At 39.2% G+C, this 144,179-nt stretch overlaps 2 protein-coding genes across 2 annotated transcripts; both read right to left on the reverse strand.

Moving 5' to 3' along the window:
• Nucleotides 1–1,243: 1,243 nt before the first annotated feature.
• LOC105749106 (spermatogenesis-associated protein 2) lies at nucleotides 1,244–6,553 on the reverse strand. The gene is made up of 2 exons (XM_012540288.3): nucleotides 5,775–6,553; nucleotides 1,244–3,598 (listed from the first exon to the last, which is right to left on the reverse strand). Exons 1-2 carry the CDS (start codon nucleotides 6,108–6,110, stop codon nucleotides 2,243–2,245), a joined length of 1,692 nt encoding a protein of 563 aa, XP_012395742.1. The 5' UTR covers nucleotides 6,111–6,553; the 3' UTR covers nucleotides 1,244–2,242.
• A 12,798-nt stretch (nucleotides 6,554–19,351) lies between these two features.
• LOC100925140 (brain expressed associated with NEDD4 1) lies at nucleotides 19,352–115,593 on the reverse strand. The gene is made up of 5 exons (XM_031950331.1): nucleotides 114,846–115,593; nucleotides 96,974–97,108; nucleotides 44,773–44,985; nucleotides 37,181–37,322; nucleotides 19,352–22,891 (listed from the first exon to the last, which is right to left on the reverse strand). The coding sequence occupies exons 1-5, from the start codon at nucleotides 114,877–114,879 to the stop codon at nucleotides 22,546–22,548; spliced, it is 870 nt and encodes a 289-aa protein (XP_031806191.1). The 5' UTR covers nucleotides 114,880–115,593; the 3' UTR covers nucleotides 19,352–22,545.
• Between the last annotated feature and the right edge of the window lie 28,586 nt (nucleotides 115,594–144,179).

Here is a 144,179-nt window from a genome sequence, read left to right on the forward strand (position 1 = left end):
GGGAGGAGGGACACATTGTTAGTAAACGAGGGTTTTGGGGCCCAGGATCCTGGGCTGACTCCACTGGGATGTGATGGGACATGGTATGGTGATCATGGTGTTTGGCTTGTCTGGCATTTGCCACCTCTCCTCTATCGTTTGTTGTCCCTTGCTGCATCAGCTAGTGCCAAAACAAGAAAAGAATTATCTAAACTCCCTCACCAGTGTTCTTTGTACCACCAGTGCCCCTGTTCTCTTCTTATTTGTTAGAAAAGGATATTTATTGCCCAAAGTAGACCCCAGGGATGGATTGAACTGGACTGGGGAAGGCCAGAACTGAGCATCCAGAAAGATGTGTGGAGTCGGGCAGGTGTTGGAGAGCTGGCTGCAGATGTCATGAAACAGAAGCTCTCAATCTAGAGGTGGCCACATAGTAAAGTGAATTTAGAAAGCAGATTCAAGACAAGGTAGAAATTAGAAAATTTTGAACTGGAAGAAAACTTAGGAAACTAATTTGACCTGCTCATCAATTTGCAGGCAGAAGAACAGAGCACTAACCCTGAATCCTGAAGTTGGAGCAGAATCTGGGATCTGGGATGTCAATATGTTCAGTGTCCGGGATCGGGGTGGAGGTAGGAAAGGATTAAGGCAATGGATAAAGCCCAGCAATAACTAGGTGATAATATCATGCTGATTGCACAGAAGATGTCAGGGGGTCTAGACCTGCAGCATGAAGGTTCAAGGGTCTGGCACCAGGAGATAATTAAGGGCTTAAAGACACACTTTCCAGTCATTGGGAAACTGAGTCATAGGGGGACCAGCAATGAGAGTGATGCTGAGCTCAAAACCCAGTAACTCTGGGCTAACCAAGACCAAGATTAGTCTCAGACTATGCAGTAGATAGAATTCATCAAAGACTATTAGAATCAGAAAGGACCATAATCATTATCTACTACAACTCTCATTTTAAATTTGAGAAAACTGAGGCACCACAGGTAAAATGTTATCCATAATAATAGCTGACTAAGAAACCAGGCTCCAAACCTAGCTGTTTGACTTCAAAGTCAGGTTCCTCAGTGCTGAGAGAAGTGAGAGAGAAGAATTGCCCTATGTCAGTTTCCCAATGTTTATCTAGGGGAAAATGGGCGTCTGGCCAATGAAGATGTCCCTGTTACATATTACTTCACATCCATCCTAAGAGGGAGGAGGCGCAAGGATTACCATCTACTTTTAGCAGATGAGGAAACCAAGGTTCCAGGAAATATCAAGATCTTTTCATGTTTACTTGGCTAGTTCATGACAGTTAAGTTTTCCATGATTTTTCTAAGTAACATTTTCCAAGTAAGTCTCCTAGGTCTCTCTGTGATAACCCACCATCTTTGTGCTTGTGGTAGTGAAACTTGTCTGGCTTCTCTTTGGAAAATCTCTAATCTGTGTAACTCTCCTTCCTACCCAACTAGAAAGGACTTTGGAATATAGAATGTCCTAACTTGAATGGGCCTTAGAACATAGAAAATCAGAACTAGAAGAGATCTTAGAACATAGAATGACAACACAGAATCTTAGTTGGAAGAGATCTTAGAAAATGGAATGTCAGCTGAAAGAGCTCTTAGAACACAGAATGTCAACTGGAAGAGATTTTAGAACACAGAACATCAATATAGAATGTCAGCTGGAAAAGCCTTAGAACATAGAAAATCAGAACTAGGAGAGATCTTAGAACATAGAATGACAACATAGAATCTCAGTTGGAAGAGATCTTAGAACATAGAATGTCAGCTGAAAGTGGTCTTAGAGCATAGAATGTCAACTTAGATCTTAGAACACAGAATATTAAAATATAAAAACATTGGAATTGAAATGGGCCTTAGTCTAGCATACTTATTTTGCATGTTGCTGAGGAACATGGTTCAGAGATGGGATGTGCTTTGTCTCAGATCACAGTGGATGGTAGGGCTGAGATTGGAACTCAGGTATTTTGAGTCCAAATTCCACATCCTTTGTACTTTCCAGATTGCTGCTCTCTCGTCTCCTGCAATGATGGAGTCCTTCATACTATTGCAGGAATAAGATTGGATGGCCTTGTGACAGAACCTGAATGGGAAACAGGAAGGACGTGTTGTTTCTACATTCCTTACTTCTGTCTTCCTCAGCCTAGAGCCTTTGACGTTGCCTATATTCAGAAAATCAAGCAGGAGATAGAAATGCTTTGCCTAGCCCGTGTTTCTGAGAATGGCGGTTTCTCCTCCTGACAGACACAAAATCATCGACAATTGTCCTGACGGTGTGTGCAAATGGTAGTATCTGGTGGAAACACCTCTAGACTTCTGGGAGGAATGTAGGTAATGTTTGGAGGCTCCTGGACTTGGCGGAAGGATGGTGTAGCTCTCTGAAGCTGCTGCCTCCTGCTCTCAGAACAGCCGCTTTCCCACAGTCCACACCCTAATTCTGAGGCTGGCTGAATGGTGGGATGTATTGTGCTAGTTACATCAAGGCATTTGTGCCGTCCCTCAGAATGGTTGGGGCTTCCAGTAGCCTGACTGTTAGTGACCTTCAAGTTCTCTTCAATAGAATATTCAAGACTTTCGGTACTGTGAGCTTTAATTTGGAGCCTGCTAAAGGAGGAGGAGAGGTCATCCAGATCATCCTCACTGGACCAGTCATCTTCCCAGGGAGCATTGTTGCAAAGGGTCACGTTGGTAGGGTGGGGCTCCGGACTTGTGTCTGGAAGGGTGGGCCTAGTGGCAGTGCCAAAGCTTGCCACCTCTGCTGGCTTAGGTCTTACCTGTGGGCCAGGGACCTTACTGCTGTCATCGGATGTTGGATCTGTAAAAACTGTTAGAGCGGGGGGACCACTGGATGCCACAGGAGGCAGAATGGAGGTGACTCTGGACACAGCAGCCTTGCTGGAGACCAAGATGCCTTGGTCAGCACAGCCACCTTGGGCCTGGGGCTTCCTCTGGCTGCTTGGAGGGAGGTTCTTGGGGAAAATGGGTGTCTGGCCAATGAAGATGTCCCTGTAGCGGTTCAAGAACTCATCACTCTCTGAACACTTGCTAATATCTTGGACTACTTCCTGGTCATGGGGGAGGACATCTGTAGGAGATGGGCCCCTGGGCAGACTTAGATCAGATTTCAAATGACAACCATCCTCTGTTTCCTCATTCAAAAGGCTTTCAGATTTGTCTTTGTCTACTGGTTTCTGTGCATTCCTCAGGTTGGAAAGCAAATTGTCTTTCTCTCTCTTGCTTGGGAACTTGGATACCTGGTCGGGATGATTCTCCATGTCTTTGCTGGGATGATTCTCCATGACTTTGCTGGGATGATTCTCCATGTCTTTCCTGCATTTTGGAAGCCCAGATGGCTGGGCACTTTGTAGAAGGGCGCCCGCTTCCTCCCTATAACCTGAGTCAGAAGACATTTCAAGGATGGTTTCACATTCAACTCTAGTGAGGAAGATTTCAAATGCTGTCTGCATTGCTTCCTCCTCGTTTATTTTTCTGACAAGTGAAAATTCTGTGGCTGTTAAGGCAACATAACCTATTTTCTTCAGGATCATTTCCACAATGTTTTCTGGAAGCACAGACCGAACGGAGTAGACAAAATTACCTGTAAATGTCTGAAACAGAACAAGGCATTAGGAACGAGGCAAACCTCTGAGGAAAATGAACCAAGGAAGGGAGGAAGATTCTGCTTACTATCTGAGAATTAGGGATCCCCAGGGTCTAATGGACAGATATGGAATTATGGGGCTGGGGAGCTCAAAATCAAAGAAACTTAATAGAATTGGGAAGGACATTAAAACAATAAAAAGTTAGAGTGAGATGGGATTTAAGAACATAGGAAGTTAGATTATAGTGCATAGCAATGGTGGAATAAACACTATAAAATGTTAAAGCTGAAAGAGACATAACAAGAGACAGGTATTTGTTAGAACACAGAATAGAACATCACTGCTGAGAGGTACCTCACAGTATAGAATGTAAAAACCAGAAAGGACCTTTGAGCATAGAATATTAGGATATAGAGTGTAAGACTTGGCAGGGAACATAAAGATCAATTATCAAACTTCTTCATTTTATATGTAGGGAAACTGAGGTCTATCCAGAGACAGAAAGTAATTTTCCCAGCTCAGAGCAAGGGATTTCAACTTAATCCTCACTTTCAGTCCAAAGCTCTTAAAAATAACTTTAATTGATTTTTTGTTTTTGCATTACTTTGATTTCCAAATACATTCTCTCTCTTTCCCACTCCATGCAGAGAAATAAGCTTTGTAACAAAAAGTAAAGAAAGAATATGGGAGAGGGAACCCAATTTTGAATCTAGCATGGATACAGTGTTCCACATTGTTAGTTCCTCCAGCTTGGCAAAGAAGGGAGGGGGGGGTACATTGTCTCACTTCTTCTCTGGGGTCAGTCTTGGTTATTGTAATTTCAGACTAAGCTGGGATGGCCTTTGTGGGGGTGGGATAGGTGTCCAGGCCAGATAGCCTAGGACTTTCTGGTATAAGTGAATACAGTTAGAAGGTAAGAGAGTAACATGTCAGTAAAGAGAACTTGGAGGAAATGTTGATTGCTGAGTTGTGGGGTGGGAAGCTGCTGTTTCCTCCTAGCAATCCTGTGTGACTTGTAGTACCCCATCAGTCCCATGCCAAATAGCATGTGAAAGAAAGATGTATGCTCCCCCAAATTCAACCTTCTGGGGAGGAGAGAAGTGTGATCCATCATGTATGTCTGTGCTCACTGGAAAACCCCTGCTGGTCCCCTGCTGGTTATGGCTCTGCTCTGAAAATCAGCTACGTGGTGTGGTTAATAGTGTTAGGAAATCTGAGTTCAAATCAGGCCTCCAACTCTTATTAGCTGTGTCATGCCAGACAAGACACTAAACCTCCCTCAGCCTCAATTTCCTCATCTGCAAAATGATTGGGAATGGAGGGAAGAGAGAAAGAGTCTTGATGGTCTCTTCTAGGTCTAAATCTATGATTCTCTCTGAGAAACAGTGGGTACTTCGATTTATATTGTTATCTTTGTTTTATTGTACTTTTATTGATTTTGTTAAATATTTCCCAATTACATTTTAATCTGATTGTGGACTGTGGGGCATTATCTTTGACACATTTGCTCTCTAATGCTGAGAATAGGATCTTGAAAATATTAGGTATTTGATAAATATTTGCTGTCACTATTGTGGTTAAAAGGCTTTCCATAATATAACCACTGAAATAATAAGAATCAACATAGTACTTTGCATATTTACATATTCCCTCTAAAGAAGGAAGTCATTGGTAGGGGTTCCCAGTGCCCAGAGAATAATCATTCTCGTTGGATGACTATGACACTCCTGTGAAGTAGGCTGGGCAAATTTTATTGGCCTCATTTTACAGATAAGGAAACTGAGGCATAGAACCAAGAAGTGACTTGCTCAAATCCACAGGTGGGGGAACCAAGGATTTGGTTCCAGACTTCCTGATTTCCTTCATCATCTCTGGGGAAGATGGCTTCCTAAAAGCCATTTCTCTGCTGAAGTCAGAAATGGGGAGAAAAGGGGAGAGGAGGGGAGGGGAGCAGACAGGGAGGGGAGGGGTTGAACTTCCAGCACTAAACTTTATGATTCTATAATTCCTAACAAGTGGAAAGATCCCACATTTACCCTCCTAATCCTTCTCTTTCTTTCCCTTCCCTTCCTATCTCTTCCTCTTCTTTCTGCTGACACTCCCCTTCGCTCCTACCCCAGGGCTGATAACCAAGTTAAATGCTTTGATGGTCAGTCCCTTACCTTCTCGGATCAGTACCTACCTTCAGGGACTTTATTTCTCTCCTCCAGGGGAGGAGAAAGAGGTTGACACATACGAGCTCCAGGAATTCCAGTGCTGGCACCAGCCTTGGACATACATCCTCTCCCTGCCCCAGAAGCCCCTGGGAAGAGCCACCAGTGACTGCCTCCTCATATAAGCTGAGTCCTCGGGGTTGCCTGGCCCCTGAGGCCAAGAGCTGCCTGGCTTTCTGGGTGACAGCTGGCTGCCTGCAGGCCCACAGCCGTCCATCCCGGCCTCCTGCCCGGTAGTAAGTGATGTAGTCTTGGAAGAGCTCCAATGCCTCCTGCTCGGGGGCTCCTGGGTCTGTCTCTTTCATGGCTTTGGAAGCCAGAGGCCAGGCACTAGCGGGGAGCGGGAGAGAGAGCTCCCCTCCTGTCTGGGGCACCCCGGGGCCTGGAGGAGGAAGTCCTTGGCAAGGGTTCCTATTGCCCTGTGATTGGCCAGCGAGGGCTCCTCCACTGGGAGACCCAGGTGGTTGGCTGTCAGAGAGGGCTCAGATTGGGAGGAGTCTGTCAAAGGAGGAAGTACAGAAAGACAGCAGGAAGCAAAAAGAGAAAATGGTTTGGAAGTCTGGCTCACCCCATACTGCTGTTTCTGGTAGAGCAGAGACTGGGGTGAGACTCCTCTGTCAAGTCCGAGACTCAGACCTGGCAAGGCTCATCCTGGCTTTCCTCCACTCTGGCCTGAAGCCAGGAAGCTGCTGGAATCTAGCCCTCAACCAAAAAGTTGTCTGAAGAAACTAGGGATGTTTAACCCAGGGAAGAGATAGTCAGTCAGTCAATCAGATGGTCAGTAAACAAACACCATGTGCCAGGCACAAGTGTTGGGATAACCTTTCTTTCAAGGAACCCACAGTCAAATGGAGAAGACAGCATGCAAGACACTATGTACAAATACCGTGTGGTTAAAGTCGTGGTTGACTCTTCATTATCCTGTTTGGGGTTTTCTTGGCAAAGATCCTGGCCATTTTACAGATCATTTTACAAATGAGGAAACTGAGGCAAATGAGGTTAAATGGCTTGTCCAGGTTCACACAGTTAGTAAGAATCTGAGGCTGACTTTGAATTCAGGTCCTCCTGACTCTAGAGCCAGCCCTCTGGCCACTGATTTCACAACTGGGCAAATCCCTAATATTTTGGTGCCCTTTAAGACTTCAAGAGTGACTGATTTGTATAAGTGAAGGGAATTTTCTCCCTGGGAATTTCCAACATCTACAAAATCATATATCCTGACTCTTCTCCTTCATTAGAAGCTTAATGTTAAAAATAAATACAAATAATTATGTTTGCTTAATAATATTTATGGGGGCAGCAACTAGGTGGTGCAGTGGATAGAGCACCAGCCCTGAAGTCAAGAGGATCTGAGTTCAAATCTGACCTCAGACACTTAATACTTCCTAGTTGTGTGACCCTGGGCAAGTCACTTAATCCCAATTGTCTCAGCAAGCAAAATATATGTGTGTGTGTGTGTGTGTGTGTGTGTGTGTGTGTGTGTAAAATAATGAATTTAAATGTACCAGATAGTATGATGCTTTTTTGGATCTGTGTTTTCATTAGGATCCTTTCTATCCAATGTTCTTTGCATTCTACTATTGCTGTCTCATTATCAGTGGGAATAATCTCGGATAACAATATTGAACTAGCTAGAATGTGGACTCTAATAATAACAGCAATGATAGCTAGCATTAACACAGCAGCACCTAATGCTGCGCAAAATGCTTTACAAACAATTATCTCATTTAATCCTCACAACAATCCTGAGAGGGCAGTGGTATTATTATCTCTATTTTACAATTGAGCAAACTGAGGCAGATAATTTTATTATCTTATTTTACAGTTGAGAAAACTGATGTAAGCAGAAGTAAAGTGATTTGCCTGAGGTCCCACAGCTAGTTAAGCATCTAAGGTCACATTCGAATCCTGACTGTAGGCCCAGCTAGTTGCCTCCTAGAAGGACTAGACTTCTGCTCTGACTGGAGAGGACAGAACCAGCAGCAATGGAGAAAAGTTTATTTCAAGACTTAGAACAGGTGTAGCAAAGCTTGCCCCTTGTATGTGCACACTCCTCCTTATTGCATTCATTTATTTGTACACCTTGCATCTCTCTCCAAAAGAATGGCCAGGTTTTTGTCTGTTTTGTCTCTGTTTTATTATCACCCAGCTCCGTGCTCTAACTAATAAAATGAAATAAAAAAATAAAAATGAAAATGCATGCTATAAGAGTAAACTACCTAAGAGGTAGCAATATTTACAAGTTAAATAGGCAGTCTCAGGATATCATGAGTTCCTCTCAGAGCACCTTCGAGCAGAGGCTGTATAACCACTTGCCAGGGATTTAGTAGAGAGGACTTATGGTCTTTAGGGCTCTTGCCATCTCTGACATTCTATGATTCTATTGATAATTCATGTCTGGATTCAATTTTGAGGACTTCTCTATAATATGTATAATTGATGTTTTCACTCAAGGATGTGATTGTATGAAAACACCAGAATCTGGTTCATGTCTCTAATAGCCCTCAGCTCTTAGCGCAGTGCCTGACACATACTAGGTACTAAATGAATGTTTGTTAAATAGCAGCAAGCATTAGGCTAACAAGTATAAAAGTGTAGAACAGATTATTTAAGAGTAAAGAACACAAGAAGGATTTGTATCTAGGTCTTTAGCAAAGCTAAGATCAGAGAGAACCCCTCCTGATGAGCTCCTTTTTCCAACCAACAAGTTTGACTCGCAGGCTTTGCAGACTCAGTACCAGCTGGTAAAATCTCTGCCTCATGGGGTTCCACTTTAGATTTAATGGAGGACCAGAATCCCTGAGGCAGATCAAAGTTCTCAGTGCCACCATCTGCCAGGAAACTCCTGCCACTACTCCAGCTAGCCACTGGTTGGTCTTTGTTATGGTTCCCCACTCTATCATTTAGTATATTTCCAAAATTTCTCTGCATTTATCTGGCTTAGCTCTTGGTCCGCAGTGTTAATGATTGCATTATAGGTTGGAAGTGACGCTAAGTCTGGTTCACTCTCCATGTGGTTCTTCAGACTGGAAACCTATGATGTGCTTCCCATACAAATGTCACCAGACACTTGAGTACTATGTGACGAGGGACAAGTCTTTTCACTTGGGACAACATCAATTTCCTTTTCTCTAAAATGGGAATAATAATTCTTGCATGTTTCTTGAGCCCTATTCTCACATGGATGTCTCAGACTGGATGGCTTTTGATACATCTAAAACATCATCTTTTCCCTCACCCCCTTCCCCACAACTTCACAACTTTCCTATTACTGTCCAGCATACCCCTGGGCAGTGAGCAAACCGTAGACTAATGGTTTGGCATTTCAGTTTTATTTCTGTTTTATTTTCACCTAGCTCCATGGTCTAATGAATAAAATGAAATAAAAGTGACAAGTGGGAACATTGGCATCATTTGGAAAACCTACCACCATAAAAACGGGGCTGCCCCTCTCCTGATAAACCTCTGTGGGGGAGTAAAATGCCCAGGACCCAACAGCACAGGGTTGCTCTGCACCTGGAGACAGCTCAACACTGATGTTACTTGGGAAGAAGGCTCCTTGTGATGCAGTGGGAGGTGAGCATTTCCTTCTTTTTCCCATATGTACCATCCCTTCTTTTTCTCTTTCAGGATCACTGATGTATGTATATGTGTGAGTATCCCACTGTGCTGCTGGTTTAGATGGCCCAGTAATTTTAGATCCTATAATTCCCTTGCAAGGCAAATAAATCACCAGAGTAGTCAACACTTCCAGATGTCTTTCCTAGTTTAGCCAACCCAATCACTATCCTCCCATCCAGGCTCCTCTCCTTGGTGTGTCATCCTGGACTCCTGGTTTCACCAGCACAAATCTAATCAATAGCTATTTTATACTTCCCCTTTCATCCCCCATAACCACCAACCAAATACAAAAAACAAAACAACAAAAATAGGCCAATGGGAGGAGCCAAGATGGCAGAATAGAGGCAGAAACCCAGTTCAACCCAGATTGTTCTCACCCACTCATTCCACCAGAGAAAGTCTTCACAAGTTGGGAATCCTCCATTTCACTGAAGGGTTTGAGACCTCAACCTGGTTTAGCCTGTCTGCTGACAGTTTTACCAGGGTGTGGCTGCTGTGTCTGCTACAGCTTCCTGAAGCTACAAGTGAGACTTAAGTACCAGGTAGACACTGCTGTTTTATTGTGTGTCCTTTCTTGAAGAGAATTAGGACCTTAGAAGGGGGTGCCATGATGTGCAAGTGAATTGGATTTAAGTAGGGAAGGGCTATACAAAGCCATTAGCCTCACTCTCTTTTCTGGAACCATCTGGAACCAGTGTCAAGATGTGGATCAGGATGACTGGAGATGGCCCTGGATGCAGTAGGAGATCTTGGCTTTTTTAAGCTAAGGTCTTTCCCAGGTCTCACTCTGACTGAAGCAACACCCAATCAGGGATAAATAAGGCTAGGTAAGAAATAAGGCAAAGAATGGTCTCTTTCACCTCATCAAAAACTAAAGATAAATATCTCTGGTGTGAGGGCTTGCTGAGCATCCCCCCTTTAAATACATGTTAAAACAATTTTTTAAACATTAAAAAAAGTGTTGAGTTTCAAATTCTCTCCTTCCCTTCCTTCTCCCTTCCCTGAGGTGGTAAGCTATCAGATATAGGTTATACATATGCAATCATGTGAAATATTTCCATATTAGTCATTTTGTACAAGAAGACTAGTAAAAGAAAAAAGAAAGTGAAAAATAACATATTTACTCTGTATTCAAACAATATTATTCTTTCTTTGGAGGCAGGTATGTTTCTTTATTAATCCTTGGGGATTTTTGACTTCCAAATTCTTAGCCACCATAAAAAAGAGCTGGTATAAATATTTTTGTACAAATAGGTTCTTCTCCCCCTTCCTTTTTTTGTTGTTGATATCTTTGGATATAGACCTAGCAATTAAAGATATGTATGGAATAGTACCGTCCCAAATTGCTCTACAGAATGGTTGGATCAGTTTGCAACTCCACCAACAATGCATTAGCATTTCCTCCAATATTTATCATTTCCTCATCTTCCCCTCCCCCTTTTTTTGCCATATTAGCTAATCTGATAAGTATGAGGTGGTACCCCAGAGTTATCTTAATTTCTTGCTGGGCCCTTTTCAGGGATCCTCTTCCATTTTTCATGGTCTATAAGAGAGGAAGGCAAATTTCCTGCCTTCTTTTCCCTTTCCACCTCTCTCGTCTAGGCTGACATGAAGCAGCTAAGGATACGGTGCCTAGAGCACTGGGCCTGGACTCAGGAAGATTTCAAATCCAGCCAGAGACTTCTTAGCTGTAAGTCATTATAACTCTGTCTATCTCAGTTTTATTGTGAGGACCAAATGAAATTATATTAGTAAAGTTCTTGGTACGGTATCTGGTATATAGTGAGAGGATGCTATATAAGTACTAGCTATTATCATTATTTTAATAATAATAATAATAATATTTCACCCCAGCCCTGCTTTCAGCCATTTTTCTTGCAATCAGGTTACCAATCCCTCCCTGCCCTCTTTTCCTCTTTTTCCACTGGGATCACTGTCTCAGCTTGATTGTTGATCAGTAGGAGGTGGAGCTTGCAAAGAGTCTTTTCTTAGTGCCTTGTTTCCCAGAAATAGATTGAGCAGGTTCATTTGATATCCAGAGTGTCCCTTGGAAACTACTGCAGCTTCAAGCAGCTTCTACCTGGATTTCTTAATAGATTCTGGTATGTTCTAGGCATTAGGTTCAAATCAAACAACTGCATCTATCCTTTTCTCTCCACTCAGCAATCTCTACCCTAGAGATTTTATCACCTTTGTCACCTTTCTTCTGAATTATTGGAATAGTCTTCTAATTTACCTTCCCACTTCTGATTTCTCTCTTCTCCAATTCAGCCTCTAAATGGATATTCCAGTTATCAAACTGATATGATTTAACCATGTCACCCCTCCAAAAAAATCTTCCATGACCCTCTTGGAGAGCTCAGGGAAAAATACAAACACCTCCTAAGTTTAAAATTATTATTAATTCTCCCCTTTGAAATGATTTTTTAAAATTACAGTGTGACACAATAAAACAACATAATACAAAACAATATATCTCTCCTTTGGATTATTGCAATAGACTTCTATTTGATCTCCTTGCTTCCAGTCTTTCCCATTCTAATCCACCCTCCATGGAGTTGCTAAAATGATTTTCCTAAAGTCCCTTCCATATCCCTTCCTTGCAATACAATAAACATTTATTAAGCCCCTACTAGATGACAGGCATTATGCTAAGTGCTGAGGATACCGAAAAAAATTGGTCCCCATTTTCAAGGAACTTAAAATTTAAAGGGGAGGAGAGGAGGTACCATCAGGAATTAGCTAGAAGAGAGACATCATGCTGCTTGGAGTTCAAAGCAAGCCAAGCTGCAGGCAGGAAGTACAGATTTAGTTAATTCAGATTCAGACTCCTAGTCTATAGGGCAGCTTAGATGCTCAGTGGTTAGAGCACTGGGACTGAAATCATGAAGACTCATTTTCTCAAGTTCAAATATAGTCTTTGCTAGGTATGTGACATCCCAAATGGGGTCATGAATAGTTGGAAAGGATTGAACAACAAATACATGTTTAATATATTAATTATATGTAATATTATTAATTACAAACTGCCTAATTATTATAAGTGAATATCATTGTCTCATTAATTACACAATACACTTTATTGAATATTAACATATTATGTGCCATTTTAAACACATTAATATATAATAATTAATAATATAATAATGTGTAATCATTGTAGCTTACATATATATAACTGTAAATGCAGCTAGATGACACAGCAATAAAGCACTGAGCTTGGAATTAAGAAGATTCATCTTCATTCATTCAAATCCAGCCTCAGACACTTAATAGTCACGTAACCCTGGGCAAGTAACTTCATCTGGTCTACCTCAGTTTCCTCATAAGTAAATGGAACTGGAGAAGGAAATGGCAAACCCACTCCAAGGTCTCTGCCAAGAAAACCCCAAAATGGGGTCATGGAGAGTCAGACATGAATGAAATGGTTGAACAAGAGCAACAACAAAAGAATCACAATGTTATTTATGTCATAATATGTCTTGTTTTGTAACTCTTAAAGTGTTATGTAGATGCTGCTCTTCTTCTTGTTCTTACAGATTCTGTCACTTTGTATCCTTATGACCTGGGACAACTGACATAATGTTCCTGAGTTTTGTTATACTTATTTATATAAAATGAAGCAATAATGTATCCTATGCTTAACCTGGTAGGAGTTAGGGGAAAGTGCTTTATAAGCTTTGAAGTTCCATGAAGATGGTCTTTTTTCAGGTCTTTCCTCCACTATTTCATCTTGAGATGGAAGTAATCCTGGCTTTTTAAAGGCCCTGCCAACATACCCTGAGCTTTGGCCAACTTCAGCAACCTAGAAAGGATTTGAGCCCCCATGATTGGGGTTCCACTGTCCCTCTGTAGTCTACAAACCTGGGTTCAAGTCTTGCCTTTGCTGCTTACTAGCTGTGTGACCATGGACAAGTCATGTAAATTTTCCTCATCTGTAAAATAAGGATTGATGACTTTAAAGGTCTCTTCCAACTAAATTTGTAGCTTCTTTGTCTCAATTGCTATCTAGCCTTAATCACTGAATGGGTGCAGCCTTAATTAAATTGAGACCTGTGGAAAAATCTTAGCTTAAAAAGACCAAGGTTTCCCATTTCATCATGGGTTATCTTCATTCTTTTTGATCTATATCTGGCCACTAGACCCAGATGGCTCTGGAGGGTAAAGTGAGGAAGGTGACCTTGCAGAGCCTCCCTCACAAGTGAAATCCAATTCACTTGCAAGTCATGGCATCATTTCCCTGATGTCACGAGCCTCTTCGAGAATGAAGGACAAATGTTTGGCCAGATTCAGAGAGATCAGATTCACTACCAGGTTCATTGAATACAGGGTGCTAAAATTTTAGGCCCTAGCAAATCTCAAATATCATTTATTAACTGAGGTTGTTATTTATTGGTGAGAAGAAGACCCTCAGTACTAGAAGTGGTGATCTTTGAAATTCAAAAAGTATTATTAATCATACCAGCTGGAACAGCTGACAAATAGACCCAGATCTGGCACTTCCTTGCTACGAGTGCCCATTCACCTTTAACCCCATGCCAGCAGCTAAGTCTCCAGAGTCTGGACCAGAGCCCAGCCTTAATAGAGAAGGAAGTCTTGTAGGTATGCTAGCACGGATTCAGGTGGGCTCTACATTTAGAGGGACCATGCAGCATCATTCAGATGGCCCGTTTGGATTGGTTCTTTGTCCCTCTGCATGGACCACCCAGAGACTGGGAGCCTCCTGTCATAAGAAAGGACTTGTCAGGAAGTCAGGATTGAGCTCCAGAGCCCAATGAGGTGTTAATTACGTTATTCACACTTTCCCAGGCTTCAGAATGATTCACTTCAGTGTGAAAATATTTTAGCTGGCTGCTCATGTGACAGCTGGCTTCCTTCACTGGTGGGGGGAGGGAGTGAGAAGAGGGGGATGGGAAAAATTGGGGCTGTCTGGGAAGGGAGGTGCTCAGGAGTCTCAGTGCATGTGGGTGTCTGTGAGGAATTATTTGGGACTGCATGGAAGGAAGTATGGTAGTAGAAGGTGCAATTGTCTGATTGTTGCCTGAGGATTAAGGGCAAGAAGGAATTTTGGAGTGACCAGGATCAGCTCAAGGGCCACTTCCCCATGAAGTCTCTTTTTTTATCCTTCCAACTGTTAGTTAGGAAGGTATTAATTCACAGACATTCAAGTTGGGAATGACATAACTGAGATTTGAACTCAGATGCATTGGTTCTTTCCCAAGAACCATGATGAGGAAAGTACTTTGTATCTTAAAATGCAATAGGAATAGGACTTGTTATTATCATCAGAGGATATTTCTGTTCAGGTATGGAGGAGAAATTCTATCCCTCAGCCTTCACTCATCACCTCCCAATTTGGAGTTAGTCCTTTGGGTTCTGGCCCTGGGTCTTTGGCCATTTGCCCTGCCTTGCCAACCCCAGATAGTTGAGAGCTTTGTCTAAAGGGCTAAGAAACAGATATGGATCTCCTCTTCATTTTTCTCTCCCCATTCCCTTTTAGTGTCCTGAGAGTAATGAGGTAGAAACCCTGACTTGTACCAAGGTCTTGATCCTATTCCTCGTTCTCTTACTAGGAAGTGGATCTGTAGTGGGTTACTTTATCCCCTTTCCCCAAGCCTCAGTTTCCTCATCTGTAAAATGGGCATAATAAGATATTTTAGAATTGTCAGTTTACAATAATTTATTAAGCATTATTATATTATGGGAACAGGTAAAGACCTAGCATTTATATTACATTTTTAAGTTTGCTTGAGGTCGTGTGGCTGTTAAATCTCAGAGCTGAGATGGGGATCTCCTGATCCCAAGGACTCTAGCAGATAATTTCCATGAACCACTGTGGCCAAAATCCCTATCCCTAGTGCCAGCTTTCAGTTTTTGAGCTGCCCACACTTGGAATGGTCCCTGGACAATAGAAGTTAAAGGAAGGCCTGTGGTTAGAGATTTTCCTGGCTTGGTAGTGTTTGCTAGAACTGGTGCTTCCCTGGCCCAGGCTCTAGGAAATTCAAGATCTCCTCTATGACGTGAGGTGTATTGGGTAGGACAAGCATTTATTAAGCACCTACTATCTGCCTCTATGTGCTAAGTTTTTTTTTTTTATCTTATTTGATCTTCCCAAGAACACTGTGGAGCAGATACTATCTAATATTGTTCCCATTTTACAGTTTAAAAAACTGAAGCAGGTTAAATAACCGTCTCAGGGTTACAACAATTAGTAAATATCTAAAGCTAGATTTAAACTCTAATATTCTTGACTTTAGGCCTAGTGGTCTATCCACTGTACCACCTTGCTGTCTGATGTTCAATTTTACAAAACACTTCCAGAGTAAGACTTTTGTTTTGAGGCAATCAGGTTAAATGACTTGCTCAGAATCACACAGTTAATAAGCATCTGAGGTGGTCTTTGAACTCAAGTCCTCCTTACTCCAGGACCGGTGCTCTATCTATCCACTGTGCTACTTAGCTACTATATATATATATATATATATATATATATATATATATATATATATATATATATATATATATGCTTCCAGAATAGGAAAGCTATAGACCATTACTACTGCAGGGCCTCCTGGAAATGGGGTATCTCTTGACTTAAATTTCTAGAAAATCCAGCCTTTTCATTTTAAATCTCTCAATGATGGACTCAAGAAAGGAATTGCTGCTGTTGAGTTTTTTTAGTCCTGTCCAACTCTTTACAACACTATCTGGGGTTTTCTTGGATAAAACATTGGAGTGGTTTGCCATTGCTTTCTCCAACTCATTTTACAGATGAGGAAACTGAGGCAAACAGGGTTAAGTGATTGTCCAGAGTTATATAGATGATGTGTCTGAAGCCAGATTTGAACTCACAGAGTTGTCTTTGTGACTTCAAACCTGGTGCTCTATTCACTTGCCAATTAATTGCCCTAGGTGCATGATAGAAAATGAGGCAGGTAAGAATCCCTTTGCTTTGCTTGGACTACATTTGTAGTACCATGGCCAGTGTTTTAGGAAGGACCGAGTGAAAATGTCACTCAGGACAATTTTAGATGGAGAAAAAAAGACTTGGGGATCAAGAGTCATGGTTGTTGTCTGCAAGTGTTTGAAGGGCTGTCTGTCTTATGGAAAAAGAATTAGCTTTCTCCTGCTCAGCACAAGCAAATTTTGATTCCAGCCATCAAAATCTCCCCAAATTTTGGGTTACCCCCAAGTAGAATAGGCATCATGGGAAGGTGATGGGTTCCCCTTAAACTTCCTGTTTGGCCACTTGGTAATACTGCAGATTTCTGGCCCAGGATTGGTCTTTGGGTCCCTCTCCAGCTCAGATTCTATGGTTCTGTGAAAATGAGCATCCAGCATGAAAATGACCATTCTGCTCCAAAAGTGGACATAAGGAGCTTGAATGAAGGCTTCCTTCTTTGACAAGGAGCTGAGTCTTAGAAAGGGGAAAGGCAGAGAGCTGTTCTTTCCAGAGTGATGACAATGTGTTTCTTAAACAATTACTGAAGGATTCCCAACAGCTCCATAAGACGTGTGCTAAGGTAGGCAGATGTTCTACGCAGGCACTGGCATGCTGTCTAGAGCTTGGATTAAGGGCGTTCAGGGTCTGGGTTCTAGCTTCATAACAGGAAGTTGGATCATCGTAAGTCTGATATTGCTGTCATTGCCACTGGATCAGCTGATATGGGGAGTGATGAATTATACTGGCATTTCCATTAGGGTTTTTAGAAGTGCCAGAGAGCAGGGATGTTGCTGGTGTGCAGAAAGACTTGGGGGAGGAAGAGATTGGCTATTATTTGGAGGATATAGCAAGTGTGCAAGGGACACTTATTTGTTGTGCAGAAAAAAATGAATGCTTGGCACATAGTAGACATAAAAAATGCTTGCTTATGTTTTGAACTGATAGAATTTGGGAGGCACAGGAAACAAAAGTCAGTCAGTAAGTCAATAATAATTTATTAAGGATTTACTATGTGCCAGGCATATAGGGCAGCTGGATGTCAAAGTGGATAGACTACCAAGCCCAGAATCAGGAAGATCTGAGTTCAAATTCAGCCTCAGATACTGACTAGCAATGTGACCCTGGGTAAATCATTTCACTCTGCTTTCCTCAGTTTCCTCATCTATAAAATAGGAGAAGTAAATAGCAAACCACCAGTATCTTTGCCAAGAAAACCCTAAGTTGGGTTACAAAGAGTTGGACACAACCAAAATGATTTAACAACAATAATGGTTTGATAATGAAGAAGATACTAGTTGATAGGATCAAGATTGCATGTTGGACTTGACAAGAAGAAGGCCCCGATATAAGTGATATCCAAAAAATACTTGGGGGAGATATATGAGTGATGTGAAAGGAGGAGCAGGGGAGAAAAGGAAATCGTTTTGGAGAGCTGTGGTCCTCATGGTGTTCATATATTATTATTATTATTGCAATTATAGGGTATTTTAAGGTTTGCAAAATTCTTTGCCCATGCTCTCATTTGATGTGCAAATAACCCTATTAGATAGATGCTGTTCTTTTTCTTTAACAGATAAACTGAGGCTGGTATTAAGTGACTTGACTAAGGTAAAGTTCCCCAATCAGCTAGTTAAATATCTGGGTCAGGAAATTTAGAGCTTCCAGATTCTCAGTCCAACACTATGGGATTTGACTAGATGGAACCTTAGAACATAAAATGTTGATTGAGAGTAAATTTCAGCATAAGATATTAGTGCTCTTCAGGACTTGAGAGAAAATTTAGTCCAGTCTTTTCATTTTACAGGCGGAGAAATAAAGATCCAAAGAGATTAAATGATTTGTATGAAGTGGAATAGCTTATTTAATTTGGTGGCCCTTGAAGGCATCACTGCATTAAAACATGGTACAGTAGCTATTGCGTGTGATGACTTTGGGGAAAATTAACTTATACCTTACATTGTTCCTCCACTAAAGTCTATCTCTCATGCTTCTTTGTGACATGACAGCCCTGGGCTCTTAAAGGCTTTTTCCTCCCACTTTGCATTGTGCATGTGGGCAGGCTCATGGTTATGGGTACAAGCCATTTATACATCCCATGTCATGCTGTGTGTTGGTCACACGTAGCAAGTAGCAATTTGGGGAAGTGATGATGATGACACTGTGACATTAGAGCTTGCCTTTCTAGTGTGTCCATTTCATCCTTCTTATTCGGTCATCTCAATTTGTGATCCTATTTGGGGTTTTCTTTGGCAAAGATACTGGAGTGGTTTGCCATTTCCTTCTATTTTACAGGTGAGGAAATTGAGGCAAACAGGGTAGAGTGACTTGCCCAAAGTCACACAGCTTAGTAAGTATCTGAGGTTGGGTTTGAATTCAGGTCCTCCTGACTCCAGAGGCAACACTCGATTCACAGCAATCTGATAGATAGAGGATCACAGATCAAGAACTCTAGGGGACCTAAGAAGCCAGCTAGACTAACTCCTTTATTTCCCAGTTGAGGAAATTGAGGCCCCAGAGATGTCAAGTGACTTGAAGAAAGTAGTAAGGACAAGAGGCAGAATTATTATCTTGATTTCCTGACTCTTAGAGCTGTAGCTTTTTGCACGATTCCATATTTCACATCACTGATACACATCCTTTGGGCAGCTAACTTGCCTAAGATGGGCTCCCTCTGATTGATGACTCACTTAGTTCCATTGGTGTCCATTCTCCCATTCCTTGGGAAGATCAGAGCCCTGCTACTAAGATTCAGACTAGTTTGGAAGGAGTGGGTATAGTTGGGGGAGGAGAGTTTGGCAAGGATAATGTCTTAAAGAACTTGATTCAATTCAGTGCTAGGGGAAGGGCAGCCTAAGGGAACAAGATCTGGGATGAAGGGGATGAGGGAGGATGATACAGAGGTTGAGAGACCAGGTGGCTGCTGCTGGAGTCTCCTCTCTGGCCACTGTTCCTCTGAAGAGCGCAGTATAACACTGATCTGGACCAAGTGCGAAACAGTTCTTTATTGTGTAATTAAAAACAGCTCTACAGTTAACTCTTGATACACGTCTTCCTGGTAGTAAAATCCAGAATGACTTGAAAGTTGAGTAAGGACTACTCTTTTTAAAAATGTGTGATCCCCTGAAGTCCCCAGACTCAGTATTGCTGGAACAGGGCTAAAGATTGTAACCTATTATCGAGGACCAACACATTTGTCATAGTCTCAAAAAAAAAAAAAAAATGATACCAGGGTTCAGTTGAGATTAAAAAAAGAAAATCATTCCAGCAAGTCATTTACAGCATATAACCATCCTGTGCAAATCATCCTGTGTGAACCATAAAACACTTTGTACTGCTTACTGATTCTAATTTGAAGAAACGTTCAGGTGAAGGCTTGCTGGGTTAAAACATTACTTGCTAAATCGAGGCATTTAAATCAGCTGATGTTTTCACCATTTCCTTTCCTAACAAGTTTCAAAAAAAGCAAGAAAAGTCCAGCTGTGCACTCGATTACTAAGTTACATCTACAAGTGCTACATTGTTATGTATTTAGAACGAAGAAAGAATATATTGTTGCTCAATTCAGAGCCCGGTCCAGGAAAGAAAAATGTCCAGCTCGTCTCTGTAGCCAGCTGCAAAAGCTGATGTGTCCTGAAAGTTTTTTGGTTGGTTACCCATGCTTGCTACAGTGTGAAAGGAGGACAGGTTTCTTAGGAGACTCAAGGCCCTGCAGTGCATGTAAAAATCTATACAGTACGACAGAGAGAGAAGATAGATATATTTCTCCCTATAAAACAGTTATACCACCAAGGTGAACAGATAGCTGTTTGTAAACAATCCCTAGTATCCACAGAATGAGTTAGAACATCAAGGCGTAAATAGAGCTAAAGAGAGCCTTTGAAAAGCAGTGAATAGCACTGGGAGAAATTCTCATTTTACATAGAGTAAAATATAAAATCTTCATTTTTTCCTCCCCCCACGTGGCCCCCAGCTCCTTAAAAAATGATTGAAGAAAAGTCATAGCCCTTCACTGGAGTTGGGAAATTTAATGGGGTGGGGAGGAGCAAGAAACAGGATGAAAATCCTGGTATTTTAAAAATGGGCCATTAGGGACCTAGGAGGAGTAAGGGATTGAGAGCAGGACCATGGAGATCATCTAGCTCAACCCTCCTATTGTACAGATGAGGAAACTGCAAGTTTCCAGGAAGGTCCTGATTTGCCCAAGATTACACAGGTAGTAGATAGAAGAACAGGGATTCAGATTCAAGTCTTCTTACTACAGCTCCCATGCTCTTTGGAAATCGCCACTCTGCCTTTAGAGCAAAAGCTTCAGCTTTGGGGAAAAGCAGGAGGGTTAGGAGCTGGGATTGATGACTGGGTGGGTTAAATGGAACTTCTGGGCTGCTTCACATTGCCTTTTGCAGGACCGCTTCTGGAACAATGGCTGCTGGCAGCAGCAGTGACCCAATATCCAAAGCTCCCCCTAGTGGAGGGTCCAACACAACTCCATTTGGTCTCCATATCCTTTTCAGAAAAGTCTGTGGCTGACATAACTCGATCAGTGTCTCCTTCCCCTCCTGAAGCAGATCCCCTTTCTTAGCCTCTGTGTGGTCTTCTGGTCTGGTTAGCTGGATCCCAGGTGGATGTTCTCATGATGATCAGAGCATCTGATGGGACTACAAGATATGACAATGGCTGAAGAATTCTGGGGCTGACCCCACACTGAGTTTCCAAATATATTTTCTGAACTGTCTTTCTGCTATCCTTCCTAGGAGATTCAAAGCCAAAATTGTCTGGCCTTTTGTCCGTGTGTTAAGTAAACATGTGTGGGTTGGGGGTGAGGGGGATGGTTTAAGCACATCAGTTTCTGGGAAAGTGTGCAGTCATAGACCCACTGAAATTTAGACTTGTGTTTCCAATCCAATCCACCCCTCAGCCAACAGGCTGCTTTCTCTCTGACTGAAGCATTAGTTGGTAAATTTCTCTAGATGATGTATGATTCTAGATTCTAGATGATCTCTAGATTCTAGCTCAACAAGGACATGGGCCATATCTTATCTAAACTTTATTATCTCCTGATTCCCAGCATAGGATCTGCATGTAATAGATATTTAATAGATGCTTGCTTAATTGAACTAAGAGAGAAAACACTGACCAAATATTGAGAAGTGGTTGTATTATCAGGTCAAGTCAACTCACTCTCTTGTCAGGACATTATCCATTGGACCAACTAGTCCAAGACCATGGAGAGGCAATCTGATGGAAGCTAATAATGCCAGAAAATGAGGACCAGGAAGTTTAGGTCTGTGAGGGACTGCCTCCCTTTAAATAAGCCCAGGTCCTGTCAAAATTGGGACTCCCACATTCTTCTTGTCCCCCATATTCCCCCACAGGCACGCTCACAAAGTGGGCCTTCTGGGAATAACTCAACAACATGGCTTACTTGGGTTTTTCTGATTTAGGGCAGCCAACCTTAGGGTTGTGTTAGTGGTCTGAGAAGGATAAGTTCCAATTCAGGTTCTAGGAATCGGTTTGGAGGGCTTAAGAGTACGTACTATTGGGCTTCTTACTGGGTTGAGACCCATGGATGGTGGATGCCAATCTGTTGCCTACTCACACTCATTTTAAACTCATTTCATTCATTTTATACATTCAAATTCATTTGATAGGGGAGAATTCTTTTTCCTTTGAGAGCAAGAGCTGTTTTGACAACACTTGTCTATTTCCCCTGACTTCTGGTCCATGCTAACACTCTCAGACTGACCATCTTGTGTCTCTCTGGAGAAAGGACAGGGACGGGGGCAGAAAGTGCAGGGAGGACAGAGGACTGCAGAGATGGCCCAGTGGCTGCCGGGGCTGAGGCTGTAGCAGTTTAGGGAAGAATTCCTGATTCAGAAATCAGATTTTGCCTACTTGGGTTCCACCAACTTTGAGAACCTGCTGGGAAAGTGTGGGGAGTGGAAGGGGCTGGAAGGAAAGAAAGCTAATGCCCCTGCATGTCCCAGATTATGAAAGGGACAGCAAACAGAAAAGGAGATTGTACCTTGGGCTGGTGGTGAGAGGTTCATTCTATTATTGAATGACATCTGCCCCCAACCTCGTGGGTTTTGTGTTGCTGTTTTTCTCTGCATGTGTGTACGTGTGTTTGCAGTTAGTCAGGCCCCCTATGGAGTGGGGCTGGTGAAGGCCTCCCCTGGTTACACAGTCCTATCGAGAAGGGTCTGGTACTCAGTCGGGGAGCTTTTCAGGCTCTGAAGGGGAAGTAGCACATTTGGGTCATGCACTACAGTTTCATAGGGTGGTGCAGTTTCTAGGGCAATAGTGGAGATGGCCGCCTGTCGCTGGGGAAATCTGATGGAACAGCCAGGATCCCCCTCGGCCACAGGCAAAGAGGCCCCCTCTTCTTCCTCATCCCTCATCTCTGCAGCACTGATCTGGATGGAGACATCCCTGTCTTGGCAAGGGTCATTCAGGGAGTATGGTGGAGGGTCTTCGGTGGGGATGTAGATTTGAGCTGACCCTGGTCCCACACATTCTTCATAGCTGAAAAAGAGAAAGGAGAGAGAGAGAGAGAGAGAAAGAGAGAGAGAGAGAGAGAGAGAGAGAGAGAGAGAGAGAGAAAGAGAGAGAGAGAGAAAGAAATTTAAGACCCAAGTCTTAGATAAGCGTCCTTCTAACTCTCAAAATATTGTTTTCTATGTTTTTACATTTAAAACTCCAAAGTATATCTCAATTCTGACATATTATATGCTGACATTCTATGCCCATAAGTCTCTTCTAATGGATGTCTATGTTCTAGCATAATAATAATACCATAATAATTATATAGCATAATAATGCTGTATAAATGTACCTACTATGTACAAGACATTGTGCTAAGTGCTTTACAAATATTATTAATTTGATCCTCATACAACATTGGAGGGTGGGTGCTATTATTAATTCCATATTATAGATGAGGAAGGGCAGCTAGGTGGTACTGTAAATAGAGCACCAGGCCTGTAGTCGGTAGTACCTGAGTTCAACTGTAGCTTCGGATATTAACTGTAGGATCTTGGACAAGTCATTTCACCCTGTTTCCTCATCTACAAAATGAGTTGGAGAAAGAAATGACAAACCACTCCAGTATTTCTTCCAAGAAAACTCCAAATTAGACCATAAAGTCATTCAGACATGACTGAAATAACTGAACAACAAATGAGGAAACTGAAGTGAATAGGGTGAAGTGATTTTCCCAGGTACACTAGTAAGTGTCTGAGGCTGCATTTGAACTCAGGTATTCCTGACTTCAGGCTTGGTGATCTATCCATTGGGCCATCTTGAATCACTAACATTCTGTGTCCTAAGATTCCTTTGAGGCTTGATGTTCTATGGTCAAGCATTCTATGGAATGCTTCTATAATTCTAGAGTAGCTTTTCAGCTTTGATACTGTTTGCACATCCTATGATCATAGTCCTGTTCTTGACCAGTTTGAGATACAAGAGGGGATAAAAGTGACTCTTCCCCAAAGAAGTCTAGAAGAAGGAAACACACACACACACACACACACACACACGGGAATAACATGCACAGTGAATGAGTAACAGTGTAGAATACATGTTGCAAGTGCTTTTGGAACAAAGAATGGAAGGAGAAGAATAACTTGGAGGGAATCAGGGAAGGCATGGAGGGAAAAGAAGAGGAGGAAGAGAAGGATGAAGAAGATGATGATAATGACAAAACTGACCTTGAAAGAGGACAAAAGAACTAGTTGAGGGAATTTCAGGGCAGGGTAGTATAACATAAAGTTGCAATAAAAAAGGTACAGGATCCATAGACCCAGACAATTAGAAACAGAAGGGGCCTTTGACCAGAAAATACTATTGCTGGAATGTTGGTGAAGAGGATCTTCGATGATGAAATGTTGGAACTGGATGAGAATCCTTCAGATGGAATGTTTGAGCTGGATGGGACCTAGAACATAGCATGATAATGACACCGTCTATTCTAGCTTAGGGGAGTGTGGAATACGGGATCTTGATGTCGGATCTTTAGACAGTGATTTGAGAAGAAGAATACACTTAGGAATCCTACAGAGTCTCAGTTTACCTTTTCTACTACATCTTAGTCCCCTTCACAGACGCTATGGTTCTGTCAAATGGCTTTCTTTATGTTCCTCATAGAAGATGCTCTATTTTCTATCTCTGGATGTTTGAATTGACTGTTGCCCATGAATGGTGTAAACAATCTTCTCAACTCCATAGACCTTCTCCTTTAAGACCCTCCTTCAAATCAGACCCGAGTATGAATCCCACTTCAGACATCTACTATCTGTGTGACCTTGGCAAGTTGTTTGCCTCTGCCTCAATTTCTCATGTGTAAAATGGGGATAATAGTAGCACCTACCTCCTAGAGTTGTTATTAGGATCAAATGAGATAATATTCACAAAGCACTTTGCAAACTTAAAAGTGCTATAAGAATGCTATTATTATTATTATTATATGAAGTCTCTTCTGATCTCTCTAGCTGCAAATACCTTCCCCCCCAAATTGCTTTGTATCAATATTATATGAAATATATAATGTATTACATTATATGTAAATATATGCAAATATCTCTTGTTAGAATATAGGCTTCCCGAGGACAGGATCTATTTAGTTTTTGTTTTTGTATCCCTAGCACCTAACATATGCATGGTATATCACAGGGACTTAATAAATGTTTGTTGGTTGACTAATTGAAGTAATCTGTTCAGGGTCTCAAAGCTTGGTTGTGGTTCAATTGGGACTAGAACCTTGTGCTTTAGAAAAATCTTTTGTAGAGATTCTTCTGGGTTGGGGTTGGGAGGTGATTTTTGAGTAACTTTTTGGTAGCTGCTTTCCTCTCCAGGATCATCAGCATTCCTCCCTCTGTATCCTTACATAATTATTTTTTTCTTTTTGAGGTAAGCAGAGTTAAGTGGCTTACTAAGGGTCACACAGCTAAATAAGCTACATTTGAATTCAGTTCCTCTCAACTCCAGGGCCTTCATTCTTTTCTGATATTTCCCAGAAGCCTCTGTCACCCTTCACATTCTGCTCTCATTGTTCTAATCGCCTCCATCTGTCAGACTGCTTCATCTTGCTCACTTGAAACCTATCCATGATCCCACCTTCACCAGGATGCCTTCCTTATCGATTAAGAAGGGAAAAGACAATTTCTTCTTTGCTTTCCTGTAACAGAGCTCTTGTCAGGTGACAGCCTTTAAATATTGATAACTTGGCAGATCAGGTCATGTTACTCAAACTGAAACGCTTCTCCATGACTCTTTGTTGTCAATCACATTGAGTTCAAACTCTTTTCCCTAGCACTGGGTGTCCGCTAGTCAACTGGCACCCTCTGTGGTCATTTGGTGGTTATTGTTCAGCCGAGTCCTACTCTTTGTGACTACATTTGGGGTTTTCTTGGCAAAGCTATTGGAGTGGTTTGCCATTTCCTTCTCTAGTTCATTTTATAGATGAGGAAACTGAAGCAAACAGGATTTTTTTTCTTTTCTTTTTTTTTTTCCTGAGGCAATTGGGGTTAAATGATTTGCCCAGGGTCACACAGCCAGGAAGTGTTAAGTGTCTGAGGCCATATTTGAACTCGGGTCCTCCTGACTTCAGGGCTGGTTCCTGACTTCAAGGCTGGTCAAACAGGATTTTCTTGGCAAAAATATCAGAGTGGTTTGCCTCCTTCTCCAATTCATATTACAAATAAGGAAACTGAGGCAAACAGGACTAAATGACTTGGCTCAGTATAACATTCCCAAATGTCTGAAGTTACATTTCAATTCAGGTCCTTCTGACTCTAGGCCCAGTATTCTCTCCCAATTGCCCTGTAGAAAATTAATATTGATAAAATCAAAGATAGCCAAATCATTGTGTAAATAAGAAACAGACATTTATTAGGCATCTACTAGATGCTGACACTAATGCTAGGTGCCTGGGATATAAAGTATGGTTATTTCACTTGCATTAACATACATTGGAGTTTCACAAAAACTTCAAAGTGGGCAGGGTGCCCATTTTATACTGGGGAAACTGATCATTCAGAGAAGTCATGTGCTTTGATAAAGGTCAGTAAGATGAAGGATTAGACTCAAAGGATTTCAGTGGTCCCCTTCAGATCCAAAAGCATGTCACAAGGCTGGGAATCAGGCTCTTTCCTTTCCATCCTACCACATTTTCTGGATTTGCAATTGGGGTGGGGTGGGGATGGCTGGGTTCAAATAACTAGTCTGTCACTCATTAACTGTGTGACTTTGGGAAATCACTTTCCTCAATTTTGTTTCTTATCTGTCAAAAGAAGGGATTGGACTCATTTCAAGGCCTCTTCTACGCGAGATTTTAGGATGTGGGATTGTTCAATTATTCTGACAGTTCTCTTTTGAAAGCTAAGTCTTTTGAAAGTGGTCGTAAGGACAGGGTTAACATCTCCATCTGAGATTGTTCCCTTTGCACCAGGAACAAAAGATGACTATAGGAACAGTGAGTGAGGGTACTAGGAAAAACAAATCCAGATCTGGCTTTATCATTTTCACTGAATAAAAGTTGGGTTTGTTGCCACGGAAACCTAAGAGAATTTAACTAAATAGCTGTCATTCATGAAGAATGACCTTAGGTGGCTCTTGAGAGGGGATGCTGAAAGTTGGGAGAACTTCTGACCTTCAGGATCAAGATGCAAAGCTGAAATAAACATTATGTATCTTTGATGGAAATGTTATTTTTGGCTTCATAAATCATTCAAGAATCAGATTTCCAGAGAGATTCAGAAAAAAGAACAGGGATAAGAAGAAGTGGCATTGGGTCCTGGATCTGACACTATGATTAGTGGGTTTAACTCTGAGCAAAACCCCCAGCATCTTTGGACCTTGATTTCTTCCTCAGTAACATGAGGAGGCTTGACAAAATGAACTCTTAAGGTTTCTTTAGATATGATTTTGTCTGTATTCTGTACTTACTTATCTGTGTACTAGTTTTTCCCCAGTAGAATGTAAGCAGTGATTGTTCTTATTTCATTTCTGTATCTCTAATGCCTAGTACAGTTCCCAGCATATAGCAAGTGTTTTAATAGCTAGTTTTTTAGAACATTTTAGGATTTGTAAAGTGCACTGATTAGAGGAATGCAAATAAAACAACTCTGAGGTACCACCTTACACCTATCAGATTGGCTAAGATGACAGGAAAAGATAATGTTAAATATTGGAGGGGATGTGGGAAAACTGAGACACTAATGCATTGTTGGTGGAGTTGTGAACTGAATCAGCCATTCTGGAGAGCAATTTGGAACTATGCCCAAATGGCTATAAATGGCTCAATAAGTTATGTTTATTAATGTAATGGAATACTATTGTTCTATAAGAAGTGATAAGCAGGCTGATTTTAGAAAAGCCTATAAAGAATAACGTGAACTGATGCTAAATGAAGCGAGTAGAACCAGGAAAACACTATACACAGTAACAGCAAGATTGTGTGACAATCAATTATGTAGACTGAGCTCTTCTCTGCAATTTGGTGATCTAAGGCAATTCCAATAAATTTTTTTTTCCTCCAATAAACTTTAAATGGAAAATGCCATCCACATCCAGAGAGAGATGTATAGAGACTGAATGTGGATCAAAGCATACTATTTTCACTTTTTTTCCTCTCTTTCTTTTTTCTTTCTCGTGTTTTTTCCTCTTTGTTCTGATTTTTCTTTTCAAATATACTTCATATGGAATTATGTTAAAAATGAATGCATACATATAACCTATATCAGTTGCTTGCTAGTATGGAAAAGGGAGAGGTAAGGGACTAAGGAGAAAAAAAAATTGGAACTTACAAAATGAAATCTTACAAAAACGAAAATCATCTTTACATATGATTGTAAAATAATATACTATTAAAATAAAAAAAAGACTTGTAAAGTGCTTAATGTGCATTCTCTCATTTGAACAACCCTGGAAGATGCAATCATTATTCCCATTTCATAGATGAATAAACGGAGGCAGATGGAAATGAAATGACCTGCCCACAGGGTCACACAGGCAGTAAGAGTCTGGGGCAGGATTAAAACTCCAATTTTCCTGACTCCAAGTCCAGAACTCTCACTACTGTACTGTCTGACTGTCAAATACATGCTTGTTGAATTGAGTTGAAGTCAGGTTTCCATACACACCATCTGTATCTCTCACATTTGTGCCCTAAAGGAGCCTGGAGAGCCAACAGTGCTTCAAAGATTCTGCCAATTAAACCCAAGGAGAATTTGGCATCCTCAGCAAAAACGAGGTTCAGGGGCTTGTGTAACATGATGGCTTAGTTAGGACCATCTGTTCTAAGTGTGATGCCTGTAAACCTTACCAGTTCTCACTGTATCTCTCAGCCACCAATATTGGCACTACACCATCAATTATCACCATCTTTCATTCAAAAGCCATTTAAGTGCTTACTATGTACAGGAGTTTGGTAAATAGAGAGCCCAGCTTGGAGTCAGGAAGGCCTGTGTTCAAATGTAGTCTCAGATATTTATTAGCTGCCCAAGGTCAGTTACTTAACCCTATTCGTCTCAGTTTCTTTATCTGTAAAATGAGCTGGAGAAAGAAATCACAAATCACTCCAGTATCTTTGCCAAATGGGGTCATGAAGAGTTGGACACAACTAAAAGCAACTGAACAACAGCAGCAAAATGGGGATAATAATACTTTCACTAATAATACATGTAATGAAGCATTATTTATATAATATTATTACCATCCTCCCTAGTTCATTACAAGATTAATGAAAACAAAGATATCATTGATGTTGGCAGTTAGAAAACTTGGTTTGTTCATTTTTTTCTTCCAGAAAAACTTTTATCCCTGTTGATGGATTAACTAATTTATTTTCTTTCCTTTACTAAAGACCTACTATGTGTGAGGGAGTGAATCAGTCTTTGGAAACACAAAGATAAAAAAATGGCAATCTTTGACCTTAGGAGATGATATTTGACTGGAGTGGGAAGCATTGGGTACTGTATTTGAAGTCAGGAAGACTATCTCAGATATGCTCTGTGACCTTGAACAAGTTACTTACCTGTTAGCTTCAATTTCCTCATCTATAAAATGGGAATAGCAATAGCTAAAAATATTTGTTTAGTTGTTGTGAGGATCAAATGAGATTAACATATGGAAAGTGCTCTGTGACATTATTAGTGACTAGAGTCTCTCCTCTGAAATTTTTTTTTTTTGTATTTCTATATATATTTTGCATACATTTATAAGGATACATGTTTCTCTCTTGGTAGAATTTGTAAGTTTCGAGGATAGCGACTGGGCTTGTGATTTCATTGGTTCTAGATCAGGGAATTCCTAAAAATGTAGCCTGGAGATTGATGGGAGTCTCCAACAACTTTTCAGAGGGTCCTTAAGGTCAAATATATTTAAAAAGTAACACTAAGATTTAATTTCTAATATAGTAAATGCCAATTTACATAACCCAGATAATAAGAACTCTTTAGGATTCTTAGGATTTTTAAGAGCATAAAGGGGTCCTGAGACCAAAAAGTTTTGAGAACTTCTGTTTAGGGAACTAATGAGACAGCTAGGGGATGCTAGGTTAAAGGGTAGACTTAAACTCAGGAAGCCCTGAGTTCAAATTTTGTCTCAGACTTTTATTAGCTAGCTGTATGATCTTGGACAGGTCAGTTAACCATTAGTTTCAATTTCCTCATACATAAAATGAGGGAATTGGACTTCATGGCCTCTCTAAGGCTCCTTCCAGCTGTAAATCTATGATTTAGATTTAAAATAGATTGGGGGAAGCTAGGTGACATGATGGATAGAATGCTGGGCCTGGAATCAGTAACTTGAGTTCAGATTTAATCTCAGATACTTACTGGCTATATCATCTTGGGCAGCTAAGTGGAGCAATGGATAAGAATGACTCAAAGACTAACTAGTTGTATGACCCTGGCCAAATTACTTCTCCCTTTTGTCTATTACCTCATCTGTAAAATGAGCCAGAGAAGGAAATGGCAGTGAAGAGTGGACAACAAGTGTGACCTCCTAAGTGGGGAAACTTCTTTTTCAATACCTCCTCTACAACTTGTTTAGTCTTAGTTGCCTAGAATAGTAGTGTCAAACTCCAGTAGAAAAACTGTAGATTGATTTAGAAAGCCACAGATTCACATCATCTATGTTGCACTGTATGTTTATTTCTTTTGTTAAATATTTCCCAATTATATTTCAATCTGGTTCAGGTTCAGGCTACTGGACCTCTGAACTGATGGCTCTGGCTTTGTCCATTCAGAGTTTTAGGGACTTGCTTAGGATCACAGACAGAGCTGTCACTTGAACCCCAGTTTTCCTGGCTTCCAGGCAGGCTCTCTAACTATCACACTATGCTATTTTTGCCTTTGTATACAGTGCCCGATGTATACTGGGGAATTAAAAATGCTTTTTGATCAACTGATTGGACACAGACATGAACAGTCATAGGCTATTCAGTGGTCTAGAAAGGGAGAACTTTGTGTTCAGAAGAATTAATTCACCGTACAAATGAAGGTCAATTTTAAAAACAAACAGTTCCCTTTGAGCAGGTTGGTGAATAACAAGAAGCAGCCTCAAGGAAGGGAGGGAAGGAATTTAAAAGTGTGGATCCCAGCTGCTTCTGGTGAATTAAAAAGAGCTTTCCCCTCCACAAACTTAGAGGTGAAATGGAAACCTATTTCCTAAGAGATTGAGATGGAGAAGTTATTGAAGCACTTAGCATCTCTGTGGCCCTTGGTAAGGCTTTCCCCAGCAGTTTGGTGGTGATTAATCTACGCAGCCAGCTCGAGACCGGAGAGGTGACCCGAATTATCACTGCTATTTTCCCAGGGAGGGATGGGAGCCACAGAGGTTAAGTGGTTGGCCTCAGAGCTATAAGAGCTCCAGTCCCAGAGTTATGAGCTGCAGCTGAAAAAGGAACATTTCTTTTTCTTCTTTGAAGATACTGTCTTGCTTGTAGTAGGTGCTTAATAAATGCTGGTTTTCTTCCCTCCCTCCCCCTCGTTTTCTTCTTCCCTCCATCTTTTCTTTGCTTCCCCCTTCAGCTTATTTTTTTTTAACTTTTCCCCTCACTTTTCCCCTTATTCCTCCCATCCCTCCCTCCCTTCTTTCTTTTTTTTTTGCTCTCTCCCTCTTCCTTTCCTTTTCTTCCTTCCTTCCTTCCTTCCTTCCTTCCTTCCTTCCTTCCTTCCTTCCTTCCTTCCTTCCTTCCTTCCTTCCTTCCTTCCTTCTTTTCTTCCTTCCTTCCTTCTTTCCTTCCTCTCTCCCTCCCTCTCGCTTCCCTGACATTTCCCCTCCCTCCCTTCCCTTTCCTTCCTCCCTCCCTCTTTTTCCTTTCCTCTTTCCTCCTTTCCTCCTTCATTTCCTTCTTCCCTCCCTTGCTTCCCTCCTTCCCTTCTTTCCCTCTCTCTTTTCTTCTTTAATAAATATTTGTTACACTGAATGAAGGGCCAAGATCACCGGCTAGGTCTTAAGAGGTGCTTTCTTAGTGTCATGTCATGCAGTATAAGCCACATGAAATGGGGAAAACAATTCCCAGAAGGGAGTAGGGCAGTTTGGATTCTCTTGTTAACTGTCACTAAGGTATGAACTGGCTATGAATCACCTTTCCTCCCTCCTTAATTTCTTTCTCTGTAAAACATGACATTGAATTAGTTTCCCTAAATTCCCTTTTGGGGCAGCTGGGTGGCACCATGGGACACAGAGTGCTGAGCCTGGATTCAGGAAGGCTCATCATCCTGAGTTCAAATCCAGCCTCAGACACTTACTAGCTGTGTGACCCTGAGCAAGTCACTTAACCCAGTTTCCTCATCTGTAAATGAGTTGGAGAAGGAAATAACAAACTATTCTGGTATCTTTGCCAAGAAAACAGGGTCATGGAGAGTTAGACTTGCCTGAACAGCAAAGTTCTTTCTGGATCTAAGAGTCTATATTCCAAGATTCCTTCCTGCATTAACATTCTATATCCTGCTGATTGTACTGGGGCACGTCTACAATATCTGCTACTGGGAAGGCTGAGGCTAATGGATTGCTTGAGCACTGGAGTTCTGAGTTATTGTAGGCTAGACCAATTGGGCGTCTTTTCTGTGTTCCGTACCATAATGTATTGATCACTGGAGTCACTGGAAATGGGGGCACCAGGCTGCCTGAAGAGTGAAACCAATGTAAGTTGGGAATAGACTTTGTGCTAATCAATAATGGGGTTGGGCTGGTGAATAGCTGTTGCTCTTCTAGTCAGCGGTTAACCAAGTCTCAAAAATTCTCTCAAAAGTCAACAATGGTTGACTTTTGTCAACCATTTAGGTCCAATGTTCTAATACTGCATGTTCTCAGGTTTCTGGTTAAAACTGGAACTTTAACATTTTATGGTAACAAGAAAGGAAAGAAAAGAGATTTATTACTATGTGGTATTGTTTTTGTTATTGAATGAGAGGGAGAGGAGAAGGCAAAGGTATGAATTATGAGAAGGATAGAGAGAGAAACTCCTAACAATGTCCTCAGGTGTGCTTGATGTTAAGGGGTCTCTTGTCAGACCCATAGGTTACTCCCTTGCCTGAGGTTTACCAGTGTCTCAGAGCAAAGGAAACTCCAAAGGAATGGGGCAAGAGCATATTTTGTCTAACTAAGCCCACTGGAGGCTGTGAAGGGCAGAGATACATCAGCTTGTCTCTTTTCTCTTCAGGGCTGTCATTTTGCAGAATATTTCACATGAAATCAATGTGACAGGCAGTGCAGAGGCTGGCGGATTCATGAGGGAATCAACAGCCCCTGGGGAAGGGTGTTGGTGACCTCTTCAGGGTTGTCAGGATGGATTGAGCAAATAGCTATTTGGGATGGGACAATCCTGGAGCCCCACAGGACCCTGACCAAATCATGGGAATCTGACGCCCAATTTCTCCTAGACTGGTATGGAAAACCATTTCAAAGGACATTCAAACTCTTTTGTGCGAGCAACTGCTTTTAAGAAAATGTATCTGAGAGGGTTCTGATCCAGCCATTGGCCCCATGTGAACTCTGACAAGTGATCTCCCCATTCTGAGCTTTTCAGCTCTAACATGCTATGCATGTACTTTCACATTTCTTGAACATTGAACTCATAGGACACTGAGGCAGGGCAGAAGATGGGCAAGAGGAATAACAAGTGAAGAGAATCTCACTTATCTGGCTTTTCACCAGTTAAGTTTTATGGTGGCTCTCTGGTTCCAATATCCTAGGATTCAAATGTTCATCCAGTGCCACCCTTTCCTTTTACATATGAGAATACTGAGGTCCAGTTAAGGAAAGCAACTTATTCTAGATTGATTTAAGTTAATAAATGGTAGAGACTGGAATTTGAACTCAAGTCTCTCGACCTGGTCTCTTCCCACAGTACGACATTCTTAGTCAAAACCTTATGAAAAATTGAACCCTGAATCTTAGGCCTTGTTCATCCACTTTGGCAGGGGAATAGCCTGAGGAAATGCCTGGAGTTGGGAGATGGTAGTAACTTATGTGTGGAATGGTAAGGAGACCAGTGCCATGGAGAATGTAGAATGGAATATGGTGCAAGAAGACTGGAAAAGTAGGGAAGGGCAGGTTAGGAAGGATTTAAAAGTCAAATGTAAGATTTTCTGTTTGTTTAGAGGGATAATAGGGAGTTATGAGAGTTTACTGAAAGGAAGGGGTAATTGTGCTGACATGTTACGACCCCCAAAGGACCAGAACCAGAATCAGATTTCTGGCTTCCAAATTCAGGGCTGTTTCTAGCATAGGATGCTGCTTCTTTAAGGCCCAATATTCTATTCTCAGCCAGTCTATCTCCATAGGTTTAGAAATCTACCACATTCTATTCCTACTTCTCTCTCTCTCTCTCTCTCTCTCTCTCTCTCTCTCTCTGACTTTATCCCCTGTAACTACAATTTAGCTTTGGGCTATTGGGGTGTGTTTTTTAGGGTTCATTCACAAAGGAAATAGAATATACAAAATGAGAAATGATATACCAGGGAAAGGTGATTAGACGTGCAGATAAAAGCAATCTACTCCAGTTCCAGACTTAGTGGCACCTAAGCTTTCTAATCTAATCCTTAAATTAAATTCCCCAGGTTTAGCATGGCCTCGCTAGGCCAGAAACCCCAAGCAGAACACAGACTCCCTCATGGCTCCATATGACAATGGCGCCTGTCTCCCTCAGCCCCCCTCCAACACTCCAGCACTGATTTGAGCATTCACCCATCTGTGCTCAATGGACCAAGCTTATTGGCTCATCTTTCCAATCAGACAGTTAGGAAACCACCAGATGGCACGAGGGGCTGTGGGTGTTTACACTTAGGTTTCCATGGCTTCACGTTTCTGACTGATTATTCCCTCAATCAAGAGGGAAGAAAATGACATGTAACCAACATAGGCTGTCGTTCCATCATCTCAGAAAAATCAGAATCATTCCACCCGACATTCAATTCAACCCTGGAGTTTGAAAAACACATGTCTGTTCCTTGAGGCTGTGTAATAGAGGAATAGAAAGAGGAAGAATTTGGAACTCTAAGACCTGGATTTGAATAGCAGCCTTGCCACTAGCTGGGTGAGCATGGGCAAATCACCAAATGTGTCTGAATTTCAGTGTCCTGGTCTATAAAACTGCTGTTGTGAAGAAGATCCTTTGCAACTTGAAAAAACTATGGAAATGTGGGATGGTTTAAGGTGATTGCATAGGCCTAGGGCCATATTGCCCTCATAGCTAAAGTAACACTCCTGCTACACCAACTTCCCTCTCCCTAGACATGGGGAATAGCCTGGGACTCAGCTTAGTAGACTGACTGGTAATGTTCTCCACCAGCTACTAGAGCTTGTATTGGTTTATGGAATAATAATAATAAACAATTTTTGTTATTACAAGTAATATTTATGTAGTGAAAGAAGAAAAGGATTTTCTTCCCTTGTCCCCTTCTTGGTTACTTGGGTTCTAAGAATTGGGTCTGACCAGTTCCAATGATCTTGTGATGAAGAAAGCCATCTACATACAGAGAGAGGGCTGTGGGAACTGAGTGTGGATCACAACATAGCATTTTTACTCTTTTTGTTATTGTTTGCTTGCCTTTTATTTTCTTTCTCATTTTTTCCTTTTTGATTTGATTTTTCTTGTGCATCATGATAATTGTATAAACCTATATGCATATATTGAATTTAACATATTTTTACTATGTTTAACATATATTATATTACTTGCTATCTAGGGGAGAGGATAGGGAGTAGGGGAGGAAAATTAGAACACAAAGTTTTACAAGGGTTAATGTTGAAAAATTATCCATGCATATCTTTTGAAAATTAAAAATCTTTAATTAAGAAAAAGAAATGGGTCTGAGAGTATTAGTTTCATTTCTGTTTTGTTTGTCCTCAGTTTTAGGTCCTGGTAGTAAATTCCAAATAATCCAAGAGTTTGAGTCATGAAAACCTAGTGCCAGCATTCCAGGTGGGATAGTATAACTGGACATCTCAGCACGGAAACACAGAGAAATCAGGGTGCCTGGGACTTTGAGCCCCAAGGAAGTTTTGGGGATTGCCTTAAACCTTGAACCTTCCCTTTCTCCCTAGACACAGAGGTGATATAAGAGTGTGGGATGGTGGGAGGAAAAGACCATGTTCCCAAGATGTGAAGGAATAAGTTTATTTGTGACCATACCTATGAAGGAAATATTCCTTTGTAAAAGTTAATCTAATTATTAGTGGTTAAATAATACTGGGATTCAGGGATTATTCCCTATAATCAACAAGAACAGCATTGACGGAGTTTGGAGTTTTTTATAGGGAACCTAGAACCCCCCAAACTCATAAGAGTATCTTAGAACCTTGGGGGATGAATGGAAATGTAATGTATCTGGCCTTCAGTCTGTGAGAGCTATGGTACTTAATGGGACATTTGTATCCTTAGACATATAGTAAAAATTTAATAAATGTTTGTTGACTGACATTTAAAAGATAGCAACAGGCATTTAGAGAACATTTTTAATGTCTGAAAAGCATTTTATCTTTCTTATCACATTTTAGCTTCACAAAGACCTGTGAAGTGGGTCCCAGAGATGTTATTCTCCCCATTTTCCAGGTCAGAGAAATAAAGGCCCAGAAAAACTAAGTGTGTTGTTCTGGTCCCACAGTGTCACAGGTGGAATGCAAATCTGGGTCTTCCCTGCTTCTGTGTCTGGAATAGAGAAACTATGTGAAAGAACACTGAACTGGGAGTCACTGGAGCTGAGTTTGAATTTTGGCTCTGCCATTTTCTACCTGTGTGTGATTTTAGGCAGGCTGCTTAACCTCTCCAAATCTCAGTTATTTCAGCTATAAAATGAGACAGTTTGGCTGGATGAACCCCAAGGTCCTGTCTAGAAATTTAGATCTAGATTTTATGAATTCCTTTGGCTGTCAGAAGAACAACTCTAGTGAACAGAAAACAGGTTCAGGCATTGGAAACCAGGGTCCTTAGTAAATTTTTCTAAATTCATTTACTGTGTGCCTTGGTTTTCTCATCTGTAAAAAGGGTTAATTCACATTTGCACTACCTATGTTTTACAGGCTGATTGTCAGGCACCTTGAGGTAATGGACATGCAAATATCTGATAAGTTAATAAGGACTTAAAATGAAAAGACCATTAACTCTTGAGTCAGAATACCTGGTTTTGAATCCTATCATGGCTATTTGCTACTTTGTGACTTTGGACAAGTCAGTCCCTTTTATGAGGGTCCCTTTCCTCATCTGTAAAATAGTTTTAAAACTAAAACTAGCTTAAAATCTTCTGTTGAAATTATCTCTAAATTCTGTGATTTTTTGGGATCTCAAGATCTTTGAGAATTCCTTACCCTGGTGGTGAGTCTGGGTACAGCACATTGACTTGGGACAATGTCTCCATGTAGGCACCAAAGTCGAAGGCGGGAGGGAACTCCTCGATGCAGGTGGATCTCAGCTCTCCAACAGAGCCACCATAGGAGAAGCCATCTGGAGCTAGAAAAGAACAGGTCAACTCTCATTTCCAGAAAGGAACGGCAACTGGTTTGAGAGAGGAGTAGAAACCGACCTTGGCTGGTGAGGGGAATGGTGGAAAGAACACTAATCATGGTCTCGGAATGGATGGGTTCAACTCCTGGCACTTACTGTCTTGTGATCTTGAACAAGTTGTTTCATCACTCTAAATGTCTTTCTTCAATGATCAAAATGGGAATAATGCTATGTGCAGTATCCAACTCAAGGACTCTTGTGAGGAAAGACTTTTATAAGCTTTAAAGCCCTACAGAAATGGGAATGTTTATTATTATTATTAAGCAAAAGTCTGAGCTCAACAGGGGTAGGGTAACCACACTGTTGGGGGAAAAATTATACAATCAACTCAATTTTCTTCTGGTAGATTATTCAGTGTGAGAATTATCAGTGGAATATGAGGAGAGATATTTATTTTTACCCTGTGGGTGCTTTTTGGTTGCCTTTCTCAAAGGCTATATAATGGAAACTCATCTGAATATCTACCCAGGGAAAAAGAATTGGGGTTGTCAACTATCATCCTGAAACTGAATTGAATCACTTTTTTTGTCTCAAATTCCATGCTTGTTATCTGGCTTCTTTATCAGCATGGAAAATGGAGAATTTGGCTCTTTTCTTAAATTTTGTTCCTCCTCTGTCCTTCTTTGATTTCTTCCTACTCCATAATCCAACAAACCCAGGAAGGCACATACATAGGTTACCCTGAAGGTGTTGAGGAGCTCTTGAAGCATCATGGCTCCAGGGATCCTATACTGCTGTAGATGGTACTTTGGCTTCCATTTATTTATTTATAAAATGTCAGGGGAGAGGGGAAGAAAAAGGAGGGATTATTAGATTTGATAAACTCTAAGGTTTCTTCTAGCCTCTGCAATTAAGATAGCTTTCATCTCTGATATTATCCATTATAAGGTTCTTTCTACTGTAACACTGGAGTTTTTAAAAAAACATTTTATATTCTATTGATATTATATGTAATATCCCCACTGGCTCTAACATTCTGTTCTGAGATTAGTCCAGTTTTAACAGTCAATGTTCTAAGATTTCTTGGCTTTAAAATTCCATGAATACTCTATGATTATACCGCACACAAACTGAGTTTCATTTACCAAATCCATCATGGTTTGATGGCCCCTGAACGAACATCTCTGTTGTTCTTTGTCCACACCGATAGTCTCTGAATACCACTATGTGGAATTATCTTATCTCAGCATCAGCAGATTAATCTTTCCATGCTGTTCTGATAGAAGATCATGACAAGCATTGTTGTTTCTTCAGCTTAAATAAGTAACAGACCATTACATTCTGGTACCACAATTTGTTTATTATTCTCCCACCTGATGGACATTGATTTTTGACTCTAATTCTTTGCTACCATTAAGTGTTTTGCTATTAAAATGTTGGTGTTTGTAGAGTTTTTTCTTTTGTCAATGACTTTTTGGTGTAAATGCTTGGTAGTGGAATCTCTTTGGTAAAGGGCATGGTCAATTCAGCTCCATTATTTATATAATTCCAAACTGCTTTCTAGAATGGTTGAAATAATTCACAAGTTTCACCAACATGGTACTGTTGTACTCCAGTATTTTTGGACTAAAGTTTTTTTTTTTGTCTGTAGAAAGATTGATCTGCCACCCACTAGGGGAAATGATTGTAATTAATTAAGGCAGTCTTTACCAACTTGAAATAAAATTTAAAATGAAATCTCTAGCTCAGTCTGGTGAAATGGAAAACATAGAGCCAGGGCCAGCAGAATCTAGAATCACAGAATCTCAAGAGTAGAAAGAACCTTTAAGATGAACTAGTCCAACTTCTTCATTTAATGGATAAGAAAAATGGGAGACTCAGTGGATAGAGACAGTGCTGAGTCTGATATTAAGAAGATCTGAATTGAAATTTGACCTTAGCCACTCAGCTGTGTGAAGCTGGGCAAGTCACTTAACCACTGTTTGCCTCAGTTTATTTCTTTGTAAAATGGGAATAATAGCACCAAGCTCTCATGATTGTTATGGTGTTCCAATGAGATAACACTTATAAAGCATTGAGCACTGACACATAGTGACTACTATATAAAAGTTTGCAGTAGTAGTGATATTGGTAGTAGTAGTAGAAGTGGTGATGGTAGTAGTAATAGTAGAGATTGTGGTAGTAGCAGTAGTAATGATAGTGGTAATAGTGTAGTAGTAGTAGTGATAATGGTAGTAGTAGTGGTGGTGGTGGTGGTGGTGATGGTGATAGTAGTAGTAGTGATAGTAGTAGTAGTAGTAATGAGAGTGGTAGTAGTAGTGATAGTGGTAGTAGTTCTAATGATAGTGGTAGTTGTAGTAGTAGTACTAGTAATGAGAGTGGGAATAGCAATAGTAATGAGAGTGGGAATGAGAATGATAGTAGTAGTAGTAGTAGTAGTAGTAGTAGTAGTAGTAGAAGAAGTGATAACGGTAGTAGTAGTAGTAGTAATGAGAGTAGTAATAGTAGTTTTAATGATAGTGGTAGTAGTAGTAGTAGTAGTAGTAGTAGTAGTAGTAATGAGGGTGGTAGTAGTAGTGATAGTGGTAGTAGTCTTAAAGACAGTGATAGTTGTAGTAGTAGTAGTAATGAGAGTGGTAGTGACAGTAGTAGGGGTAGAGAGTAGGGCTGAGACTGAATCCTGACTTCTAGCCCAGGTTCTTTTGCCACATTGCCTCCCTGGGATAGCCACATCCTAGACCTGCCTATATCTGTGTGTGTGTGTGTGTTATCTCCTATGCCACAGATTCATAATGCTATCACTGTGGGTAGGGAGCAGAGACTGGGGATGATTCTTGGGGGTGTGGGGGGGAACAGAGGCTCCTGGACTCTCCTAAGTTTCTTTCTTTTCTTTTCTTTTTCTTTCTTTCTTTTTTTCCCCCTGAGGCAACTGGGGTTAAGTGTCTTGCCCAGGGTCACACAGCTAGAATGTGTTAAGTGTCTGAGACCAGATTTGAATTCAGGTCCTCCTGACTTCAGGGTTGGGCTCTATCCACTGCACCACCCAGCTGCCCTTCTCCTAAATTTCTAAGCTAACCCAACACCCTGCTCTATTCACTTTCTGTGGAGCATTGGGGCTTTTGTTTTAGGGATTAGCTAGCCAAATGAATCAAAGACTGCCAACATACTGCTGAATGAAAGGTAAGGGCCCTCCAGAGAATCAGGAGTGGGCAGGAAATCTGTTCCCCTGAGCAGCTGACTGGTCTGGGATCATGTACAATGTCAAGAGTCTCCTCCCTTTGCCTTCCTGGCAGCAAGAACCTCCTTTGTGCCTTGAGGCATTGCAAAGAGTGACTCATTAATAATGGTAATAATAATTCCCAATTATATAGCACTTCAAAGCAATTTGGGCATATCATCTCATATTAACTGTATAACCACAGCTAAGTCAATAAGAGCCAGGTAGTACAGAGAAGGTGGCGCAGAGAACATAGAATGCTGGACCTGGAGTCAGGAAGAGCTGAATTTAAATCCTGCCTCAGACTTGGACTAGTGATGTGACCCTGGGCAAGTTAACTTTCAACTTTATTTTCTTTGTCTGTAAAATGGAGAAAATCATCATACCTACTTCACAGGGTTACTGTGAGGATCAAATAAGATAACATACATAAAAAGGTTTTAAAAATCACAATATAAACATTAACAATAATTAATAATAACCCAAGTCTCATTTCCCCACATGTAAAATGATTATTATAATATTTGCCCTACCTAATAAAATATGAGAAAATCCCTTGGTAAACCTTATTGTACTATTGACATGATAATTTTTATTTTTAGTAATCCCCACAGACACACTATGAAGTAGATGATATGGATATTATTTTACAGATGAGGAAACTGAGGCTCAGAAAAATTAATGGGATCAAAGAATCATAGATTCTGAACTGAAAGGGAGGCCATTGCATCTAAGCCCCTCATTTTATTCATGAGGAAACCCATCAATAAAGGCTGGGAAAGGTTAAATGATTTTCCAAGGAAAGAAACTAGAAAGTCTGAAGTAGTGTTTGAACTCTGGTCTTCCTGACTCTGCTGATGCCTGTAGCTGCCTCTAAGTTAAGTGGCTTGCCCATGAACACCTTAATAATAAATGTCACAAAGAAGACCCACACCCAGGTTACTTCTTATTCATGTATTAGTTTTTCTCAGTCCTTATCATCAAACAGTTTAAATCCCGCCATAGCCATCATAATCTTGTTGGCTGGGTTGTATGTTATCTGTAGGAACATTCCCCAATCTGCTTCTTTCCCTGTTCCCTCAAGCCTCAGGATGAGTTTTTTTTTTAAACAGTCTTTTTTATCTTGTACATGTCTTGATTTTCCCACTCAATCCAAAATGTCTCTGCCAAGGCAGGCAATCTGATATGGCACCTGCCAACTTATCTCTCTGACACTATAATGTCCTGCCTCTTCTCTGGATGTCTAAACCCTTGTATTCACATAGCTTAGTGAATGGGAATGATTACAGATCAGAACCTGTTTTAAAGCTGAGGGAGACCTTAAGACCATCAACCTTTCTATTTGACAGATGGTGAAATTGAGGCTTAGTGATGTCATGTTCAAGGTCATTCAATGACTTGGTGGCGGAGCTGGGACTCGAGCCCAGGAGTCTTGCCAGTATTCCAAATGGAAACGAATTGAATTAAATAAATATCTATAAAGTACGTTACTATGCACAAGGGAATTGGAATTGGTCTTGGGGATGCAAAGATGAAAATACCAGTTCTTTTCCTTAAAGAGTTTTCAATTTACCAAGAAGGATTAAAGGATTTCTATACCTAGAAATAAGTTGTAAGGTAACTTTTAATAAGGACAGAGTGATCTGGGAAAATCTAAGGAGGACTAGCACTTCCATCAGAAGGAATAAAAAAGACTTCACTGAAGGTATGCTGCTGGCCTTTGAAGGAGGAGAAGGATTCAGAGAGGCAAGATGAGCTGAAGGCATCCTAGACGAGAGATGGCTTCTTCGAATGCACAGATGTGGGCAATGATGAGTTTTAAGCACAGTTAGTTCCAGTGATCCAGTGGGGCAACTCAGTTGGAATGGAGCATGTATGAAGGGTAATAATGTGAATAAGGCTGGAAAAGCCATTTGGAAACAGATTGTGGAAAGCTTTCATTTTCAGGATAAGGAACAATATTTATGCGCCAAATATGTTTTATTATTTATGCAATTATCTTCCTAATGTACTACTATGATTATGCTATTTTATATTCCAAACTGAGGGTGGCTCTCCACTACTGTTTGTTGTTTGTTCTTTGTTTGGGACCAATGACACCGGGAGGGTGATGTCTTGACTTGCAAGTGAATTTAAGAGAGGAAAGGATGTGCAACTTCATCAGCTTTATTCTCTGCTCCAGTCATCTGAGCCCAGTGGCAAGACATAGATCAGGATGACTGATGATGGCTTTAATGCAGGGTGAGACCCTGACCTTTTTAAGCTAAGGTCTTTCCCAGATCTCAGTTTGTGTATTTATTGATTTAAGACTAGGTAAGAAATGAGACAAAAGATGATCTAGTTTGCTTTCTCAAAATACCTCCAATATAAAAGCCCCCTAAACCCCTAAAGTAGAAGGAAAAGACCCTCAGGGTTTCTGACCAGAACAGAAATAATTGCTATTTACCCTCTTTTTGACCCATTAAAACTCAGTCAATGATCAAGTAAGGCTTGGGCTGGGACCTATTATTGACCAATCTGTGAGAGCCAAAGTGATTTGTGTTTAAGGCATAGTTGTAGCTCCATTTGAATCCCAATTTCTTCTATTTCAAGAAAGCAAAAATGAAACTACATGGGCCAAAAGAGTTAATTGTCCCAGTTTAAAAATATGGTAGAAGAAATATTTATAGAAGAGGAAAAGGAAAAAAATTATAGGCCCAAACCCCAAGATATCTTGGGGTGAGGTGTAGGCAATTTGGGAAAAGCACCCACATGTAAGAATCCCCATATGGACAGAGGAAGAGAAGGAATGAAGGAAAGAAGGGCAGAAGGAAGGAAGGAAGGAAGAAAGAAAGAAAGAAAGGGCAGAAGGAAGAAAGGAAGGAAAGGAAAGGAGGAAGAGAGGAAGTAGGAAAGAAGGAAGGGAAGCAAAAACAAAGAAGAAGAGAAGGAAGGAAAGACTTTCCACTGTTGAATAAAAGAGAAATTTCTAATTCTGGCATTCAAAAGTTTCTGTAATTGTGGTATAATCTACAAGTCTAGTCTCACTTCATGTGTTCTATGTTCCAGTTCAACCTTTCATTTTTGGTTTTTTCTTGCTCTGTCCCATCTTTGGGCTTTTTCTCAGGTACTCCTCATGCCTAGAATGTTCTGCTTCTTCCAGGAAGCCTTCCTCTCCCTCCTCTCCCTCTCTCTCCCCACTCTCCCAAGGAGAAAATGAGTTCCCTTTCAAATATCTCAAAGCACTCAGCAGGGAACTCAACTTTGTATGTATCTCACTATCTCTTATACCATATCAACTTTATTTTACATACAAATAAGAGAAGGGAATAAGCATTTATAGAGTGCCTATTGTGTGCCAGCAATTGTGCTAAGCACTTTTTTAATAAATATGATTTCATTTTATCCTCTTTTTTCAACAGCAACTAGTTTTTAGCCATCACAATGGAATCAACTTAAGTGATGCAGTGGAAAGAGTGCAGGCCTGGAAGGTCTCAGACACTCTCTAGCTGTGTAACCCTGTCACTTAACCGCTGTCTGCCTCAGTCTCTCCAATTATATGGGATTAATAATTGCCTCTATCTCCTAGGGTTGTTGCAGGGATCAAATGAGATAATATTTGTAAAAGCACTTAGCACAGTGCCTACATGGGAGACTCAACAAATGCTTGTTTCCTTTCTCTTTGCTAACTATATAGCATGTATCTCAAGAATTAATGACTCTACATATTGTTTTTCCATGTTTATAGTATCAACATAGTAAATCACGGAGACTTTGAGGGGCACTATTTGGGAGTGCTCTGGACATAAATGGAAGTCTCCTCTACCAATGGACTCAATGATTTCTGACTTGGAGAAAAGAACATCAGGATGACTGGATTTATAGTTAGATCTAAGTTCAAGTCTTAAGTCTGCCATTATATTGTGGGAATTTGGGCAAGTCTTTTTAATCTCTATAAGCCTCAGTTTCCCTTTCTGTTTGATGAGGATATTACTCTAGGTCAGAGGTGATATGGTGGACAGCACACCTCCCAATAATGGACATTAGTGCTCTGGATCATTGAAATGCCTTCTAACTCTAACATTATAAATTTAAAATTCTAACATTCTAATTTTTTTTTGGATTTTTGGATTCCATTTATTGATCATTAAAATAATTGACTTCTGCCACAGAGTCCTTGTGGCCCAGTGAGGACTTGTGACCCACTGGGCAACAAAGGACTCTGATTAACCTAGAGGGAAGGGGCTAGTTATCTCTCACCATAGGTGGGGTCCCTCCTCAGGTGTGGGTGATTCCGGAGTCTCCCATCCTTCCGCAGGCTGCCCACAATGATGGTCACACAGGACAGAAATAGCACCAGGCCGATGACCACCCCAGCCACCAGCAGAGGAGACACCAGTAGGCTGGGGTCACCGGTGCTCTCTGTGAAGACTGGGTACTTGTTGACAGGGCCGCTCTGGTTGGAGTGAATTTCTGTTGGTAGGGATGATGAGGGGGGAAAAAACATATGAATACAACTGACAGATAAGGGAGTCAATTCTACCTTAACAATGCCTCATGAATTTCTTTATTGCCAGGACCACAACCTAATTCTAGTCCTCATCATCCTTCACTTGATCCATAATAATTACTCATATTTCTTCAGTATTTTAATGTTTACCAAGTGGCTTCTCCATAATCATCAAGAAAAATATATTATTATCTCCATTTCATAGAAGAAAAAACTGAGAACAAGAGGTCAAATGACTCTGGAAGAATAAGTTAAGGGGGCAGCTAGGTGGTACAGTGGATAAAATACCAGTCCTGAAGGCAGGCGGAATTGAGTTCAAATCTGGCCTCAGAGACTTACTAATTATATGAACCTGAGCAAGTCATTTAACCCTGTCTGCTTCAGTTTCCTCATCTATAAAAAGGCCTGGGGAAGGAAATAGCAGTATCTTTGCTAAGAAAACCCAAATGGGATGAGAAAGGGTCAAACAAGACAGAGAAACAACAATAAGGAACATAATTGTTAAAGGTGAAGTTAATTGAATAAATCCATCAACTAAGCCTGACTTACTTGAAATGATAAGGTACCTTTGGTCATATGAAGTGAGAAAAGTATTTGACCAATCGCTCAAAGACTTTAGATTAAATGTGAAATTCCTTAAATGTATTAGAGTGACATTATGAAGAAAAGCCTTCTGTTTGGCTGAGGAAACTTAATCATGCTCTGTGGGTCAAATTTAAAATTGAAGACCAATTCAGAATCCAAGTGAGCGCCCAAAAAGGAGAAACCATTCCGGATAACCCCCTTGAGAAGCTGCTGTAAGTTTCAGGAGGGTCCTGAACTTCCCTCATTCCCATGAATATCTCAGCACAGTCTTTGGGATTGGGAGCTAAGGACAGATTGATTCTGGTTGACTAACTGAAAACCAACTCATAATCAAGCATACCAGCAAGTGGTGATCAACTCTATGTTGCATATATGACCTCCAAACCCTCGAGCCCTGTGGGAACCTAACCCATGCTTTGGGGACCTGACCAGTCAGTCAAATAGAAGCTGGGATAGTAGTTCCAGATAGTTCCCAGTTAATATTGTATCTGTTCCAGCCTTCCTTCCTTTTAGATTGCATCCGGGGCCATCTCCAGTCATCCTGATCTACATCTTGCCACTGGACCCAGATGACTCTGGGGAGGGGAGGGAAATGAGGCAGGTGACCTTGCATAGCCCTCCCTCATTTAAATTCAATTCACTTGCATGTCATGATATCACCTCCCTCATGTTATGGTCCTCTTCGAGAACGAAGGACAAACAACAATAATTTCTGTGACAACCGTGTCTTATGCTTCTCTGTTATTTCCCCTCTGTGGCTATCTAGCAGAAATTCTGGGCCATAAAAAGCACTTAGTTAAAAAAAATGTTTTTTGAATTGAATGTGGACCCTCAGTTTCCAGAAGATTTTCAAGACTACTCCTGCTTTCCAAGTGGTCTTCCTGAGTTATAGGACCCTGTCCTGAGAGGCGTCTGTTTTATTACTGGCCCAGTCAATCCTTTGTGGCATGTTGGAGCAGAATGTAGCCATCAGATTGGGGACCTCGGCATATGCTGACATTTTGGTGTAGTTCTCCCTTCCCCTTTTGCTGTGGGGCTAAAGAGCACTGGAGCTGAACAAAGCAGGTAAAAAACAAAGTCAAGCAATGTCAAAGCACATTTGTTAGGCATTATTAAGTACCTCCAGGCACTAATCACAGTGGGAAAAGATACAAAGATGAAGAAGAATTGATGCAAGGGATCATAGGATAGACCTAGAGCCATTTAGTTTAAGCTTCTCATTTTACAGATGAGGAAACTGAGGTACATAGAATGTAAATGATCTTTCCAAGACCATGCAGCTAGGAAGTAGCAAAGTCAGAGCTCTGCTTAGTAGGGCTGGCTTGCAAAGCAAAGGGCTGGATTGCAGGGAAAATATTGGAAAGGCATATTGGAGCTGGCCCAGAGAAATATCTGAGTGGCAGGCTAAGGAGGCTGGTCTTTTCACAGATAGGAGGGTATCTATAGAGGTTTTTTGGAACACAGATAGTAAAAGTGGGTAGATGGGAAAAGGGACAGAAAATATTAATTTAGGAACGGAATACAGTCCACTTTTATACAGAAGTTTACTGTGTGTCCCCCTCCTCCCACACATACACCCCAAGGTCATCAGGGTTAAGCGACTTGCCCAGGCTCATACAGTTAGCATCTAGTGTCTGAAGTCTAATTTAAATTCAAATCCTGACTCCAGGACTGGTGCTGTCTCCACAGCACCACCTGGCTGCCCCTGCATGTTGTTGTTTAGGGGGAAAGGGAAAAAAAAAGCATTTATTAAGGACCTACTATGTGCTAGGCACTGTGCTAAACACTTTTACAAATGTGATCTCATGGAAGATAGGTGCCATGCTTATCCCTTTTTTTTTTAAAGTTGAGGAAACTGAGGGAGAAAAAGGTTAAATGGCTTGTCCAGGATCACTCCATCAGTAAGCATCTGAACCTGGATTTGAATTCGTCTTCTTGATGCCCGGTTCCACCTCCAGCCACTGGCTCTCAAAGCACTTTCCTCATAAGTACCTGGTGAAACAGGCATTCCAGTTATACTGGGGAGAACACTGAGCTTCAGAGATGGAAAATTACTTTCTCAGGGTCACAAAGATAACACATAGGTCAGAGCTAGGATAGACTTGAAGGAGGAAAATGGGGTAGCTAAGGCCATTATGATATTCCAGGTAAGAGGTCTTCTCTCCATCTCTCTGTCTCTTCCTTTCTCACTCTCTGTCTGCTTCTCTCACTGTCTCTCCCATATCCTCATTTGTTTGATTCTCTCTTCTCCACCCTTCTGTTTCTCTCCCTTTCTCTGTGCTCCCCTCTCTGTTTCTCCCATCTCTCTCCTTTTCTTCATCTCTGTCTGCCTCTTTCACTCTTTCTCTCCCATTTCTCTATTTCTTCCATTCTACCTTCTCCTCTCTTCTCTCTCCCTTTCTCTGTGCTCCCCGTCTGTCTCTCCCATCTCTTTATCTGTCTTCCTTTCTCTGTCTCTGTCTCTCTCCCCTTTGATTTCTTTCCCACCCTCAATCTGCCCCCTATTTCTCTCCCTCCCTCCCTCCCCCCCCCTCTCTCTCAATAGGGACCAAAGAAATCAACAAACAGTACCCTTTTTCTTTTGATAGAGAGAGGCTTTATTGATGCAAATAGCATGAAGGTCCCAAGACTTTTTGCTTAAGGGGACATGTGGAAGAGTATTTCTAGGCTTTCTGAGACAGCTTGCATTCCTTGTTTGCAAACAAGAGCCGCCAGATTGGAAAGCTGCCCCTAAGTCTCTTTGATAGACTAGGAAGAGGAGTAATTACTGCAGCCCACCTGGTAACCTGGCTGTGACTGGGGATGGGGGAGGGAGGAGAGCGGTGCATCCAGGAGCAAAAGCATCCTTGTGCTCACTATGGCTCGCCAACCAGACCGATTTCCCCGGGGTACTTCCACCCATTCTCCCTGGTCTACTGGGGAGCCAGGGCAGGCAAAAGTGACCTCATTACCGGGACCACTTAGCATCTGAAACTCATCCAAGATCCTACCCGTGCTCCTCCAGCTAACTCCCTGCAGGCCATGGCACTTCTCACTTTCTGAATGAATCACAGAATTAGCCACCAGAGATGAAAGGAATTTGGGAAGGTGGAGTGTTAGAGCTCGAAGAGAGGGACCTCACAATATAGCATTTTAGGTCACAGGATATCAAAGCCAAAAAGGGCTTTAGGACATTGAAAGTGAGAGCTTTTGGGATTTGGGTGAGGGATCAGGATTAGTTAGGGTTCTTAGAGATCATCTGATGCAATCCCATCATTCTACACAGAAGGAAACTCAGGTCAATGCCATCTCTCCCATACCACCCTGGGAAATGAAGATTTTTTTTTTTAATGTGCAGTATTGGTGGGCCTGTCCAACCTACTCTATAGAAGAAATCAGCTTTGGTTCCTACTGGCAATATTACTTGCGTGCACAAGGGAGCTCCCAAAACATTTATTTCTTTTGGGTAGATTAAAAGTGGTCCTTGCTAAATCTTGCTTTTGCTATTTATTTGATTAGCAAACTCTTCCAATATAAAGGGCATAAAGGCAGAATTAAGGTCGCAAACATTTGAAGATTCCTGAATCTCACCAGGCTGAGGATAATTGAATAAAGTACACATCCAGGGGCCAGGCTTTTCCTAGATCCGGCTTGGCATCTTGTCAGAACTCCATGGAGAAGGCTGCTAAATTGAATTTTGTATGCTGTCAATTTGTGTATCTGCATTCAAATGCCTAATAAAAATGATCTTTCAAAAATTATTATTATTCAGGGATTATTCTTAGTCAATTTTCTTAGATTACTGAGACCTGTCTCATAGATTAACAATTAATACTATTCTCTGATCATAGGATTTCTCTACTGAAAAACCTCCAATGGATCCCCATGGTCTATTGAATAAAGGATCAACTCCTACTTCTGTCATTCAATGCCCTCAACGACCTGGCTCCTAGTCACATAATGTAGTGGATACCATGCAGGTTCAAAACTGGCCTTAGGCATTTATTTACTATCTATGTGAAACTGATCAAAAACTCAACTTTTCTGGGTCTCCATTACCTCATCCCTAAGTAAGGGAGTTGGATTTAATGACTCCTATGATTTCACACTAACTGCTCCATTCACGAACTCTTGTTTCAAACAAACTGGAAAATCCTTCATTCATCCCTTATCCTTCTCTGCCTTCTCCTTTTCCCTTGTCTTTTCTCATAAATCTCCTCTACTAAGTTTCTTGCTTTCTTCAAAGCCCACCACAGAGGCCACTTCCTCCATGAAGCCTTCCCTGATAACAATTTCTTCTCTTTCTCTTCTCCAATTGTTCTCACTTTCTTCAAAATTCTCACAGCAATTTCCTGGAACACATCTTTGCTTGCTCCTCTAGTTCCTTGTGGTATAAATAAGCTCCTTGACTGTTGGTGACTCTGTGACCCTATTTTGGGGTTTTCTTAGTGAAGATACTAGAATAGTTCTTTCTCCATTCCTTTCTCCAGTTCATTTTACAGATGAGGAAACTGAGGGAAATAGGTTTATATAACTTTCCCAGGATTCTAGCTAGGAAGATGGGCCTTCTTAATCCCAAACTCAGTTCTCTATTCACTGCACCAGTAGGGATTGTTTTATTTTTGTCTTCGTATTTCCAGTGCCTGGTTTGCAGTAGGTATAAGTAATAAGTATAATATACTAAAGTATGGTAAAGTAAAGTGTAAGTAATAAATGCTTATTGATAAGACTGGTTGATACATGTCTCCACCATCTTCCTGCCTTTGGACAACAGGATGCTTGAGAGTAATGTCTTTATTATGTTTGTCTTTGTATTTCTGGCACCAAGAGTATGAATTTGCAAATAGCAAATCCTTAAGAAAATATATTCAGAATTGAATTATATTAATGTCTGGTATATTTCATCAAATAACAGAAAAACATTTGGAAATATCTGCTATCAAAACAAGAACAGGAATTGGTCTCTGGCATCTGAAGGAGAGAGCTGGGTTGCCTTCACTCCCATCCCCCTCCCTCTATCTCAGAGTGGGTCAGAATGCCTTAGGCAGCCTGAAGGTTTGCTCACATTTGTCTAAGTGACAAGACCCATGAATCCTTTCAAACCCTGCAGTAGCCCCAGAATGGGCTTTTCTCTGAAAAATCAATACCCTCTATAGATTTTTTTCTATCTTCCTTTGGTTTCTCTTCATGAATATTGTCTTTTCTCCTTTTGGTCCCTGGTTATGAAGCAATAACTTTGTGAACCTTGCAGCTCAATGTTCTATATTAACAGCAGCCAAGCACAAAATAGCCTTATACCAAGAGGACTCTGGCTTCCTCTCTCTCTCTTTCCCCCATTTCAGGTGGCTTTGGTCAATGGAACAAACAAGATGTGCATAAGTCTAACATTGCATGAGTCCCCAAGGATATAAGTTTAAATTTTCATTTTCAGTCCCCTAGGTAAATACTTGGTTCTTGTATTGACTGAACTCCATTAGTGCTAGAATGGACTGGAGAACAAAGAATGACAGAAGATGGAAGGTCAGAACTAGAAGGGATCACAGGACATGGAAGAGTAGAACATAATGAAAGATGGGGCAAGGGAGAAAGAATAATGGAGTAATAAGTATTGGTTTGGAATTCAGCTATGTGATTGTGGGCTGTTCTGGATCTCAGATCTCATCTGTAAGAGATGGTTTGGACCATTTGGTCTTTAAGATCCTCTCCAGCTCAAATCTTATGATATTTTCCCATTACGCAGACTATCCTCCATATCCAATACCTCTTAGAAACCCCAGAGATGGTTCATTTGCTGTCTCTCACAGGGGAGCCTTCCTGATCATCCCAGATGCTCGTGCTTTCCCTTCTGAGGTGATCTCTAAAGTGATATTTCTCTTATATGTACTGAGTTATGTATATATATTGTCTAAATATGCATATATTGTAAGCTTCTTAAGAGCATAGATTGCTTTTGTTTTTTTCTTGTATCCCCAGTGCTCAAAGGATAGAGAGTATTCGATTTTATCTGACTTTGTGACCCCATTTTTTTCTTGGCAAAGATACTAGACTGGTTTGCTATTTTCTTCTTCGGCTCATTTTACAGATGAGAAAACTGAGGCAATCAGTGATTAAGTGATTTGCCCAGGATCACATGGCTAGTATCTGAGGCAGATTGGAATTCAAAGAGATGAATCTTCCCGACTCCAGGTCTGGCACTTTATGTATTTGCCACATAGGTGCCTGGAGAAATGCATGGCATTTAGTAATTGCTTATTGAATGCTTATTGATTGATTGGTTGGTTGATATGTTATGGATAGAAGGGAATTTTAGAGATCATTCAGTTCAAACTTTTTACAGATGAGGTACAAGTAAGGACCCAGGACTAAGGTGATTTGTTATACATTCCATTCAATTCAAATAAATGATTACTTGTGAAGCACCTCTGTATCAGGCACTACGCTGAATATTAAGGATGCAAAAATTAAAAAGCCTTACACGGTTTCTGTCCTCAAGGAGCTTACATCTTACTGGGGGAAATATAATACAAACACAGATAAGTAATATAAGTTAATATGAGAAGGAGAAAAGGAACAACTTGGGAAGGAACAAGGAAAGCTTTTTAAGAAGGTAGCATCTGAACTGGGCTTTGGAAGTTAAGGATTCTAACACACAAAGGTGAAGAGAGAGAACGTTCCAGACATGGCTCACAATCCAGGCAAAAGTGTGAGGCAGGAACAGAATGATGAGTTTCAAGGAGTAACTAGTACAACAGCCTGACTGGAACCATGAAGGAGTTGTTAAATCAGTTTGCTAATGGAATCTGGCTGGGTGGTACAGTGGATAGAGTTCTAGACTTGGAGTCAGGAGAATCTGAGTTCAGATCCAGCCACAAATACTTAACTATCTGTGTGACTTTGGACAAGTCAATTAGCAATATCTGCCTCCATTTCCTAATCTATAAAATGGGCTGGAGAAGGAAATGGCAAACAATTTCAGTACCTCTGCCAAGAAAACAGCAAATGGGGTCACAGAAAGTCAGATATGACTCAACAACCAAGTGGAGACTGGAGCCAGAATGTGAAAGTGCTTAGGTACCAGGTTGAACTTGTTTTTAATTCTAGAGGCAAGAAGATTTTTGAGCTAGAGAATCATACTGTGCTTTAGGGAGAGATTATCTGTGCTAATGTGTGGAAGTTGGATTGGGGAGTCACTGGAAGGAAGAACAATTTAGAGATTATTCTAACAGGCAAGGGAAGAGATGATGAGAGCCTATACTAGGATGGTCCTGTCCTATGAAGGACAGAAAAAGGATTGAGGAAAGGGATTTCATTTTAATGTTTTATAGATACTCTCATTTATTAATACCACTCTTACGTCTCAGGGATGAATCTTACCTAGCTGTATCCCCTCCTTTTCTTGAAGTAATTAAGTAAAATCAGGTATACAAATCAATGCATTAGCCATATCTGAACCACATTGCCTCATTCCTCACTTACAGTTTGCTATGTCTGTGTCTTAAGATGAGAGCTTGGCTGATGTGATAAACTCAGAGATGGATCCGACAAGACTTGACAATTGCTTGGATATAGTAGATTATGGAGAGGGGAGGGAAGATTGAAGGATGACAAAGCTACGAATCTGGTACTATTCTTGACAGAACTAGGTATGTGTGGGAGAGGGGTGAATTTATGGGGAAAGGTAAGGATGCATTGGGGAGTAGAGGAATTGAATGTGAAGTCAGCAAAACCTTGCAAGGTTCATACCTTGTCTCCTGTAGGAACTGACTGTGTGATCTTGGCCAAGTCACTTAATTTCTCTATAAAATGAGGGGGCTGGATCAATGACCTCTGATCCCATTCAGCTCCACAGGACTGAGGGATGAGCTGCTTTTTGGCGCTGAGTTGGAGCTGTTCCTGAGACACATTATTGGCTCCATGTCTAAGGTATCCAACCTTGATGGTGACCTTGAGGAGCTGAAACACAGCAGAAAGGGTGGTCTGTCCTCCCGAGATCTCTAACTCTGCTTTTCCTTTATCGTGTCTGCCAGCTATCAGATAATGACTTTTCTCTTCTTGCACTGACATCCTTATTATAAAGGCAGGATGGATCAGATTGGCTCACCGCTTGCCTGCAAATTGAGAATGTCAGAGGCTTGCATGAAGGCCTAGAGAATAAATCTTTACAGCTGCTGTGGCTTGAGGGCATTATACTGACGCCACACCAGGCCTGGCAGGGACTGTTTCAAATTAAGAGGAAAAATCTTCCAATTTTCCAACCCGAGGCCTATTTTATCAACAAGATAAATATGACTACAGTAAAACAATATAGTGAGAGATCTCCCCTGCTCCTGCAATCCCATGCCTTCCACCCACACCAGCAGAGTTCAAACGGACTTTATATACAGAATTCTGGTAGCGGTCTCTCCCCCAGGAGAACAAGGGTTGCACATATGGAAAGGATGCCCCAGGGTGCCACCGGCTAAAAAAAAAAAATCTAAGGATCTTAATATAAAGTAAAAGATAGATCACTGAAATACCAGTATTTGCGAGAACCCATTGGAAATTATAATTTAGATTTAACAACAGTAGATTTTTCTGCAGCTAGGAAAAGATTGCTTTTTTCCCTCAGGTTAATTTATCTTTAAATGAGAAATCAAAAAGAATTGGGGGGAAAGAATCAAAGAATTGTGTCTGTCTTTGTCATTCTAAGTATAAAGCAGAGGGTGAAGACTGCCTTACTTGCATAAGCTTATATTTATGTGACTTTCTTTTTGCTGCGATGCAAAGGTGGGAGAGTAGTGGGAAGAAGACAGGATTTGAAGGTCAGAGGACCTGAGTTTGAAGCCTGGCTAGGAGGTACAAGGGATAGTTCCAGGACTGGAGGCAGCAGTTCAGTTATTTTCAGTGTCTACTCTTTGTGACCCCATTGGAGTATTCTCGGCAAAGATATTGAAGTGGTTTGCTGTTTCCTTCTCAACATCATTTTACAGATGAGAAAACTGAAGCAAATAGAGTGAAATGACTTGCCCAGAATCATATAGCTGGTAATGACTGAGACCTGGGTAAGTCACTTTAATCTCTCTTTGCCTCAGTTTCCTCATCTATAATACAGGGATAATAAAAGCACCTCTCTGTCAGACTTGTTATAAGGATCAAATAGAATAATATTCATAAAGCACCTAGTATCTGTACAGTGGCTGGTACAAAGCAAGTCCTATATAAATGGTTAGATATTTATTATTATTCCTCCTCCTCCTCCTCCTCCTCCTCTTCCTTCTCCTAATACTAATACTACTGGATATCTATGGGATCTCAGGCAAATGATTTCCCCTCACTAAACCTCAATTTCATTGCCTGTACAATGAAGGGATGAGGAAATGATCTCTAAGTTTTCTCTCAGTTTTGACATACTTTTTCATTTTCTAACATTTTACATTATGAGATCCCTCCTAGCTCTGAAACTCAAAGGCAGTGGTCCTCAAAGTGTAGTCCAAAGAATTGTTGGGGTCTCTGAAACCCTTTCAGAGGGTCTACAAATTCAAAATTATTTTTTATTTCTAATATAGTAAATAGCTAAAAATATAACCCATGTGAACAAAAACTCTTTGAACAGATCCTCAATAGTTTTTTTTTTTTTAACAACATGAAGATACTGAGAACAAAAGTTTGATAACCACTGCTCTAAGGTTTTACATTCTTTTGAGCTCCACATCCCATGATCCATTGCTTAGCCAAAAACATGCAGCTGGAAACCCAGACTACCTCCACATATGGTCAGTCTCTCCCATCTGTCTCTTTCTCTCTGTTAATACAGCTGCCACTCTCAATCAGGACCCATAGTTTCTCTCTTATCTAGATCAATGAAATAGCAACTTTATTGGTTTCCCTTTTCTAGTCTTTCTGCATAACAATCTATTGTGAACGCAGTAGGTCTGACTATATTACTGCCTTACTTCAAAATGCTGAATGACTGCATTCTTCTAGGAGAGTAACTCAGCTTGGATTCTATTTTCTAATCTGCTTTCCACCTGCCTTTGTGGATTTGGTTCATATTGTTTCCCTTGACACACTCTACATTCCCTCCAAGCTGGACTAATAGCTATTCTTTTAATACAACATTACATTTCTATTCTTCTGTACAGACAGTTCTATGGGCCTGGAATGCCCTCCCTTCTTGGCATTCCTAGCTTTTTCTAACATTCAGTTTAGGTTCCACTTCCTAAAAAAGGTTTTTCTTGATACTCCAGTGATAATTGCTTTTATCCTCTTCAAATTAGATGCTTCCTTCCTTCCCTTCTCCTTTCCTCTCATTTTCCCTCCCTTCCTCCCTTCTTTCTTTCCCTTTGCTTCCTTCCTTCTTTCCTTTCTTTTTCTTTCTTTCTTTCTTTCTTTCTTTCTTTCTTTCTTTCTTTCTTTCTTTCTTTCTTTCTTTCTTTCTTTCTTTCTTTCTTTCTTTTTTTCCTTACTGCCTTCCTTTCTCCTTTTCTTCCTTCTTTCCTTCCTCCTTCCCTTTTGCCTTCCTCCCTTTTTTCTTCCCTCCTTTTCTCCTTCCTTCCTTCCTCCCTCCTTCCCCCCTCTCTCTTTTTTGCTTTTTTTTTAAATTAAAGCTTTTTATTTTCAAAACATATGCATGGATAATTTTTCAACATTGACCCTTACAAAACCTTCTGTTCCAAATTTTCCCCTCTTTCCCCCTACCTTCTCCCCAAGATGGCAAGTAATACAATATATGTTAAAATATATGTTAAATCCAATCTATGTATACATATTTATACAATAATCTTGCTGCACAAGAAAAATCATATCAAAAAGGAAAAAAATGAGAAAGAAAAAAATGCAAGCAAACAACAACAAAAAGAGTGAAAATGCAATGTTGTGATCCACACTCAGTTCCCACAGTCCTCTCTCTGGATGTAGAAGGCTCTCTTCATCACAAGAGCATTGGAAAAGGCTCAATCATCTCATTGTTGGAAAGTTTCTTCCTTCCTTCCTTCCTTCCTTCCTTCCTTCCTTCCTTCCTTCCTTCCTTCCTTCCTTCCTTCCTTCCTTCCTTCCTTCCTTCCCCCTCCCTCTTTCCCTCTCTCCTCTCTGTTTCTGTCTGTCTCTGTCTCTTTTCCTTCCTTCTCTTTCCTTTCTCCTTCCTTCCTTCTTTCCTTCCCCTCCATCTTTCCCTTTGTCTATCTCTCCCTTCCTTCCTTCATCCATCCCCGGTATCTATTATGTATTGATCCATATGTACACATGTTGTACCCTACCCTGTAGAATGTCAGTCACTTAATATGCATTTATTAGGCACTGGTCTAAGTGCTACGTGCTTAAAGAAAGGCAGAAATGGTTCCTGCTCTCAAGGAGCTCATTCTAATAGGGAAGATAGCATGAAAACAACTATGTACAATAAGTGGGTATTGGGAATAGTTAATAGAGGAATATTGGGAAAGGTTTTTTGGTAGAAGGAGGAACATTAATTGAGACTTGAAAGAAGCCAGGAAAGCCAGGAGGTGGAGATGAGGAAAGAGTGTTGCAGGAAGGGGCAAGAATTAACATTAGTGAACATGCTTATAGTTGAGAAACAGTTATGTCTTTGGTGGGGAAGAGCAAGGAGGCTGCTGTCCTTGGATTATAGAGTATGTGTAGGGAGTATGCTGTAAAGAAACCTGAGAGGTAAGAGGGGCCAGAGAGAAAAGGGCTTTAAAAGACAAACAGATGATTGGATATTTGATCCTGGAAGTGATGGGGAGCCAGTGAATGTAACTGAACCGTGCAGGGGTGTGTGTGCCACAGTCAGATTTGTGCTTTAGGAAGATCACTTTGACAGCAGAGAGGAGGAAGGGAAATGGAAGCTCTCTGAGGGCAGTGGGGCCCGCTTCCCCTTTGTGTCTGTTGTCTCAGTGCCTCTAATTATGCCTTGTGTATACACCCTTCCATACAGATCTATTTGCATGTATATACACACCCAAATATATGTATATGCACATACATGTAAGTATACTTAACATACATGCATTGCATATACACTCATATAAGCATGCACTCACATGTATGTAAGTATAGGTATATAGACATATATGTGTATATGTGTACTCGCATATGTGTGTGTATATGTATTCAAATCTGGCTGGAGATTTCATTGACATAAGAAACTCACCATGAGGACGGTACCTCTATGGATGCAGACACCTCCTGTTCTGTGCTTAGAGTCTTAGTGAACTCTCTAGGGCACCGAGATGTGAAGAGACTTGCCTAGGGTCACACAGTCAATGTATATCAGGGGTCAGACTTAAACCCGGATCATCCTTACTCTAACGGTGGTTCTCTATCCACTGTGCCATGATAACGCTAACATTCATTATGGAAAAAAAGGAAACAAGCATTTATTAAGTGCCTACTATGTGCCAAGTACTGTGTTTTACAAATACTATATTATTTGCTCTTCATAACTCTGGGAGGTAGGTGCTATTATTATTCCCCACCTTATATTTGAGAAAACTGAGACAAGCTGAAGTATCTAATGGTCCTTAATAAATATCTGTAAACTTGAATTATAGAAGCCAAGGATTCATAAAGACTCAGGGATCATGTAGTCTAGCTCCTTCATTGGACATGGGAGATGAAAAGAAAGTGACTTGTCCAAGGTCACAAAGTGAATTAATGGCAGAAGCAGCAATAGAAGCGAGGTCTTCAGATTCTTTATCTGGAACTTATCATTTATCATTCATGCATCCCACACTAGAAACACTATAACAATAATAATCTTTCCCCCTCAAAATTAATAGTAGTAAAAGCTCCCTTCTTTAGGAGTTTTCCAAGTGAATTCTTCACTGTAAGACACATTTCTACCTCCATTTTATAGATGAGGAAACTGAGTCTCAGAGAAAGAAAATGAATTAACCATGGTGATACAACTGGTCAGTGACTAAGCCAGATCTGGAATGAAGGTCTCCAGACTCCTTTCCATTACATTGTGTAGTTTTTCTTAAGCTTTACTCAGTCCATCTTTCCATCAATAGTCAGTCCATTAATAATCAATACTGTGTGGCTGTTACATGCACAGCTCAAGGTCAAATGACAGATACTATCTCCTCTCCAGGGAGAAAAGGGGTTGATGTCAGAGCTGAGCTGCAGAGCAATGATCCAAGAAACATTGAGCTTCATGAAGATCTGGAGTGTGGGGCCACTGGACTTGGGGACAAGAGCTGGAAATGGTGGGTTGGGAAGCACTTGGGTTTAAATCCTAGCTGTAAGGCCAGTTGTGTGACCTTGAGCAAGGCTTTCTAACTGACTCAGTTTTTAACCTTTGCAAAATGAGGAAAATGTAGATCTTCTCAAGAATCAGAAATTAGAATGTTAGCAGCGGGGAAGGGCAGAGACAGCGACAGTGACAGAGATAGAGACAGTGAGAGAGAGAAGAGAAAGGAGAGAGGAAAGAAACAGATAGACGGAGATAGAGACAGATAGAAAGAGAGATAGAGACAGTGAGAAAGACAAGAGACACAGAGAGAAACAGAGAGAAGAGAGAGGGAGAGAGATGACAGAGACAGAGAGACAAAGAGATTGAGAGAGAGGAGAGGAGAGAGACACACACAGAAAGAGATGGACAGAGAGAGAGAGACAGAGAGAAAGAATAGAGAGGCAGAGACAGTAGAGAGAAATAGAGAGAGAGGGAGGGAAAAAGACAGAGAAAAAAAAAGAGGGATAGATGGGGAGAGAGACAGAGAGAATGAGTCAGACAGAGACAGAAATAGAGAGACAGGAACAGAGATAGAGTGAGAGACACAGAGACAAAGTGACAGAGACAGAGAGACAAAAAAAGTGTCAGACAGTGACACAGAGAGGAGAGAGACAGAGATAGAGAGAGAGAGAGAAACAGAGAGACAGAGAGACAGAGACACACAGAGAGAAACAGAGAGGGAGGGGGATAGAGAGACAGAGAAAAAGAGAGAGACAAAGACACAGAAAGACAGAGATAGACATGGAAATAGAGAGAGAGTGGGGGGAAGGAAGAGAGATGAGGGAGAGAGATGAAGAGAGACAAAAAAGATAGCGAGAAAGACAGAGACAGAGACAAAGAGAAACAGAGGGAGATAGAGACAGGGAGCTCGTTTAGTACAACTTCTTCATTTAACAGATGAGGACCTGAGGTCCATAGGAGGAAAATGACAGGAAAGTCCTTTCTAAAGCTTAAACTGCTATATAAATGTTATTATTATAATTTCTAATCTTTATCATCATCATCATTTTCAGCATCTTTGTAGCTGGGTCTGGATGGTAGGCAGTAGAATGTACATCTATTTCTGATGCTTCATCCAGAGACACGGGAGGATAGAACTGAAAATCTACTGATACCTTTCTCATAGTCTCTTCTCTCCCTATAGAACTGATCCTGGCTGCGAAATAACGGGACCACAGGTAATGGAATGCACTGATTGATACCACTTGTCCCAGGGAGTGTCGAGTACCTCCATGCCAGCCTCCTTTTCCCTGGTGAATTTGGCAGCTATCCTTCTGTAACTCTCCTGTACCCAAGATAAATGTAGCCAGAGGAGGGCAGGAAGTGCCTTGTCTTTGCTTTCCCACCACCGCCTCCACCTACGGGGCTGACAAAGACACCATTACTCACCAGTGACCCAACTTTGGCATACAGAACAGGCTTTGGAGAATAGGGGCTGAGAGGCGTGCATTACACCCTAGGGCTGGGTCAATGTGGGAGGGACAAAGTTTGGGTTATTAGTGGTCACAGAAGGGAGCAGCCATCCAGACCTGCAGGGGTGACAAAATGATTTGGAGTTTGCTCTTTTCCTGATTTCCAATTCTCTTTCATTGAAGAACTGCCTGGGTAGGGGGTCTGTGTGACCTTGAATAAGTCCCAGCCTCTGCCTAGTTCTTAGTTTCTTCACCTATACAATGAGCAAGGAGATTTCTTTCAGGAATCAGCTAGACTAAATAGTCCCTTTATATTTCAAAAATTGTATAATTTTGTTCTGATCTCTAAGGTCCAGTGTCCCAAAAGTCTCAGTGCCATTTTAAACCATAGAAGCTTAAATAAACACTTATTTGGCTCCATCATTTAAAGCCTAAGATGGGACTTTTGGGGGGCACCCCGTATCCTAATGTCCTGTTGTATTTTAAGCTTCTATATTCTAAAGACTCATTTGAATTCCAACATCCTTTCCAGTTTTGATGTTTTCTGTTCTGAGGTCCTTTTCAGTTCTAAGTTCCATCTAGACATTTTATAATTAGTGATTCTGAGACATGATTTGTCATGGAGAACAGCAGAGAAGTCAAGTATATCTTCAGGGTTACTTGTAAACTAAAGTGATCCTAACAGGATCAGGGTCAGATGAGATCAAAGCAAGTTTCTTCAAGAAGTTCCAACTTTTTCTTTTTAATAATCACAGTAGTTATCATTTTATTTAGTGTTTTAAGATTTGCAAAGCACCTTATATGTGATTTCTCATTTAATCCTCACAAAAATTCTATGAGGTAAGCACTGTTATTTTTCCAGTTTACAGAGAAGAAAACTAAGGCCTAGGGAGATGAAGTGCCTTGTTCTAGGTCACAGAAAGTATGTGTCTGAGGCAGGATTTGACTTCAGAATTTCCTTTTCTAAGCCTAATACTTTATCTACTAAACCTTCCTGTTTCCTGTTATGGGCCCATTTATGGCTGCATTAGAGGTATTTTCAAGTGAGATCTTATTCTAGGAAGTAAGTTCTGCTCTTTAGTGGCAGTAAAGTCCACTTGAAAAACCTCATTGTCTTCCATGATTAAGGATGACAAAAGTGGATCATTTGTGCTGAGCTGAGCAGGAAATGGAGGAATCAATGTTTCTGGAGGTCAGATACTATCTGGCAGCAATGAGAGAAAATACAGAAGAGATTGAAAACTCAAAACTTTGGGTACTTGTCAGGAATAGCTATTGTTTCATGTGTGTTTGTCTTGTTTTGTCATTATTTTGTCTTGTCTTTTTAACGAGATTTTTGGTTCACTGGGAATCTTATCCATCTTTGTGTCCATCTACAATGTCAACCGGAGGGGAAGATACATAATAGACATTCAAAAAAAGATTTGTTTGTAAAAAGAGGAAGATTTACTTGTGGTTTGGATCACATTGCCTTCCTTCACCCAAATGACTTTCCCAGGATCAGATTGGATCTCATTGTAAACAACTTGGGAGGCAGCACAGTTTAGTCAATCAACAAGCTTTAATAAGTACTGACTATGCTGAGCATTAGGCTAAATAGCTGGGATACAAAGAAAAGCAAAAGACAGTTCCTATCCTAAGGAGCTCACAATTTCAGAAAAGGATGTTGGACTTAGAAAAGCTGGTTTTAAGCCCTAATCACTTCTCTAAAAATGATCGGAAGGAAAACTGTCAATTTCAAGGTGTCAAAGAATTTTGTGAAGTTTTCTCCTTTTTAATTTTTGCCTTGAAATTTTTAAAATTAGTTCAGTGTTTATGGGTCATAATGACCTCAATTTCATTTGTTTCATGTGTGTTTGTCTTGTCTCCTTAACAAGGCTATCAGCTCTTTGAGGGCAGGGATTTTTATCTCATCCATCTTTATGTCCATCTATAATGTCTACTAGAGGAGTATGTATATTGCAGGCATTCAAAAAAATTTGACTGATTCAATTCAATTTAACTCACATTGATTAAGCACCTACTATGTGCTAGACCATGTACTAGACAGTGGGAATTCAAAGAAATAATTAAAATTTCTGCCCTTAAAGAGCTCACATTCTACTGGAGGCAGGGAACATGTATACAGATAAGTAAAAGTAAAGTAGGAGAAGGGAACAAGAATTTATTAAGCACCTACTATGTGTCAGGCTGTGTGCCAAGTGCTTTACAAATATTATCTCATTTGATCTTCAAACAATTTTGTGAGATAGAGGATAATATGATTCCTGTTTCATAGCAATGGAAACTGAGGCAGATAGTAAGTAAGTATCTGAGGCCATATTTGAACTCAGGTCTTTCTGCCTCCAGGTCTAACACTCTATCCACTGTACAACCTAGTTGCCTCTAGTCTAAATGAAAAGTAAATGCATCTTTCTTATGAATAGAGTCTATCAATTCTTTTCGGATCAAAACATATCAATAGTGTCCCATGGTCTACAAAATAAAATTAAAATTCAATCTCATAGGCTATCTGGTCTGGTCATTTAACAATCTGCGCTTCTAGCCTTCTTTTGGGATTCTCCACTCTATGCCAGATTGGACTACTCAACAGTTCTCACCTTGTCCAGTTTTGTGTGTGTGTGTGTGTGTGTGTGTGTGTGTGTGTGTCCAGGCTAAACCCTTCCTCCCTCTTATGCCTAGAATGGAATCCTTTCTGTCCCTGATAAAACTCTTTTCCCTCAAGTCTAGCTAAAACCTCTTACATGTAATCTCTTGACACTTCTTCCCTTCCCCTTTATACTCCCCAAACTGAAAGTGATCCTTCAACTCTAATTCATAACAAATTTGTATCATAGTTATCATGTCTTACATCCCCCTAGTAACTGTTGGTGATTAATAAGGCAGGAACTATGTCTTATTTATCTTTATAACTTGTAGGCACATGATTCTGCACACACCAGGCATTTAATAATTGCATGTTAAATTGACTGTCTTGAACATTACCAGAGACAGGGAATTCATTGCTTCATGATATAGTTCTGATATAGTTCTCTTTGTTAGAAAATTTTTCCTTTTGTGTTGGGCTGAAATCTAGCCCTGTATAATTTCTGTTCAAAGTCTAGTTCTGACTTCTAGGGCCAAGTAGAAATAATCTGATTTCTTCTATAGAAACTGCAAGAAGGTGACACTCATGCATTATTGGTGGAGTTGTGAATTCAACTAACTATTCTGGAGAGCAATTTGAAACTATGCCCAATGGGCTATAAAACTGTACATACCCTTTGGTCTAGCAATGCCATTACTAGGTCGATATCCTAAGGAAATCAAAGAAGATGATCATGTTTGGTTATCAAAATCTGAGAAAGGAAGCAACAGAAAAAGATCTGACTACAAATGTCTTTACATAAATATTCAAAGATCAAGCATAATAATAATAATTATAAGAATAATTTATATTATGCTTTAAGGTTTGCAGAACTCTTCACAAATATGATCTCATCTGATCTTCATAATAACCCTGGAAGGTAGATGCTACCATTATCCCCATTTTAAAAATGAGGAAACTAAGGCAGACAGAGACTAAGTGACTTGCCCAGAGTCCTTCACCTAGTAAAATATCCGAGGCTAGATTTAAAGTCAAGTTTCCTTGACTCTGAGACCGGTAGTCAATCCACTTTGCCACCTAGCTGAAATGGTGAATGAGAGATCTAATTTTAGGAAGTATATTTGACCTTTTAGAAATCTTTGAGATTAGGTGGGATTGAAAAATGCAACTGAAGGTATATATCTTATTTCAAAGAAACAGGATAAAAGGGATGGAGATACAGTACTATTGCATTTTAAAAATGTACAGTTACTCTAAGAAATCCAAGGACTATACAGTTCTTGACCACTGTACTGCATTTGATACTGTTGACCATTTTCTCCACCTGAATACTCTCTCTTTCTTGAGTTTTTATGACATTTCTGTCATAGATTCTACAGCCTTGATCACAGAATAAATATATAGTCAGTAACCTTTATATTTAAGTCCAGAAGATTGGAGGTTTGATATACAATACATCCCCACATCCCCACACCCCCACACATGAACAAAAGTTTATGGAAAAAGTTTTTTGGTACTCAATAGTTAGTAAACTAGAGTAGGGGCTTAGAATTTAATTATTTAATGAAAAATGTTGAGATTTTAATGATTGCTAAGAAAATCTCTAAAAATCTCCTTTGTCTTAGAACCCAGAATGAGTATGAATAAGGAAAATGAACTAGAAGAAGGTAATGATAGGATCATCTCATTTAGGTTATATGGCTTAAACACAAAATTTGGTTATATAACTCTTTCTTGGCTTTCCTCTTACCTTTCTAACCATTCTTTCTCAATCTCTTTTGCTGTCTCATCATCCAATGTTAAGCCCCCTAACTGTGGGTGTACCCCAAGGCGCTGTCCTGGGTCCTGTTATTTTCTCTTTCCCAATGACCTCATCAGTTCCCATGGGTTCAATTATCATCTCTATGCAGATGACTCACAGCTCTATTTATTCAGCCATAATCTTTCTCCTTCGCTCCAGTCCTGTATTTCCAATTGCCCATGGGATGTTTCAAAGAGGATGTCCTGGAGGCATCTTACACACAATGTCCAAAAAATGTCTTCCCCCCCAAAAAACCACTCCCCTTTGAAATTTTCTTATTTCTTTTAAAGGCATCAAAATTCTTGCAAGTCTCTCAGGTTAGTAAACTTGATTTTGTTCTAGAGTCCTTATTTTCCCTTATCTCATATAACCAATAGGTTGCCAAATCTTGCCATTCCTATTTCTACAACAGTTCTTGCATCTGACCCCTTTTCTTTACTCACATAGCCACTATGATCCCATCTCAGTCCAGCCCCTCATTCCCTCATGCTAGGATTATTGTAGTGGCCTTTTAATTCAGCTTCCTGTTTTATTTCTCCTCATTCTCCACCCAGTATCTAAAGGAATTTTCTGCCTAGTTGATCTGCCTATATTACTCCCCTCTTTAATCAGCTCAACCTTATTGTCTCTATAATACAATATAAACTCTGGCCTTGAAACCCTTCACAACTGGCCATTCCCTACCTTTCTAGGTTAATCAGACATTAACCCCTTCTTTCATTCTATGGTCCAGTCAAATAACTGGTCTTTTTTTGGTTCATCTCACATGATTACTTCCTATTTGTGTTCTTTTGGATTGGCTGACTCCAAAGCAGGTAGGTGGTGCAGTGATAGAATGCTAGAACTAGAGGCAGGAAGACCAGAGTTCAAATCCATCCTCAGATGTTAGCTGTGTGATGCTGAGCTTTACTCCTTTATGTCTTCTTTACTTTACCTCTGTATGTCTCAGTTTCTTCATCTGTAAAATGGGAACAATAACAGCACCTACTTTCCAGTGTTCAAGATCAAATGAGATTTTTCACATACAAAAATATATACAAAATGTATGCATTATGTGTATGTATACTATACATATATATACATACTTCTCTTTGTGTGTATGTGTGTGTATATACATATATATATATATATATATATATATATATATATATAACTCTATCCACTGAATCACCCAGCTGCCCCAAGATTATATTTTTAAAGATGCTTTCCAGACTTTAAAGCACTGTACAAATGCCAGCTATTATTGTTATTTTTACTATCTCCGATTCCTGGATTGGAGTCACCTCTATCTCATAGAATCCCTTGGCTCCCTTAAAAATGCAGCTTAAATACTACCTTCTAAAGAAAGTTTTTCTTCTTTGCCTCCTCCCAATAGTTACTATACTCTCCGACTACCTTGTAGCTCTATTGCAGTTTTTCTATATAATATAACGTATCCTAAAAGTCTCAGTTCAGCTTTATACTGTTAAAGCTTAAAACCTCACTAAGAGTTTTGGCATACCCTGTATTTATGTATTTACATGCTGTTTTCCCTGATAGAATATGAACTTAGCAAGAACAGATGGTTTTGTTTTGTCTTTGTATTCCTAGACCTTAGCACAATGATTACACATAGAAGGAACCTTAGTAAATGCTTGTTGTTTGCTGGAATGATTTAGGTAAAGGTCAATGTAGGGAGAAAGAGCAGTGCTTTCGCCAACAAAGTGTATTACAGATTACTCAGAAGGAAGAAATGTATGAAGAATTTAGCAAACAGATCACAAGCCTGGCAGGGAGAAATGACAGAGCACGAATGGTGGACTTCATTTATTCAGACATTCTCATCCTCCCTCTGTCTCCCTCTCTGAAACTCTGTTTCTGTCTTTGTCTTTCTCTGTTTTCTTTTCTGTTTCTTTCTGTCTCTGTCTCTCTTTCTCTTCCTGCCTCTTTCTCTTTCTGTCTGTCTATGTCACATTCCCCCTTCCCCCCCCACCAACTCTTTTACTCTTTCTAAAGCTTCATTCCTCAAACCAAAGTGAAGAAAAACAATCCTGGATTTGATTCTTACCAATAGGGAAGAGCAGGTTTGTTAAAGTGGACATAATAAATACCTGAAGAGAAATGAATTCTCCCTTCTAGAATTCATAATAGAGACAAGAGAAGCAAAACATAGTCTGATATGCAACTTAGATTTTTAAAGAGTGGATTTCAAAGGATTCAGAGGAAAGACAGGTCTGTGGTCTAAAATTTTAGTAGAAATCATTTCAGGAGGGAGGGGAAATACACAAGAATAAAATTCTGAAGTTGCAAAAGGAAACAACTATTAGGAAGAAAAATGGAAATTGTTTGAAGAGACCAACGTGGATGCACAGGAAACTCACCAGTCAACTAAGACTTTAAATTTATATGTACAGTAAATATAAGTGAAGGCAGGTAACAAATGATAAATACAAGTCCTTTAAATAGACTGTCAGGAGCATTAATGCTCAGAATGAGTTGAGGTTATTTAAATTTTTAAAAGTATATTGAGTTATATCAGGGAAGAGAGGATCAAAAAGGAGATAGGACTGCTGCTTGAGGTGGATGAGAAGATGGTAAAAGACAACAGAAGGTAAAGATGCATATGTGATTCCTATTTTGCCAAAGAGAATGGCTTAACAAATAGGATAAAAATGGTGAAAGTGAGTGGCTATCCAAGATAAATGCATAGTTAATAAGAGACCATTTCAAAGAATTTAAGTCACTTTGACCCAAGGAACTACATTTTTGGTATTGAAAGAACTGATAGAAGTAACTGCTGAGCTGCCGTTAGTGATATCTGAATGATGATGGAAAATGGGAGAAGTATCATAGAACTAGAAGAAAGCAAATGTCCCAGTTTTCAAAAAAGAGAAACCATTTCAAAAAACAGCTTATACAATCTAGTCTGGTGAGTTTTATTTCACTTCCCAGAAACTTTATAAAAACAATTATTAAAGAGATGGAGAGGGTTTCAACAAGAGCAGGTCATATCTGTCTAACCTTTTCTCTGTTTAATGACAGGGTCACCAAACTGGTAGATCAGGAGACGGTTACAGATCTGGCTGACTTAAATTTTTTATTAATGTGTGATGTTCTGCCAGGTCTTCTCTTCTTCAGGCTAATCATTCTCAGTCCCTTCAATGAAGCTCCCAGAACATGGCTTCCACTTCCTTCTGCAGGGTTAAAACTTAGGGATCCAAAGTTCTGGTTCTGGATTCCTAGGGCTCACCCATAAAGTCAAAAAATTTACAGCTGGAGGAATCCTTAGAGATTATCTGTCCAATCTTTAACTTTAAAAAGGAGATCATTATAGCTCCTATATTGCAGGATTTTCATGAGGATAAAATGAAATATTTGACTTGGTTTCTTCTTTTCCTTCTTTTCTCCATCTCTTCTCTCCCTTCTCCAACCGTTTTCCTTCTTCCTCCTTCCTTCTTCCCCTCCCTCCTTCTTTTCCTTCTTCCTGATCACCTTCTTCCCTCCCTCCTTTCCTTCCTTCCTTCCTTCCTTCCTTCCTTCCTTCCTTCCTTCCTTCCTTCCTTCCTTCCTTCCTTCCTTTTTTTCTTTCTTCCTTCATTCCTTCCTTCCTCCTTTTCTTCTTTCCTTACCTTCTTCCTTCCCTCCTTCGTTCCTTCCTTCCTTCTTTCCATTTTCTCTTTCTCCCTCCCTTCCTCCCTCCCTCCCTCGTTCTTTTCCTTTCCTAAATAAAAATGACCAACAAAGAAAGCTTGTCTGACATACTGACAGTGTATGTATTTCTACTCCCATAATCCTTTGACTCTCTACTGAAAAGTTATAGAATTTGTTTTCTTTGATTAAAAAAAAAATTAAGCCACAAATTTAAGATAAGTTACAAGAGGAATAAGTAAAAAGTCAGAATGAATGAGGCTTTCCAATTTGCGGTCCTAGATTTGAAAGTGAGGTGGGTTATAAGCATATAAACTCTTCTTTTCCTCTCAACAATGGGGCCTGAAGCAGAATCACCTGAAATTCTGTACAAAGCGGTCGAAATGTAATTTTCTTTCACTTATGAAAAAACTCTTAAATAGAACAGGTCCTGTCTGTGTCTGCCTCTGAAATTGTTTTAGCCTCAAAGAGACCAGAGCACCAGTGAAAATCTAATAAGGAGACCAAGTTACTTTATTTAATACTCTTGGGATTAAGGAAGCCTGTTCAGTATTGGCTCCAAATGTTAGCTTTGGAGAAGATTGTTTCAGCCAGAGAATTTCTTCCTCTGATTGTACTCTCAGGTACAAGCCTAATCTATTCATTCATTCATTTATTGAACATTTATTCAGTGCTTTTTATATGCAAAAAATTGTGCCAGGTGAAAGGGATACTTGGATGAAAAAACAAACAAGCATTTATTAAGTGCCTACTATGTGCCAGGTACATTTTTTACAAATATTATCTCACTTGATTTGGATTTTCACAATGACTCTGTGAAGTACATGCTGGTATAACTCCCATTTCATAATAGAGGAAACAAAAGCAGACAAAAGATGAATTAGCTTGCTTAGGGTCATACAGGTAATATGTATCTGATGCCCAGTGTTCTGTAGCCCCTAGATAAAATATAAGACACTCTCTGTGCTGAAGGAGATTATAGTCTAATGGGGAGATACATGTGGTTCAATGTAGTAAGTGAAGAGAGGAAAGAAGAAAACAGATAGAACATTTTGTCTAGGAAAGTTTGAAGTAGGAGAAAACCCTTTCAGTTAGAGCATAGGTTCTGAACCTTTTTGGTGTCATATCATCTATGGATTCCTTTCACAACCATGTTTTTAAATGCATAAAACAAAATATATAGGATTATATTAACATCAATTATAATGAAATACAGTCATCAAAATATTTTTAAAAAACACAAAAAACAAAACCAAGTTCATGGACAACAGATTAAAAATCCAAAATATAGAGGAATTCAGAGAAGGTTCCCAGAGAAGGTTGTTCTCCTTACTGGCTTCGGCTAGTTCTAATTGCCTCTTGCCTCCAGTGGACTAGCAGGGCCCCTAGTAGGGATCCTGGATCTTCTGGAGATGCAAAAGGTGAGGTGCACTTCAACCCCTCCCCCGCCACACACACATGCAGGCCCCATAAATACAGTCCTGGACCTGATATTAAATACTGAAGAGGTGAACACCCTTTAGAGGTCTTCGTTTATAAAGAATTCTGCCTGAGAGTTGCCTTGTCCCCATCTATTTAAGTCAGTAATCCCAATGGCTCTTTTAAAAACTTTTTCTCAAACTGAAGATAACAACAGCTAATATCTCTATTTAATACCTTCAAGTTCACAAAATATTTTACATATATTATTTTACTTAATCCTTAAAACAACTCTGGAAGGCAGGGTATTCTAGACATTATTACCCCCATATTATAGATGTAGAAATTGAGGCTCAGAGAGCTCAAATAATTTGTTTACAATCAACCAGTTATTAAGTGTCAAAAGCAACACTGAAAGCCAGAACTTTCCTGACTCGAAGCCTAGTGTTCTTTTCACTATACCATACCACAATGGCTCACTTTTCTATTACACTTGAGAATTTTCAAAATGCTTTCTTTGCAAAAACTCTGTGAGTACGAATATTATGGATATTTCACGTATATAAAAACCAGCTATGATGTGACTCTCACAGGACAGGTGTGACAGAGGCAGGACACAAACCTAGGTTTATATAATGATACTCTGCCTGTAGCTAGATTTAAGGCAGCACTACCTCAAAGGGAATTCTAAAACTCATGGCTAGAGAATAGAATCAGATGGTTTCAGCTTGGAATTCTCAGAAGAGGAGGATCTTCAAAGAAGGGTGCACAACAGAACTCTGGATTCCTGGGACCTGTTTCTGCACTGGGGCAGGAACAGGGCAAGATCTCTACTTACCTTGCTGACTAATTAACAAACCTAGTTTGGGCCTGTCAGTGAGATGAAGAGGAAGAAGACATATGAAAGGTAGGAAAATTTTAATGCTTCTTTCTCTCTCATTTGACCCTTCTTTTCAGCATCCATGGCCAACTCTAGAGTTGGCCACCATTACCTTTTATATTAACAATTCATCTATTTTCTGCTACTATCTGAACATCTTTGGATAAGTCACGTAATTCCCTCTGGAGTCCAATTCTTCATCTGAAAAAATGAAAAAGTTAGACTAGATGACATCCTTATACTCTTACATTCTGTGTTTTGCATACTAATAATACTCTAGGGTCTTTCATCCCTATATTTATGTCCTGAGTTCTTCCTTCCACTTTCTATATTCTAAGGAACCCTATGGTTATGACATTCTATGATCTTCTTCTACTTCTACTTCTGCCACTTGATGATTTTAAGGTCTCCTGGCTTCCATTTGCTTTTTTCTTCAATCCATTCTATTACCTGTTGCCAAATTAATCAACCAAATGCACATCTCTGATCACATTACTTCCTTAGTGGAAAACTTTCAGTGGTTTTCCATTTTCAATGGAGGAACCCCAGAAAGATTTTTATGTTGTAATGGGATAAAGCATTGAACCTGGATACAGTAGGGGTGTAATGGATAGATTTACTAGACCTGAGTTTAAATCTGTCTTCAGAAACCGGTGTGTGACTCTTGGCAAGTAATTTAAATTCTTCTTCCTTCACTTTCTTTAATTGTAAAGTGAGGACAATAATAGCATCTTCCTTTCAGTGTTTTGAGGGTCAAATGAGAATATTTGTAAGTCACTTGTTCCCCTCCTTCTTCCCCCCTCAAGATTTACGTTGAAATATCATTTCAGATAATGAATCTAGACAAGTCTCTTTGTGCCTCATATTTTCTTGTATGAAAAATGGAGGAGTTGGATGGGATGGCATTAGGTGGCTTCTAATTTTAAATGTAAGATCCTATGGGGGATACTAGCAGAGAAGCAGCTTTGTATGGTACAAATTGATCCTAAAGGACCAAGGATATCAAAGCCTTTAGCCAAGAGTTGAGTTACCCCAAAGTGATTTGGGTAAAAGGGAAAAAAAACTTGTATGTTCTAAAATATTTACTGCAGTTCTCTTTGTAGTGTCAAAGAACAAGAAATGGAGAGAATGCCTGTCAGTTGGGGAATGGCTGAACAAGTTGTAGTATGTGAGTGTGATGGAATAATACTGCGCTATAAGAAATAATGAGTTGGTTGATTTTCGAAAAACATGGGAATACTTGCATGTAATAATGGAGAATGAAATGAGCAGAAACAAGAAAATTTTTATACACAGTAACAGCAATATTATTTTAAGAACAACTTTGAATGATGAAATCATTTTGAATATTATAAATACCCAAATCAACTATAAAGAACATAGGAAGGAAGATGCTATCTGCATCCAGAGAAAGAACTGATAAACAGAAATTTGCATAGTATTGTTTTACATACACACATATGTATGTATATATTCACAAAACACACACACACACACATATATATATATATACACACATATATACATATATATAAAACACACATTAATGCCTAGTAGTAGCCTTTTCTAGGGAGGGGTGGGAAGGGAAAAAGAAAAAAATAAAAAGTGCATAACAAAAAACAAAACAAAAAAAGCAGTATAATTTTGAGAATGATGTTGAGGAATGATGTAGAATCAAGATGAGGGAGAAAAGGCAGGAAGTTGCCTGAGTTCTCCCCAGTTTCCTGTGAAACAACTTTAAATCAAGCCACAAAATAAATTTCAGAGTGATAGAACCCATAAAATGATGGGGTGAAACAATTTTCCAGCTCAAGATAATTTAGAAGGGCTGTAGGAAAGGTCTATCTCACTTGAGTAAAAAGGGAATGTAGTGCAATGCATGGGGTCTGTGCAAATCAGTAGGAGACTCTAAGTCCCAGTTGGGGACTAAGAACCCAAATGGGGTTCTGAGGTCCTGGCTCAGCAGGAAAATAGCACAGTGTGCCAGCTGTGAGGCCTCCAGCCCCACTATAGCAGGTGAACTGTTAGCCTTGGAGCCCCTGATGCAGAAAGTCAATGCAAGAAGCTTGGGAAAATGCCCTCTGTATCCCAGGAGCAGAGCTCAACTTTAAAAGTCATTTAATAGGCTGTAAAAAGAGCAAAAATAAAACAACTCCCTCCTCTATCTATAGAAAGATGACAGGGAAGATCAAAACAAACTCAGAAAAGGACAACAATGCTAAAATGCCTACATATGAAATCTTAAAGAGAAATAAGAATTGATCTCAAGCCCCCCCCAAATCTTCCTGGAAGGACTTAAATTTTTTTTAAATCAAATAAGGCAAGTAGAAGAAAAGTTGGGAAAAGAAATGAGAATGAAAAAAGTCAACACCCTGGAAAATAGATCCAGGAAAGATAATCGAAGAATTATTAGACTATGATTAGTCATGATTAAAACCATGATTAAAAAAAGCACATCTTTCAAGCAATTATCTAGAAAGAATGCCCTGATATCCTAGAACCAAAGAGCAAAATAATAATTGAAAGAATCTATTGTTCACTGACTGGAAGAGATCCCAAAATTAAAGTTCTCAGGAATATTATATCCAAATTCCAGAACTCTCAGGAAAAGGAGAAAATACTTCCAACAGCCAGAAATAAGCAATTAAAATATCAAGGAGTTACATTAGGATTACAAAAGATTTAGCAGCTATCTTCCATATTAAAAGATTGGAATCCTTAGAATATGATATTCCAGAAGGTAAAGAAGCTTGGATTACAACCAGGAATCAACTAACCAGCAAAACTGAGCATAATCTTCAGGGAGAAAATGGACATTCAAAAAATAGGGCACTTTCAAACTTTTCTGAGTATCAAGACCAGAGTTGAACAGAAATGTCAATTTTCAAATACAAGACTCTAGAGAAGTATAAAAAGGAGACTTGGCAATCACAAAATGTCAACTAGAAAGAGGCGATCAATAAGACCCCCTCCCTCCCCATCCACAGGGAATCTTTTTTTGACCTGGGCTCTGTACTAGATTTCTTCCATCACAGTAGTATCCTCCTTTGGTGAACATATATCTTCCTCTTTTATGTTCTCCTTCATATTTACTGTAAGAGGGTAAGTTAACAGTTTCCATGATTACCTTTTTCAAGGAATCTCGGCTAATTATGCTACATGGATAGGAGACAAGAATCCTTAAGGTAATATTTTGTTCTGCCAAATCAAATGCTTTTCATAATCAAAAAATAAACACAATTTATATTCTCTACTTCTTTCAGTTAATTGTAAAATGATAGATATAGAGTTCATTGATGACTATCATTTATAGAAACTTGCAAGTTCCACAATAAAAGCTAGTTTGTACAGGTGTTTAAGAGTGCTGGATTTGGAATCAGGAAAACCTGAGTTCAATCCAGCTTAGTAACTATGTGATCCTGGATAAGTCATTTAATTTGTCTGCTTCAGTTTCATCATCTGTAAAATGAGGATGAAAATAAAAGTACCTACATCTATGATTGTTGTGAAGCTAAAATGAGATAAGTGCTTTGCAAATCTTAAAGAACTGGAAATAGAAGGGATGCCCATCAATTGGGAAATGGATAAACAAGAAATGATATATGTTTGTGATGGCTTACAATAAGAAATGATGAGCAGAATAATTTCAGAAAAAAACATGGAGAACAGGAACTGATGCAAAGTAAAGTAAGCATTATCAAGAGAACAGTGCATACAAAAACAGCAATGTTGTATAATCATCAACTCTGAATGGCTTAGCCGTTCTAAGCAATAAAACATTTTTAAGACAATTCCACAGGATTTATGATGAAATATGCTATTCACTTTAAGAGAAAGAACTGATGGAGTCTGAATGTAGATTTGAAGCATGTTTTCTTTTTCTTTCTTTCTGTGTGTGTGTGTGTGTGTGTGTGTGTGTGTGTGTGTATGTAGTGTATTTTCTTTCACAACATGACTAATGGGGAAATGTTTTGCATGGCTGCACATGTATAACCTATTTCAAATAGCTTGCCTTCTCAATAAGGGAGGAGGAGGTTAGAAAGACAATTTGGAACCTAAAATTACAAAAAGTGAATGTTAAAAATCATTTTTACATGTAATTAGAAAGGAAAATAAAATAAACCTTATAAAAAGTATAAAAAAGAAGAAAAATGATATCTAGTATTAATTACATAGTTTTTTTTAAAGCAAATAGTGTGAAGTAGAATCATGGTTTTATATTGAACCTTCTTTTCATGTTTGCTGTATACATGGAAATGTTTTGGTTTTTTTTTATATTTAAGTTTGTGGGTTTCTAAATATCTCCCTCAATCCAATGAATCATTTCTTAAAATGAAGAATAAAAAAGAGGGGGAAAACAATTCAGCCAAACAAATCAACTGAATTTGATAGTATACTCAATATTCTACCACCATAATCCACCACCTCTGCAAAGGGAGAGAGATTCATTTTCTCAGTTTTCCTCCAAAGCCAAGCTTCTTGCTCATTATAATTACACAGAATTGTTTTGGCTTTTTGTTCTTTCCAATTACATTGCTGCAGTCATTGTGCACATTGTTTTCCTGATCCTTCTTACTTTACTCTGTACCAGATCTTGATGTTGCAGATATTTTTACAAATGCCAGGGGATTACATGTTGCATACATAAGCACTTCTGGGAAAAGGTGCTAGGCATTAAATGCCCTTGCCTCTGAAGGATTCCAGCAACAAACTCTTGGGAACCATTCCAGTTGTGCTGGCTTTGGTCACGGTGATTTGGTGACAAAGCCATTAAGTAAAAGATGAGTCCCAATTATGTTCTGCCTCTGGAATTTGTGAGAAGATGCAGCCAATGTAACAAGAAAGGAACCATTTCCAAAGGTCAACACAGTTTTAGCTTTTAGATTTCAAACAAAAAAAGTTTGCATGTCACCCTTGAACTCGCATTATACTCTATAATGCATGTTGTTCATGCTTTTCTTTTCATACAACACACCATCTCCTGACTTCATGTTTTTGCATAGGATGTGCCCTCCCATGCCTGAAATGGTTTCTTTTCATCTTTACCTCCTGGCTTTCCTGGCTTCTTTCAAGATTCATTTCAAAAACACTATTGCAAATCAGTATCTTCCATATGAAATTATTCCAAACTTATCCTGTATAATATATCTTGTTTGCCCGAGGTAGTTTGTACCCAAAGACAATATATGAGCTCCTTGAGGACATAAATGGGTTCTGATCTGGCTTGGTTGAGGTAGCTCCTACACTAAGAGTTTCTTATAGTGTCAATATAGCAATCCCTCTAAATATCCTGTGTTTTCTGCACGTGGGTACCATAAGGGGCTATTATGAGGAAAAGGCCTTTGTGAAAGGGAAAGTATTACAGAAAGAAGAGCTCTTTAACATCCTCCTTATCCAAAGGAATTATCCAGTCCTCCTTTTTAGAGAGGAAAAGTGGTTTAATGATGGTTTTGCTTTAGAGGGTGAAGACAAGATAATAATCTAAATGACAATCAATAAAGGAAAACAAATCAAGAGATTCTTATCATCAGCCTCCAAGGACATACAGGAAGGCCATTCTCTATGCCTGGAACATACTCCCTTAATCGTTTCTGCCCATGGAAATTCTTCATTTCTCTCAAAACTCAACTTTTTACCTTTCTATGAAACCTTCCCTGAGTCGCCAGTTAAAAAGAGATAAGAAGAGAAGAGATTGAATATTTGTAAAGTGCCCATTGTGTGCCAGGCACTGTGCCAAGTGCTTTACAAATACGATTTCATTTGATTCTCACAACAATCCTGAGAGGTAAAGGCTATTAAGACTCCCATTTTGCAGTTGAGGAAACTGAGGCAGAAAGAAGTAAAGTGATTTGCCCTGAGTCACACTAAATTATCTGAGGCTGGATTTGAACTCAGGTCTTTGACTCTAGGCCCTACACTTTACCCACTTTACCACTCATCTGCCTACCTTCCTTTTATTTCTTCTCAAATTTTCCTGAAGCACTTATTCCAGATCTCTTTTTCTCATCATTCCACAACTTAGTTTGGATTTATTTGTATGTATGTCAGATCATCACTCTTTCTTCCTCCTAGGGAATATGGGCTCCTTGAGAGCAGAAATGATATATTTAAAATATTTGCATCAGCATTACCCAACCCAGGGCTTCCTACATAGTTGTTTTTGCTTGTTGTTTGGTTTGTTTTTGAAGAGGACCGATGGCATCATGGGGGGATGTCTTGACTCATGTGTGAACTGGATTTGTGAAGTAGAGTTTTACAGAGTCATTCAGTATCATTCTTTCTTCCAGAGTCATCAAGATCAAGTGAGTAAGACAAAAGTCAAGATGACCAGAGATGACCTGGGATGCAGTGGGTGACCATGGCATCTTCAGTATCTGACTCACAGTACCAGTGTTAGCCATCTTTATGGCTGTTGGCACAAATCATTCTTATCTACCTATTCTTCCAGAAGTTTTCATGTTCTTGGGGTAGATATCTTCCTAATTTACTAAGGGATTTGAGACCTGCTGATTGCCCTTAACTTTGTTTAGTCTATTTAGCCCTAGTGGGGACAATCAGAACTGAAAGAAGGAAGGTACAGGAATGAGCTCATTATCACAGTGTTTGACCAGAGCTGTGTCCATTTGGATGCCCCAAATTCCTGAAATGCTCCCCCTCCTCACCTCTATCTCTTGGCTTCCTTTGAGACTCAGCTCAAATCCCAACTTTTGCAGGAGGATTTCCCCAATCCCCTCCCTCATCCCCCCAGCCTCCACTACTGGTGATTTCCTTCTGAGATTACCTTCCATTTATGCTACCTTATAAGTACAAAACTATTTGTAAGTTATCTCTCCTATTAAAAATATTAGCACTTTGAGATCAGGGCTGTTTTTGTTTTTTTTTGCATCCCTAGCCCTTAGCACTGTGGCACTGTGTCTGGCACATGGTAAGCACTTAACAAAAACTTGTTGACTGAAGGACTGATTGATGACTCTGACTGGGATGCTAAAGAAGATTCCTCCTCATTGAGGGCTTAGGCTAGATGACTTGTTAAGTCCTTACAGCTTTAAGAATGTGTTTCAAAGTCATATTTTTCCTAGGAAATAATAATACATTTCTATAGTACTTATAGACTCCAAATACTCTTTTCACAATTATGCGAGCTAAAAAGGGCAGGTATTATGATTATGATTTATGATTATAAATTGTTATTTCAAGTCACAACAAAAAGGAAATTTTGAAATGTTCACCGCCAGTGATTAAAAAAATTTTAAATACAGCAAAGGCATGAAGGGTCATAAATAACACCAATGGAGAGAGTACTCATACTTATGAACTACTAATTTCTTGGAGTAAATAATTATCTCAATTTTACAGATAGGAAAACTAAGTTTTGCCCAACATTAATAGTTAGCAAGTGCTACAGTTGAGATATGAACTCAAATCACTTTCTTCTAAGCCAAGGGGGTCTGTTCTGTAATATCAGCTGGGCTTCCCAATGCAAAGGCAGTGAATAAACATAGTAGCTAAGCACTTTCCACAAAGTATTGCTTTCTGATGACTTATCTTGTAGCCATCTACAAGATATAAATTCAGCATCCACATCTCATTCTAGGAAGACTTTCAAACTGGGAAAAAAAGTATACATGTAAATCCATTATGTCAGTTTGTTTTGCATAATGAAGTGGAAAGAAGTTGGAATAATAGAAGCCCAGAGAATATCAGGCAGTTGAAACCATTACCTTCCCATCTTATCTGCCTTTAAGTGGATCAGATGCTCCTACCTTCACTATTTTTAGGATTTGTCTGAGATTGGTGAGCTCAATTGGTAGTAGCTAAGAAGGCCAAGGTCATAAGTGTTGTCCCTCAGCTTCATTCTACTTCCAGAAAGTAGCCCAAACTCAGGTCACAGACTGAACTCCAACCCTTGTCACAGATTAAACTTTAACCCCATTCATAGAGAAGATTTCACACCTGATGACTGCTCAGGGACTCTTAACTTGAGGGGTTGCAAACTTCCAAAAAATATTTTGGAAATATATTTTTCACATATATTGAAATATATGTCATATATTTCAATATAATTGACTTCCTTTGTAATCCCATGTATTTCATTTTATGCATTTAAAGACATATTTCTGAGTGGGGTCCATAGGTTTCTCCAGCCTGCCAAGAGAATCCATGACACAAAGATTAAGAACCTCAGTGAAAGCTTTAGCTTGGCTTCTGTCACAAACTAAAGCCTAATTCTGGTGACAAATGTAGCTCTAATCCTGTTGACATGCTGAACCCTAACCCTGATGATCGCCTGAGCTCTAACTATAGTGATAGACTGAGTCTGAGCCTAAACTAATGGTCCTATAAATGTGGACTGACAGTGATCAAGAGGATGAGGACAGAGACTAAGAAATGGCCAAATGCCTCCCATGCCCACCAATGGCACCCTGCCCCACTGGTATTGTTTCCTTGGCACTGACATAACCCATGGATCAGTAAACACTTTGTGGTTCCAACTCACCTCATAGAAAAGTATCTCACTGGACCCAATTCTGTGAAGCAGGGTGATGCAAGGAACATTTTCCTACACAGTTCCTAAGTATAAAGAGGTAGATATACCGTCTCCCACTTCATCCCAATATTCTTTCCCCTATACATTCCTTTGATTGTGGTAGTGGCAATACCCAATGAATAAAATTCGGTCTACATTGTAGCTTAGTCTGCAACATCCTGTCTGATTTATAAGCAGACAAAGGAGTTTTTAAGGAGGTGCAATCAAGCACATGATAGCCAGTTTCCACATCCAGATTGCAGATGGTTTGATTATTCTGTGGTCTACATTTGAAACTCTGGGACTAAATCAATCAGTAGTCAGCCAATCACAGTTTGTGAAAACTAAGTGGCTTGATGCATTCGAAATTCAGAAAATCTGAGTGAGATGCCTGATTTGGATACTGATTAACTCAGTTACTTTGGGTAACTTCTGTCTTCCTCAGTTTCCTTATCTGTGTAATGGGAGTAATAATAACACAACTCCTATGGTAGCTAGATGGAGCTTAGAATGGAGCTCTAAGCCTGGAGTCAGGAAGAGCCCCTGGGTTCAAATTTGACTATAGACACTTACTAGTCATATAACCCTGGGCAGGGTTCTTAACCTTTTTGCCTCAGTTTTCTCATCTCTAAAATGAGCTGAAAAAAGAAATGGAAAACCACTTTAGTATCTTTGTCAAGAAAACCTCAAATGGTGTCACTAAGAGTCATGGTTGAAAAAAATGACTGAATAACAACTTCCCAGGATTCTTGGGAAGATCAAATGAGATAATATATATAAAGTATTTAAAAAAACTTTAAAGTGCTATATAAATGCCAGCTTTTCCTCCTCCTCCTCTCCTCCTTCTTTCTTCTTCCTGTTTTTCTTTTTCTTCTTGTTTTTCTTAGTACAATGGGAGGAAGAGACTCCTTTGATAGTTTTATAGTTTCCTGAGCACTGGTAGGATAGATAGAGCATTTATTAAATATATACTATGTACCAGACTCAGTGCAAAGTTCTCAAGTTCTCAATGAACAAATACCAGTAAACAAGACAATCTCTGCTCTAGAGGAGCTTACATTCTAATGAGATAGCACAAAAAAGTGATCTAGAAAAAGAGAAATAGAGGGTGGGAAATTTCCTTGACATGGTAAGGAGTTTGGCAAAGAACAGACTAGAGGCCTGTGTTCTGTTAAGGTAAGGCAAAAACTTACTTCTCAGAACTGGAATTTAGGCGCAGAGTCTAAGGTTTTGGTGGGAGGTATATGAGGATGATGAATAGAGAGCAGATAGCATATGTGAAGGTAGCAGGAGGTTATTAATCCCATGAGCCTCTCATATCTAGGTACTAAGGGACTTGTTTCCAACAGAATCCAAGAATAAATAATAATAGTGTATGATAGAAAGACATGTTGAGGTTTTCAGGAATTTCTTCATGACGATCCCGTGAGGAAAGGTAATCTCAATGTTATTCTCTGTTTTATAGCTGAATAAACTGAGGTGGTGAAGTGGTTTGGATGTTCAGCAAGGAGAGGACAGAGTCAGGATTTGAACCCCAAATTTCAGACCTTGGAATTCTGGCTTCTTATTTCTCAAATAACCCAAGTCTCGAGCTGTGCCTTCGCCCCAGAAGACAGCCTAAACAAGTAGGAATGATAAGACAATCACATTTGGGTGAGAGGACTTGAGCAGAACTCTGGAGTATCCATGAATGCACACGTCTTTACCCTCTCTTTCCATTATCACCAGCTGCTTGGGAATAATATTAATTGATTCCATTATAAAAGTGTCCTACTAATTACAGGAGAAAATAGTTTTCCGTGCAAGTAGTGCTCCGAGGATAGGGCTGACATCTGGCAAGTACTGTCAGCCATGTACAGTATCTTTTAGTGCTTCTTGGTATCTATTATAAATGGAGCAAGTCTCTCCTAAGGAGATCTCCAATCTTATTGAGGAGATGAAGCATGGTAAATGCATGTACTTATAGCTCACATCTGCCCATGGATCTGGGGCTCCTTTCTAACCAGAAAGGAAGGCTTGGGTATCAAATAAACTATAACTAAGATGCCAGGTGGTATAAAAGATAGACTGCTGATCTTTGGAATTAGGAAGGTCTGAATTTAGATTCTACCTCAGATCTTAGCTGGCCAAATCACTTAACTTTGGTCAGCCTCAGTTTCCTGATCTGTTAAAGTATAATGGCACTTATTTCACAGGGTTGTTGTTAAGAATCAAATGAGATAACATTTATAAAATGCCTCGTGAAACTTAATATTATTCTAAGTAGTCATTACAGTGCAATGGAGAATGTAGAAAAAGGGAGGCAAAAAGTTCTAACTTTGCCAATTACTAGCTGGATGCCTTTGGGGAAAATTGTTCCTTTTTTCAAGTACTTGTCTTTAAAATGAAAAGCTTGTTCTAACCTTCAGTGCTCTAAGGTTCTGATCTTCCGTGTTTTGCATTCCAATGTTTCATGTTTGAAGGCTCCTACCCTTTCTAACATCAATATGCTATGTCCCTTCAAGTCCTAACATTACATGATAAATGGTGAACGTCATAGCAAGTGTGACTACTCAAGAGCAACAATTCCCAACTCTCATTTTGCTTCAGCCTCATATGTGTCTCCTGTTATCTCTCAAGGTGTCATAAAAATCTCAAACCCAATTAATGTTAAGGTACTTTAATTTACACCCTAACAGCCATCTTGCACATGTCTGCTGTTGGATAAAAGAAATCCATTGAGAGATCGTGAAAAGGCTAAGCGTAGCCCACTCTTCTCTGCTGGAAGAACATCTTGAACCAAGCACATGTCCTGTTTGGAGTACCAAGATTTTCTTTTTCCTTAACATATTTGCTTTATATGATAAAAATCTCATTTTGAATGTCTCAATAGCTAATTTCTCTTAGTAAGTTGATCAACAAGCATTTATTAAGTGTCTGCTATGTACTAAACACTATACTAAGAGTTGGGGATATGAAACAAGGCAAAAGCTGTTCTTAAGGAGGAGACAACATGTAAAAAGCTAAATACAAACAAAATACACTATTATAAATTGGGAATAGTCTCAGAAGGAAGGCACTAAGATTAAAGAGAACTAGACATATGTAGGGATAGGGACTGAACCTATATTTTCTTAGTGGGGAACACCTTTTACCAAGGGCAGTTAGGTGGAATAGTGGATAGAATGCTAGCCTGGAGTCCAAAGGATATGAGCCTCAAATTTGACCTCAGACACTTAGGACAAAAATGACATCAGTGTGTTGGGGTCAAGGTACAATGTGTTGAGAGTGGTTGAGCAGACCAACATGAGCTTGGAAGGCTCTATCACAAGCTGGGCACAAATAGTCCTCAGACACTAATTGTATGATCCTGGGCAAGTCACTTTACCCTATTTGCCTCAGTTTCTTTGTCTGTAAAACAAACTAGAGAACAAAGTGACAAACAACTCTGTATCTTTGTTAAGAATAACAAACAAACGTCTAGAATAATTCAGGCCAATTCCAATATTCTTATGATGGAGATAGCCATCTACATCTAGAAAGAGGACTATGAGGAGTGAATGTGGATCACAACATAGTATTTTCACCATTTTTTTTTTGTTTGCTTGATTTTTGTTTTCTTTCTCATTATTTCCCTTTTTGATCTGATTTTTCTTGGGCAGCATAATTGTGGAAATAAGTATATAAGAGGGGGTGAGGGGAAGGGAGGGAGAAAAAATTTGGAACTCAAGGTTTTGCAGAGGTGAATGTTGAAAACTATCTTTACATATATTTTGGAAATAAAAATCAAAAAGAAAAAGAAAAAAAATTCTAGAAGTGGTCACAAAGAATGGAGGAAATATAAATAAACAACTATCCTTTTACTAGGGTAGATCAATATCTTCATATCAACTTAGAGTCTCAGAGAGTTGTCTAGAACTCTGAGAACTTAATTGATCTGCTGCAGGGTCACTGAGCTAGCGTTTTACAGGAGCAGATCTTGAATTTGGATGTTTCTGGGTTCAAGGCCAGTTGTCTTCACACCATGCCATCCTAGCTTATTAATTTAATTAAAATATCATAACCTTTCAGTCCTTCTCTTTGAATTTCCATTAGAATTCTTGGTTCATACATTCTCTTTCACTTTTTCTCTTGTCTTGTGGTAATTAAACCGTATTCTGTTTTCTTAGTTCTGCTTTCCTTCTTTGCATCATTTCATCAATCTAGTCCCTTAATATTTTTCATATCTGTATTATTATTATTATTGTTAATAGTAACTGCCAGTATTAATTGGTTTCTATTGTTCCATTATATTATTATAATATATTCAATATTTCCTATATTGTTAGATATTTAGGTTATTTCCAATTTTTTCATTTACGAATAATCTTGGAGGAGATGGCAGATGGCAGCTGATATCTAGACTTGTGATTTTATTTGTGTATTACTTCTACAAACCCCTGTTTGTCATTGAAAGCCCTTCAAAATCTGGTTCCAATCTATCTTTCCAGTCTTATTACACATGACTTCTCTTCATGCTTCTTCCTATGCTTAAGCCAAAGTGGACTTCTATGGCCCCTCATAGACATCACTGTCTCCTGTCTCCATCCACAGCCTGGAATATACTCTCTGCTCACTTCCACTTCCCAAAAATCCTGTCTTCTTTAATGCTTCCCTTACTTGCCATCTTCTATAGTAAGAACTTCTTTATGTTCCCAGCTATTATAGACTTCCAACTCCCAACCCCAGTCACCATCTCTAGTGTGTGTGTATGTGTGTGTGTGTGTGTGTGTGTGTGTGTGTGTGTGTGTGTATTCAGCCATTTTTCAATCATGTCTCTTCCTGACTCCATTTTGGAATTTTCTTGGCAAAAATGATGGTATGGTTTCTCATTTCCTTCTCGGTTACAGATGAGGAAACCAAAGCAAGTAGGCTTAAATAACTTGTCCAGGATCATATAGCTAGTAAGTATTTGAGACTGGATTATAACTCAGGAAAATAAGTCTTCCTGATTCCAAGCATAGCATTCTATACACTGAGCCACCTTGCTGTATATTTATATATACATTTTATATATAAAACACATATGTATATTCACATACACACTATATATTACATATACATATACAATGTGTGAATGCATACAAACAAAAATATATGTGTATATATATATGCACATATATGCATGTGTTTCTGTATGTATATATATATTCATACATATCTGTATTCTTATGAAATTAAATGTAAGCCTTATAAGACAGGATTATATATATATGTATATATATATTCATATATATTATATATATTTTTATGAAATTAAATGCTAGCTCTTATAAGACAGGACTGTTTTCTTGGTTCACACATCCACTACTCTAGCTCAATTCTTTATCACTCTTCTCCTGGGGTATTCCAGTAGACTCCTAGTTAGCCTTCCTGCCTTAAAATTTTTCCTTAATCCAAACCATCTTCCATACAGCTGCCAATGTGATCTTTCTAAAACCAGGGTCTGACTTAGCACTTAGAACTTGGCAATTGATAAATGTTTATTGATTGACTTAAAGATATAAAAAAGTTTGGAAGAGGGAAAAAGTGATCAAATCTGTTTAGAAAAGGTTCATTTTGAGATTCCTAAATTAGAATATTCCAGTACAAAGTTAGGGGGGGTGGGGTTTGGAGTTAATTAGTAAGAATGGTAATATAGATTTGGGAATCACCTGCATAGAGACAGATAAATGCACAGTAACTAATGTTACTAGGAAAGGGGAAGAGAGTGCTCTGCCCACAATTACAAGGTAGAATTCTAATGAGGACCCATCAGAGGAGACTGAGAAGGAACAGTGAAACAGATAGAAGCAGATCCAAGGGAGATCAGTGTCATAAAAACTCTCAGAAGGATAAAGGACAGGAGGAGAGTGTCAAATGATGCAGAGATCTAGAAGGATGGAGAGGGAGAAAAGACCATCACATCTGCCAATTAAGAGATCAGTGGTAACTCTAGAAACATAGTAATTTTAGCTAAGTGATGAGGTCAGAACCTTGGCTGCTAAAAGGTCGAGGAGTGAGTGAGAAAGGAGGAGAAGTTAAAACAGTTTTTCCTAGGAGTGTGGTTTTGAAAAACACAGATAAAGAGGATGATAGCTGGAGGATATGGTAGAGTTATTTATTAGGCAACAAGGAAGGAATGAATATAAAATAACAATGTAGCACATCGAAGTTTTTGCAAAATCTTTTATGTATGCTATCTTATTTTGAGCCTTACAACATTCCTGAGAGGTAAGTGATTTTATTATCCTCATTTTGCAGATGAGGAAACTGAGGTTGAGAAAATAATTTGACTTTCCCAGGCCATACAATTAGAAACTGTCAAATTCTTGTCTTCTCGATGCCAAATTCAGGACATTTTCAGTGGTGACACTTAGGTGCTTGTATACAGGGAGAGCATGAAGCAATCCAGAGGCAATCAGCTGGAGGAGATGGGATCAAAGATAGTGAGAGAAATGAAGAGAAGGAACATTTATACATTAGATACTGGAATAAAGTAAAGAGGAAAAGGATGATTTTTAAAGGTGGTTTTAGATATAGAGGAAGGAAGAAAAGGGAGATAGGATGAACAATTTCTCTTTTTTCAGTTAAGTATGAAGCAAAGTCCCCAGCAGCCAAGGAGAGTAGGGAGAGACTTGAAGCAGAAAGATGGACCAGTTGCAAGGTACAAGACAAACTCACAAAGTGGGAGATGGTCATTGGACACCAGTTGAGAATCTTTGTAGAATGGCCTTCACCCAAGCTCCCTGCCCCTATTCTCTCTCTCATTAATGCTGCTCTGTAAGTGATTGGTCAGAAAGACTTGTAAATAGATGAGTATATAATATAATATATAATATATATTATTATTTATTATATATTATATATATATAATATATAATGGTCACCATGGAAAAGTTGCTGAGATGAAGGGCCCTGAAGCAGAGAACCCCTTGATTTAAGGAGGATGATTAAAAATCTGCACCTCCCAAAGAAATATATTTTCTAAGCCATCTGTTAGTGTCCATTGGGTGTTTTCCATTATCAAATGTCACGTTGCACAGTAAGGACAAGGACGGCAATCTGTCTTTGTACAGAAAGCAGAGAAACACACAAATAATTGTTCTCACCTCTCTTTGCTGCTCTCATGTCATTGTACTGGAACCGTCAAAGAAGGGAAGAGGGTCCAGTCTTTTTACTTAAGTGTCTTTGCTTAAAGTAGAGATGGGCACAGTTTCTGGCCAGACAGGGACCAGTTTTCATCTGTCATGATTATCTTTTAGCAATGTGAACTTCCTGATGTTTTCCTTGATATTTGCAGAAATGAGTGGGGAACCCTACTATAGCCCCTGTTCTTCTGAGGAAATATAAGGACAGAATATTCTCTTCCTTGGGTATTTTCTCTTGTCAGAAGGATGCACACAAGGCTCACATATGTGCTATAGATGTGAGAAAGTGAAGAATGGTGGAAGACCAGGGTTTGAGTCTAGTACCCTAACTCCCTAGAAGCATATCTGTGGACAAGTCACTTAGTCATTCTTGCCTTCAGTCTCCTCTTCATTTTATAGAGGAGCACTGGACTAAAAGATCTTTTTGGTTTATGGAACCAGAAAATACTGAAGCCCAGGTGAGAAAGGGGTCCCAGGTATTTCTGAGGTCCAGTTCTCCAGACCACATGGTCCATGTGAGTGATCTGACTGGAATTACAAAAAAATTTCTGGTCTACAGGAACTTCTTTCAAATCACCAGCACCAGGAGGAGTCTTTAACAAATAGATACAGTCTCTGAAAAGGGGGTGCTCTGCCCCTGCTTCATGCCTCTGAGCTCTGTTGGCTCTCATTGTGTTGTGGAGATAGTTTTCATTAAGTGTGTAGCCACATTGTTCAAATGCCAAATGTAATTTGTTTAAAATTTTATTTTATCTTATGGAGAACTCACACAAGGCAAGTGTTCCCATGAAGGGCAGAAGCAGCAATACAAGGATACTCGAGGTCTCTCTGATGAACTCTAGAATCTATTGTGAGACATGGTAGACACTGGCACAAGACTGCCCAATATGGCAATCTACATCAAAAAAGCTGCTGTGCCCTATAAGCAAAGAATTGTAGTAGCTCAATAGAAATGTGAGATGCACCCATTTAGAGACATCTCCGCTTCGAGCTTGTATTGGTCTGGTCAGATATAGTTGGACACACTGTGTCAGGACATCATTTTGGTCCTCTTCAACTATGAAGGACAATGGTGTGTGTGTGTGTGTGTGTGTGTGTGTGTATGTGCCTGTTATTTCTATTCTTTCAGGTACATGTACTATTGGAGAATCAAGACTGTTTTCTCACTGACAGCAATGGAATAAAAGTTGTAGTTTCAAGGAGAAAAGGTGATTTGCTTCAAGGAATCAAAGCAATGCCAGGGATTGTTGACTCGGGTATCCTGGCAACATATTCTGGATGTCTGGATAAGGAGTCAGGTGCTTTGTAGACCTGAGAATGGGAATGCAGATTTTTTTTTCAGGAGTGACTAAGGCTCCAGGTGTTCACAGTTCTATCTGATACCTTCAGACAGAGGTGAGATGAGCTGTTCACATGCCTGTCAACATAGTTCAGCCAAGCTAGTTGCTAAAGGGGATCAGCAACAATATCCTCTCCGGACCCTATAAAGGGGGCTGGCCACAGATGGCGCACAGCTTTTGCTTTGAAATGGACTGAAAGACTCCTTTTGTTTTTTGGTCCCAATTAAAGATGGCAAGGGAGTATATTCTGCTGCTTAGTATTGTGACCTGTGGGTTCTTCTCCAGGAAACAGAGCAGGTACCTGTCTACTAGGAATGATTTCTATGCATGACAGAATAGAGAGATGGTGTGGTATCCAATGGAAAGTAAGTTGATGTGGAGTCAAAAAAAGCTAGGTTTGAATCAAATCTTTAGTACCTAAGCAGTTACTTTGGACAAACTGTTGCCCCTCAGTTTCCAAATTTGTAAATGGAATGGTTTGGACTAAAATAAAATCTCTTCTTGCTGTATTTGAGGGGAAGTTTGGAGAATGACATTATTACTGCCTTCCAATATCTGAGGGGCTGGCAAATGAATGAGGGAAAACCCTTGTTCTGAATGATCCTAGAGGGCAGAATTAGGACCAAGCCAGGAAAATGACAGAAACATATTTTGTTCAGTTATTTATCCCAATAAAAATTCATTAACTGTCTAAAATGTTCAAGGTCCAATGCTGAGTCCTGGATCTAGAAAGATGGAAAATGACATCAACTGCTCTGAAAGAATCTATATTCTATTAGGAAGATTAAAACACAGAGACAGAGAGGTATGATATATAGATTGGGGAGTTATCAGCTCAGAGACGATTGATGAACCTATTGGATTAGAGGAGACCAACAGGAGGAGAAATTGATCCAAAACAATAATTTGGAGAAGGAATACTCTAGTTGGTAGAATGAGATGATGGCAAATGAAGGAATCACAGAAAATGCTCTAGAATAATTTGAATTGCTAGAAAACCCTTCCTCCTAGGTAGAGGGATAGTCAAGTTTTTTATGGGGAAGCCCTGAGCAGGGCTTTCAATAGATAGAAATAACAATTGAGCATATTATTGATATGGGAGATGATTTGCATGAAGGCAGTCAAATAAATAAACATTTATTAAGTGCGTACTAATTATGACATGTTGTATATTATTGATTAATGCCAAAAATTGTATAAAGTGCTAGGAATACAAATACAAGCGAAAACAAAATATAACAAAACAGACAATACCTGCCCTCAGGGAGCTTACATCCTAAGGAGGAAGGGAAAAGTACAGGGAGAAAGAGATACCTGAGCAAGGGTATCATGACAGAGCTGGTCTGTGTCCTTCCTCAAAATGGAGTTTGGAAGGAACTCATCAATGATAAAAGGGGACACAAGGGTGAGGGTGAGGGAAGAAGGCAGCTGAACAACAGGAAGAGTGAAAGATGACAAGAAATAACAGGATTAGATGGAGAAACATCTGATCAGCTGGCATAGAATATGAGAAAGTAAAAAGGATTCAATAAGTCTGCGAGAATAAGCTAGACTCAGATTGTAGAGGGAGGGCCTCAAATGTCAAAGAAATTTGTAATTTATTCTAGGATCAGCAGTGAGCCAAAGAAGGGTTCTGATTGGGAGTATCATGGCAAAGAACCAATGCGGGAGAGGAGGGAGACTGCAGGCTGGGAGATTTAATTAAGGTTCTATTACACTGCTCCAGACAAGAGACAATAAAGGCCTGACCCTGCTTGGTGGTTATGGGAGAGGAAAAGAGGGAAGGGATTTGAGAGAGGTAGAAGAAACATTGTTTAGTGGAAGGAAGGGGAGCAGGGAGAAGGGAGAGGTACAAATAGCTCATAGGTTTGAGGCTAACGGTTGTGCCATCAGTACACTAAAGGAAATGTGGAGGCAGGGCAGGTTTTTGAAGAAAGATGAAGGGTCCCATTTTAGAGACTTGAGTATGAAGTACTGACAGAATCTACACTCCCTGAGAGGGAGGACTTTTGCTCTTTGGTCTTTGTATTTCCAACATCCAGTCCTGTTCTTTCACATACTAATAAATGCTTGTTGATAAGAAATCGGCTGGCGTTATATCTTGGGGGAGCCATGTAATAGCAGTCAGTTAGATGTGGGGGTGGAGTTAAAGGGAGAGAGATTAGCTCTGGATATATAGATTGGAAAGTTATCAGCGTGGAGGTGATTGATGAACCCATGGGAATAGAGGAGGACAGGAAGAGAAATTGACCAGAAACAATAATTGGGGGAAGGGTACCCAGACTTGGAGCTTGAGACAAAAGATGAGATTTCATTACTGTTGGAAAATGGAATCATTTGCTTCCCTCTTAGTGGAAATATTCCAGAAGATGACTGTTAATGTTCCTATGGAACAGGTTTTTGAACTGAATGGGAGTCTGGACTAGATGCCTCCTAGTTCTGAAAGTCTACAATTCTATTCCTACTTGGGAACAGTAGGATTAATTTGGACAAAAATTCATTCCCTTTTTATTCTCCTGTATACTGGACTTGCCTTCAGATCCTGCCCTCCCTCAAGGGCTCCCTGAGGAGCTGATGGGGCTGAGATGAAGAATAATTCAATGGAAAGTCTCAGCAAATCCACTCCTCCTTTCTGTCCTATTCAGCTCCAATTCTTATTCATATTAAATAGAGAAGGTCCCCTTCCCCTTCTCCCAGTAAAAGCAAAAAGCCCAAAGAAGCTGTTACTGAGATTAACAGTCAGGGACAGAGGCTAAAAGGGCTGTGTGTATATGGGGATAACTGCATAGGACAGCAGTTTTGCTTTATTTAGTCATTTCAGCCATGTTCAACTCTTCATGACCTCATTTGGGGTTTCTTGGCAAAAATACTGGAGTGATTTGTCACTTCCTTCTTTAATTCATTTTACATATAAGGAAATAGGTAAATAGAGTGAAATGACTTGTCCAGAGTCACACTGCTAGTAAGTGCTTAAAGCCAGATTTTAATTCAGAAAGAGAAGTCTTCTTGACTCCAAGTCCAGCATTCTATCCACTGCATCACCTATATGCCCTATCTGTAAAAGGAGAGATTTGGACAAAAAGACCTTTAGGGCTCACTTCCCACTCTAAATTCATGATCTGATGATTTGTTAAATCACACAGATAGGATGCAATCTTCATTGGTAGAGAAGATTCCCATGCTAGGAGTCTTCACAGGGGTCCTCAAACTTTTAAAATAGGGGGCCAGTTCACTGACCTTCAGACTGTTGGAGGGCCGGACTATAGTAAAAACAAAAACTTTGTTTTGTGGGCCTTTAAAAATAAAGAAACTTCATAGCCCTGGGTGAGGGGGATAATCGTCCTCAGCTGCCGCATCTGGCCTGCAGGCTGTAGTTTGAGGACCCCTATATAACAATATAACAATATATATATATATATATATATATATACTATAATAGTATACAATCAGATTGTGTATTATACACAGATTGTGTATTATACACATTTAGTGTTTAATATTTTGAAGGACTCTCCTAGAATCAACGAATGTCAAAACTGGAAAAGGCTTAATACTTAGGATGATAGAACATAGATGCTTAAGAGTTTAAAATGACTTGGCACATAGGAGATTATAAAAATTATTGATTGATTGAATATTTATTGATTGATTGACTGAATATAGTATAATCTTAGATGGGACCTTAGAATGTGGAATGTCAGAGCCTACAGATTATCTAATACAACCTCTTCACTTTCTAGTTAAGGAAACAGAGGCACAAAGAGTTAAGTGAGCCTGGATATGAATCTAAGTTTCCTGACTCTGAGCCTAATACATAGATGCCTTGTATATGGATTCTTAGTATACCAAAGATTTGGTAATTCCTTTTACTGTCTGCTGAGGGTTATAATTTCTTTCTAAAGCCAAATAAAATTTATTTTTCCTCTTTAGTTTAGGCTACTATTATAGAATCACCCCTTGTCCCGCCTTCCACCCCCCTTCATGATATGTGCTGGGCAATATAATCTTACTTTAAAGATGATCCTGAAAGAGAAGATTGACTGTGTGCTATGAAAATAGGGTGGGAAGTTCTTTATGAGGAATGGTTGGCCGTGATTAATGGCGCCAGAGCCAGTCAGGCTGATTTTGATGGATTGTATGCTGACAATCTCGTCCTTCTCACCAGGGCAGGCCCAGGAAATCTTAATGCTAATTTTAAGGTGGAGGCAGACTGGCCAGCTCTCTTCCGCCTTCCCTCAGTTCTCCTGCAAGTAGATGAGCTGTTTGTTGTAGTGGGGACGACAGTTAAGAGAGGTCTGCAGATATCTGACCAACTCAGTAATGACCTGTCCAAGAATCTATTGACCAGTTCTGGTCATCTTTTCCTGGCTTTTGGTTGGCTTTCTTCTGGAAAGGGCCCCTGCAGCATTTCTGGAAGATTTCCTCCTTCCTGTCATCTGTCTGTCAAATGGTGAAAATAATTCCTTCCCTAAAAGTCTCAATATACAACCAAGGCCAAGGAGAACAAGAGGAGCTTTGTTTTTAAGAAAAAGTTTGCCTTCCTTCCATTCCCAAACAATATTGGGGAAAAAAAGGGCAATCAGTAAATTAAAAAACAAACAACAAAAAAATTTCTTAGGAGTTGAAAGGGACCTCAGAAGCCCCTTTAACTTTCAGAGCAGCTGGATGGTACGGTGGATACAGCTTTGGGTTTAGAGTGAGGCAGACCTGGCTTTCTATTTCAGACACTTAGTTGTTCGACCTTTTAGAACCCACTTAACGATTTTTTGAGCCTCAGCTTTCTTTTTTGTAGAATGGAGCCAGTAATGGTATCTCAGAAGGGCCAGATGAACACATGCACATGCATGCATTCAAGTGTATGTGTATCTATATACGTCCCCACAAAGTTGCATCTTGATGCACTTAAAATTTCACTAAATGCTGTTTATATACACTCATCCATACACACAAACACAATACCCACAAACACGAACAGATACATGTATACACATATTTGTTGTTCATTCTTTGTTCTTAAAGAAGACCCCTGACATCTTGACTTGCGCATGATTTGGATTTGAATGAAGCAGAACTGTGTAAAATATAGATGTACTTGTTGTCATTTTTGTCATTCAGTCATTTTCATTCAAGCCCAACTCTTCATGACTGCATTTGGGGTTTTCTTGGCAAAGATATGGGAGTGATTTGCCATTTCCTTCTCCAGCTCATTTTTATAGATGAGGAATTTGAGGCAAACAGAATCATACAGCTAGTAAGTATTGGAGGCTCATCTTCTTGACTCCAGGTCTGGCACTCTATCTACTGTACTGTCTAACTGCCCATAATTTATAATCGTATGTATTTTATTTTAGACATTTAAAAGTACCATTCTGAGAAAGAGTCCATAGGTTTCCTCAGCTGCCAATGGCCCCAGGACACCCATAACATTAAGAATACTTGCTAAAGAGACATAGGTCACCAAAATAAATGCATATATTTTCCTCCCAATGCACCGTTCTCTCCTCCCTGTACCAAAGCTTCAAAATTTATGGAAATATTTCACCTCTGCCTGATTCACAAAATGACCATGAAAATGAAATAAGACAAGTGTGATAGTGAAAAATACGCCAGGCTCAGAATCAGAAGAATTGGATTCATGTCATTTAACTCTTTGGGCTTCAGTTTTCTTACATGCAAAATGAAGTGGTTGGAATAATTAATCTTTAAACCTTAACACTGAGTTCTAAGGTAGCATCTAAGGTGGTGTTGTTTGTCCTTTGTTTGGAAGAGGACCAAGGATATCACAGGGTCACATTTTGACTCATGTGTGAACTTGATTTAAGGAAGGCAGAATTGTGCAAAGTCATCTGCCTTTCTCTTCCAGAGTCATCAAAGTCCGGGGCAGGACCAAAAAACAGTCAAGATGACCAAAGAAGGTCTGGGATGTAGGGGATGATCCTGATGCCTTCAGTGTCTGACCAAGCACTAAGCACACCATAGTGCTTGGAACAAATGGTTCTCATTCACCCAATTCATGGAGAAGTCTTCACATACATGGAAACATGTACAGAGATATTCCCTAACTCACTGACAGGTTTGAAGCCTGGTGGTTACCCTCAACCTGGTTTACCCCATTTGCTAAGATGCTTTACTGCTGTGTAGCTGCTGCACATGCTAGGGCTTCTTGGAGCCATAGGGGAGAATTAGATGAAGGTAGACATCACAGGGAGATGAGTAGTTCTGAAAGGGGTTGGCAAACTCTCGCACTAGAAGGGCTAATTCTACCTCAAACTAAGTTCTATGAGACTATCAATTAATCAATCACAGTTTGTTAACCACCTACTATGTTTCAAGTCTAACATTCATTTAAAGGTCTCTTCTAACTTGTACAAACATTTTTGCACGTGAGGATCTTTTTCCCTCTTTTATGATCTCTTTAGGATATAAACCCAGTAGTGTCACTGGTGGATTAAAGAATGTGCACCATTTTATGGCCCTTTGGGCATAGTTCTAAATGGTTCTCGAATGGTTGGATTATTTCACAATTCCACCAACAATGTATTAGTGTTCCAGTTTCCCACATCCCTTCCAACATTCATCTTTATTTTTTTTTCTGTCATCTTAGCCAGTCTGAGAAGTGTGTAGGGGCACCTCAGAATTATCATAATTTGCATTTCTCTTATCAATAGTGATTTCAAGCATTTTTCTCAGATGACTATAAATGGCTTTAATTTCTTCATCTGTTCATATCCTTTGACCATTTATCAATTGGGAAATTGAAAGACCCCTTCCAACTCCTAAGAGTCTATGCTGTATGCCTGCAAGATTCTTGTCAGAGTCCTCCTTAATAGGCTGCTCCTTCAACTGGAAGATGGTTGTTTACCTGAGAGCCAGGTGGTTTCAGAAAGGACTAAGGAAAGGCTGATATGGTGTTTGCTGCCCAATGACTCTAGGAGAAATTCCAGGAGAAGATTAAATCCTATTTGGATCTTCAGCCCATCTCTACCCAAGGCTGCCCTGAATGGGGCATGAAATCATACAGGTGACCCTTCTGTTCTACTTGTCCATAGTGTACAATTCAGAGCCTTCGCACTGATTATTTTTTGATCCACATAGAACCCAGTGAGGCAGGTAGTGGAGACAGTTTATAGATTAGCCAATTACTCAGTTGGTCAACAAATTTGCATACAAAGCACTTTATGGGGATATATAGAAAGGAAAACATGGTCTCTGCTCTCAAAGAATGTACATTTTAACTGGGAAGCAACATGTAAATCATGATGCATGTATGGTATATAGATGTGGGTTTATATATGTATATAATATGTGTTTATATACACACATACACACACACACACACATATATACATGGAAAGAAAGGAGAGACACACAGAGAAAGAGAGACAGAGAGAGAGATAGAGAGAGGAGGGAGAGAGAAGAAAAAGGAGAGGGAAAGGGAGGAGAAAAGGGAGAGGGAGAGGAGAGAGAGAAGAAAGAGAAGAAAAGGAGAGAGAGGAGGAGGAGAAGGAAAGGAGAGAAAGAGAGTAGAGAGGAAAGAGAGAGACAGAGAGAGGGGAATGAGAGAGAGAAAGAGACAGAGACATACACACACACACACACAGAGAGAGAGAGAGAGAGAGAGAGAGAGAGATGGAAGGGAGAAAGAGAGAAAAGGAGAGAAAGAGAAGAGGAGAGGTAAAGGAGAGAGAAAGAGAAAGAAAGAGAAGAAGAGAAGAGAAAGAGGGGGAGGAGAGAGATATACAGAGATACAGAGAAGGAAAGGAGAAGGAGAGAAAGAGAGAGATAGGAGAAGGAGGGAGAGAGGGAGAGAAAGAAGGAAAAGGAGTAGAGGAGGAAGAGAGAGAAAGGAGAGAGAAGGATAGGAGTGAAAGAGAGAGAGATGGAGAGGAAGGAGATGGAAAGGGGAAGAGAGAAAAAGAGAGAGGAAGAAGATGAAAGTAATTTGAGAAAAGAATGATATCTAGCATTTATATAATGCTTTAAAGTTTGCAAAATATTTTGCAAATATCATCTGATTTTATCCTTATAATAAATCTGAGAGGTAGGTGCTATTAATTTTATTTTACAGATGAAGAAACCAAGACAGATTACAGTAAAGTGGCTTGCTGAAGGTTACAGAGTTGGTGAATGTCTGAGGCTAGATTTGAACTTGGGTTTATTCTAACTCCAGAACCAGTGCTCTACCTACTGAGCCACCAAATTGTCTCTACAAGGCACTATCACTTTGGGGGGGGGGAGTTCTACCAAAAAAAGTCTTCTACAAAGATGAGATTTAAGCTGAATCTTAAAGGATGTTGGGAAAACTAAAAGGCACAAGTGTAGAAGCAGACTACTTTAAGTATGGGGGCGTCTTTTGCAAGTGGAAAGGCAAGGAGAAGGGTGATAGTAATAATAATAATATATAATATTATATATATATATATAATATATTATATAATAATAATAATTAACAAAAATAATACTAGTACTACAAAATAGCAATAGTTAGCATTTATAAAGCACCTATTATGCCAGATGTTGCCTTAAGTGCTTTACAAATATTATCTCATTTACTGTGTTTCTAGGAATTGCAAGTAAGCCATTATATATGGATCCTAGACTGTGTGAAGGGTAATAAAATATAAGCAAGGTAGAAAGGAGCCAGGGGATGAAGACTTTAAATAAAAGCCAAACAAAAGATTTTATATTTTATCCCAGAGGTAACAGGGAGCTACTGAAGCTCACTGAGCAAGGGACTGACATGGTCAGATATGTACTTTAAAAATATCATTTCGTCAGATGACTGGTCCATGGTTTGAGTGAGGAGAGACTTGAGGTAGGGAAGCCAGTTAGAAGGCCATTGCAGTAATCCAGACACCCCAGAATGAAGGTATTTCTGAATATTGAGAAGGGGGCATTTAAGTGATATCATGAAGGTACAAATGATAAGAACTGACAATAGATTTGATATGGGGGTGAATGTGAGGGAGGAGCTGAGGATGGACAGTGTATCTGGAAGGATGGTGATGTCCTAGACAGTAACAGGGAATTTGGGGGAGAAGGATAATGAATTCTGTTTTGGGAATGTTGAATTCAAGATGCCTCTGGACCATCCAATTCAATCCAAAGGACCCTTTAATGTATATGAAGTTAAAATGACTTGTCCACGGTCCCAAGTAAGTAAGTAAATAGCAGAGCTGAGGCCTTTTGGTTTCTTGTCAGGTGTTCTTTCCATTGTAATACAAAAGTTTCCTTTCCCCTCCTTCCTTCCTGCCCTCCCTGGGCATTCACTATTCAATTAATTTAATTCTTTGGCAAACCCCATGATGTCTTTAATAAAAACACCAACATTCTTCCCAAAGCATCCAAGCCAGGGCCTGACTAGACAGGGAAGCCCCCATATCAAGCAGTCCAGAGTTTGGGAGGCACTAGGCTTGGGGAGGGGGTGAAGGAGACTTACTGGAGCAGGTGATTTTGATGGACATGTAGTCTCGACTACAGTCCTTCTTGTAGTGACAGCGTAGCCAGTTCAGCAGGCACAGCCCGTTGTCACACTGCAGCTCCTCCTTCTTACACGGAAGGATGCTCTGCTCATCTGAAGGACAGAGAGACAAAAACAGTGGCTTTGAATCCCTCTGCTTAACTGAAAAATCACAGAACATCAGAATGGCGGTCATAGAATATCAGAGCTGGCTGGTTGTGAGGGATGATCCAGTACCAGCTCCTGGTCACATATCAGACTTAGACCTTGATTTTGTTCCAACTCCCAGTCTAGCTCACTGCTTTGCACCATGCCGGCTCCTTCTGAACCCTGTATCCCTCATCTGGTACAATCCAGTGCCGTGACTCCCTCAGACTGAGTTCCAAGAGATTTGTGACTCAATCACATCACTCTATCTCTTCTTTCTCTGCTTCACCATTAGCTACCCTCCATTCTAGAAACACTCTTTCCTCATCTCAGCCTTTTAGTTTTCCCAGCTTTCTTGCAATATTCAACTCAAATCCTACCTCAATAGGAGAAAGAGATCCTTCTTGGTCTTCTCCAAGCTGGCAGTATCTTCCCCGTCTCCTTGGAAAGGGAACTTTGGTTTGGGCATAGGAATAAGCCAGCTATGAATTTTTTGCTGAATAAGGTCTGGGCTCCAACAACATGTTGGCCAAATTTACAGAATATGATCTGGTTACTACGTAGATGTTAAATCTAGTCATGACTAATCCCATGATGATAAATACCCCAGCCTTTTCTCCCTCCCTTCCTCCCTTCTTTTTTTCCCCTTTCTCCTTCCTTTCCATTTTCTCTTCCTTCCTCTTTCTTCCTTTCTCCTTCCCTCCCTCCCTCTCCTTCCCACCTTCTCTCTGTTTCTCTCTCTCTCTTTCTCACACACACACACACACACACACACACACACACACACACAAACTCATACTCACACACTCACAATGAGCTCTTTAAGCCATAGCAAATTTTCATTTGGACAACTAATGTTTCATTTGGATGAAACATATTTTAGGACTTTTTTAGACAAGCTCTATGGTTTCATTAACATAGATAATGCCTCATTTGCATTTACCAATGAATACATGCTCTAAAATTATGGTCTTAGAGGGATATTTAGGGCATTAATAAAAGGTCAAGTGACTTGTCCAGGATGACATGACTGGTATATGTCACAGATGGAACATATATGTCACAGGTAGAACATGAAGTCAGGATGTCTTGGTTCAGTGGCTTTTTCTCTGTCTACTCTATCATGCTCAAATATCTTAGGATAATGAACATTTTGGGGCATTTACTATGTATTGGGCACTACATGAAGATATATGAAATAAGCCCTTGTTTTGAGAATTTTACAGTACAGTTGGGAAGTAAGCTGTATACAAATAATTAGGAGGTAAATTACAGGTTGATGAGTACACAAGAGGGGTACCAATAGTATTAAGATGTCCCCAGGGATCAATCACCAAGCTGATCACTAGAAAAAAGCCTTCAGACTAAAGATTTTGAATCACATGAGGACTGGTTAGCTTGAAAAGGCTACAAACAAAGACTGAAGTGGAAGGAGAGTTGGTACATGACTTTTTGATCTAAAAACATTCTCAAGGACTTTGGAATCAATTGTGTGACCTGGAAGATTCTGGGAAAGGACCACCCAACATGATGATGATATAGTAACAGAATTTAGATTAGATGATCTTTGGATTTCTTTTTAGCACTGAGATTTTATGATTCTGTGATTTCTTGGTGCATTAAAAAAACAACAACAAAACTTTTCTCCTTCTGGTGTGAAGAGGTTGGGGCAACTCATTTGTAAAAGCAGAGAACAGAATTTCAAAACATTTTAATAATCTGCCCACATTCTGTAATCCTACTGTTGAAAGATCTGAGTCAATTCTTCCTGGTATGTTCTGAAGCAGTGTGTGAATGTGTAAAATAGAATGCAATTTGGTGATTATTTCCGGGAGTGTGGTCACTTGTACATCACCACCAAGTGAACTGCAGTTGATGAAAATGCTGATTTAATCTGTATGCTAAGGACTTAATTAACAATCAGTCATGTTTACTGGAGGTAAAAGCTGTCTTGCCAAGGAAAAACAGACTTCCCTACTTCAGGGCACACAGATCTCTTTCAGATACTAGGGGTGGTGAGTCACAGTGCGAACAATGCCAGCCTCTGGGATTGACCTCATTCATTCGTTCATTTATTCATTCATTCTTGTACATGTGTATGTTTGTGTATGTATGTGTGTGTGTGTGTGTGGGTGTTAGGAAAAAAAAAGGTGCTTGAGTTTTTGAAACACCTCAGTTGTCTTGAGGATACTCTTCAGATACTGAGTCATCAAGATACTATTAAATCACATTCACAACATCTTTTGTTCACAAAGTTCCCTAATGTCAGAAATCAAAGGGACTTTTAGACTTAGAAGTTCATGGAGGATGTTAGGAACCATAATGGGAGGTCCATTGGACTGTGTGAAGAATCAGGGGCTTTAGTTTTTCCTCACAATCTGGCGTATCTTTCACTTCCACTGCTGATGGAAAATAGCTGCTTAGAGTTTGTTCAAGTTCTACATATCTGTCACTAACTCCATTCACTGAGCCATGAGTGAATGAACCATGGTCTCTTAGCTCAGCTTTTCTCATTTTGCTGCCGAAGTACAGGAGGATAGTACTTCCATCCTTTTCTCTGACTCATCCCTAATTGGATTTCCTAACAAGGGGAATTCAGCGTGCAGTACTTTGAGCTATTAAGTGGTTCTGTTATATACACGAAAAGTCTGCCTCATTTCCCTCTCATTTCCCTGTTCATCAGCATTCCCACTCTAGGGGACTCTTAGAAATGCAGATCTAAGAAGGTATCATGCTAATTAAACCATCAAAGGCCCCCCTTCCCTTCTTAACTGAAGTAAATTGGGGGGTGGGAAGAGGAAGAAGTGACGCAGGAGAATTTTATGACTGAGCAGGGCCCAACTTTTTCACACTGGGTACCGAGGGGATGATTTATAATGGATGCTCCATGATCATCCTAGAGGAGAAAGATTTATCCTGATCAGGATATTTAGACTTGATGCTTCCATTACAGGTACTCAAAAAATGTTGTTATTTAGCTGTGTCTAGCTTTATGCACCCCCAAAGACTTTTTTGTCTATGGAGTTTTCTGGCAAAGATACTGGAATGATTTGCCATTTCCTTCTCCATGTGTCCCCATTTTATAGATGAGGAACTGAGGGAAATAGAGAGTAAGTGCTTTGTCCAGGGTCACATAGCTATGACTGAAGTCAGATTTGACCTGAGATTTTCCTGACTCCAGGCCCAGTAGCTGGTTATTTATATTCAGTAGAGTTTTAAATGAGTTTGCTAGTTCTTTTCCCTGCAAATCTCTCTTCAACTGAAGGGTCATGGTTCTTGCCTCATTTAAATCCAATTCATGAACATACCAAGGTATCACTATCGTGATGTTTCTGATCTTCTTTGAAAATGAAGGATGAACAATAGCAATCACCATGCCCCAAAATTCCATCACTAGCAATGTATTTCTTGGAATATGGAAGCAGAAGTCAGACTAAGGGCTAGAAGTAAGAAGGAGGAAAAATTCTTCAAAATTGAAAGGATTATAGCAGGCTTATTTCAGAAAGGTCTGGAGAGACTTGCACAAACTGATGCTAAATGAAGTGAGTAGAACCAAGAGAACATGGTACACAGCAACAAGATTATGTGATGATCAATTCTGAGGGACATGACTCTTCAAAAACAAGGTAATTCAGGCCAATTCCAATAGACTTGTGAAGGAGAGAGCCATCTGCATCCAAAGAGAGGACTATGGGGACTGAATGTGGATCACAACAAAGTATTTTTATCTTTTTTGTAATTGTTTGCTTGCTTTTTGTTTTCTTTCTCATTTTTTCCCTTTTTGATCTGATTTTTTTGTGCAGCATGATAAATGTGGAGACATGTATAGAAGAATTGCACATTTTTAATACATTGGATTACTTGCTGTCTAAGGGAGGGATAGGGGAAAGGGAGAAAAATTTGGAACACAAGTTTTTGCAAGGTTGAATGTTGAAAACTATCTTTGGATACATTTTGAAAAAAATTATTTTTTAATTTTATTTTTAACTTAATTTAATTTAAATTAGAGGGATGCAACAATGAAATGATCTGTGTTGGTAAGGTGTAAGATTTCTGTTACTGAAAATTTGTAAGGAGAGGGGAGGACTCAATGGGAAAGCTGCAAGAGGGGATAAATGCTTTAACTAGATAACCAGTTAGATGCTTTTTAACCCTGGGATTCTTAGATTTCTTAAATTCCTTTTTAAAATACACATACTTCTGAGAAGGGCAACAAATTAAGCCATTAAAATCTTGGTTTTAAGAACTTCCCATAAATGCTAATGATGGGGTGATTAAGACCCAGAAAAAGGTGGGCTAGAGGAAAGGGAACTGACAGGATCATCTTGACCCCATAGTTAATAGCATCTATAAAAGGTTCTCTCTTTCCCCTTGTTAATCATGACTTTATTAGGAATTTTGCCTGTCTCATGGCATCATAATAAAGCTTTGTGCTCTATGAAGGGATTTGAATCTGTGAATTCATTATGCAAGACTGTGAATTCTCAACTTCTTGAACCTCATCACTAGAGCTGAAAGGGACCTTATATGAGATAACATGTGTGAAGTGCTTCATAACACTTGTTGTTATTCAATCATTGCTGACTTTTTGTGTGACCCATGTGCTCTATCCACTGCACCTAACTGCCTACTAGACCTTAAGCTTTACCAAAATTTATCCACTAGGAACTTACATTCCTAAGAGACCTACATTCTCTAAGAGAACTGGGCTTCTTACCCACTTAACATATGAAAGTAGACTGAAATCATTTTGCCTCTAAAACGTCTAATCATTTGTGTGACCCAATAAAACTATGTGGATTCTAGGGGGAAGCAGTACTTATATACTAGCTATTATCATTATTATTTTAATTTATGTAAGAACTAGAATTTAACCTTTTGGTCTAAAGAAATCTCTGTCCAATGGGAGTCTTGTCCTTTGGATCTTGGTAAAGACATCCAGATACCAACCTGGCTTGCATCTCTTCATTTCCTGATGTAATTTTCCTTCCTGCATATGGGATATATGTTTAGACCCCAGAATTAATTGGTCTTGCCCTCAGTGTGGAAAAGTCATCTGGAAAAATCACTTAAAATTGTCTGCCTCAGTTTCCTCATCTATACAACAGGAATCATAAGGGCACTTATTTCCCAGGATCATTGGAGAATCAGAGGAGATACACTATATAAAGTGCTTTGCAAACTTTAAATCATGATATATTTGCTATCATCATTCCCTCCCTAGTACTTGGGAACTATTTCACAACTCCTAAGAAATCCAAGACTAGCCTTCAGTCTGGAAAACAAAGCTTCTTGGCAAGAAGAGAATTTTTAATAGTGGAACATGGGGCCACATTAAATAAATGGTGCTCAGCAAGAGAAAATGGATCACTATTGGAGAGGTCCCAGAGAAGGCACTAGAATTTAATCTCATTTCCTATGTGGATGCTAAGCTTTTCTTTATCATCTCAAATAGAGGTTGAAGACTCAATAGATTTAAGAAAAAAAAAAACAAGGAAGAAAAAGAAATCTATAAAATATAGCTAGACCCTTTGGGAAAAGAACTGTTATCTTGGGTACCATCTCCACCATGAAACTTCCTTCCTTACTAAGCACCTAGCTGTTGATATATAAATGAAGGCTATGAAAATTTCTAGGACTCACACCTTACCTAATGGGCTATATAATAATAAAGGAATGGGGATATGGTGGCAGGAATGATGAATTTAGAGACCACCTGAGTTTGTGTCTCAGTCCTGAGTCTGTAGGCCCAGTTTTGACATCCATCAAGTGAGAAGGCCAGACCAGATGCCCTTTCATCTCTAGATGCTGTGACTGAGAATAGGATGTAGTTTTAAAGACCCACAGATGGAAACTGGCAAACTGATAGATAGGATCTGCCCTCAGCCAGAACAAAAATAATTATAGCTTACAGTTACATAGTGCCCTACAGTTATGAAGCACTTTATGCACATTATCTCATTTGATATTCACATCAATAAAAGTAGCATTTAGTGTGCTTTAATATTTGCAAAGCACTTTATAAATATTGTTTTATCCTTACAATAGCCCTGAGAGGTAGGTGCTGCTATTTTTTCCATTTTACAGATGAAGAAACTGAGCAGACAGAAGTTAAGTGGTTTGCTCAGGAATTGCTATCAGAGGCAGGCTTTAATTTCTGGTTTTCCTGATTTCAGGCCCAATGCTCTATCTGTTGCTAAATCTAACTGCTACAAGCCTGGAAAAGACTTCTGACAGATAGTATAATTCTCATTTTACAGATAAGGAAAATGAGGCTAAAAGGAAGGATGTGACTTGCTTAAGATGATGAGATATAATATAATTCAGGTTCTCTGATTCAAAGTCTTGTGAATGGTGCCATAAAAAAGTGATGAAAAAATAAAAAAAAAACTTTTTGTTAAAAACCAGTGAGTTAAAAAATAATTGAGTAAATAAAAGTCTCACTCTTTTTAACTTAATGAAAGATTTCTTGAATTAATGTCATTGTTTTCTCCCTTACCATCTGTTGACTCAGTAAAGTTGTTTTTTAAAATTAGCTTAATTGTCTATGAAATTGCTGTGTTTGCACTCAATAAAAAACTTTAAAGAAATGATCTTAGTTGTTTTAAAAATCTTGATTTTCCTTTACATGGGCAACAGAGTGTTCAAGGTTTGCCCTTTTTTTAGTGCCTTTCATAAGTGCCATGTGAGATGCAAGGATAAATATTACACAGTCCCTGGCCTTTGAGAAATTGTTATCTTGCTGAGAAGAATGATGTCAATGATGAGCCAAAAGGACACTGTAATACTAATGACAGCTACCCAAAGGAAGATGATGTTTATGGCAAAGAACCTTGGGCCAAACATAGTGAACGATGCTGGTACTAGGTTGTTTAAACTAAATCACATGTCCTTTCTTCTTTTAACAAAGGCCAATAATAAAAATTACAATTACATGTCCTGGCAGGCACAATCGATTGTGAATTTGGATGACTCTCATAATGACTGCATAATTCTTGGAATTTATTCTGTTGTGTATGTCCCATTGGTAGACTTTTTTTTTTAAACTGTGAACTCCTGAAGGGCAAAGACAGCTTTGGGTTTCTCTTTGTATTCCCACCATTTTGTTTCTTGTTCTAGCATTTCACTAGAGACAAGGTATAATGAATCATTGTTGAATTAAACAGAATGGGATAGTGGAAAGAACATTGGTATATGAGTCTGGGATGAAGCCCTGGGGAACTGGATTCAAGTTTCAGTGTGTGTGACTAGCTGTGTGACTAGACAAGTCACTTCTCCTCCATGAAGCTTAATAAAATGCAATGGGAGGAGGTTGGATTAGATGCTCTTTGATGTCTCTGCAGTTCTCAGAGCCTATAATTCCAATTCTTGTGTGTCAATTTATAGATGGGCTGGTTTTTGCCCAGTGACAATAGACTAAGACACATACAAATGAACTTCTTTTTCCTTTTTGGTGATCTGTATGCTTGGCTATAGCCACTGTTGTTGTTATTTAGTCATTATTCAGTTGGATCTGACTCTTTATGGTGACATTTGGGGTTTTCTTGGCAGAGACACTGGAGTGGTTTGCCATTTCCTTCTCTAGGTCATTTTATAGATGAGAAAAGTGAGGCAGACAGGGTTAAGCATCTTGCCCAGGGTTATACAGCTAATAAGTGTCTGAGGCTGGATTTGAACTCAGGAAGATGAGCCCTGACTCCAGATCTGGCACTCTAGTACTATGGCATCATCAAACTGCCCCTAAATACTGGGAGCAATCCATATCACCAAGTTTCATATTCTCACTCATGGAATGAGCCCTAGAAATTTCCCCAATTTTTATTTCATATTATTGGTAGAAAGTAGAAAGTAGAAAGGAAGGCTTCATGTACCTGAGTCACATCTTAAAGTGAGGGAAACATCCTGGAATACAAAGGAAGGAGCATCATTCCCAGATAGTCTGCCCTGATGGTTTTTGAAATGTGATCCAGTTCTAGGGGAACTAAGGCTTTCTCAGAGTCCAAAAGTCAAAAACTATTTTCATAATAATACTAAGCTGTTTTCATCTCTAACATGTTTATATTGATAGGTAAAACCCACATCAACAAAAGCTTCTTGGGCCGTTTGTGATAATTTTTAAGTGCTAAAGGCAGCCCTGAGGCTAGAAAGTGTAAGAATTGCTGGACTACATAAATCCTTAAGAAAGGAGCATAAACTTAAACCAGGAAGGAACCTTAAAAGCCATCTTATCTATTACTTCTCATTTTAAAGATGAGGAAATTGAGACACTAGAATAGCGAATGAGTTACCTAAAGTCACACAGGTGAGGGGGCAAAGCCAAGAATCAAACTCAAGTTCTTTGACCAAAATTCAATGCTCTTTCCACCATACTATAAGACTTCCCAGAATAGGGTGGGATGGAAAAGAATGAGGAGTCCAGTCTACTTAGAACTTAGAATGTAGGAAAGGAAAGGAAAGGATGGGGAACAAGACTGGCAAGATTCTTCAACACCATGCAGAGAATGTTTGTGTCTTCCTTCTACCTCATCAAGAGCACTGAACGTTAGTAGGGGAAGTGCCTTAGGTGACTATACCTCTAGAGGCATCCAATTAAATATTTTCATATGGTAGATGACAATTCAAATTTCTCCCATTATCCCTAATGATTTTTGTTTCTAAACGCTGTGTCAAACAGTAGACATAAAACCCTTAATTAGTTCACAATTAATTAACTCCTTTGAGAAAAAGAGAAACGAGGAATGAAGATTATATAAGAAGGAGTGATACGCCTGGGGGAAGGAAAAGACAAACATGTGTACACATGCATGAATGCACTTTTCCTAAAAATCAGGATTCGAAAGGACCTCTCTGGGCCTCTGATTTAACCTGTACTTGGGCAAGACTTTTTACAATATCCCTTATGCGCTTCTACTTGAAGATCTCCATTACTGATGAGTCAATAAACATTCATTAAGCACCCACTATGTGCATTGGGATGAGTTGGGGGATGAAAAGCAAGACAAAAGATAGACTCTGCTTTCAAAATGCTTCATCTAATGGGAGAGAACCTGAGAATATCTAGGTGTAAACAAACTTTATACAGGATAAATTGGTAATGATCAACAGAAGGAAGGCATTAAGTTTAAGGGGAATTGGAAAAAGCTTCTTGTTGATGATGAGATTTTAGATGAGACCTGAAGAAAGCCAGGAAAATCAGGAATTATGGATGAGAGGAAGATCATTCTAGGTATGAGGGACAGTCGGTGAAAATGGCCAGACAAGGGAGATGGGTTATCTTGTTTGAGGAATAGTGAGGAGGCTAGTGTCACTGTATCAAAGAGTATGTTGAGGAGTATATAGTGTAAGGGGAGCAATGTTTAAAGTGCCAGGTCTGGAGTCAGAAAGATGTACTAGTTGTGTGACCCTGAGCAAATCACTTAGCCCTGTTTGCCTCAATTTCCTCATCTATAAAAAGAGCTAGAGGAGGAAAGGTTTGTCCATAGACAAACCACTCCAGCATTTCTGTCAAGAAAACCTCAAATGGGGTCATGATGAGTCAGACACAACTGGAAAATGACTGCACAACAGTAATCCCATTCATTCTATTAGTTCTTCCCTCTAGAACCAGGTAGAATAAGTCCATTACATCTTCCATTTAACTCAGCTTTGAAAAACCTGTGGATTGATTATCATGTCTTCGCTAACTCTCTTCTCCAGGCTTAATTTGCTCCTTGTTTCTTGAATAAATCTCCAAATTGTCCAGTCTCCAATCCTCTCCCCATTCTGTTTACCTCACCCTCCTTAGAGCAGTCTCTGGTTCATAAATGTCCTTCTTTAAATGTGTGCTTAAGATAGAACCCAACACAACAAATTCAGTCTGCCTTGGAAGGGGGACAGGGGAAAACTGCATTGATATTTCTCCCTGTATCTGGAAATTTGGCCTCTCTTAATGCAGCCTTGAATCTCTGACAGAAACTTGGAATTAGCCTTCTGGCATTTCCTGATTGAATCCAACCACAGTTATTAAGAATATTCAATATTGGAGTTTTTATTGGCTTAATCAAAACTAATAATAGCTGGCATTAATGGGGTGAAAGACTTAAGAGTCTGGAAGATCTAAATTCAAATCCAGATTTAGATACTTACTAGGTGGCTGATTCTGGGCAAGTCACTTAAACTCTCCCTGCTTCATTAACATCATTTGTAAGATAGGTTTAATAACAACATCTATCTTCTAGGGTTGTTGGGAGGATAAAATGATATTTTTATATAATGTTTTTTAAATCTTAAGTGATATATAAATGCATTACTACCATTACCACTACCACCATTTCTATTACTACTACTTCTGTTACTATCTGTGCTGCTGCTGCTACTTCTTCTACTAATATTATTACTGCTGCTGCTCTACTTCTCTTCTTCCTCTTCCCCCTTCCCCTCTTGCTACCACTACTACTACTACTGTTCATACTACTACTCTTACTGCTGCTGCTACTATTACTTCTACTACTACTGTTGCTGCTACTACCATCTGTGCTGCTGCTGCTACTTCTACTGATACTACTATTCTGATACTACAGTATTGCTACTGTTGCTACAACTATTACTACTTTTTCTACTACAATTGCTACTGCCGCTGCTGCTGCTGCTACTACTATTACTGCTACTGCTACTCTTCTACTACTATTGCTGCTGCTGCTACAAATACTACTACTACTACTGCTGCTGCTGCTACAAATACTACTACTACTACTATTATTTCTACTGTTACTACTACTGTTGCTGCTATTACTACTACTACTACTATTATTTTTGATTTTCAAAATGTTTAGTCCCTATTACCTTATTCAATCTTTTTAATAACCTATCAAGGTATGAATTATCACCTGCATTTTAGAGATGAGGAAACTAAGGTGGAGAGAAATTAAATAATTTGACTGAAGATGCAGAGCTAAGAAGTGGGAGATACAAATCTTATGAGTCTAAATACAGTGCTCTTTCTACTCCACCACAGTGCCTAGAATTATGGAATTACTTGGGAATGTTTAGCTTGGAGAAGAGAAGCTTTTGATGGTGTCTATGTTCTAATATTTAAATGTCAGGAAGGCTATCATAGAGAAGAAGGATTCAATTTGTTATCTTTCCAGTAGAATTTAAGCTCTTTGAGGGCAGGGGTTTATCTTTGTATTTCCAGTGCCTACCCCATGCCTGGCATATTATTAAACACTTAATAACTGTTCAGTGATTTGAATTGCTTGGTTCCTGGGAGCAGAGCTTAGATCTTTGGGTGGAAGTTGCCTAGAAGCAGATCTGTGTTGATATTAAGTGTAAACAGCCAATGACAGCTCAGTCCTCAGAACATACTCAGATTTGCCCTTCCTAGCCAGCAGGCATGTCTGCCTGGTTCCATTTCTACAAGTAGAACTTTGGAGAGCCAGTTTTGGTTAAGAGTAATTGAAGGGTTGGTAGAATATTATGACAAAAAGTCTTTTAATTGGCAGGAACTGAGAGAAATAATGACTCAGGAGGGCTGAGTTCAGATACAAAAGTGGCCACTGATCTTTTGATTTTTTTTTCCTTCCTGGTAGTGACATAGAACTGCTGTGAGATGCCAGCAAGGGGGAAGGGTGGTTACCCTATCTCCCACTTGGTTGCTACATATCTGTGTTTCTTTTGTACTTATTTTCCTTCTTAATCTTAGGCAAATGAATATCCTGAGATGAAATTGTTCTGGCAGGAACCACATGAGTCTGATATGTCCTGAGATTCCATCAGAGTCATGTTCACAGAAACAATAGCAGCCAGAGATATAGGAAGTGTCTAAAGAGTCCTCACAGTGTTGTGGTGGCCTGGATTATCATGACCTTTAAGGGCAGAGAGAAGCATTGGCTAGGGACTCTAGAAATGTACTGAACCTCAGAGCCCAGTAGTAAGCTCCACTTAAGGAGAATTTCTTGAGGAAAATGGAGTTCTGAGGTCAGGAAGTAGCTCTTTGCTAGATGAAGTCTCTCTGTATTTACCTCTTGACTACTCTCTATGAATTAATATTTGTAAAGCACTTTTAACAGTGCTTGGTACATAGTGTTTAATAAATACTTATTCCCTCTCCCTCCTATCTTCTCAATGACCTTAAATGTGTAAGGGTTGAATAGTCTTGTTTGGGAAGGTTGTTTTGTAACAATTGTTGTTTTTTTACTATTCCTTCTCAGTAAACTCCTTTTATAAAGGCTACTAGAGTTGAATTGGCTGATTGATAATAGGGAACATACTGGTGAGAGCTCAGGAACTATATTACCAGGGATCTCAATGCTTCAGGGTTAGTCCTAAAACCCTTCATGGAGTAGTAGTCAGCATCCTCTGGGGCCTCTGCCTGGTAATGTAAGTGACAGTTGGGGAAGTGTTCCAGAAGGGAAAACACATAAGGAAATTGACAATTAGGGCTGTCTAAAAATGGAAGGAGCTACCTTGTAGGTAATAAGTTCCTTATCATTGGAGGGTTTCAAGTAGAGGATTAGCATCTGTTGTAGAGGTGATTTCTGTACAGGTAGTTGTGGACTGGATTTTTTCTGGCATCCTTTTCAACTCTCAGATTGAGTAACAACTAGTACAATCCTTAAAAATGTTCACTTTAGTTTGAAAAAAAAGTTGACCTAATTTTGTTTCAGTGCAAAAAAATCCTTATTTTTTAACTAACATATAAAAAAATTAATACAGCCTGCATACTTATAAATTTTTTTAGCCATGCAGGCTACTGTTGTAAAAGTTAGGTGCTCCCAGGAATGTACTGGTAAATTTTTAATAAGTAGATATCTTGGGAAAAAAAGAAATGTTCATTTGAACTTTTAAGTTTACTCTGTGTTAAAATTTTCCCTGTCACTCTCTTAAATTGAGATAATCAACAAAACAATTTTTAGCATTTGTTGATTTTGAGACATTTGCCAATTTCCTAGGTATAAATGTTTGCACTGAACTTTTAACAATTGATTCTCCTCAGGGCACAAGCATATACTTGGATGCTCTTGAATAGCAAGATTCCTAAAGCCCTTCAGCTCTAATATTCTCTGTTGTAAGTTTCCTTCCCCCCCTTTCTAATCTTCCATCATCATCCATGAAATCTCATTTAATTTGACTTGCTAAAAGAAACTGTAGCCATTCCAGTCTCTCAACACAATGTGGGATGGAAAGAATACTCGTAAATCAGTAAACATGGATTTGAGTTCCAACTTGGTTATTAGCTTAGACTGTGCAAATCCCAAGTCACTGACCCTTTTCAGACAAGACACTCCCCACTCCCCAACTTTTTCAAAGGATGAGTTTAAATTATATTCCCTTTAAGGTCTCTCTAGTGTTAATAGTCTGATTTCCATAGATGTAAACTATTTTCTTTAACTTCCCATCCTCATCACTTTTATTTGTGCTCTAAGAATCAGAGGCAAATTTTAAAAGGAGTGAATGGAATTTGGCTCTCTCCGATTTCCTAGCCTGCCCTCCCTGTAGCCAGATCACTCCTAAGGCTTTCCTGCTGATTGCCAGAACCACTGGAATTTCCCAACAGCCTTCAACATCATCTTTCCTTCCCTGGGGCTCCAGCTAAGCAAAAGCTCCCAGCCAAGTGCTGAGAGGCTATTATTGCCCAAGATGGAAATGTAGCATGGTTCAGTGGAAAGAGCTCTAGATTTAGAGCCAGAAGTTCTTGGTTCAAATTCTTTGTTATTAATTTATTCCAAAGAGTTACTTTTTCTCTCTGAGCCTCAGTTTCCTCACTTGATCAAAATGATTCCCAAAGTCCCTCCCAGTCCAAGATCTTATGATCCTAGGTGTTACTAGGTGTTAAGGGCATGGAAATGATCCAAAACATATTTGAAATGGAAAACCAATCCCAAAGCAATCATGAGGGAATAAGTGAGAAAAGGTCTGACTTCTAGCACATTTCTCCTCCCCACTCCTCCCCAATCTGTCTTTCAGCAGAAATTAGTTTGCTTCTACTTGCAATGGCTTTCTGGCTTACTAGAGCACTCCCAGAAAATATTCACAACCATACAGCTGAATGTATTTTACTGTAAGACAAGTCTTTGTAGTGAGGGGGAAAAAAAAGATTAGTTATAGACATCAGAATAATTGCTTTTTCCAATATATAAATGGAGATTTCAGAGACTCAGGAAAGAATGAAGGAAAAACCTAAGCATGTATGTGGGGGTAAGGATTAATAGTTTCCTAGTTTTAGAAGGAATCTTAGGAATTATTTGGCTCAACTCCTTTATAACGCTGATAAAGAAACTGACCAGCCATGGCAACATAGGGAGTAAGCAAATCCTGTTCTAATGAGTAATCAAAGGATATGGACAAATAGATCTCAAAAGCACTGCAAACTATTAACAATCATATGAAAAAGACTCCTTCAACTTATTACCAATAAGAGGAATACAAAGCTAAACAATGAAGAGATTTCATCTCACATTCCGTAAACTGACAAAGATGATAAAAGATGGGAATTGTCAATGTGGGCGGGGTTGTGAAAAGCTAGGAACACATGCTGGTGGAACTGTGGCTTTGTCTACTCATCCTGGAAAGCCTTCTGGATGTATGCTAAGAATGGCACTAAATAAAAAGTACACACAATAAGATCCAGGGAACTCATTGCTAGGTATGTATCCTAAGGAGATAAATGAGAAGAAAGGTCCAATAGGTTTATCAGGGCCCTTTCTATCACTGTAGACTTGTAAACAAAGCAGGTGTCCATGACTTGGGGGAATGGCTCAACAAATTGTGGTATACAAATATAAAAGATTATTACTTCACCATTAGAAGTGAAGAATAAAAGTAACACACAGGGATGTGGAAAGACTTAGATGAACTGATGAAATGTGAAGAAAGCAGAATCAGGAAAACAGTATACACAGTGACTACAGAAATGTGACTGGGAAGAACAATAACAACTAATGTCAAAATTGGACACTGTGATTATCATGACCAAGCTTGATCCCAAAGAGATATGAAAATATATCTTCTTCTGTCTTTATAGAGATGGGGAACTATAAAGGTAGAACATAGCATATACTGTCAGATTTGATTCATGTTTTGGTTAGTCTTGCTGAACCGCATTTTATCTTTCTTTTAAAAAATTCTTGATTACAAGGGATGGTCCGGGGATTCAGGATACATTAGGAAAATGAAGACAATGCAGAAAGACAACTTAGCACTTTTTTATTTTTTAAGCAGAGCTTGGGATTCAACTCCCCCCTTTTTTTTCTGACTTCAAATTCAATATTCTTTCTAATACACTGTATTCATTCTTGTGCATCAGGGGAGGGAACAGACAAAGAGACTTGCGAAGGACAGGGCTCTAGACAAGGTCCTTAATAACAGCTGATTTTTGTTTGGTTGCCAGATTTTAATAAATGACACATGTTGTTTTAAAAATTTTCCTCTCCCCTCTTTGCCTCTGCAATTAAGGTCCTTTCCTGTTATTTTCATACCAGCCCAAAGTCCTGTTTTTATACATCAGAACAAATTGCTTTTGATCTACAAATTTCTTTGGGGAAGGGGTGGGGAGGAGGGAGGTACTAGAATCAAAGGCTTACCAAGAAGAGACTGAGGTCCTGCTGCCTTCTAAAACCTGAGTGACAAGGCAGTCTCAGTCACTTCTGACTACCTGTTCTCACAAGCTACTGCTCTCTCTTGTTTTCTTACCTCCATTTTCCTTTTTCCAAATCTTCACCAATGACTTTGAAATCTGACTCAGACAGGACATTCAGGACAAGAAAGCGGGGTAAAACAGTGGATAGAATGCTGGTCTTGGAATCAAGAAAACCTGGGTTCAATTATCACCCAGACACACTAGCTATGTGACTCTGGGTAAGTGACTTGATAGTTCTGTGCCTTAATTTCCTCATCTGTAAAAAGGAAGGTTTTGTTTTATTTATTTTTCAAAATCTATGATCCAATGATTCCTCCAATATCAACTCAAAACACTGTTAATATGATCTACTCTTGGAACAAAGGGTCAAGTGACTGGGAACAAAGCTTAAATGAAAAGCCTGGAGACCACCAAGCTAAATGCACAGGAACCACTGACTAATCACTAGCTAAATGTTTCTTAAAGAGATTAGGAAAAAGCTGCCTAATTAGACAAAGAAAAGAGTTTTCTGGCCCCTGGGAGTTTGCCACCCACTAACCTACACCAGGAACATGCCCTGTTCTTGCACATAAAAGTCATCTGGATAAAATGCAGCCTATGTTAAGACTTCTTTTTCCACAATGATATTTTAAATATGAAAGAAGCACTTCTCTGTCTGGAAGAGGGATAGATAATAACAATCCACATGGATTCAGTTTACAGAGAAAATCATTATTTCAAAACAACAGTAGGAAGGTGGGACAACCATTATTTTTACATTTTACAGATGAAAAAATTGAGGTTTAGGAGTAAGTACTTTCCATTCTGGATGAAGTGAATAGTTAGGTGAAATAAAGAGAATCATAAAGCTGGAAGGTCCCTTAGTCACCATCTAGTCTAAAACCTTCATTTTTCAGATAAAGAAACTGAAACCCAGAGTCTTTCTCCAGGTGATCCAGGGACCACATGAGAGCAGTTACAGGAGCTCTTCCCACAAGCTTTTTGATTTCAAAGTCTAATTTGATTTCAAGTCTAATGCTTAGCCCATCATTTGGATTCTATAAACTTTATCATAGGATGAGGAGTGGAGGTGACGCAGTTACTTATGTTCCCATAAACTTTTCTCTAAATATTTTCCTACACAAACCCTTCTTCACCACTTGTATGCTTAGATTTGCTCAGGAATAGAGGATTACAAACCGGAGGGCCTTGAAAATGATGGCCAGGGCCTGGGAAATTAAACCTTACTCTTCTCCTGAATTCTGCTTTAGTTAACCAAGCTCCCTTAAATAAGCTGCCTTTGTAGCTCTTACAGCCAAGAATATTTCCTTCTTTCAAATAACAATTCACTCTCGGATCTGGATTAGTTTTGCTCCCTTTGTGGCTATGAGGTGGTGATTTCAGAGTGGGACAACAGTGGGGGAAAAAAGGTTCCAAAAGTTCTCTCCTTCTGTTCTAGCTCAATCCTCTACCTCTTAGAATCTTTCCAAGTGGGACCCCTAACTCCATTCAGGAAATGGATGCGAAGATTGGGGAAGGGAGAACAGGAGGAGAAGGAGGAATGGAAGAGCAAGTTGCAGAATTAAAACTTTCACCGACCTGAGACTGAGAGGGAGGGGATGCGTGGGTTGAGCTCTCCCCCTCACAATGTCAATGGGTTGGATTAGAAGAGATCTTTAAAGTCCCTTCCTTTACTAGAGCCTTTGATCCTAAGATTCAACCTACCCACCTCATTTCACACATGAGGAAACTGAGTCGAGAAGGAATGCTTCGCCCAAGGACTCCTTCCCTACTCCGTCCTTTAGCAGGGGCCACAACTCCCAGCCATAAAAGGGGAGGGTGTCAGTGTGTCCATCTGCCGGTTCCTTCGGCAGCTGTGACCCAGGACTCGGTGAGCGCAGGATGATGGGCAGAAGGGGGTGGGGGGAGGGTGAGGCTGGTGGTGGTGGGGGTGTTGCAGAGACCAGGGAAGGGACTGCGGGGAAGCGAGACGGAGCATTTTCCCTTCCCCCACCGTCCATCCCTCATTCTTGTCCTCTTCTCCTCCCCCTAACCACCGACCCCCTTTCCCCATCCTCCCGCAGTCCGCTTAGCGCGGCGCCCCCTTACCCGGGCACACACAGCCGGCCGCGGTCCTCTCCATGCGCCCTGAGCTCCTGAGCTACACCGCGGGGGGCGGAGAGGGGGCCAGGCGTCTCTCCTTCTCTCCCTTCTCGGCTGGGCTGGGCGGGGCTCAATGGGACTGGGCGGGGCAGGGCCCGGCCCCCGTGGGCTCAGGCTGGGGGAAGAAAGGCCGGGGAGGGCGGCCGGGAGCCAGTGGCGAGTCGAGTGAGAGCCGGGCTGGGGGCTGCCGCTCGCCTCCGCCTAAGAGCGCCCAGGGCGCATCTTGGCCAAGCGGGATGCTCGGTCCCCTGGGGCCGGGCCGGGGGTGGATCTGGGCGCGCTCCAATCCCTTGCAGTCCAGCCCATACCCCGGGGGACTGGGGGCGCCGGGAAGCCAGGGAATCCTGAGCCGCCTCCTTCAGGGCGAGCTCCGAGCTGGGCCGCTGGCCGTGGCGAGCGACGGCCGCCAGGATCGCTGGCCGCCGCCCATCGCCCCTTCTTTCCTTCTTTCCCCGGCCGGGTGTCTCGAGAAGTGCGATGCCCCCGCGCTTGCTCGGGCTCGGGCTTGGGTTGGAGCTCCGGCTCCGGCTCGGCTCCGAGGCTCCGGTGCGCTTGGCTGCTCCGCCCTGGCTGCGCCTACTCTGGGGCCGACTGCTTCACCCCGCGGGATGTGTCACATTTGAAAGAGTTCAGGGGAGAAGCGAGAGGGAGGGACACACACGCGCGCGCGCACACACACACTGTATACACACACTGTACACACACACAGACCTACACAAGCGGGGCTTAGGGGGGAGACAAGCAGACACGCGCCGAGAGAGCTAGACTAGGGGAGATAAGCACACACACATAAAGGGAGAGAAAGGAGAGACATGGACAGTTACAGATGTTAGAGAAGGGGAGAAAGGAGCCAGCCCTTCCACCAAGAGGCGGGGGAGGACAGACAGGTTGAGAAGAGGGGGGTTGGGAAGAGCCCGGGAGAAGACCGAAAGACGGGGTGGGGGCGGGGGAGGTGCCGCAGGATCTGCAGTAGCTTTGCCCAGGGAGTAAGGAAGGGCAGCTGGCTCCAGAAAACAAACTCAGTTGCTCCTCAAAAGAAGGATGGGGAGAAGGAAAGAGTAGTGAGGAATGGCGAGGGGGGAAAAGAGCGGGAGAAAGTGACCCTAGTGCCAAGGTCTCTTAATTAACTGATTGGGCTCCCGTGGCAGGGGTTTAGTTATATCTTTGCAGAATCACAGAATATCAGAGATGAAAGGATCTTAGAACCTGCAATGTGAAAGCCTAAAGGCATTTTCGGATAGAAATGTTAGAATAGGGAATCTTAGAACTGGAAGGGAGCTTTTTGTACCTTGGACTCTCGTGGCAGGCAGTCTGGTGAAGCTTGTGAACCCCTTTCTCAGAATGATTGTCAATTCTCATGTAAAGTACACAGGATTGCAAAGGAAAATACATTATATTGAAATAGTTATTAAAATATATTTTTTAAAAGTTCATGGACAGGTCTTCCCCACTTCCTCCTTAATCCAACCCTCTGAAAAGTTAAGTGACTTGCTTAAGATCACACATAGCCTATTCCTATAAATCCTATAAATTCCTTGAAATGCCAACCACTCTTCTTCCCTACTCTCCACATGCTTATCGTGTTTATCAAATTACAGAAGAAAGAGTGAAGGCAAGGCAGTGTAAAGCTTTGGCCTAAGATCTAAGCAGTCAGGTTTCTGGTGAAATTGCTGCCTTAAACCGGGGCAGGACGCTTGTGGAGGGAGGTAAGGGAGGAGAATAATAATGTGATAAGAGTATAGAGATGGCAGCTAAGAGTCGAAGGGGATAGAGCTTCAGGTGCCCACTCAGAAAAAAACGAGTTCAAATATGACTTCAGGCACTTGCAAGTTCTGGGACCATTTGCAAGTCAAAGTCACTTCACCCTATTTGCCTCAGTTTCCTTATGTGTAAAAAGTGACCTGGAGAAGGAAATGGTAAACCACTTCTTTGCTAAGAAAATTTCAAATGGGGTTTCAAAGACAGACAGGACTAAACAATAACAACAATATGAATTTTAAATAGGTTTGACACTCAATTTAGCCATTGCCCCTCTGTGACAGCGGGCAAATTTTTCCTTTCTTAGCTATTGTTTCCTATTTGTAAAATGAGATGATTCCCAAATCCCCTCCAAGTTATATAATATATATGATCAAATTCTCTGATCTGTCCTAATGATCTGATAGGGTGTTTATATGGCTGAGAAGAAGGTCTTAAGAAAATGGCATGCTTTGCAAAGGGACATAGATGCAGGGAGAAGGCAAGGATTGAGAGTTGTTTCTCTTACTTTTAACCCTAGCTACTCATCTGATACATGAGATCCTTTATCCTCAGAGGAATAGGGGAGGTAAAACTGATTGAATTAAATGTTACTACTCCAAGTCATTGTGGAGTACCTTATTGAGGGAGGGGGACTTTTACATCAAAAAAGATTGTTGAACAAGAGACATTCACAACATTCACTGCTCAACACCTTTCCCACTTCCTATCTGGAGACAGTAGCTTCCTTTCCTATGTCCACTCTGGAAATATGGAGAGTAATAAATAATAATAGCTATAATTTATATAGTACTTGAAGATCTTTAATAATATTTAATTTATTTAATAATAAAAACTAATATTTATGTTATAATTGTGTGCCAGGAACTGTGCTAAATGCTTAACAAATATGCTTTACAATCCTGGGAGGTAGATGTTATTATTTTTCTCATTTTACAGATGAGGACACTTGATTTACCCTGGGTCACAGTTGGTGTCTGAAGTAGAATTTGTTTTTGGGTCTTTCCAACTCTAAGCCCAGCCCTTCCATCTATTATATCAGCTAATGTAACACTCCACTGAAAGGAGTGAAGTTAACATCCAGTCAAGCCAATGATTGAAGCCGCTTGATTACTGAAGATTGAACTCAGATAGTCCAGTGAATTGACCATCCAGCAGAAATGCTGTGTCCTGGGAAGAACTCAGTGGTCAAGCAACATCACTGCCTTGGCTCAGCCTAGATGAGCTTGGCAACAAACAGTAACTGTGGAAGAGAACTTGTTTGTTCCCATCCAGTAGTCTCTGTTCAATAATAATCTTCACCATCGCTTTCAGCACCTTATACACACCAAGGTAATATGATATCCTTGTTATGATGCCATCATAGTGGGTTGGTACACAGACCTTAATTTTGTAAAATTCACCCTTATGAGCATTGGACAATTGATTTATTTGATGGGAGCTCAGAGAAGATGGTTTTTCAGCTTTATGACCCAGTTTCCTCTTGCATCATCTTGCTAAATAATGTCAAGAGTGTCCTATCCAAACCATCCAGCAGCAGGAATGTGAACCAGCATCACTGTCTAGATATCTGTTTGACCCCCAAACAAAGTGGTCTTTGCAGCTGAGGTACATTACTTTGTGAGAAGCAAGTCTAGCTTAGCCAATCATTTATCTAAGAAAGCATTCCCTGAGAGAAGCCATCACAGCTGTGTACCAGAAGCAACTTGTCTTTCACTGATGCTACACTCTACAGACAAGGTTGTATTGACCTTGAGGAGATAGAAAAGGCAGCAAGGCCCACTAATTCCAAAATTATTACTTGCTTTGGGCATATGTGTTCACTACATTTGTGCCTCACTTTGTATTTATTACAATTCTTTCCCTTGCTGACTCTGTATTTGTGTGTGTGTGTGTGTGTGTGTGTGTGTGTGTATGTGTGTGTGTGTGTTTGTGTGTGTGTGACAAAGATACAGCAAGACAGAGAGGAAGACAGAGACAGAGAAAATTAAGAGAGAGACATACAAAGACAGAAGGAGAGAGAGAGAGAGAAAGAGACAGAGACAGAGAATGGAGAGATACACAGAGACAAGACACACACACACACACACACACACAGAGAGAGAGAGAGAGAGAGAGAGAGAGAGAGAGAGAGAGAGAGAGAGAGAGAGAACACTGTGATTTGGAGGAAATGCTTGTAACTATTGTTGTTGTTAGGCCATTTGAGTAAATGCCTTTGCTAATGAACTGGCTAGTGACTTGTTAAGGAGAAAATGTTGAGGGGAAATCACACTAATGGGGGCTCATGAGTTAATACTAAGTAACCCACAATGTTACCTCTAGAACATTGAAAGATATCCCAAATATCAATGCCAGTGAAAGTTGGGAGAGAGAGCCTGGAAGGCAACTAGTATTATACACCCTCTCCCCTACATATATAATCTTCCCCTCCCATAATAAAGGAAAAATATTTAACTAAAATCAATAAAAAGTTAATGAGTGTGATAGTGTATATTATGTTCTACTTAGCCTCTATTTCTGAGAGCAAATGTTTTTTAGTATTTTTTTAAAATTTGCAGCTCTTATGTTCCTAGTTCTTTCTTTACTCTGCCTGCTTAGTTATTCCCCAATTGATGGGTATCTACTTTGTTTCCCGGTTTTTGGTTTGTTTTGAATCACTACAATCTATGTGAAGTGATATAAAGGGGAGAGACCTGGAGGAATATTTGAGAAATAGAGCCATGTTGGCAGAAAGGGCAAAATCATGCTGAAAAATAATAAACCCATCACAAAATCTAGTACCTCATAAAAGCTTGGGTTTTTATATTGGCTCTGCTATTTTCAAACTTTGTGACCCAGAGCAAATTTCTTCACTTCTTTGTCCCTCAGTCTCCTCATTGGTTGGACTAGATAATTTCTGAAATCTCTTTCAGCCCTAGATTCAATCAGTCATTTTTGTCTTTGTTTCCCCTTCACCTGACAAATAGTAGGGGGGATGGTGGTGAATAAATGTTAATCGCAAGTATTTATTAATTGCTTAATATATTTTACCCACTCTGCTGGGAACTGGGGATAAAATAATTTGTCATCAAAGAATTTATTTTCTGTCAAGAGAAGTTACACGTATATATTATATATCTCTATATATATCTTCTATCTTTTTACTTAATATATTTGCTCTGCGATATTTTCTCTAATCTAGTCTTACTCAAAGTTTGGGTTTCCAGAGGATGTTGAATATCTTGGTTTCTAAAGGCGACTTGTGAGTCTATACTCCCAACATTATACAGTTTATGAGCCCCCATGGTATATGTCTCATTAACAGTTAGGTAGTAAACATAATTAGCTCAAAGAAAAGACATTTATTATGAGGATAGAACAGTAGCAACAAAATATTCCTGCCATAAGCTTAGGGAGTGTTTTCCCACAAATACACATAATTTTCATAAGAAAAATGGACATTAATTTAAATTATAACTGTAGTATTGCACACATGGAGAGAATATGCGACCAATTCATGATTTTACAATCTCAGGACTTTGATGTTTCTTCTTTATGGATTGCTTATGAAACTCCCTCTTTGAGTGCAGCTTTTGGCTAGGCAGGTTATTCAACTCAGCTTACCCACCTCAGCTTTTGACTACTAGGACTAAGACTCTCTTGACTCCATTGCCAAATTTTTCCTACTTTGCCAGAGCTCACAGTATTCAAAGCTGTTTCTGACTTCAACTGACTACCTTTTTGCCTCTTTGGTGAATGCATGACCCTGTTCCCTGCTTCATGCTTAGAACTATGATTAGAACTTATTTAAGCTGAGAAACTCCAACTGCTGAATAGAGTGCATCACGTTGGATGAATAGCAACTATTCATTGGGTGAATAGAAATTCCTCTCCTTCCATTTGCTTTGCTCTGGTGTAGGCACAGGTGTCACACTTCACAACTGCCTATACATTTGCTCCAAATAGGATATTTTTCTTCTGGAGGGGGTGAGGGTGCTGCTGATTTCTTTTAAACTTTCAACTGATGCCAGGATTTAAATTCTGGGCATGTTGTCAATTTTTTGTTCATCTGATGGTCAGATTCTCTTTAATTTCATCAGATAAAGATGTTCACACTTTGTAAAAGAGAATACCAAGTGTTAACACCTTATTTAGGTATTAGTATTTCTCATCTATGATTATATCTGCTGATTGCATCAACTACACTTGAGTAAGGGAGTAGAAAATATCTAGCTTCCCTCTCTCTTATATATTACACATAAGGCATATCTCAGAGATATTATGGGTTTTATTCTAGACCACTGCAATAAAGCAAATGTTGCAATAAAGTGAATTACACAAAATTTTGGTTTCCCAGTGCGTATAAAAGTCATATTTATGTTATATTGTAGTCTATAAAATGTGCAATAGTATTATGTGTAAAAAACCTAATGTACATATCTTAATTAAAAACTATTTTATTGCTAAAAAAATTGCTAACCATTATCTGAGCTTTCAATGACTTGTAATCTTTTTGCTAGTGGAAAGGCTTGCCTCAATATTGATTGCTGCTTTTTGATTGGAGTAGTAGTTGCTAAAGGTTAGGGTAGTTGTGGCAATTTCTTAAAATGACAGTAATGAAGCTTGCCTTAACGACTGACTCTTCCTTTCACTTGAATTCTTCTAGGGTTACTTATAAGCCTTTGTAGGGTTATTAATTGCCCCATTTTCAATAAACACAATAAAGAGGAACTGAGAGAGAGAGAGAGAGAGAGAGAGAGAGAGAGAGAGAGACAGAGACAGAGAAAGAGAGAGAGAAAGGAAGAGAGAGAAAGACAAAGAGAGAGAGAGAGAGACAGAGAGAGAGAGAGAGAGAGAGAGAGAGAGATGACACAAAGACAGACAGATAAAGAAACAGAGATAGACAGACAAAGAGATAGAGACAGACAAAGACAGAAAGACACACACACAGAAAGAGACAGAGAGACAGGGACAGTTGATTGGTGGAGAAGTAAGAACATATACAACATTTATTAAATTTGCCTCTTATATGGGCAAAGTTCCTGGCATCCCAAAACAATTACAACAGTAACATCAAAGATCACTGATCACAGATCACCATAACAGGTATAATAATCATGGAAAAGTTCAAAATATTCCAAGAATTACCAAAATATGGCACAGAGACACAATGTGTGCATATCTATTGGAAAAATGGCACTGATAGTCTTATCAGATTCAGAGTTGACACAAAACTTAAATTTGTTAAAAAAAACCTCAAGCTCCTCAAAGCACAATAAAGTAAGGATCAATAAAATGAAGTGTGCCTGTACAATGTATATACAAGATAAGTTTAGGGTAAGAAAGATATTAGGAACTAGAAGAATTACAAAAGGCTACATGTGGGAAATGCTATTGGAGTTGACCTTTGAAGGAAGTCAAGAAACCGATGAGAGGAGATAACATGTTTCAGGCCCAGGGTAGATGATGCAAAGACATAGTGATGGAAAATGCAGTTTTGTATGTGAGGAGGAGTAAGAAGGCAAGTTTGGCTGAACTAGAGTGGGTATAAAAAGGAGTAATGCTTAATTGGAAAAGTAGGTTGAAGCCAGGGCTTTAAATGCCAAACAAATTTGAATTTTATTCTAGAGGTAATAGGGAGCCACTGGACTTTATTGAGTAGAGGAGTGCCATAGTCATATCTCTGTTTTAGGAGTATCACTTAGGGTAGCTGGGTGGAAGATGGATACAAGAAAGGGGTGAAGAGACTTGAGGCAAGAATACTAATTAGGAAGCTATGGCAATAGTTCAGGTGAAAGATAAAGAGAGCCAAAACTTAGGCATTCTAAGGAAGATGAAAGGAAGTTAGAGGTTGACTACATAATTGATATGAACTATTTGAAACCTCTGTTGATTCAAGGACTCAGATGTAATTGGGGGACAGTGAACAAAAGGTCTCTTTTCCTTGGATATTGCTCAAAATGGTATGTTTTCCTATTGGGAATTCTTGTTCAGAAAGGGATGTAACCAAAGTTCTGAGATCTTTTTCAATTCTGAGACTCCAGGATTCTACAGTTATCTGGGAAATCTCCTTAATGTTAAAGAGATAAATTTTCTTTTTTCCCTTCACTCTATTTCTTTGCATTTTCCCCCCTATATTATTCATTGACTCTATTTTGTTCATTGATATCCCTTGGGAGCTACTGAGAGCTAGTCCTCTGCCATCATAGAAAATAAGGTATGTTGGGAGGAAATATAATCCAAAGCTTCTTAACCTGTGGCTCACAACTTTATACAGGGTCATGTAACCGAATGTGGGGGTTACCAGATTATGACTTATCATCAGTAAATGTTTGATTTGCACACCTATTTTATATACTTGTATAACTAAGGGTTGCATAAAAATTTCTCAAGCAAAAAAAGCTCATGAGTGGAAAAAGTTTAAGAAGCCCTGATAACCAACCCTTCCCTTGAATATCATTCACTCTGAATTATTTCTCTAGGGCTAGAAATAGACTTTTTATACCATCATTTTCTTACCAAATCCCACAACATATAATCAATAGAAATTGTGCAAGATAGTTGGATGCCATTAAGGCTCACTCTGGGGCCAAGATTACTTTTGCTCTTTACAACAGTTAGTGAATAAACCCTAACTTGAAGACTAGAACCAAGGAATGTGCTTGTAAATTTTATTGGGATAATGGGAATAAAGATTGAGTAGGAAGGATGGAGCCAGTTTATGGAGGGCCTTGAAAGACAGTCTAAGGTAAAAGGAAGCCAAAAGTTCTTGAGTAAAAAAGGGAAAAGATTGATTTCAACCTTCCCATAAATTCTTATGGATACTCACAGGCTATGGTTGCCAAAAAACCACTTTGTCCAGGTTTCCAAAAATCTTGAGGCCTGGGAAAGCACTTTGGTAAGAAAGTATTCTCTTTCTACTTTCTTTGTCACCTTTTTAGAAGAGAAAATCGGAATTTGAAGTTGTCTCAGGATATAGAACTTTAAAAAATAAAACCCAGAATGTCTCAGCTGAAATGTTTTAGAGCAGAGGTTCAAACACACAGTCTACTGGACTACTGGGGCTCCCAAAGGGAAGGGGAACCAGGTTAAAATGAAATTGAGAAATATTTAACAAAATAAGTAAAAATCCAATATATCATAGAAAATGTTCATTTATGGTTTTCTATGTCAATCTGCAGTCTGTAGAAATTCTTATGTGTGCTATAGAGGTCCTGTTTCTTTCTCAGTTTGATACCACTGTCTTAAAACAGAATGTTAGAAAAAGAAGAGATAGCAGAAGATAGAATAAGAGATAGAAATAATCTAAGCATATGTGATATTAAAAAAAATAAGGGCAGCTAGGTGGTATGGTGGATAGAGCACTGGCCTTAAGATTCTAATTCAAATCTGACTCTAAGTAGCTGTGTGATTCTGGGCACTTAACTGATTGCCTAAAAAAAAAGGAATATGTAAGCTTACAGGCAGAAGAGTACTATGCAATGGTAAAGAGCATTAAATTTGGAGTTAAAAGACTTGGTTTAAATTTCATTTCTGTCACTCGCTCCTTATGTGAATTTGGGCAAGTCACAGTTTTCACTGTGCCTCAGTTTCACTATCTGTAAAATCAGTGTTTTGGATTAAGTTATGAATAGATTGTCTCAATCCTGTCTGACTCTTCATGACTCCATTTGTAGTTTCCTTGGTAGAAATACTGGAATTATTTGTGATTTTCTTTTCCAACTCATTTTACAGATGAAGAAACTAAGGCAAACAGGGTTAAGTAACTTGTCCAGGGTCACACAGCTAGTTAGTCTCTGAGACTCAATTTGAACTCAGGAAGATCAATTTCCCTGATTATAGGTCTGACACTCTATTCACAACATCACCCAGCTCATAGGTTTGGATTAGATGGCTTTTAGTGTCCCTTTTAAGTGTAAATGTATAACAATTATCTTTTTTTTTTTTTTTTGGAAAAAAGCATTTGACATACTTTTAGGCTTAATCTGTGTGACTTTCTTAAGTCTATACAATCAACAAATAGATAACTGAGTCCCCAATTTGTAGCATTTGTCAGTTTCTGAAGTATAGATGCTTACACTGAAAATTTAACAATCCGCTTCTGTAAGTAGATTGGCGTTGACTCTAGGTAGCACACACCCCCTGCTTCTAGCGCCAGAGTTATCATTTTGTGATGCTAGAGCATAGAACAGATCCTTAGAAGGCAGGAAGTGATAGAGGATGTTGAGTTTCTCTTGTGTTGTAGGCAAATTTATCACAAAAGGAACAGTGTATTTGCGTCTGAAGACTTGAGTCTGAATCCTGTCTTTACCTCTTGCTATCTGAGTGAAATGAAACAAATCGGGTAAGTTCTATGAGCCTTATTATCATTTCTAAAATAATAGGGATGAACCTAATTGATCATTAAGGCACCATTTACCTCTTAAATCCTGTGATCGTGTTTAAGCCCTTTTAAGTGGAGGATAGCATGCCTTGTTATTGACAGAGATGAGCCTGGAGCTCCTGACTCTTAGTACAGAGCTATTTCCACTGCCTCTGATCATTATGAGGTAAAATTGCTAATATTATTATTGTATGGGTGAATAACTGGAACAGATGATAACATTCTACTACTTTTTAAGCTTTACGATGAGAACATTTTCCCATGAGAAAAAGGATGAGAGTCAGCAAAAAGACCTGGAGAATCATGACATATAAATGGATAAGCTCTGCCCTTAGCAAGGCGCCTGAAGCTAGGACTTGGTCCAGAGAGGGTAGTGGCTTTCAGTTCTAACAACACTAGTCATTTGATGTTGTGAAGAGAGCCATTGATTTGCGATCAGATAAAGTGCAAACATCACTGAACCTCAGTTTACTCATCTGCAAAATGGAATTAAACTAGTTTTCATCTTAAGGTCTTTTCTAGCTCTAAATTCTATGAGCAGGAGGGAGAGAATAAATATGGTTTCCATTTATTTATATAGCAAGAACTATACATTTTTCTGATCCTGCTTGATAGAAATTCTCCTTACCACTCTTTCTTTTAAATTTTCTACATATTTGGCAAAGTAATTTGGATAACTAGATCAAATTGTCATAGAATGACAGGACAGAGAGAGAGCAGTGGGTGTTTCCCCCAGTTCTCTAGGGGAGGAAATAATAGGTTAGGTGGGAAATGAACTAGTTTTGGAGCTAGAGGACCTGAGTTCTAACAATAACAACAATAATAGTCAATATTTATATAGTGCTTATATAGGCTTGCAAAGCACTTTACAAATATGATTTCATTTAATCCTTTTTGCTATTATTATCTTTATTTTACAAATGAAGAGACTGAGGCAGACTTTGGTTAAGTGACTTGTTTAGAGTCACACAGATAGTGTCTGAAGACAGATTTGAACTCAGAAAGAATGAATTTCTTGACATTAGGTCTGGCTTTATGGTGTCACCTAGCCCCCCTGGGGTTGGATTAGATGACTTCTATTGTCCTTTCGAGCCAGGGATATGCTTAACAACTAGCTCTTTGGAAAAAAAGAAGTGTATGAAAAATTTTTAGTTTTAATTTACATTATTGTTATCATTTTTTTCTCCATCACTTTTTGAAATCTAGACAATTAAAATGTTAACAGAAGCCCTTTGTCTATATCTGAATGTAGATGGTTACATTTAAAAATATTTAACAACCCGCTTTTACAGGCAGGTTGGGATTGGCAGCAGCTGCTTCCAGCTCCAGAACTGTGGTTCTGTGATGATCTGAGCCTGGATCAGGTCTTCCAGATTAGTCTCAATGCTCTATCCACTATCTATCTAGCTTGCCTAAATTTTAGATATGCCTTTTACTATTCATGTGACCTTGGGTAAGACATTACATCTCTTTAAGACTCAATTTCCTCATCTAAAATTCTTTCTATCTGTAAATCTAGGTTTGCATGATTCCTGAATCCAGAAGGAAATTAATGCAAGCAGGACACACATTGTTTAGATAATTGGGAGAAAAAAGAGGTAAATAGTTATGTCACCATGTGTCTATACCGAGTTCAAGAGAGATAAGCTTATGAAGTACAAAGAAGGAGGAGAGTCCCTACAGCCCATAGGAGCACTTTTGTGCATGCTATGTGGGAACTATAGAGACTCTGGGCTAAAGGAGATTTAAGAATAATGCAGGTGTATTTTTAGGTTACTTGCAGAGTTGTTCCTTGGAAAGTTAATGAGCATGATCTGCTAGAGATCCAAATTGTGAAAGACATTGAGCAGGGCTGGTAACTAGCTATTAGGAGCTTAGGAAGCAGATACTGTGGATCAAAATGACTGCCACTCGTGGAGAGTTTTAGTAGAGATGTAGAGAACTGAGATGGGGGCAGCAACTGGGAATGGATGACTCTGAGGGCGGTGAGAGGCTAGGGGAACAGGAGGCAATCAGTGCTACAAACAAAGGGGTGAAAGAGGGAAGCACAGAGATAGAGGAGGGATCCCTGACTGTTCTTAGCCAAGGTGACACACAGAAAGTTCAATAAGTTACTGAGACTATCCAGAACTCAAGGGAAGGTTTCCAGTTTGGGAATATTGTTACTATTTTACACAGATTCAGATCTGAATTTTATTTTTTATATTAACTTGGAAATGTTTTGAGCCTTGTGAACCTGTGCACTTAAACAAGAAGAAAGAGTGCCTAATTTTGGGGAAGTATTTTATACTCAAATGATCAGATCATCTGGAGAGGAACGAGTGAGAAATCCCCCATAGGGTACCTGGTCTCTTATTATCGGGTGAAAACCTAGCAACTGAGGATTTGCATCAATAAGCTTAAAGTTTAGAAAATGCTTTTCCACAATTGTGTGAGGTAGGTAGCACCTTCCCTTCCCCCCCCCCCCCGCCCCATTTTATAGATGAGGAAGTTGGAGCTCCAAGAGGTGGCTTGTCTGTGGTCTCACTTATCTAATTTCCATTGATTCGGGAAGCAACTGTGCTGAACTTGTAGCCAAAGGACCTGAATTCAAACCTTAATATTACCTCTTATTTCCTGTGTGAATTTTGGAAAGTTGTTTAATGTCTTTGAGCCTTCATCTGTAAAATAAAAGGGTTGGACTAGATTAGATGAGCTCTAAGGATCCTTCTAACTCGATGATCCTATGGTGCTCTGGCCTTTCATGTTATAGAATAGTGTTTTCAGAAGAAACTCTGGCAGAATAACTTTGGAATTCCGTGGCTGTTCTTGGCTTCTGAGGGGTATTTTTTCCCGGAGACCCTTAACAGTCTTCAAGCATTAAGGCCATTGTACTCTTTTCCTTTGATGCTCTGGCATGTCTGTCCATATCATCAAAGCTGAGAGACTGTTTCAAGCCTCTGCTCTCCTCCCCTTGCAATTTGCATTCTAAAATCCCATTTAATTTCCCACTAGTCATGTCTTGATGTTTCTCCTAGCCTCTTGAAGTATCGAATTTGACTGCCAGCCTACAGTTAAATATGCTTGCGTGACACATCAGGATAATGGCCTGATGTGAGTAGGAAGTCATGCAGTTAGTGCTTTGAAAAGTCTCAAGTGCTATACACACAAATATAAAATAAAGATCAGGAGTAGAATTTATTAGGTTAAAAAAAAAGAAGGGGTAGTAATCATGATCTCAGACAAAGTTAAAACTAAAATAGATTTAATTGAAAGAGAAAAACAGAATTTACACTAAATAGCAACCATATTAATCAACCTTGCATTAGGACTATCTCAAATAACTAGACAATATAAGGTTGGAATATTGCTGTGGTGCAGGAAATGATGAGTGGGCAGATTTGGAAAAATATGGATTGACTTGGATTTATGAAGGAAGATATTATCTACCTTCAGAGGAACTGAAGACAAGTAAAGTACAGTATTAAATAGATGCATATGAATGTATATATGCATATATATGTATGATTATGGAAATCTATATGTATGTACATGAAAGTGTATTTGTGTGCATATGTGTATAGATGTGTATACCTGTGTATATATGTGTATATGTATGTATGTATGTATATGGACTCTATTGCAGCTTTCTGGTAGGGAGGAGGAGAAAGAGGGAAAAAGAATGAAATAAATATGGCATAGCAGAAAGCAAGAAAACCAACAAAGAAGCAAAGAAAAGATGGACAGCTCTGAATACAATATGTAGTATTTATTATATAGGCTTTCTTGAAATAGAAATTTATTGCTTTATGTTTTGAATCATTTCTTATGTTCTGCTATGCACATGGCAATTTTTTCTCTTTTTTCTATTTTGTATTTAAATTTTAAATAAATTTTAAAAATCTACCAAAAAAAAGTACCAAAACTACACAAATACTGAGGCAAAAGAGCTTCCCAATGGCCTGTTGAGAGAAATACCATTTTCATTTTGACTTTGAGGAAAAGGAAACCAGTTTGTGGAAGGCTGCATTAAATCTGCAGTGTTCTCCCCATCCAAATCAAAGAAAATGACAGAATTAGAAAGAAGCATTAACTTAGGTTGGTGTACAGAATCATAGAATGACAGCTCTAGGTAGAAACTTAGAACATGTAGTGGTAAAGCTGAAAAAAAAACACCTTGAAATATTAAATATAGAATACTGGAACACTGATAGGAATCTTGAAACTTACAACATAAAATATGAGACCCAGAAGGAGTTTGACAAACTATGGCCCAAAGGGCAAATGTGGCTGTTGTTTTTTATGTGGTTTGAGAACTAGGAATAATTTTTATATTTTAATATATGACTCATGGGTCATTATTTGTTGACCTCAAATACAGACCATATGATCTGATCTGGAAGAGTCTTTAGAACACAGAATTTTAGAACTGAAAAGGACAACAGAGTTCATCTTAGTCTAACCATCTTAATTTACAGATGGGGAAACAGATTTAGCGAAGTTAAGTGACTTGTCTAAGATAGGATAAATAGCAAATATCAGAGGTAGTATTTCAACTTAAATATTGGACTCTAGAGCCAGGGCTCTGTAGCCAGCTAAACACTTTACCATAATGTTTTTGTGAACATAGCATATTAGGTGACTTTTCCCTCTTATACAACAGATTCAGAATTTAGTTCATCATCTTCTTCATCCCAATTTTTATCTCCTTATAATGTAGCTTTGAAATTCTTCAATCTTTTCAATTCTTACAATATTTATCTTTAGTCTACCTCAATGAAGCACAGAAGTGATTATATTGCTGATACTGCCTGCTCCTAAAATGATGGTCTGACCATGTCTTACCTTCCCTATTCAATAAACTCCATTGCTCCCAGTTGCCTTCAGAATTTAGTGACTGAAGTTCTTTATAACCTAGTCCCATTCTGATTTCTCATACTTTACTTCTGTCTATATACTCTGTAATCCAATGACATTGATCTTCTCTGCTCCCCACACAAGACACTTCATCTCCCAACTAAGGCATTTTCACTGGCTGGACCTCATGCCTGGATTGCTCTACCTCCTCATTTCTGCCTCTTGGCTTTCCTTGCAGTGTCTTCCCTCTGAGACTATCCTTAACTTGTTCCTAATATCATGTGTACATAGTTTGTTTGCATATTCTTTCCCTGTTAGACTGAGTTCCCTTGAAGGCAGGGACTGAATTTTTTAATTTGGGGAGGAAGGGGCTTTGACCTTTCTTTGTGTCCCAGTTTAAGAATAGACACTTAATAAATGCAAGTTAAGTGACTGAATGACTTCCCCAACTACTCAAATATATTTTTACCAGATGCTGGAATTCTGAGTTCCAACTCTTTCTGGAAACAATCTTAGAATACAGAATGTTGTAAATTGTGATTGGTACACTGTTCCTCCTCCTTCCCTCCTTCCCTCCCTCACTTTGTTCCTTCCTTCCTTCCTTCCTTCTTTCCTTCCTTTCTTCCTTCCTTCTTTCTTTCCTTCCTTCCTTCCTTCCTTCCTTCCTTCCTTCCTTCCTTCCTTCCTTCCTTCCTTCCTTCCTTCCTTCCTTCCTTCTTTCCTCCCTTCCTTCCTTTTTTTCCTCCCTTCTCTTCCTCCCTCCCCTCCTTTCTTTCCCTCCCTCCCTTCCTCTCTCTTTTCCCTCCCCTCCTTCTGGTTCTGATAATTTTTCTTTGCATCAGTTCATGTAAGTCTTCCCAGGTTTTTCTGAAAGCATCCCATTCATCATTTCTTATACACAGTAGTATTCCACTACAATCATAACAGAACTTGTTTGACCATTCCCTTATTGATGAACATTTTCTCAATTTCCAGTTCTTCACCACCACAAAAAGAGCTGTTATAAATATTTTTGGAACAATATTTCTTAAGGCCTTAGTAGCCATGTAGACTAGACTAGTCTTTCCTAACGTTTCACTCCACCAAATGCTTGGCTAATTTTCCTTAAATGTATTGAAATTGTATCTGAGATTTAATTAACCACAATAAATCCAACAGAAATTATGTGATTATCTCAATAGATGCAAAAAAAGCTTTTGAAAAAATATAACCAATTCCTATTTAAAATACTGAAGAATAAATGCAACTTTCTTTAAAATGATAAATAATATTTATCTAAAGTCATTAGCAAGTGGCAGCTAGATGGTGCGGTGGATAGAGCACCAGCCTTGGAGTCAGAAAAACCTGAGTTCAAATCCAATTTTAGATGCTTAACACTTCCTAGCTGCATGATTTTTGGGCAAATCATTTAATCCCAATAGCCTCGCAAATGAAAACTCAAAAAACAATAGCAAGCTTTACCTGTAGTGACAATAAGCTAAAAGTTTCCCCAGTAAAATCAGGGTCAATCAAAGATGCCCATTATTACTTCTGTTATTCAATAGTGTACTAGAAATATTAGCTATAGAAATAACAGAAGAAAAAGAAAATGAAGGGAATTTAATTAGCCCAGGAACTAAGGCTTAAACCATTGAAGTAGTTTCTTGGTAGCTTAATGACAAGCATCCATTGCTCAAGCAATTAGGTGTGCCCATCAGATTTCTGATTGAGAATTTTAATGGCCAACAAAGAGCCAGACTTTAGTCTTAGAATTCTAAGTGAAGCAATGTCAGATCATTTTGGAAAATTTTCTCCCTGCTATGGCTAAGAAGACCCCCTTTTATCAATTGTTAGACTGTCTTCTATAAGTCCTACATTTTATCCATCTATCTGAGACACCAGATGAACCTAAATCAGTTTACAACAGAGTCAAAAAAGACTTTAAATGGTAGGATATTAAAGCATAGAATGGTAACTTTGGAAGGATCTCTAAAACATAGAATGCCAGAACTGGAAGGGACCTTAGAACAAAATGTGGTGGAACTAGAAGGGATCCTAGATATAGAATGTTAGAACTGGAAGACAGCTCACCTTAGAGAATATTAGAAATATCTCTTCAGACCCTTTATTTTGGAGTTGAGGAAAATGAAGTGGGCTTCATTAATAAAATAAAATAATGTGTGAAATGAGAGTTACAAAATTAGAGAAGGACTGAATTCCAACACAGCTTTCTGACTTCAGATCCAGTATTCTTTTCACAAAACCATGTTGCCTCCTCATTATAAAAATTCAACTCACTACAAATACATTTGTTAAGTGCTTAGTGTGTGCAATATCCTAAGTGCTAAGTGCTGAGATCGCCAACATTATAATTAAATATAAATGCAAACCCTTGAAAAATGTCAATCTGACAGTGAAATTGTTTTGATTACTGAAATCTATTTTCATCTAAAAAGATTTCCTGGTACTTGTGACTGGGAAAAAATAAAGTAGACTGAAAGTAATTTTATTTTATTTGATGTCTCTCTCTCTCTCTCTCTCTCTCTCTCTCTCTCTCTCTCTGTGTGTGTGTTTGTGTTTGTGTGTGTTTGATACAATTGAGGTAAATGACTTTTCTAGCTAGTTAAGTGTCTGAACCTGGATTTGAACTTAGGTGCTCCTGATCACAGGGCTAGTGCTCTATCCCTATACTACCTACATGTCCCCAAAGTCATTTTAAGACAAGATTTTTAACCTTTTTGGAACATAAAAATAAGTTTACCTTGTATGAAGTGGTCTTGACTTATTTCTCCTTGAAGTATCTACATGTTCTCATTCAAAGAATAGAATTTGTTTTCAAAGGTCATTAAAACTTTGCTGCTCAGGTTGTTGAGCCCATAGTTCTAAAATTCTTAAAGAATTGTCAGGGATGAAGCACTATTACCAGGGAGTGGTACATATATTCTGCATAAAAATCCATAGAAGAGAATAGAAGGAAAGCTAGAAGGATTCACATTCAGGGAAGGTTTGAAAGTAACATTAAATTTATTACATATTCTAAAAGAAAAGCATCTTGTCTAGAAGAGCAATTAGAGCTTTCCCATATAATTCTTGTCCTTTTTCTGTTTAATTGTGAATATGAAAAACTCATTTTGGTTGATGTTTGTTAAGTTCTGAACTTTGAAAAATGGGAAAAGAAGATGACCTTTCTCCTCATCCCAAACCTCCTAGAACTCTCTTTTCTTAGTAGTTGGACCATGTTCAATCTTAGGGGACTTTTCTCTAATAATATTAATGTCACTCATATTTATTCCCATCCAGTAGTCTCTATCAGTCTGTCTGTCTCTTTTTCTCTGTCTCTGTCTGTCACTTTCTCTCCCTCTCTCTCTCTCCCTCCATCTGAATCTGACTCATTTATAACTTTCTCCTAAATACTATATTCAGGTCACTTGCAAAGAATCAATAATAATCAAATATAAAGCATATTTATTGCAGAATATGTATAAGAGATTCTTCTTATAAGCCTCTTTCATATGGAGCAGTGTAATGCTGAAGAGGAAGAAAAAAAGTACTTTTGTTTGTACTGGGTGAATGGCACTGAGTCCAGTTCTCAGGAGCAAGCTCTGAGAGATGCTGATGCAGTTTCTGTCGCAGGAGAGGCTGGGGAGCCTGTATCTTGTAAAGTTATGATGACAAATACTGAGTACCTTGGAGAGACTTTGGAAAATGCATGGGGCTGTCTGCACCTGGTTCTGGTCTGTTAAGCCCCCAGTAAGAAGGAATTTTTTTGATTGATTGGGAGTGCATTCAAAAGGCACTAAGTCTACAGTCTGACTAGCAGCCTCATCATTCAACTGAAACCCATCTCTCCAAAGTTTCCAATGATCTCTTAGTTGACAAATCTAATGGCCTTTTCTCAATCCTCATCCTTCTGGACCTCACTGCAGCCTTTGACAGAGTCAATCACCCTCTTCTTGATACCCTCCTTTCCTCTTCTCCAGAGACAGTTGGATAGATCTTTAAGTCCCACTTTAAAGACTTAACTCGCAAGTAATTTAACTTCTATCTGATTCAGTTTACCCAACTGTAAAATAGGAATAATAATAGCATCTACCTCTCAGGGTGTTGTGAGGATCAGCTGAGATAATATTTATAAAGCACTAAATAATTCCTGGCACACAGTAGGCATTTAATAAATACTATTCCTTCTCCTTCTTCTTCTCTAAATGTCTGTATCACTGCTATATTCTGGATCTCTTCCTGGTTGTCTTTTTTTACTGGATCTTTATCCAAATCACACCTGCTTAAGGTAGGTGCTTCTCAGGGCTCTATCCGGGGCCCTCTCTTTTTCATCTGTATACTATTCACTTGTTAGTCTCATAGTTTAAATTATTAAATTAAATTATTATCACTATAGTGATTATCACTATTCTGATTATTCCCAGATCTACTTATCCAATCCCAACTTCTCTGCTGACCTCCATTCTTGCAGTTCCAATTACCTTTTTGACATTTTGAATTGGATGTCCCATAGATACCTTCAACTCAATGTATCCAAGATGGAATTCATTATCTCCTCACCCTCTCCCCAAACCCTATTTAATAGTAAGTTATTATTAACTTTCTTACTACTGTTGAGGATTCTACCATCCTTCCAATCATATAAGCTTAGAATCTATTGAGCTAAAAATCATCTTAAACTCCCCGCTCTGTGTAACCCCCATATACAATCTGTTGCCTAGTTCTGTTGATTTTATCTTCCTGTCATCTCTTGTATAATGCATCTCCTTTCCTTTGACTCTGCCGTCGCCCTGGTGTAGGCCTTTATCATCTCATGCTTGGGATGTTGCAATAACTTTTTGGTTTTTTTTCTTGCCTCAATTCGATCCTCACTATAGTTCATCCTTTACTCCTTTATCAAATTAATCTTCCTAAAGCATAAATCCAACTATTCCATTCCCCTATTTAATAAACTCTGGGTATTCTCTGTCACCTCTAATATCAAATATAAAATACTTTATTGGGCATTCAAAGTCCTTGAGAACCTGACAGCTACCTACTTTTCCAGCCTTCTTCCTTCCTTCCACTCTATTCTGTCATTCAGTAACATTGGCCTCTATGATATTCCTTGCCAATAAACTTCATCTTTCTGCAGGAATTTTCACTGACTGCTTCGCTATCCTTCTTCATCTCTGCTTCCTGGTTTCCTTCAAGTCCCAGCTACAATTCCACCTTCTATAAGAATCTTTCCTCTCATAATACCAATACTTTCCCCTTTTTGTTACATCCAATTTATATGTTTATATATGTATATGTGTATCCATCCATCCATCCATCCATCTATCCAATTATCTATCTACTTCTGTCTGTCCTTCTCTTTTTCTGTCTCTTGTTTGTAAATCATTATTTACATGTTATCTTCCTCATGAGACTGGGAGCTCCTTGAGAACAAGCCCATCCTTGAGTTTTCTTTGTATTTCCAGTGCTTATAGCAGTTCTGGGCCCACAATAAGAATTTACTGAGTTCATTCAGCTACGACTGAGCCTAAGTGCCCAGATCATTCTTTTATGGCTTTGATGATGGACTTCCCCATCACAATACCTGTCATGGAGTTCACGCATGGACTTCCTGGTTAAACAACCAGAGTTTTTTTTTGCTCTCCTTTCAGAATTCATAGGGTCACTGTAATCTTCAACCTCTTCACCCAAAACAAGAAAGAACAAATGCATTGGCAAGGAATGGAGGCTCAGATTCATGGGCTACTTCTGAGTCTTTGCAGTGGAATAGAGGAAGCTTGAGATCTCTCCCTTTACATCATAGTTGCTTACCTGAAACAGCTAACATGGCAAATTTAACCAAGATCACCTTGGCTCATTGGTGCATTTTTTTTAAGGCATCCCAGTCCCTGTCATGTGACACTCAATAGGCCACTTCTTCATTACATAATTAGAATCAATTTATATAATATTTCACATACTCCATCTGGGAGAACAAGGTACTTTTATTAGTTGTTATCATGACTTTCTGGAAGCTCACCTGCTCATTAATCCTCTGCTACACCATAATAATCTAATTTTTTGTCATTAGCAGAGGAATTACTATATATGGACATTAATTCTTCAATTATTTAGAAAAATCACAAATAATATTAATAAAAATGTCACTCAAGAAAACATCAATTATTGCTTATCAATAGCAACTGCATCAGTATCAGAATCAATTTCTCATATTTATAAAATCTTTATGAGAATTCTCTAAATTCATATGAAAAGGATCCTTGATGAAATGTAAGTAGAGACTTTTACAAATAAACCTTTATACATGAAGGATTATTTTCAGATTTATTTTTACACCATCAACTTAAAGAGGCTGAGAATAAATGACTCTTTGTTTATTGTGCATTATTATTTTATTTGTTGCATATTATTATTATAGTAATATAGTTGTACTATGGACAAGTCATTTAACCACTGTCTGCCTTAACTTCCTCAGTTGTAAAATGAGAATCTTAATAACATCTTATTTTACAGGGTTATTGTGAGAATCAAATGAGATATTTGCTAAAGAAAAGTGCTTAGTAGAGTGCTCATAGCACCTCATAGTAGGTGCTATATAAATATGTATTCTCTTCCTTTCTCCTTCCGTATTGATTTTTTAAATAAATAGTTTTGACTTGATAAAGTAAAATACACCCTTGCAATTTCTCCTCCAACATAGTAAATACATTGTGTACATACTAAAACAATTCCTTGATAAATTATTTCACAGGGATAACTCCATTGGCTAATTCTCTAATTATTAAAGCCACTCAAGATATAAACTTGAAAGATACATGTTTGGCAAAGTTTGCCACTGTTATGGAAGTTATCTTTTACAAGATCCAAATGGAAGAATGAATAATTTCCTGAAGATAGACTTTAGATGCTCCTATATGTGGGTTTCATTGTGCTGGCCAATTTCATTGTCCTAGAATCTTAAAGATATTCTGGTTTATGATTATGAAGAGAAAGATAAAAAAGGACTTTTCTACAATATGCAACTGGATGGCCAATCCATTGAGTTAGTATATTATTACATAGATTTGGGGCAGTCACTGGCAGATGGACAAAGAGTTGGGTCCAGAACTAAATAGGAAGGAGAGAACAGGCTGGACTGTGTCTGGGAAATAAAAATTTTATTTTTAAACAGTTCCAAGATTTTCTGTCTTTTCAACACAAAAATTTTCCTGGCAATGTTGTATTATAATCTCCGAGGAATGAAAATTGTAATTAAATCAAAATTCATACAGACAGGTTACAAGTCAAGACAAGTCAACAAACTTGACTTGTCTGCTGTGTGTAGCAGACACTTTGTTAACTTCTAGCAATAACCAAGAAAGGCAAAAAACCATACCTGATCTCTAGAAACTCACAGTCTAATGGAGGAGACTCCATGAAAGTAATAAGATACATATTCAACAGGGGAAGCTCAATAATTCCAGGCTCCACTGGTGATTCTTATTGGAAGTAGACAGCAGTATAGCTACCAGTAAAGCAGGGATACAAAGGTATTATTTTTTAAAATAAATTTTATTGATAAATTTTATTTTTGTATTACTTTTATTTCTGATTGTATTATCTCTTCTGCTCCCCATATCTATTATAGAAGCAAGTGAAAATAACCATTGTATAATAACTATGTAACATTCAGCTCTCCTAACCCCTTACCTCTTTGATAATGGGAAGGAGGTATGTTTTATTAGCTGTTCTCTGGGATTACTGATGATTTTCCAGTTACTCAGAATTTGACTTGCTTTTATATGGTAATCATTATGTATATCATTCTTGTGATACTGTTTATTTCATTTTCTATCATCTCCTACAAAATTTCCCACGTTTCTCTAAACTTCTCATATTTAATTTCTAACCATATAATAAAATTTCTTTTCATTCAGATCTCTCATTTTACTTAACTATTCTCATACTCACCCCTCAAAAAAAGACAATATATATGAAGTACTTTGTAAACCTTAAGGTTTGCACTAATATGCTCAACAGTGATATTAGCTATAACAAAAATATTTATTTGTATTTCTTTCCTCATTCCCTTGGTCTACTCAAAGAGGATGACTGAAGAAAGCATCATGGAGAAATAACTGACTGTTCTTGAGCTGATGTCTTCACTTTTAACCCTACTCAGTTTCTTTAATTAAATTTATGGCCAATTATACAATTTGCAGTGCACATTGACCTCTGAATGACTTGTCTGTGGAAGCAGAATTATCTTTTTACTCCATTTTGGAAAATTTTTCTTGTCATTTCTCCTTCTCTTCCCTTCCCTTCCTTCTTCCTATTCTCTTTTGGTAGCAGAATGAAACCAACCAGCTCTGGAAATTTCCAATACAAAAATGACACTATTATCTCATGGGGCCAAATGTCCCCAGTGGGTGTTCTCTGTACTGAGACTTGAGTCAACTTCTAGATCTTGGCTGGATCAGTCCCAATCATCATCAGGACCCTGGTTCAGGATGTGCTTTAAGATTAAGTCGTGAGAAAGATTTACAAGGCTGAGCAAAGTCTGGAGAGGGCTGTGGTCTGTACTTGAGAGTAAGGTCAGGGTCTGATTATTCTAAGCACAGACACTTGGAGATGAGATTCTTAAAATAGGGTGTAAATTAAGAGATCAGTCCCTGAGGGTAAAGGAAAGGTGGAATGGAAATACCATTGCTAGAAGAACCAACTCTTCTGGTCCAAAAGTTCCTTTGGTTCTCTGTTGTCTCTAGGATGAAATACAAACTCCTCTTTCTTTCTCTTTCTTTGTTTCTTTCTTTCAGCAAAGCTCTTTTTGAACCTGATTCCAGTCATTCTTTCAAGACTTACTGCATAACACTTTTTTCATGTGGTCTAATTCCATCCAGACTGGCCCGCTTGCCCTTCCTAGTACCTGTCATTCTATCTCCTATTTCTTTTTTTTTTTTGCATCAGACTGTGTTACATGCCTGGAATATACTCACGCCTCATTTTTGTCTCCTGGACTCGGTTAACTTCATTAAGATTCAGTTCAAATTTCAGCACCTACTTAAGGTCTTTACTAATTCTCCCAATTACTATGGCCCTCTAAATTTACTTTATCTTACATATTATTTCATTGGCTGGAATATTTCTGAATTTTTGGAGTATAAAGAACACCTGTGTAAAATTGCATGCTTGCATGCAGCAGCGGGGAAAGGTGGGTAAAGTGGAAATATCATTTGCCTTTAAATCTCAGTGCCACTCAATCACAGAGCAGGAAAGGATCACGTTATTGTTGTTATTCAGTCATTTCAGTTGTGCCTTATGTTCTTTATGACTCTATTTCTTGGTACCAAATAGACTGTTATTTCCTTCTCTAGCTCACTTTACAGTTGGGGAAACTGAGGCAAACAAGGTAAAATGACTTGCTCAGTTATTAACTGCCTAAAGCTAAATTTGAATTCATGAAAATGAATCTCCTTGATTCCAGGGCCAGTGTTTCTCCACTGTAGCTAGTCTAGGGAACATAGAGACCATTTAATTCAATCCCATATCTGAACAATAATTCCATCTACAACATGCCAGAGAACTGCCCAGACAGCCTGTATTTATAGACCTCTAACTAGAAGGAACTTACTTACTCTCAAGATAACATATTACAGTTTTAGAGAGCTCTAATTCTTCGAATGAACAGCTAAGAGACATAGCGGATAGAGCACTGGGCCTGGATGCAAGAAAACTCATCAAAACTGGCTATAAATGTATGATCCTGAGTAAGTCACTTAATCCTGTTTGTTTGTTTCCTCATTTGTCAAATAGGCTGGAGGAAGAAATGGCCAATAACTTCAGTATCTTTTGCCAAGAAAATCCCAAATGGTGTCATGGAGAGTTGGACGTGACTGAAAAAGAACTGACCAACAACAATTCTTAGAATGTTTCTCTTACATAAAGCTTAAATAATCCATCCTTCAACTTCTGCTTATTGTTTCTTCCTTTGCCCTCTGGATACAAATAAAAAAGTCCATTTGTTTTCCTATTTGATAGTCTTTCAAATACTTGAAGATAATTATCAAATCTATATTCTTACTTACCCCTCTTCCTTCCTAAGCTTTCTCTTTTCCAAGCTGGGTTATTTAACCCAGTTCTTTCAAATGAGCAATATGGTACAGATGTATTCCTGTAACAACACTTGTCACCTTCCTCTGTACATTTTTAGTGCCCAGAACTGAACACATTTCCCCAGATCTGCTATCCCTATTAATTTCATCTAATTAGAATTGGCTTAATCATTTATTTAGTATTGATTCAGACTGTTATTTAATATCTTCATCATTTCTCCCATTTTGAGTTATCTAGATAGTTAATGAGTATGTCATTTATGCCTTTATTCAAGGTTATGTCTTAAAGAATATTGAGCCAAGCATAGATCCTTAGACTGCCTAGCTTCTTAAACTGTAATTCGTGACCCCATATGGAATCTTGCAACTGAATTTAGAAGTCATGAAATTAAGATTTATTATCAGTAAATGTTTGATTTGTATACCTATTTTATATACCTACATATCTAGGGGCATGTAAAAATTTTTCAGGCAAAAAATGGTTGTGAATGGACAAAAGTTAAAAAATGCTTGGGGTCTAGAATCTTTTTCCAAGTTCATATCAGCTCATAAGTAATAATTTTAGGGGGGCTATATTTTCTTGCCATGTATCTATCATGCTATATCCATTTATTTTTACTGGGGCCATTTCTCCTTACTAGAAAATTGAGCCCTGCTCCCAGAGTCATGAAGAGTTTTAATAGGGAAGCTTTATCTTTGTCTTGTTGGGATCCATGCCATAGAATAAGGCAATAATCCTTTTCTTCACCTTTCTAGCTCCTCTGTTCAGAGCTTTTTCTCATTAGATTGTAAGGTTCTTGCAGGTAAGGACTGTCTTCCTTGCTTTTTTATATCTCCAGTGTCAAGCAGAGTTTGAGGAACACAGAATGCATCCAATAAATGCTCTTTCTATCTAGTCATTGAAACAGTTATTAATCTATCCAATTTTACTTTCACCTAGCTCACATCTGTCCAGACGAGGAGAATCTGAGAGACTTTCTCAAATATTTTGCTAAAACCTGTGTTAAGGAACATAGGGGCAGCTAGATGGAACAGGGGATAGTCAGGAAAACCTGAGTTCAAATCTGGCCTCAGAACTGTGTGATTTAGGCATGCCACTTAATCCTGTTTACCTCAGTTTCCTTATCTACAAAATGAACTGGAAAAGAAAATGGCAAACCATTACCAGTATCTTTGCCAAGAAAACCTCAAATGGGGTGACAAAGAATCAGTCAATGACTGAACCCCAATAAAGTCTAAAGTAAAGCACCCAATTACAGAGAGCCATCTTTAGAAACAGGCACTTTTAATGAAGTTTCTGGAAAAAGAAACTAGGAGGCTGAAATGTAGAATTCTGCCCCCCAAGAGTAAGTTTCACACTGAGGTTTTTATATACCTGTAGAGATCTAAAAGTGGTCATTAAAAACAATTTATGGTTTGGAGAGGGGCCAAGCACCAGAGCAAGAGATCTTCAAAGGAAAGGAACATGAAAGAAGGTGTAGCCATTTTTTCTTTCTTGAACTATTTTGCATATTTCTTATTTGTGAGCTTTTTGCATAGTAGGAGAAAGAGGCTTTTTTGCTTAAAAGAACATTTTGGGGTACTGAGACCTTCTTCTGACTTCTTGAAGTAGAGCTTACTATTTAGTTAAGAATCAGTACATTTTAGTAACTCCCAGAAGATCTAATTTTGGGTTTTGAATTTGAGACTTAATACCCATGGATTCTGGGCAATTCTTCCCTTCTTTGGAGCTCAGTAAACTCATCTGTAAAACTGGACGATGATTTGCTTCTTACCTACCTCATAAACTTCTTGTGAGGAAAATATTTTATCACTTTTAAGCCCCTGAAAATTAGCATTGGAGATGCAAGGGAAAATGATTGATGGAGAGAAGTTGCAAAAAAAGAGGTGATGACTTAACACAGGAAGAGACAGTAGAGATCATTTATTCCCCCTCCCCCCTCCCTTTTTTTTTTTTACAGATGAAGAAACTGAGGCTGAGAGAGGACAAATAACTTTAGATTAAAAGAGATAATATTTATAAAGCGCCTAAAACAGTCTTGGCTCATAGTAGGCACTTAAATGCTTTCTCTCCCCCTCCCCTTTATTTCCTCTAAGATCATATAGCTAAGCAAGATCAGGATTCAAATCCAAGGCCCCTAATTCTAAAACCTTTCATCTTTCTCTGAACAAAACTGCCAAGGGGAACAGGTAGAAGAGTTAAATGGGATGCATGGAGAGTCAGTATGTTCATAAATTATAGGATTATAGATTCAGAGCTGAATCTTAGATGCCATATAGTCCCATCACTCTTATTTTATGTTTGAACAAACGGAGCTTTCCAGGAAAGTGACAGGGTCTTTAGATGGAATCATGTTTGGTTATCATCAGAATGCCAAGGGTTTCACCAAGAAAGCTCAGCTGCTTATTGGTTGATTCATGAAGTCCATGACCACTTCTGGGACTCATCCCAAAGATATACTCAGCTACAATCCAGACTATCCAGATTGACAATAACTATGTGCCACGATGATGGCCTTTGGGGAATGAGAACTGATCTGCAGTTAGGGTGGTTTTCCAAACTGGGGCATGTAGTTGACTTTTCATGTGACTTTTCAAATGGTAGAAGAGGGAACACTATTGAAATTATGGGAGATTTGGTATTTCAAAAAGTCAGCAAAGTACTCTGTCAATACATGGGTTCAAATCTTGGTTTGGCTAATTATTTGGTGTGTGATTCTGGGGCAAATTTTTGGGACTTAATTGTCTTATTATAAAAAGAGAGGATTGGATAAGATCAGAGGTGTTAGACTCATAGCTTGGATTGTAAAACTCACAAGTGTGGCCTGAAGCATATGAAAATAGATTGTAGTATTTTGCAGTAGGTTTTAGAGTTGGGAGAACTGAGTTCAAAGCCCGTCTTTGACATTCACTATAAATGTAAACTTGTAAATCTTAATTCTTCTGAGTCCAGCTTCTATAAAATGGCAATATTTGTACTCTTCACTTCACTGAATAATTGTGAAAAATGGTCTTTGTCAATATGGAAGGATTATAGAAATGGAATGACATATAACGAGTATTATTATTGTTAACAACGAGGATAATGATACTATTTTGTAATATATTACCCTAAGAGACATAAGGCTATATAAGAGATTCCATCTATTTCACTTGGATGTTTAATGACATGAAATGAGGTTTTTGAAATAGTCTTTTGGGACTCTGGGTAGGTGTTCATCATCATTTTGAGGTCAAATTTCTGAACTCAAGAGATTACTAGGGAAACCAGGATTAAAAAGGACAGGAGTCAGGGAACATGGGTTCTAGATGCAGCTCTGTCACTAACTGGCCTTTTGATTTGGGGCAAATCACTTCAACCCTTTGGTCATTGACTAGCATTTCTGTAAAGAAAAGAGAGTTGTCTAAATGATTGGTGAGGGACATTCTAGATCTGATACCATATCATTTCTGGGACAATAACCCATTTCCTAGACCTTCTTTCCCAGCCCCAATTTTCAAGACTTATTTGTACCCTAATGGGCTACTAAGGCATTTGAAGCTGAATTAATGAATTGATGAAAATAATCAATAAATGAATAAATAATGGCTGATAATGGATTAATGTATTATTTCCTTCAAGCAGTAAATAAGAACCAAATGTGTGGTTCAGGAAGTGTATAAAGCATGTTAAAGTTGAAAAGGTACTACCTATTATAGATAATTAGAACACACCCAAGAGGGACCCACATGACTGTAATCCTTGGCTGCTTTTGAGGCATTTTGGGTACTCGTAGTTATAAAATATGGCTCAAGTCCCCATCCAGCACATTTTCTATCATCAGCATACCAAGATGATTCAAATAACAAAGCTTTTTAATTAGGATAGAACAGCCAGTTGAATAACCAGGGAAAATAATTCTCCACCTTGTATTCCCTGTCCTTCTCTATCCTGACTATTTCCCTCTATTTCCACACACAAAGAGCCATAATCTTTTACAGCAGAGATATCAAACATGGCTCTGATTGTGCCCTGCCAAGTACTGTCAAACCAGATTAAAATGTAATTGGGAAATACCTAATAAAATAAATGGACAACTATTTGTAATTTATAATATAATATATAATAAAATATAAGTATATGCTATAGTTCCTATAGCATATATTTATATTATATTTTAAAACTTAGTCAATATGTAGAGCATAGGGATCCTTACATAGGGATTAGCAGCCCCATACCGTTGTCCTGGAGAGTCTCGCTCTGGTCAATGAAAGAAT

The sequence above is a fragment of the Sarcophilus harrisii genome, chromosome 2 (genome assembly GCF_902635505.1).
Source record: "Sarcophilus harrisii chromosome 2, mSarHar1.11, whole genome shotgun sequence".
Lineage (NCBI taxonomy): Eukaryota > Metazoa > Chordata > Mammalia > Dasyuromorphia > Dasyuridae > Sarcophilus > Sarcophilus harrisii.

What these genes read in the sequence shown, in the direction of transcription:
- LOC100925140 (XM_031950331.1), bottom strand. Translation starts at nt 114,879, where the DNA reads ATGGAGAGGACCGCGGCCGGCTGTGTGTGCCCGG. An exon ending in GGCCGGCTGTGTGTGCCCGG is followed by an intron (nt 97,109 to 114,845) that starts GTAAGGGGGCGC and finishes TCTGTCCTTCAG; the next exon opens with ATGAGCAGAGCATCCTTCCG. An exon ending in CATCAAAATCACCTGCTCCA is followed by an intron (nt 44,986 to 96,973) that starts GTAAGTCTCCTT and finishes CCCTACCAACAG; the next exon opens with AAATTCACTCCAACCAGAGC.
- LOC105749106 (XM_012540288.3), bottom strand. Translation starts at nt 6,110, where the DNA reads ATGAAAGAGACAGACCCAGGAGCCCCCGAGCAGGAGGCATTGGAGCTC. An exon ending in GAGAAATAAAGTCCCTGAAG is followed by an intron (nt 3,599 to 5,774) that starts GTAGGTACTGAT and finishes GTTCTGTTTCAG; the next exon opens with ACATTTACAGGTAATTTTGT.